Genomic DNA, 121,896 nt, shown 5'->3' with positions numbered 1-121,896 from the left:
GGAGTAGTGTCTGACATTTGTACTAGCTCAATAAAAATTTGTTGAATGAAGACATCAACATATGAATGCACCCGTTGTTCTCTGTTCCCCCGCCCCCAAAGAGTGCAAAACTCATAATGAGGATAAACTTCAAAATGTCTTTCTCATCTACCAGGTATTTCCACCTTTGAATAGATGTCCATGAGGAGACTGTGCAACTTGACTGGGCGAGGGCTTCCGATTCTAAATGTAAATAATCACATATTAGCTTTTCGTCTAGGGTTTGGTTTCTCAGTGACCAATAGTTTACTTCCTGATTCCGATACTGTGTAAATTGGTTAGGGTGAGCACTAGGGCCCGGAGATCCCTTGATGCTAATTGTTGAGGTTCGGATAGGGCCGTCGGCCCGGTGCGCTGTGAGTGGTCCTCCCTAGAGATGCTGGGGAGAAGGGGCGGAGCCACCCCAAAGGATGAGCCTTACTTGGGCCGTCAGATCTGCTGGGGCTGCCGCTTTGGGAAGAGCCCCGGCAATCGGAAGACAGCAAAGCTAGTGGCGAAGAAGAAGCCCAGCTGAGCCCAGGAGGTAAGACCAAGGGGTTGAAAGAAAGGAGGAAGGGCCTGAAACCAAACCTGCAGAACCAGCCAACGCTTCGGTATTTTGCCAGAGGAAAGGGTTAAACCGTTTCCAAGGAAACGGATCAGGAAGCGCGCAAGACGTTCGCCGCAGGTTCGTAGGTCAGCCAGGAATTTAAAGCTCCCACGGCTGAGCGGATTCTGGCCAATAGAGAGGCCGCCTGAACATCACGTGACGCGCGGGGCCGATCCGCTAGCTGCCCCAGAGCTCGTGGGAAGGTTTTTCCGGCTCCTTCTTTCATTTTTTAAAAGCCCACCCACTTTTGCGCGGGCTTGGTCACAGAGTTCTTCTCGCGAGAGGTCCCGCACCCTCTCGCGAGAGTGAGTGGGAGGCGTGGGGACTAGGTGGTGTTGCGGACTGGAACTGCGGCGGCGGAAGCCGGGGGTGGGCAGGGCGGGGGCGGGCCGCGGGGCGGGGAGGGGGGGAGGGTTGGGGGCCGGTGCGGGAGGGGTGCCCGCCTGCTCGGCGGCTCGCGCGACTAGTCGTTGCGGGTCGGTGACATGCCTGTGAGCTGCGGAGGCTGCGGCCCCCAGGTGAGGCGGGTGCGGATCCGCCCGCAACATAAGCCGCGCGTTGGCCGGGGTGGCGGCGTGGTGCGGGGCCGCGGTGGCTGGAGCGGCCGGGCTCGGGCGCCCCAGCCTCTCCGCCGGCCCACAGTCCCTGCTCTGATTTCGGGGCTGCCCAGAGCTGCGCCTTGGCACGGCGGTGGGAGGAGGGCGGGAGGAGCTGGGCGGTGGAAGGAAGCCCGCGGCACCGGGCGTGGGGGGAGGGGATGTCCGCGGGTTCGAGACGGGTCTTCTGGGGTCCAGCGTGTAGCGGCCGAGTTGTAGCCCCTTTGACAAGCTCAGTTTCCATCCCCAGGATGGTCTTCAGAGCCGGATCTCTTCGGTGCGTAGGGTGCGTGTGCTTAGTTTGTGTTCGTGGTGCGCGCACAAGAGCTTATGCAGGAGGAGGAGGACGTTGCACTTTGTCCCCGAGCAGCATCCTTCACTGTCAGAACCCCAGAGCCATGGAACCAGGCGCAACCCAAATCTTGTGGCAGAAACGGAAGGCGTCAAGCAGCTCCTGGGAGTGTTGGTGTTTGGATTTGCAGTCAAATTTTCTCTGAGGCTGTTTGTTGTTAATGGTTTAAATGCTGGCCATCCATATCCCGAATGGATTTTTATTATACCAGGCACCTACTCTGCTTTACACGAAAATATGTGGATGTGACCAAAGTATTAAAAACGTTGGTAAAATGGCAGTGGCAGTAGAATCTAAACCACGACAGTGGTATAGCTTGGTAGCGATTCTGCTTTCCGTCTCCTCTAAAATCTTATTAAACTGCAGGTGGTTTAGACTTAAGATGTTAAGGAAATTTCAGGCTGAGAAATACAGCTGACACACATAGCTAATGGTTTTAGTGCAAATCAGAGTTAAAAATTCTGGTTCTCTTTTCAGCTTCGTAATTATTCAGTCCGTTGCAAAACAAGTAAGCTTTAGCTTCTTCCCACCATGTTAGGGATATTATAGTTATATTGATTGATACTGATTTTGATATGTCTGGAAATAGAAAATTTAGAGTACTCAAGATATAAGGTACTCAGTAATGCAAAGATGGTTTTAATGTCTTGTTTATGATTTTAGAGTAATTGGCAGCACAGTTCCCAGCATGATTAGTGTCAAAATAGTGCATTTTAATGAATCTTTTTAAACTTTTTAAAGTAATACCGTGGTTTTTCTTACTTTCTTATGTTCTTTCTGGCAGAACTACCCAGGGTTGACAGTGAATTTCACTGTTAGTTGTGGCTGTGAGTAACAGAGCAGTTTATGAGAGATTAAAGAATTCAAGGCAGTCAGAACAAATGGGTTCCCAGGCTGAACTGGTAATTAGTGATTAGTGAATGTACCCAGATAACTGCACTATTGCTGAAGGCCTAGAGGTATACTCCTAGGCTAGTGACATTTCTTAGTTGTTGAGGATAGGGGACTTGCTGAAGACCCTGAACTCACAGAAGAGAGCTTCTTTAGCTTCTAAATTCCTGGGATAAATCTAGAATCTAAAGAAATCCTCCTTTACCTTTAGAGGCCGAGGCCGGAAGGAGGATAGTATATTTAATGTTTTTTTTTTTTTTTAATTCCAGGAACTTACTGTCTGGAAAAAGAAATCAAGTCAGGTGGCACATTACAGGTCATTTTTAGGGGAAATTTCCACTTATAAGTAGGCAGTGGAGTTCTGTTGCATACTTGAAGAAAATGTGAAAAACTTAGGAAATGTCTTTTTGAGAATGGGCAAAAGACTGGTCTAGATTTAAAAAGTTCCCTCCCATTTCATCTTGGCAAACTTGATTTTCAGGGACAGAAAAACAGAATTTTTTCCTAGTCTTTGTAACCTTTTGGTAAGGGTTTCAAGCCTTTAGCATGTAGATATTTGTTGTTTTGTCTCGCCTTTGAAAAGTAATTGAAGGGGGGGGTGCCTGGCTGGCTCAGTTGGTGGAGCATGTGACTCTTGATTTTGGGCTTGTAAGTTTGAACCCCACATTGGGTGTAGAGATTCCTTAAAAATAAAATCTTTAAGCAAAAAGAAAAGTAATGAAGTTTTCGGTAGGATAATTATTTAGGCAAGTCGAATGTGTTCTTTTTCTGTCAGGTGGCCTGGATTTTAGTAATAAAGTCAACCCCTTGGAGGGAATGAGGAATGGACAAGTCAGGAAAAGATCTGCACTTAGTTTGGTCTTGACTGAAGGGTGTATCAACTGGTAAGGTAGGGAAAGGAAAGAAAAATACTCTTACCAGTTTCGAAACAGACCAAAAATATCCAAATGTTTTCATTCTGCTACTCGTCTTTGCATATAAAAGTTCATTTTATTGTTACATACTTCCTAGAGTAAAGGTGTTTGAAGTGTATGGAGACTGAACAGTTTAAAAGGTGAAAAGTTAACATTTTTTGATTAATCTGAGAATGTTTCATGAGAAAAAAATAAATGGTGGGGTCATCTGGAATAGACTGGATGTAACTTGAATGAAAATGAGGCAAAATACAGAGTTTGGGCTTTGGAGTCAGTCAGATCTATTACTTAATACAGGTGAGCCTCCATTTCCTCATCCCTGATGGCGAAGGGTCAAAATACCTCAAAGTTATTTTGAAGCACATAGTAGCTGCTTATTCAGTGTTTATCCTTTGACCTCTTTTAATGGCTTGAGGATTATTTGGCTGCAAGAGTCAAAAACCCCCTTGAATGAACTCAGTTTAAAAAAGGCATTTGTCATAACACTTGGAGGACTGCATCTGAAGCCCATTGCGTGAAGTCCAGCTCAGGATCCTGGGAACTAGAAAATCTTTAGGCAGTTAGGTACTCTTCCGGTTTTTCCCTGGGAACACATGGTCTTGTCTCTGCTACTCTGGACTCTATCTGTTCCGATTTCTTTTAAATTGGCTCTCTTTAAAGCTCTTGGTTTCTGCTTCCCTCTGACTTCGGTTTGCATGAAACTTTGGTTTGCTGTGGTGCCAACTCACTTTGCTTTTGCAGCATGGTTCTCAGCAAGTGTCTCCATATCTTCATTCTGAATTTCTGGAAAGATAGTCCTGTGGGCCAGGTATCTACTTGTCCCTTTGGTTGAGGAAAGGGGAAGATGGGAATGGGAAAATGGATGGGAAGGAGATTAGGTATGTCTTTAAGTTTGTACTTTTTTTTAATATTTAAAAAAATGTATTTATTTGAGAGAGAAAGCAGAGTGAGCCAGAGAATGCCAGTGGGGGGAGGGAGGGCAGAGGGAGAAGCCGACTCCTCGCTGAGCAGGGAGCCCAGGATCATGACCTGAGCTGAAGGCAGACGCTTAACCGACTGAGCCACCCAGGCGCCCCCAGTTTGTACTTTTTTAGACTGGGTACTGCACGTTTCTAATGAAGAGGGGACGAACAGGGAGGAAATGATGGGTACCTCTGGTGTAGTTTAACATCCTGCCGTTTGAGTTTTCCCCACAGTACTACACTGAACTTGCTGTCAGTAATGGTTTCCTTCAGGACAGAGTCTTCTAGATTTGTAAGTTAAGGCAAATTACATAAGCGTTTTGTGCCTCAGTGTCTTTCTATGTAAGATGGGTATAGTAACACCAACTTGTTGTGAGGAATGTGAATTCTTTTTATTTTTTTATTTTAATTTTTTTAAAGATTTTATTTATTTGAGAGAGAGAGAATGAGAGACAGAGAACACGAGAGGGAAGAGGGTCAGAGGGAGAAGCAGACTCCCTGCCGAGCAGGGAGCCCGATGCGGGACTCGATCCCGGGACTCCAGGATCACGACCTGAGCCGAAGGCAGTCGCTTAACCAACTGAGCCACCCAGGCACCCCTGTGAATTCTTTTTAACAGCAATTAAGCAGTGCCTGACTGGCACAGTGTAAGGAGGTGGTATTATTACTCCCGACTGCATACTGGGATCGAGACTCCTGCGGCATTCAGAGATGAAAGAATATCATTTCTACCCTCAGGAGTTTATAAGTTTAATACCATTCCAGATATAAAACTATTTCTTGACTCCAGTGACACTAAATTTTTCTAAATCTCTACTCCTGCTTTTCCAACTGCCCCATATTTGTGGTATTTGTTTACCTGCCCAGCAACCCTTTATGGCGGTTGTCCCCTTAGATTCTCTCTTGATCTTCTGTTCCTAGTCTCTAGGATCAGCTTTCAAGTTCTGTATGTATAGATGGTTCCTAGAATAACAGCTTTAGCTGTGACCACCCCAACCAATGTATATATTTTAGGTGCCTTTTGGATATTATATTGACATAGAACACTATCTTCCAGTTGCCCTATAATTGGCAAAGGCTCCACTTTTCTTCCTGCTCCCCAAGGTTGAAACCTTAAAATTATCTTTCACGCTCTTCTTTCTTTTTTATGCCTTGTATATCCTGTCAGTTAATAGGTTTTGCACAGGCTTTTAGGATGCCTCATATGTACCAAGCACTGGGCCATTGGCAAAGCAGATCCATTCACTCATTCCTGCTACTGGCGGATTAGGGTAGAGCCTTATTACTATTTGCAAGAGCTACTTAAATGTCTTTTCAACAGTATATTCTTTGAGTCATGGTGTTGTAGATGTCACTGATAAATGTTTTGCTGGGTTAAAATTCTGAACATGTTTTTTGTTAAAATCTTGTAGATGGGGGTTATGTAGAAGATTAAGAATATTACTTAAACTTCTAAGCCATGTATTCACTTTGAAAGCACAGCCTGAAGATTTTAGGTTTTTTTTTTTTTTTTTAAAGCTGTGTTTATTGTTGGTATACAGGAAACTAGAGAAGCAAGGATCTTAATGGATAATCACTTAGGTCATACACAAATTGGGTCTTTTTTTATGATTGATTATTGTTTTGAAAGAGAAAACAAAGTAATAACTGATAGCTGTGGTATTTTTAGGTTTTATGTCAAACAGCAAGTCTGTTCTTAAGGAAGAAGCAAATATTTGAATTCCTGCTATATCAATTCCTGCTATATCAGATACTGTTTTTACATATATTATGTAATTGCATTCTTATAGCAATCCTGTGAAGATGAGCCTTAGCTTCCTTATTTTGCAAAAAAGGGAGATAGCATCACCTTTATGCCACTGTTTGCCTATTAGGTATTATTCTGTTTTGTTTTTAATGGTTGCTCTAGGGTTTATAAGATAACTTTAACTTATCAATATCATTTTTTTGTATACTGTAGGAACAGCATTCTTTTTTAACTCCACCCCACCACACTGTGTTGGCTTTATTTTATCATGCCTTTTATTTGTGTATGTTGTAAACCCCAGTATATGTTGTTATTACTTTTAGTTTAAATAGTTATTTATTAAAGGGATTAAACAAGGAGAAAATACCTCTATAAAATATCTTTTGTATTGCCCTCATATTTACCCTTTCAGGCATTCTAAATTCCTTGTTTAGATTCAAACTTCCATCTGGTATTGTTTTTCTCTTGCCTGTTATTCTAGTGATGGTTGGCTGGTGATGAATTCTCACAGCTTTTTTAGTTCAAATAAACTTATTTTGCCTTAATTTTTGAAAGATATTTTCATTGGGTATGGATATCTCAGTTGACACTTTTTAAGAAAAAATATTTACTTATTAGAGAGAGAGAACATGTGCACAAGTGTGGGGGAGGGATGGAGGGACAGGGAGAGAGAGAGAGCCTCAAGCAGACTCCCTCCTGAGCACAGGGACCCACAAGGAGCTCTATCCCGGGACCCTGAGATTAAATCTAACCCATGATCTGAGTCGAAATCAAGAGCTGGACCAACTGACTGAGCCACCCAGGCACCCCATCAGTTGACACTTTTTTGAGATGTTGCTCAATTATCTTATTTATGGGCCAGCATAGTTTCCGCCAAGAAGTCTGCTTTCTTTATTCCTCTGTATGTAATGTATACTTTTCTTTCTTGTTTAAGATTTTTCTATCACTAGTTTTCAGAAACTGCATTATGATGTACTTGGTGTGGTTTTCTTTTTGTTTATTTTTCTTAGGGTTTGTTGATCTCCCCCCTTGCACCTGTCAGTTCGCGGTTTTCATCAACTTTTGGAAATTCTGAGCCATTTTGTCTTCATATAGTGTTCTTCTCCCCCACATTCTTGGGGAGTCCAATTACCTTTCACAGTGAATCACTGATGCTGCTTTGTTGTGGGTTTCTTTGTGCTTCATTCTGGATAGCTTCTATTGCTATGTCTTTAAAGTTCATATTCTCTTATAGTTCTCTAATCTGCTGTTGATTGTACCCAGTATGTATTTTATTTTAGATTTATTTTTATCTCTAGAAGTTTGGTTTGGATCTCTTATATTTTCTGTTTCCTTAGGACCATGTTTTCCTCTCCTTCTTGAGTATATGGAACGTATTTGTAATACAATTTTAACATCTTTTCTGTTCATTCCATCATTTTTGTCATTTCTGGATCTGCACTTAATGACTTTTTTCTTCCTGGTTATGGTTCATATTTTTCTCCACTGGTAATTTTTGACTGTGTGCTAGCCATTGAGTTTTCTGCTGTTGCTTGCTTGATTTTGTTGTATTTTTTTTTTTAAGAGTGTTGGATTTAGTTGGGGTTCACAGGTTATTTGGAACCTGTTGGATTGTTTTGAAGCTTGCTTTTAAGCTTTGTTAGGGTGACTACAGAACAGCCTCTGGTGTAGTGCTGACTTAGTCCCCCAACCAAGATGATTTCCTTCTAAGGAGGCCATCCTTTGCCTAACATATTACAAGGTTTTTCCACTCTGGTTGGTGGGAGTGCAAATTATTCCAAGCCCACTGGAGGGTGTTATGCTTAGTGAAATAAGTCAATCAGAGAAAGACATGTATCATATGACCTCACTGATATGAGGAAATCTTAATCTCAGGAACAAACTGAGTGTTACTGGAGTGGTTGCAGGTGGGAGGGATGGGGTGGCTGGGTGATAGACATTGGGGAGGGTATGTGCTACGGTGAGCGCTGTGAATTGTGCAAGACTGTTGAATCACAGATCTGTACTTCTGAAACAAATAACGCAACATATTTTAAGAAAAAAGAAAAAGAAGAAGATAGCAGGAGAGGAAGAATGAAGGGGAGTAAGTCAGAGGGGGAGACGAACCATGAGAGATGATGGACTCTGAAAAACAAACTGAGGGTTCTAGAGGGGAGGAGGGTAGGGGGATGGGTTAGCCTGGTGATGGGTATTAAAGAGGGCACATTCTGCATGGAGCACTGGGTGTTATGCACAAACAATGAATCATGGAACACTACACCAAAACAAATGATGTAATATATGGTGATTAACATAACAATAAAAAAATTATTCCAAGCCCTGTCTGGCTCTAGGTATTGTTTGGCTTGCTGCTCTTTGGTAGGTAATTATTTCCCCAATCTCTGATACTCGGCACAGATCAGTATTTGACCAAAGACCCTGGAAGAACCCATTTGCAACTCTCTGATGCTGTCAGTCTTTGTGAGCTCTCTCTCCAGTGCACTGCCCTGCAAATTCTAGCCACCTTGACCTTCGCAGACTCTCATCTCTGTCTCTGCAACTTGGTGAGACCGCCATACTGCTTGGCTTTCTTCTCTCCATGCTGTGACCTGGAAATAGCCGGCAGCTAGTGTTTCCCTTCTTTTAGTGGTCATTGGCCTAGGTTACCTGTTGTCTAATATCGGAAAACTCATGTTTCATAGATTTTGCCCTGCTTTGTTGTATTTATATTGAACAGAATATTAATTTTTTTTAAGATTTCACTTATTTGAGAGAGAGAAAGAGAGAGAGAGAGCATGAGAGGAGGGAGGGTCAGAAGGAGAAGCAGACCTCCGCTGAGCAGGGAGCCCGATGCGGGACTTGATCCCGGGACTCCAGGATCATGACCTGAGCCAAAGGCACTCGCCCAACCAACTGAGCCACCCAGGTGCCCCCAGAATATTAATTTTTAATGTTTGGCCATTTGGAATTTGGCCAACATGTTTTTGGAGCATTTATTATAAATATTTTATCAAATATTATAGAATTAGATATTATTGGAAACTTTTATATCTTCACAAATAATTCATCAAATGTAGAAGTACCTGTGTAAACATTTAAAGGTATACTTTCCTTTTTAAAGACTTTTTATTTATTAATTCAGTAGGTGTTTGAATGCCTTCCGTGTTAGAATACAAATACAATAAAACATTTTTGTCCTCAGGGAATTCACAAAAGGAAGGAAGAATGCAAGCAACAGCACCAAAGGAATAAAGGACAAACCACTTTGGGAACATAAAGGATGTGGCTACTGTTTGGGCAAAGAGGGATAGACGAGATGAGCCAGGTCTTCCTCAAGGAAGGAGGTCCTTGAACTGATACATGAAGAGTTAGGTAGCAGTTCAGCTGATGGAAGAGAGGGTAGATTGGCGGGAAGTTTAGGAGGGAGCCAGGTCAGGATTGGGGATTGACTAGATGTGGTAATCTGTAGGGATTGAGGGAAAAGCCAGTTTCCAGGTTGGCCTGCTGGCTTAGTTGGTTTACTCGCTTTTACTGATGGAATACAGAAGAAGATTGTTTAGAGAGAACGTTTTATTCAATTTTTTGGACATTCCGATTTTGGAGTAACTGGGATATTTAGTCAGAAGTATCTAATAGAAAATTGGACCAAGGAACTGAAACTCAAGTGCAGGAACTGAACTGGAGATAGACATTAGGGAGTTATTTGCACAGTTAAAACCAAAGGTAGAGATTAACTATCCTTGGAAAACTAGGTAGAATGAGTACCACAAAGAACAAGGATGGAGGTTAGAAACGTTAGCATTTGAGTAACAAGTTGTGAAAAAATTTAATGGAAGAGACTAATGTAGTGGCTAGAGAGACGAAGTGTCTCTCAATCAGAAATTACAGAGGGTACTCGTTAAAGATGGAGATTTCAGGGTTCCATGTAGACCTGAATCTGGATCTTTGGAGGTGAGGGGGTTGTTAGAAATAAGCTGATCCACATGTGTACTGAAGTTTGAGAACCAGTGCCATAGGAGGAGAGTCAAGATAGGATAAGAGGGTTGGTAGAAGACAAGGAAGGTGTTTCAGAGACTCCTTGGCTTGGTTAACTCATGCGATAAAAAGGTCAGGAAATAGATGATGTCAACTTGAAAATTTCTCAGGCCGGAGGAGAGGAGGAAAGACTTGGAAGTATTTGTTTTCTGATTATGAAAGAACTTTAGGCACATCCAGAAAAATAAAACTCATATAATTGCCTCTACCCAGGTAAAAAACAATGTTTATACCCATTTAGTAGATGTTCCTTTTTACATTGTGTATATAAATACACACGTGCAGTCATATAGATTTTACACAAAAATGGGATACTGTGAGCATGTGGAAACTTGTCTTCTTTTACTTAACAACGTATTATCTTCCCATATTATAGCTATATGACATTTCATAACATTAAAAAAAGTCCCAGCTGTCATGAATGACCACTGTCATAAGTTTAGTCTGTATCCACTCTAGTAATCTAGACGTACAAATATACACACAGAGTTGCATGTATATGTAATTATTTTTTAACGACAAGTAGGGAGCACATACTGTTTACACTGTTCTGCAACTTGCTTTTTACCTTAATATTTTATGGACTTGCTCTCACATCAGTGTGTATTGATCTAACTCCAACAGCTGGTAATAATCAGTCATACAAATGTAGTATAATTTGATATACTTCTACATTATTTTTAGTTTCTTTTGTTTTAGTGAACATTCTTTCACATATATCTTCATGAATTTTGTGCAAGTATATATGCAGGATAAATTTTAAGAAAGGAAATCACAGGATCCAAGATAAGTGTAATTTATTCAAAGTGTCCCATATGTCTGTTTTCTGTACTCTCTATAATTGTTTTTCTAATGCTCTCATCTGTTTTTATTCTGTGATATTTCTTAAGACTTCGTTGGCGTTCCAGTACTTTTAGCAGTATCCATTCTGCTTTTTGGTTGCTTCTAAGGGGATTTCATTTATTTCATGGTATTTTTATTTTTTAATTTATTATTTATTTGTTTAGTTTTAAGGATTTTATTTCTTTATTAGAGAGAGTGTGTTGCACACACAAGCACGGGAAGGGGCAGTGGGAGAGGGACAAGCAGACTCCCCGCTGAGCAGGAGCTCAACATGGGGCTTGATCCCAGGACCCTGGGATCATGACCTGAGCCGAAGGCAGATGCTTAACTGACTGAGCCCCCCAGGCGCCCCTATGTCATGGTGTTGTTTTTACATGCTGTGTTTTTACTGAGCTCTAGCAGCTTTCTTTTCAGTTGTTTGCCTTGTCTATCTGTACTTCCTGTCTCTGATCTGCTTTCAAACAAATGATCTAGATTTACTTTAATTTCTTTGTAGAGAAACACACTTCGTTATTCCCTGCTTAGGACTCTTGTTTATTTACCCATAATAGAGCACAAATCAAAAAAGCATTTGGTGGAAAGTTTATTATCATAACACAAAGGAGTTCAGGGGAAAATACTGTAGTTTTGCCCCTCTTGTGAAATCTATTTAAAACTACATTCTCTCGGGGCACCTGGGTGGCTCAGTTGGTTAAGGGTCTGCTGTGGCAGGTCATGATCCCAGGGTCCTGGGATCGAGCCCTGCATCGGGCTCCCTGCTCCGCGGGAAGCCTGCTTCTCCCTCTCCCGCTCCCCCGGCTTGTGTTCGGAACCTGTCTCGCTGTCTCGCTGTCTCTCTCTCTCTCTCTCTGTCAAAAAATAAGTAAAAAAATCTTTAAAAAAAAAAAGAAAGAAAGAAAAACATCTAAAAAACCAAACCAAAACAAAACTACATTCTCTGTAATTATATAAGATGGTGAAGAAACCCTGCTCTGTTGCTCTTTCTCCCCCATGTGTCTTTGCTTCGTTTCCAAAGATCTGCCTTACCAGAAGTATGAGTCATACCATCTCGTGTTGGATTCACTTGAACGGACTGTCGCAAAGATTATTCTCTGATAGGTTTTTCCCTTTGTGAGACAGTATTTTACTGATGTGTTAAGTTAAACACAAAGGGATGGAGTAGGCTCAGAAAATGAGTGAAGATATGGAACTAAATATAGTTTCTTTTTTTTAATACAAATTCTGAGGGACCGTTCTGAAAATAGATAATATGAGTTTTGGGTGGCATGATTATATTTGGATTTTTCTTTCTTCAGTATATTTACTTATTTTTATTTTATGTTCTTAGTGTTCCTTCATAGGTCTGTTGAATGTTGGGTTCCATTTTGCTTTAGTACTCAACTGTGAAGAGAGTGTTCTCTCTAGGTCTGCTATTCAGGAGTTTTATAGTAGAGCACTGGGGTAATTAGAGGTGTCAAATACAGGCAGGATGTTGTCTCAGCACCCTGGCCGCCCGCAACCTCCTTGTCACTGTCTCTTGTGCCTCGGACACGGCCTGTCACAGCACCTTCCTGTGAGCGGCTCATCTAGATAATTGGTCAGCTTCTCTTCTGAGTTAGTGTGTCATCTTTCCTCCTGTTGACTTCAGTTAGCAGCTGCAAAGGTGATTGCTGTGTCCCATCTCTTTCCCCCATTTCACCCTTTTAGGAGTCCGAGAAAGTGATGATGCTTTGTGTGCTGCTTCTCTGTCCTTCAGTGTCGTTTTGAATGCTATTGCATCATGGGGGACCGCATCTGGGTTATTCAGTCACTCTCCTGTTTCTGGCATCTAGAGGGCTTATTGTTTCTAATATAAAGTGTGATGAACTGCTTTTCAAACCTTTACACACTCCAGAGGGATGGTTAAGAGCCTGGGTGCTAGAGTTTGGTTTAGATTTGAACCTCAGCTCTACTACTTACTGTGTGGGCTGGGGCGAATTGCCTAACTTCCCCTTTCCTCAGTTTGTCTCATTGTAAAACTGGAGTACTACTCTCCCAATCCTAAGGATTTCATGAGATGCTCACGTAAATCCCATAGCAAAGTACTTGGGGCTTTATGAGCTCTCATTTGGACCCTCATTGCTTCAGGATCATTGCTTTCTTTGATGAATTCCAAGAAGGAGAATTAATGTATTAAAGCATAGGAATATTTTCAAAGTTTTGATCTGTATTACACGGTTGCCCACACGAAAGGTGCCAATTGACTCAGGCACCGAGTTTGAGAATTTTGCTTTTCTGGAACCCTTATGTTGGCCTTTGTATTTTATAGGCTTTATGTAACGTTTAAGACAAGTCCCTCTGCCTCTGAGGGTTTCTGACAGTTGAAGAGAACTCTGTGGGGAAAAGGAGAATGAGTTGGCCTGGGAAATATAAAAAGATTATTGTCTTGCTTTGGCCACATAAACTTTTGTATTTACACCCTGTTTTGAGAATTTGGCCCCCTTGATCATTTTGGTCCATAAGTAAAAATTTTAGTTTTTCTTTTACCTATGATGTATAGTTTCCAAAGTATCTCCTTTTTCTTATTATGTTAATCAGCATACATTACATCATTAGTTTTGGATGTAGTGTTCCATGATTCATTGTTTGTGCATAACACCCAGTGCTCCACACAGAACGTGCCCTCTTTAATACCCATCACCAGGCTAACCCATCCCCCCACCCCCCTCCCCTCTAGAACCCTCAGTTTGTTTCTCAGAGTCCATAGTCTCTCATGGTTTGTCTCCCCCTCCAATTCCCCCCCTTCATTCTTCCCCTCCTGCTATCTTCTTCTTCTTCTTCTTTTTTTTTTTTTTTGACATATAATGTATTATTAGTTTCAGAGGTACAGGTCTGTGATTCAACAGTCTTACACAATTCACAGCGCTCACCATAGCACGTACCCTCCCCAGTGTCTATCACCCAGCCACCCCGTCCCTCCCACCCCCCACCACTCCAGCAACCCTCAGTTTGTTTCCTGAGATTAAGAATTCCTCATATCAGTGAGGTCATATGACACATGTCTTTCTCTGATTGACTTATTTCGCGTTGCCAAAGTATCTCGTATAAATTATTTTCCTTTTGGTTCTTACGATAAACTTCTTCAGAGAGTAAGTTGATATATACATTGAGGAAACAGATCCAGAGATACTGCAATGTACCAAGAGGAAACAAAGCTACTGAGAGGTAGAATAGGGACACAAATGGTACTCTTCTGAGTCCTGGTATATTCTTTATCTTGTGCTTTTGGGACCTCCCTTGCCTTTCTCAAAATCCTGCTTCAATTCTAGTCATTAATCAAATTTTATTGTTAAGGAGACCACTAGGATTAATTCTAGTTCAGAATAGAATATCATCATAATTCTTTGTTAAAAATTAGAATCTGGAAATCTCTATAGAGGGAGGTGCATATGTGTGCGTGCATGCATACACACTTTGGTTATCTCTCTACGGTGAAAGAATATAAAATTAGAACTCCACCAACATTTAATTTGTTTGCCGTTCTGATGGAAAGTAGGTTCATGTTTGGGTTTTGCATATGTATCTCTTCATAGTGTAAATTTATATTAATCAGATGTTTTAAAAACCTCAACTAGGTTATTCTTGGTAAGGCCAGTTTGATTGAAACTGTTTCTTAAATTTTATTCATTCAAATTTTTGGATTATTTGGTGATTTAGAATTTAGTTCCTCTTCTCATTCTTTATTATAATGAAATAGTTTCTTTCCAAGTCTCTGAAACCAAGAGGGCTGTATTGCTTTGTTCTCCTTGTATCCATAGCATGAGCACAAGTAGATTTTAAATGGACAAGGTACTGTGATTAGATGTGAATATTGAGTACTTAATGCCCAAGTTGATTTAAGCTTTCAAAGGTACTTTCTTAAAACATTGATAAAAAGTTAGGTTTTTAGTTTTAGAGTTTCTTCCAAGGTCTCTGTGTGTATGTGTGTGTGCATGTGTGCGCGTGTATGTTTTTTAAGTACTCTTAATCATTTAACTTGGATTTTTTTGAACTCTGCTCATTGGTGTGCTGTTAAGATTCCTAAATAAGGAGTTTGTTACTGTTTATGGGATTTTATTTGATATATACAGGTTCATAGTCTCATTTGTATATTATCAAATATTTCTGCCCAAGAAATGAGGAGTAGAACATTCACACATTCACAGTTGCTGTAGGGTTCGAGTGACTTTTGGGAGGCAAGAAGGCTGGGATTCTTTTGTGATACTCACTGTTTTAGATTTTAAAAGGTTTTCCAAACATTTCTTTCTTTCTTTCTTTTTTTTTTTTGTTAAAGCAAAGTTAAAGTTTATTGAGCTATAGTACAAAGCTCCTAAAGAGGAAGGGGACTTGAGAGGGTTACCCACCAAATATTTCTTATTAAGACTCAAATACTTTCTTATTTGTAAAAAGCAAAACAAAACACAAAGGCAGTGAGATTGAATAGATAAGGGCAAACTGCTTAAAATAATTTTTTATGTCTTAGAATTTTAATGTTTGTATTTTTTTTAAATGACTGAATTTAAAGAAGTTATTTTAGTACAGAATGCTTGCCTGAATCACTAAAATCAGTAAATTAGTTGTTTTCTTTTAATATGTTTCCCTTAGGTGTTTTATGGATTAATTCTTCATTGATTACATACAACAGCAATATAGTTATGGCGACCTTCCAGACTTTGAGAAACAGTCACATGAAGACTAGAGCATCTGTCAGAAAAGTAAGTTCATAGTATTAGATTCCTTTTAGTGATAGTTGTAATAAAAATGTGGATCATTTTTTTAAATCTTGTTAAGCACCTGATATGATATTCTTGTTTTTAAATGAATCTCAATATTGTAATTAGTAATACTGAAATCTTGCAAAGATTGGCATATATGAAAATAGAGATACGAAGTCATGAAGTCAGTCAACCTTATTTCCCAAAGATCACAATGCCTCCCCGTTTCTTCTCAGCAGATAGTTTTCTATCTTCTATCTTCTCAAGATCTTCCATCTTTTAACAATATAAGCATCAGGTATAAATTTTCTTATGTACCTTTACCTTTGCCCTCAAATATTACCATTTACTCATTTATTCATTCAGCAAATATAAATTTGAGTGTTTATTGTATGTCAGGTCCTGTGCTAGGTACTGGATAATCAGTAGTGAGCAAATTAAATATGATTCCTGATCCTCTTTCTAGTCTGAGGGAGAACCCCCTCTCTTCCTCTTAAGACAGTTTGGTTACCCTTCCATTTCTTGACCTCTTTTTTCCTAACATTTTATTATGAAAAATTTTAAGCATACAGAAGAGTTAAAACCATAGCACACCTACACATAAACTTGCATACCAACCATCCATATTCAACAGTTACTAATACAGCGACCCTTGAACAACGTGGGGGTTAGAGGTGCCAACCCCCTGTGCCGTCCAAGATCCATGTGTAAGTTTTGGGCTCCCCAAAAACTTTACCACTAATAGCCTACAGTTGACTGGAAGCCTTACCAATAATTTAAACAGCCAATTGACACATATTTTCTATGTTATATGTATTATATTCTGTATTCTTAACAATAAATTCTAGAGAAAAGGAAATGTTATTAAGAAAATCATAAGGAAGGGAAAATACATTCACAGCAGGGAACGTGTTCATTGAAAAAAATCCACCCATGCAATTCAAACCTGTGTCGTTCAGAGGGCAACTGTACTTTGTTTTATTTGCTCTGTGGGTGCGTGTGCGCACGCATAGGTGTTTACTTTCTGGCAGAACTACTTGGAAGTTACAGTCTTAATGTCTCTTCACTCCTCAATCGTGCTTCTCCCAGGGATTATTGTACCCTCCCACGTAACAGTAATGCAGGTATCACATAATAATATTGGATTCAGTCTAGACTCCTAGGCCTTGTGTTACGTTTGATGCTTATGACCTATTTACGTTACTTTTGGTCTGAGAGTTTCTCCTCTTTTATTCTATTTATTTATTTATTTATTTATTTATTTATTGACTGATATCTTGAACAGCCTAGGCCAGTTTCTTATACAATGTCCCATATACTAGATCTGTGGTATTTAACTTATTCCTCTCTCTTCTACATTTCATAGACTCTAGAAGTTTGGTGTTAAAGCTTGATTAATTCAGGTTAAACATTTTTGGCAAGACTACCTCATTAGGATGATGTTAGGACAGAATTTCAGGTTTTCCTGTGATCAGTGATGTAAGAATTGCTCAGTTGATGAAGGTAGTAATGCTGCCAGAACTGTCCATTTTAAAAAAGTGTGTTTTCCATTTTCTAGTTATCAAATAATCTATGAGATGATACTTGGCTGTGTGCAAATACCTTGGTTTTTTTCCAACAACTTTTTATCTAATATTTTTGGCATCCTTGACCCTTTCCTGAATCTGTTATTTCCTAGAAGCTGCAAACTGATGATTTTCCTAATGTTACCATTCCTTTTACATTTATTAGCTAGTATTTTTAAAGAAAAGCCTTCCCTCATTAATCGTAAATGAACTATGGTATCTCCTATCAAGCCTGAGTAAATGCCTTTGAATTACCAATTTTCAGATTAATAATTTGGTGGAATAGGCAAGAGAATTTATTTCCATTCATTTATTCATTTGTATAGCTCTGGATTCATGGATTTTTAAAAATACTATGTTTTACAATCTTTTATTTCTTTATAGTTATTTATTCATTTACTTTTTTAAGTTGCTCAAGGGATCTCAGACGTGGTTCCCTCTGAGCTGGTGCCTATGTCCTGTTGTATTAGGCTCTTAATTCTTTGATTCCTTCCCTGGTTTCTAGTGTAACAGATTAACCCAGTTTCACCCTCTACTTTTCCTTTTCTTGGACTTGGAATTGGCTATTTCTCCGAAGAACCCCTTCTAGTATTTAGAAACCAAGTACTCTGGGTAGTAGGAGTGCCCATTGCTCCTTCAGTGTCATGAATTTATATCAATAGTTTAGGTTCAGATTTCATATCTTTTCCTTTTTTTTGAGTTGTTTGTATCTCAGCCTAAAAACCTGCACTCATTAATGAAAATAGAAAATCATTTAAAGTTTAGAATATTTTTAAGCCCACAGAAAAGTTGAGAAAAGAAACCAGTACAATGAACACTATAAATACCCTTCACTTAGGTTCATCCTCTGTTAACATTCGCCATACCCTTTCTATCTGTGTGTGTATACAAACACATTTGTGCACATGCACACACGTGCACGCACCCACACACACACTTCCCTTTTGAAACCATGTGAGAGTTGGCTGCGGACATCTCTTAAGAACATCAGCATCATTACTGCCCCTCAGAAAAATTGTTAATTCAGTAACATCATCTAACATGCAGTCCATATACAAATTTCCCTAATTGTCTCAAGTATCTGTTACTTTTACCTTGCTCTTCATCTAGGATCCAATCAAGATTCACGTTTTATTTGGGTATTGTGTCTCTTTGATCTCCCCCCAGTATCACCAGATATCTCCAACATAAAGACATGTATCCTTTATAATTGGTACAATTAATGAGTAATCTGTAGGGTGATGCTGGGAGAGAGTGAGCATCCTATTCCCCATTAGGTTTTAACCCAGTGATGGGATACATCAATAATCTTTCCCTAAATCAGTAATTACATTGGGATTTACAAATGACATTTGTAAATTTTGTCATTCTGTCCATATTTGTAATCCAGCATTCTTTTTTTTTTTTAAAGATTTTATTTATTTGACAGAGACACAGCGAGAGAGGGAACACAAGCAGGGGGAGTGGGAGAGGGAGAAGCAGGCTTCCCTCGGAGCAGGGAGCCCGATGCGGGGCTCGAGCCCAGGACCCTGGGAACATAACCTGAGCCGAAGGCAGACACTTAACAACTGAGCCACCCAGGCGCCCCGTCATCCAGCATTCTTATGTAAAGAAGTGTTCTTCCCCCTTCCTCTTATCTGTCTCTTTTAATGGATTCATAGATTAAAAAAAAATCCAGTTGTTATAATCCATTACCACTTTTATTCTTTTGATGCCTAAATTTGGCCAGTGGGAATTCCTTCAGGTTGGCTTCTATTTTCTTTTCTTTTTTTTTTAATTTTAATTCCAGTATAGTTAACCTACAGTGTTATATTAGTTTTAGCCATACAACACAGTGATTCAACACTTCTATACAGTACTCAGTGTTCATCACAGTAAATGTGCTCTTAATCCCCTTCACCTGTTGCTGCTGTGTTCTTTTGAAATGACCCAATTAGTCCCTGAGCACTTCGTTGCTTTCTGTCACAATTAAGATGTTCAACCCACACGTCATACTTTCTCTGCCTCCAGCCTGGAACCAGCCATTTTCCCAAGAGCTCTAGTACTTTTTATTGGCAAAATGGTATTTAGAAACCAAAATCTGGGTGCATTACTACTGAGGGTCATTGCTTCTGTGATGTTTCAGTGGAAAAATGTAGTAGGACATACGTTTAAAGAATCATGAGTTCATATTGATAATTCATATTCAAATATAATATTATATTTTTTTCTTTACTGCTCTGGTTTCATATGTATCTCATCTTTTAAACCAAAGATTTCCACTAACTTCTTATTAAAATTAGCAAACATTTATTGAGTTCATATAGTATGTGAGATACTGAAATCTGAGGAAACAAATTGAGTCAAATACAGTCTCTGACCTTAATAATTTGGTTTGATGGTAGGAAAGCCAAATATATAGGAAAACAGTAATGGTAGTATGTTGTGATGTGGATTAAATGACCTCAGTGTCTGGATAATACAGTAGAAACTTTGATTTATTATGACTAAGGGGTGGGAAAATCTTCATAGGTCTTGGGCTGGGTAGGATTTCTACAGGGAAAGATTAGGGACTACGGACATTTCTAATAGAAGAGCAGATCAGTAAATCAATGGAAGGAGAATAAGGTAGAATGAAATTAATGTTCTTTTTATGTCTGACTGTAATACTCATTATTTTCTTTATGTAATGGTTTCCCCCCCGTTCCTTTGTGTTTGTGACCTCTCCGCCACCAAATCTGAAAACCTTCCCTCATTTAACATATAGCTGCCTTAGGACCCCTGAAAAGCCTTAGCTCTGTTATTATCTCTTTTTTCCATCTCTCCACCTTCGTTATGAGAGTAATCATTTCTGTTAGCATGCCTTGTTATAGCGTCCACATCATCTTACTCCTCATATATTTGTTGCCAGTGCCTTGGAAATCAGGTATGCAGTCTCTTGGGTTTCAGTGTGGGGTAAGAGTAAGTCAACCCAGAGTGAGGGCCTCATGAGCTTCCAGTAGGTCAAATGCCTGGGCTGTGGTGTGTGTGTTTTGAGCATGGGGCACTCTACTTGATTAAGCCCTTTGTTAGTTCTTCTTCTCAGCTCAGCTCAGTTGAGGTCTGTATATATCCACAGTTGCCAAATGAATATTAATTGAAGAGTTGGTGACTCTACATTTTAAAAATAGAATATCTCTAGGATCTTTTACCTTGTCTTAGAATTAAATAAATTAAGAATATCTTTTATTTTCAGAGCTTCAGTGAAGATGTGTTCCAGTCTGTCAAGTCTTTATTACAGAGTGAGAAGGAACTATGCAGTATATCAGCAGAGGATTGTTTAAAGCAGGACGAACATGCCAATTTGACTGAGGTTTGACATAATACTTTCTATATCTCTTCCTAATAAAACATAGTGTATTTTCATGCTTCTTTGTAAAGCTGCATCATCTGTTTTTAAATTGCCTAAAATCTCTACATATTAATACGTGTTTGAGGAGTATCTGTTTAAATGTTGGCTAACATAATTGTCTTAGTTTATTATAGTGAGCACATTTAATTCAGTGTATAGGCATTGTTGATCACAGTCACTGGACATACAGCACTGTATTAGATGATTCCTGCTATATTCAATAATTGATACTTTAATACTAAAATTTTCTTTTCTTAAACATGAAATATAGACTGTTTTCTTTATCCTTTTTTTTTGGTTTAATATTATTAGTTTTCTTGATTATTCAGTACTTTGATACAAAATGAAAAAGTAGTGATAAATTTACTTTGAAATTAATGTGCTTACTACTCAAGATATACTACTTGCTCTCCTGTTTCTTAGCTACATCAGTGTTTCCAGTCTTTGTTTGGACTTACTACTATGAAAAGAAGTAAACTTTTTCCTGCAATTAGTCCCATCAACACATTCATGTCACCAAGTAAGAGAAGTAAGGTATTAGGCTGTTCAGGCTCAAAAGTGATACATATGTTAGTTAAAAAAAATTTTTTTTGAAGCCAAGGATCTAATAAAAAAAAATCTTGATTATTCTTATTTTTGGGAAGGATTTTTTTTCATCTTCCTTGAGAAACTATATTTGAAGTAGTTCCAGAGGATGGTGAGCAGACCTTTTAGGCCTACAGTGTTCTCTGACCTGAGCCTTTTCCTTTTGTGTCAGCTAAGTTCTGTGGCTCTTGACTATTATTGTCTCTGTTATCCCTTCTGCTTTACTTTAGTAAAGCTGGGCCTCTCTTAATCTCCTCAGTTGTTGCCAAGTGTGACAAGTCTCCTGTGTCCTTCTGCCCTCCAACAGTTTTCCAGCCTGTATCGCTCCAGCTGCTTACGTAGTGCCTTTCCGAGCCCACATTCTTTGGTGAGGCCTTCCTCGATCAATGGGAAATATAAAACTACTGGCATCTTCAAAACCCCTTGTCAGCTTATTTTCTCTTTTGTATTCAGTGAAAGGAAACTTGAAAGAATAGAAGGAATTTCTGTCTCACTTGAGGGTGTGCATATCTCAAAGTATTTTTTCAAAGAAAGGAAGGAAGTTTGTTTTTGAGTGTCTTTGTTATTGAGTGTCTGTGATGTGCGAGGCACTTTGCTCCCTGTTTTCGATTAACCTTCACAACTGTGGAAGAGGAGTTGTTATCGCTCTAAGTTTTACAGATGAGGAGACTGACTGGCTCCTAGAGCCTAACAGTTTACCTAGAAACCTGGAAATTGTAGCACTTTTGGGAAGTGATAATCATAATTAGTCAGAATAACGATCCTGGAGTAATGTAATATTCTGACATGTTTGTGAGTCATCAGAAAGAGATCAAAAGTATACTGAGTGTTGCTTTATATTTTAACCATGCTGCTTTCCCTTAATTCTTGAGAATTGATTTTCCATATTGCTATCATTTAAGTATTTCATATTTTTAGTCACAGTACTTGCTTAGTCGACAGTTTACCATTCTGTCTTCAGATGGAAATTTTTTCTTCCTATGATGTCAAAGACATAAAGGGAATATAAGTTTTAAAAATATTACTTTTTTGGGGTTACAAAAGTAGTACATGATGCTTGTAGAAAATTAAGAAATATTGCAAGCATCAAAAAGAAAATGCTTATCAGGGACACCTGGGTAGCTCAGTCGGTTAAGCATCTGCCTTCAGCTCAGGTCATGATCCCAGGGTCCTGGGATTAAGTCCTGCATCGGGCTCCTTCCTCAACGGGGAGCCTGCTTCTCCCTTTGCCTGCCACTCCCCCTGCTTGTGTGTGCTCACTCTTTCTCTCTCCTCTCCCTCTCTCCCTTTCTGTCTCCCTCTCTTTGACAAATAAATAAGTAAAACCTTTAAAAAAAGGAAAATGCCTATCATTAATCTTAGGAATTAGGGGGAAGAAACATGAAAAAAGTAGAAAAAAATAAGATCACTTATAATTCCATCATCTAGAATTAATCTCTGCTTATATCTTAGGGTATTGCCTTCTAGTACTATTTTTCATGCATGTTTTTAAAAATAAGATTGAAATGGGGTGCATACCTTGTATCGTTTTTTCTGTAACTTGTCCTTTTTACTTAATAATGTGACATGTTTTCATGCCATTAGATATTCTTTAGAAATTTAATTTATATAAATTTCTGCAGAGAAATCACCATATAAGGGTGTTGAGGGAAATAAGTGATAATATCACAGGAAGTCAGTAAGGAGTCTTGGGGACCTGCCCCGGGAAGGCCTTTCTGGGGGGGGTGACATTTAAGTTGGATCTTGAAGAACGAGGAGGAGCGAGTCATGTAAGCATCCAAGGACTAGAGACCCAGGTTGAGGGGATGTTAACTGCATAGCTCTTAGGCAAGAACATACTGGGCATGTTCTGGACCCAGAAAGGGGGCCCATGTGTATGAATAAAAGTGAGGGAAGGTTGAAAGCACCAGCTAACCCAGATCCTGGGGGCCTCCGTTAGGACATTGCAGTGGGAAGCGTGGAAAGGTTTTGACAAGGGAGTGACATGATTATTACCGAGACTGTAGGTGGGCCAGGACCGTAGCGCAGATGAGAAGTGACGGCAGCGGGAGTGGAGAGAGGCAGGTATGTGGGAGATATGTTTGTGGAGTAGAATTGATTGAACTTGCTAATGAAGTGGATATGGGGAAGGTTGAAGAGCTGCATTAGGGAACCAAATCTTTGGTGAAAAACCTTTGTGATGATCTTTGGAAAAACGAATCATTTTGTCCAAGACACCCAGCATTTTAAAAATTTATTTATTTATTTATTTATTTTTCACATTAACATTCTTAGTTCATTAATCCTCTCGTGAAAAATCTGCACAATCACCACAGATAAAGCCACTGCAGCATCTTTATTCTTTCTGTTGTCCAGTCTGCAGCTCGCTTTTTGCCAGCACCAACACTGGCTTTTGCAGCCCCCCTGACTTTCTTCATTCTGTTCTTGCATTCCTTTCACTGTTTTCTTGATGTCTTTTCCTTCTTCTACAGGCCATGTCTTGCGAGTCTGTTTGGGTTCATTTTTCTTTGCATAATCCAAGGAATCATAAATCATGCCAAAGCCGGTTGTCTTGCCACCACCAAAATGGGTTCTGAATCCAAATACAAATATGGCATCTGGTGTGGTCTTGTACATTTTGGCTAGTTTTTCCCGAATTTCTGTCTTAGGTACTGTTGCCATTCCGGGATGAAGGACATCAATGACCATCTGTTTCCGCTAAAGTAGTCAGTTGGTCATGAACTTCCTGGTCCAGATAGTTACTGTGTCGTTCATGATGGCGGCTGAGCCAAAAATGTATTTATTTTTAATTGAGGTATAATCAACATGTAACCTATTGGTTTCAGGTGTACTACATAATGCTTCAACATTTGTATATAACAGTCAGTATTTTAATGTTTTATGTGCTTTTTTCTATATCTCAGCTCTGTCAATAATCTAATTGTGATAAGACTTAAAAACTCAAATTAATGGAGCTTTATTCCTTTCTTATTAAGGTCACATTTCTAGGTTTTAATGAAGAAACAGATGCTGCTCATATACAGGTATGCTCAACTTACTGAACTGGAAAAGACCATGGGAGATTATTTGGAACAAATTTTGAGACCATGAAATTTGCCTTATTAGCCCAAAATTTACACTAAACTCTTTTATCGTTCCTATTTAAAGCTAAAAGATGACATTTTGAGATCAACTCTTGAGTGTGCTTTGGACATTTTCACTTAAAGCATTTTCAGAGTATTCTTGTAACAGAAAGTAGTTTTAGGTTAGGAGACCACGGAGGTAATTTATCTGAGAAGGCTGCCAACCATAGGCTAACTTTTCCTCCATTCTGTGCATAATGTAGAAAATGAGACATTTTTTAATTTGGATGGTCTTTCTAATCTGACTTCATCAGATGATTATATTTTTAATTGAGATAGAGTTCAGTTTAAAAGGTGAAATTTGTGAAAAGTAATGATTAACCAGTGCAAAAATTTTAGCCTGATTTAAGCAGGTGTTTACAGAGAGACTGGTAGTTGAGATTATGATCAGCAAAGGAGAGCTTCACAGTTACATAAAGAGGGTTGAAGCTCGTGTAGATGTGGTAGGCATCTTTTTTTTTTTACCTTCTTAATATTTGTGATTGCTGTGTGTTTCCTTTTGTGGCAGTAAAGTATCTCCCAAAAGAAAAAGTAATACCGTTTACTTCTTTATGAATAATGTCTGTCAGGTGATAATGAAAACTGCTGTGTGTCTTGATTGTGCCCTCGCCTGAAGGAAACCATTTAGACAGAAGGCACAAGAGAAGACATACTCCTGAGAACATAAGGCGACAAAGAGAAGTGTTCAAAGTATTTCTCTCTTAGTCTACTTCCTTTTTAAGAGTAACTGATAAAGTCATGTTTATAAAGGAAAGTACTCTAGGAAGGGTCAAAGACATTAATTCTTTCACTGGGTAAAGTATTTACATAAAAGGGGCACCTAGGTGGCTCAGTTGGTTAAGCATCTGCCTTCCGCTCAGGTCATGATCCCAGGGTCCTGGGATCGAGCCCCGCATCAGTCTCCCTGCTTGGCAGGGAGCCTGCTTCTCCCTCTCCCTCTGCTGCTCCCCCTGCTTGTGCTGTCCTCCTCTCTGTCTCTGTCTCTGTCAAATGAATGAATAAAATCTTTAAAAAAAAAGTATTTACATAAAAAGGACAAATGAGAAAAAAAATCTGTTTTCCTTAATATCTTCATAAATTTTCAGTCAGAGTCTAATACAGTACCTTGGAGAGGAAAGGCAGAAAAATAGATTTGTATTTTACAAATATAAAACTTAAGCTCCAAGAAGCACATTCTACTTGGAAGAATCCCTATATGTGGGAAATATTCCATGATTAACCTGAAGATTGCAGGTTGACATTTACAGCTAAAAACTACTAAAAGGCTAATTGTCATGGATGTGTGAGGTACCATGTAAAAATGCTTTGGAGTTTGATCTCAGTACTTTTAAAGGCTACAGAAATAGGTATTAAAATATTTTAGTACATTTTATTTTTGAGTTAAAAAATTGTGTATTATGATAAGCTATATATGCTAATTATTTTGAATGGGGAAATATATTAACCGCAGACCTTAAGAGTTTTTGGATAAGGCCCACATTATAGGAATCTTAACAAAAGTGTTATTTATTGTCTTACTCTTTTAAATTAGGATTTAGCTGCAGTTTCTTTGGAACTTCCAGATCTTCTGAATTCACTGCACTTCTGCAGTCTAAATGAAAATGAAATTATTTGTATGAAGGATATAAGTAAATCATCAGATATAAACAGTGGTCCTCTAAATCAGGTAACTTTTATATATCATTTCTAATGTGTTTTTCAGGGAAAATTTTACAATGACATTGGATAGAGAGTATTAAACTTTTAAATGCTTGGATGAAGTTTCTTTTTTTTTAATGCTATCTCAAGGAAATAAGATTTGTAAGAAACATATAACAACTCAGGAAGCTTTGAAATCACTGAAGGTTAGAATAATTTTGACCATAGCTTTAAATTAGATTTTAAATTAATGTGAAGTTCCCTAAATGATATGCAAGTACATATTAATTTTTTTCCTGAAAACTCATTTCTGGATTTCTTGAATTACTTCAGCCTTTGTATAAACTGTAAGATTTTTTACCCCTTTATGGCCAATTCCAAATTTATATAAATACTGTGTTCAGTGTTTTAGAGAACATAGTTTAACTTGTTTTCTGTCAAAAAAAATTTCATTATAAAGGTGACATCTGAAAGATGTATTCTTTATTTATAAATAAAAATGTCACCATTTCAGACAGGTAGTTAGTTTTAGAACATTCGGCAACTTTAATTCTTTACTAAGTATTATTTTGTTGATAATGCATCAAAGAAAAATGCTTTGCATGTTTTACCTCCTAAAAATTCAATCAGTAGGTGTAAAGTTTGGATTACTTATTCCAAATATAAAAGACTACTGTGTTCATTATGAGGTCTACAGGTAAAAGTAGAACTGCTTGCCTCATTTCCTTCATTATGCTCTTCATTTATATTAACTTTGATTTATTTGCTAGGATTACGAGAGGTGATCAGCTATTGTATTTAATTTCTAGCTTTTTCACTGAGTCATTTGTCAGTATTTGCATTTTTTAAGATAATATGTATGGAAAAAACTGATGATTTATATTTTTAATCAGAGCTGTAAACGTTATTGTAAAATTGTATTGTAATACTAGGGAAATTTAGGTAAAAGGAAGGGAAGATTTTTTTTTAAATTTTATTTTATTATGTTAATCATCATACATTACATCATTAGTTTTTGATGTAGTGTTCCATGATTCATTGTTTGCGTATAACACCCAGTGCTCCATTCAATACGTGCTCTCTTTAATACCCATCACCAGGCTAACCCATTCCCTCCACCCCTCCTCCCCTCCAGAACCCTCAGTTTGTTTCTCAGAGTCCATAATCTCTCATGGTTCGTCTCCCCCTCCGATTTCCCCCCCTTCATTTTTCAGGAGGGGAAGATTTTTTTATGATAGGGAAGGTGGTATCCTGCTGGAAGCCACTAGAAAATGGGATACAAAAATAGAACCTGGTTCCTACTGTAGCTCTAGCAGTTTACAGTGTAGTTGGTGAGCTAGGTTAATGAACAAGGAAACTCATGGAGCTATATAATAATATAGGAAAACATAATTGCCAGAGATATGGATAGTAAGTTCTGTAACATTTCAGGAGATAAAATAGGTGGAATTTGAGTAGCGATGAGAAAAAAAGATTGGGAGAGAAAGAGATTGGGAAGTGAGAAATGTAGAGAAAGAATGAAAAGAATGAACAAAACCAGGGAGCCTCCCAGGATGCACGCATTTCTTTTTTTTCCCCTGAGATTGTGTTATTTCTAGGCTACACTTCCAGATAATATGCTTTGTATTTATAATATGTTTTAAAAGTAAAATTATTTTTATCTAATCTTTCATCTTTCCCAAGAGTCAGCATTCTGGAATGCTGTGTGTCATGAGAGTGTCACCTACATTACCAAGACTCAGAATTGATTTTATCTTTAGTCTCCTAAGTAAATATGCTACTGGTATAAGATATACCCTGGACACATACTTGCATCAGAAGCGTCAACTTGAGACCGCTAAGGAAGATGATGATGATACCAACCAGTCCGTGTCTTCCATAGAGGATGACTTTGTCACCGCTTTTGAGCACTTAGAGGAAGAAGAGACCTCAAAGCCATATAATGATGGTTTGTTCTTTACTAGACTTTTTCTTGAAAAAGGAAATTAAAGTTTAACATTCAGTTTTAAAAGTTTTCAGACTGATTTCAATTAAATTCATTTTGAAATTTGATGCGATGTAAACATTTTAACTTTTTTTTTTTTGATTGTGCAAGGAATTCATTTCCTTGTGATTTTTAAGTTGTTATCTGGTTCTTAGTTTTGCTATTTCTGTTCTTATTTTGGTGGTACTGTTCAAGCACTGTTTACCTCATTACATTAAGTGGTTGGACCATGCCTGGGTTCAAATTTGAGAAGAGTTAGCTGGTGGAGGGACCATATTAGTGTTTTCTAACACATGTGACAAGAAGCTAAGCATTTCATAGACCAGGTATTCCCAGATGCGAGGTAAAATGAAATTATTTTAGTAAAAGGTATATTTGCTCTCAAGTGTGATTTGGGATGAATCTGGTAAACCACATAGTGTAGAAGACACGTTACAAATAAATATTTCATGCTTAAAGTCTACTTATTCCCATTGATATAAATTAATTTTTAAAAGGTTCTATTCAAGAGTAATTTGATCATCTTATTCTTTTCCTATAGGAATAACTATTACTGCACTGAAGAGCCAGTGTGATGCTGCTTCTCAGACTTCTTCTGGTCACCATTTAGAAACCCATGATTTAAGGATTCTGGTTAGCTCTGGGAGGCAGAAGTCATTGGCTAAACCTTCAACGTCCTTAATAAATATGCTGGGACATAAAGAACTACCTTCTGTGAAAACTTCAGTCACAACATTAATTTCTGAGCCTTGGATCCAAAAGAGTTTCTACAGGTCATCTAGTGCTTCAGATAAAGGTAGTGATGCACAGAAAACGTTTTTTTCTTCTTCTCCTGCCTACTCCTCTGAATCTGAATGTTCCAGTCCAAGTCCTGTTATTTTCTTGGATGAAGAGGGTTATCAGAAAAGTTTAAAAGCAAAACTTGAGTTACCTAAAATTCCTGTGATGAAAGATGATATAGAGGATTCAGACTCAGAAGTAAGTGAATTTTTTGATAGTTTTGATCAGTTTGATGAACTGGAGCAAACTTTAGAGACTTCTTGTCCATTTTCAGAAGACCCTGTCCTAGGAAAGATATCACAAAAGAAAGGACACAAACATGAAAAATCTTGTTCTGTAACCACTATGAATCCTCAAAAATTCAAGTTTGATCGTCCAGCTCTCCCAGCTAATGTTAGAAAGCCGACTCCTCGTAAACCAGAGTCCCCTTACAGTAACCTGTGTGACGCTCCAGATTCACCTCGCCCGGTGAAGGCGTCCGGGGAAGACAGCGGTTTGTTTAGCCCTATTCGATCCTCTGCGTTTAGTCCTCTTGGAGGCTGTACTCCTGCTGAATGTTTTTGCCAAACAGATATTGGTGGAGTTAGGAGTCATGAAAATCATGATTCTATTTATTACACCTTTGAGGATTATGCCCATAGCATTTCATGTGAGGTACTAGGCTCTGTTCTTCATGCCCAGCCCACTAATGTAACCTCAAACGTGAATAGTATTAAAAAGGGAGAAAATGAAACCATAGCTCTTAAGAGTGAAAGCCTTGATCAAAAAAGTAAATCTAAAAATAAATCCTTGATGATTAAAGATAGCATTCAGAAATTTGCATCAGATCTTGTGGAAAAGAGTTTTGGCAGTGCATTTAAAGACTTGCAGAAAGGAGTGTCTTCATGTACCAACGCACTGTGTCACTTAGCCATCAAATTGACAACCTCTGTTTTTCAGATAGCATTTAATGAACTGAGAAGGCAGTGTGCATTTTCACTGAGAGAACGTGCCATTAGTGGTCTGGCTAACTTTTGGGTGAGTGAAGCTTTAGCAAATGCTTTACAGGATTTACAGTATGTAAAGAAGCAGATATTCACAAACACAGTTGCTAGGTTTGCTGCAGATCTTGCCGAAGAGCTTGTTTTTGAAGGCATCATGGAAGTGTGTCAGTTTTCCTATCCTCCAACACCCGCATCTCCACAGTGTTGGTCGTCGGACTGTGAAGACAGAGTGGTAAAGTCCTATGCAAAAGACTTATCTGAGTCTGTAATACAGGAAGCGTTTATTGAGCTTTCGCAGGTCGATGTGACCTTCACAACCAAGGCAGCAGTGAGTGTTTCTACAGATAACATAAAGTGTGCAAGCACAGAAAATTTAGTGCCATCGACACAGACCTCCATGTCTTCTCCTGCTTTTAACAATCAGACCGTTACGGCGACAAGACCCATGCAGGACTCTAAAAAGGAGTACACGGTACAGCAGGCCTTGTTTTGTACTTCTGGAGTTGTTACTTCTATACCAGTGCCCTTGGCAGGAAGTGCCCTTCTCCCGTATCATATTTCATCTAACATATATCCGGCAAAGTCTCATCGGTCGTCTGATGATACTAATTTGAATGGTGATTCTACCCAGACACGTGTTACCACAAAAAACAGAGAAGAGGAAGTGGCGTGTCTCAGAAATATTTGTTTACCCTCAGACCACAATCCAGGTAACCAGAAAGATTTTAAACCAACAAATGAGGTCATTGAAATGCAGAGCTCTTCAAAATTAACAAGCGATCCTGTGATTATTAGCAACTTTTCTGCAGCAATGGTGCATACGATTGTAAATGAAACGTTAGAGTCGATGACATCCTTCAAAGGTACAAAAACAGTTGATGAACACACAGATTGGGTAACTACAACAGTAAAGGGAAAGCCCCTTCCTTTCCACTCTGATCAAGCAACACTGCAACAGAGTGAAGCTAGCAATAAGGACATGTTTGCTGATCAGTTATCAAAATCTATTATTAAACATTCCATAGATAAAAGCAAATCAGCGATCCCAAATGTAGATAAAAATGCCGAACCCAAGGAAGGCTTGCCTGTTTCCAGAGAAGAGTCACACTTGACCTTGGAAAAGTTCCCCAAATTTCTTGATGCTCAAGATCACTTAACCCACTGTTCACTTTCAGCAGGAAAGGATTGTGTTCCAGAATGTAAAGGTTCATCGGTTCACGGCTCTTCTTTAGAGACACTACCACCTTGTCCAACAGCTGCAGATCAGAAACCTGATTTGAAGGAAGTTGCTAAAGACAAATTTGTGAAAAGGCATAATGTGAATAATACAGCACTTGAGCCCTTGTCTTTCGGGCAAGAACGTCCTTTTCCTCATTCACATACTTACCCATCCACAGTGCTTCCATGTGTAGATGGTTTGCATGTGGAAGATAAACAGAAAATTAGAGACGGAAATGTAATACCTGATACTCCTCCCTCCACTCCTCTAGTACCATCCCAGGCTAGTTCGGAATGGGATATCAAGAAGTTAACCAAAAAACTCAAGGGGGAATTAGCAAAAGAATTTGCACCTGCTACACCTCCCTCTACACCTCACAACTCATCTGTGGGTAGTTTGTCTGAAAATGAACAAAATACGATAGAAAAAGAAGAGTTCATGTTGAAACTCATGCGATCTCTTTCAGAAGAAGTTGAAAGTAGTGAAGATGAAGAGCTTCCGGAAGTGGATGTGAGGCCTGAGCACTCAGGGAAGAAAGTTAAGTTTGCAGAATCATTAGCTACCCACATCATCTCTCTCGCAACGGAAATGGCAGCTTCCCACCTAGATAATAAAGTCAGTCAAGAACCCAAGGTGAACAGCCCTCGCTTAAACGCACAAAATCAAAGAAGTGTGTCACCTACTGTTTTAAATTGCTCAGAGGAAAATTTACAAACATTACGCAATTTTGCAGGTGATCTGGCCGCCGAAGTCCTTACGGAAGCTGAGAAAATAGCAAAAGTTAGAAGTTGTGTGCTTTTCAGGCAAAGAAAGAATAGCTCTTACGCTGATGGGGGCCGAGATGATCGATCAGAAGAGAAGTCGGATGGAGAGGCCGTAGCCCACTCAAGAGAACTAGAGCCATTCATTCTTTCGTTACCACCAAGTTCTTGTGTGTCTGGTCTGACCTACAAGTACCCCAGCTGTGAAAGCGTGACAGACGAGTACGCGGGTCACGTTATCCAAGTGCTGAAGCAGGAGGGCGGCAATAGTGAGTTAATAATGGACCAGTATGCCAATAGACTTGCTTATCGATCTGTTAAATCAGGATTACAAGAAGCCGCTAAGACAGCCAGAATGAAGTGCAGCTCAAAGATGTTCCCCATGCAGAGCTCACAGGTAAAATCCAAGAACGAACTGTTCAAGTTCTTACATAAAGAACACCACCAAGAAGTAGATAAAGAACGACAAAGTAAAAGAAACGGAGGTTACCTTTGTAAAAATCAAACTTGTGAATGGACACGGGATACATATAAAAACGAGTGCTCTGAACTGTATGGTTTGTCAACCTCTCTTGCTCACAGCATAACAAGAGATGTTACAAAAGAGTTGACGGCATCTGCAGGTGGCTTGCCAAAATCCTTAACAGATTCTTGCCTTTATGAAAAGCCTGGATGTGATGAAGATACCAAGTCTCACATCGAGCCAGAATTTCTTCAGTCTCTTCAACCTTCCTCACAAAGTCACAGATTTTACCGCAGTACGGGCAGCTTAAATGGGTCTGCTTATGGAGAGAATGTTGTTCAAGCTATAGAGCAGTATGCTAAGAAGGTAGTGGATGACACTTTAGAGCTAAGTTTAGGATCCGCAGTTTCCCATGTGTCTGAGTCCACGAAAGCAGCCGATAGGGTCACTTATGCGGAAAAGTTGTCACCTCTTATAAGCCAAGCTTGCAGATACTGTGACCGTAAAGAACTGCATGATTGCACTGGAGGTTCATCTCTGCACGTTTCCAGACAGGATTCACTTGCTAGTAGTAAGCCAGTTTCTAATTCAAAACTTAGCAACGTCTATCAGGAGTCTAGAATTTTTCATCTTGATGTCCCACAAATTTATGTTGGTCTCGATAAGAAAACAGTGCTTGCTGAGAAGATAGTTGCTGAAGCTATTGAAAAAGCAGAGAGAGAGCTGAGCAATACCAGCTTGGTGGCTGATAGTGGAATTGGACAAGACGGCATTAGCTTTGCTGAGAGCCTTACCACAGAAATAATGACGTCAGCAATGACGAACGTTGGACGTGCTGTTAGCAGGTGAGTTTCAGATTCCTTTTGGGTCTTAATGATAAAAGGAAAAGTTGAGCTTGATCATATGTGTCCTAGGTCCTATTAAGAAAGGTACAATTATTTTTAACCCCAAGTTAAAAAAAAAATTTTGCCTACTCCATTTGTGTGGGGTTTCATATCCCATACATTACTCTCCAGCTCTGTTGCCTCATTATCCCCCCAACAGCCCTTTTGAGGGAAGGTGTTAACCATTTCCCAAACTAGAGGAGGAGGCTTTGGCAGGATGGTCATCTTGCCCTTGTTCAAAGAGTAAAGCTGGATTGGAGAAAAAGCCAGAGAGTTTTAGACGGCGAGTGTAGAGTATTACCGTGATCATTAACTATTCTGAGATTAAGTTTTTTTTTTACAGTGTTTTCTTCTTTCTCTTCACAAAGATAAGTTTTCTTATAAAGAGCATAATTTAACCAAACTGCTGTGAGGGAAGAAAGCTTTAAAAATTCTCCAAAGATTTCTGTTACTGCCGTCACTTATCTCTTTTTTTTTTTTTTAAAGATTTATTTATTTATTTGACAGAGACAGCAAGAGAGGGAACACAAGCAGGGGGAGTGGGAGAGGGAGAAGCAGGCTTCCCGCGGAGCAGGGAGCCCGATGCGGGGCTCGATCCCAGGACCCTGGGACCATGACCTGAGCCGAAGGCAGATGCGTAACGACTGAGCCACCCAGGCGCCCCTGTCGTCGCTTCTCTTGATGGGTCCCCGTCTAAGGGGACAGTTCTTTCTGATGGTCTCACAGCGTCCTCTTCTTCAGTAGCTGTGCCTTGTGCTCAGTGATTCCAACACCTTAGTTAAAATTTTTGCTTTTAACCGTTTTTTTCACTCCCTGGAAAGCATCAGGACCAACTTGTGTTATTAGTTTGTAGGATTTTGTTAGTCCCACTGGACAGAGAAAGTTCCTAGAGTTGAAATGAAGTCACAGGATTCCTCAGATTTTTTTAGTAGCCTTTGTCAAAGCCGTGGCAAGGCCCGCCTCTCTTCTCAGCCATCTTAAAGTAGGGAGATGCAGTTTGGCCAGGAGCCTGGAGTCCAGTTGTGCCGTGGCATCCTCTTGTGAACCAAGGGAGGTCTCTGCTGTCATCAGGTAGCCTCCTTTCTCCTAGAGCAGCGGTTGGCAAAGTATAACCCACAGGCCAAATCTGGCCTCTGCTTGTTTGTTTTTTGTTTATTTTTTATTGTCTGTGAGCTAAGAATGGTTTTTACGTTTCCTCAGGGGTTGATAAATCAAAAGAATACTGTTTTGTGCCACGTGAAAATTGTATGAAATTCAAATTGTAATGTTCCTAAAGTTACATTGGAGCACAGCTGTGCTCATTCGTATGTGTATTGTCTGTGGCTGCTTTTATGCTCTAACGGCAGAGTTGAGTAGTTGAAGTAGAGACGTGGCCAACAGTGCCTAAGTGTTTGCTATTTGGCCCTTTACAGTAAAAATCTGCAAACCTGCATTTCCTTTGTTCATGACTGCCTGTCAGTTCTTAATATGAAGATAGACATATAGTAAGTGGTTAATAGATACATGAATGGATAAGTGGTAGTAAACTAGGCCTTTCTACAACTGAAGCAACCTTCCTCAAACAAAATTGGCCTCAGGCTATTTTAACTGTTTCTCCCTGTGCCTCCCCCAAGGCCCTGGGAGGAAAAGAGACTCTCCCCTATGTTAGAGTCTCTAAGATGTCCCTCCCAGGGCCTGGCACATGCCTTTGCTATTGATAGCTCAGTATTTTCACTTCCCCTTCTTAACTCCCTTGGGTGAGTAGGTAGGCCGCTGGAGTTGCTCCTATAAATAAGTCTGTGCTGTCCTAGTCGGACTTTGCAGCAAGGCCAGTAGAATGTTACTTTGTAGTTCTTTTCCCTTTTCTCTTCTTAACAGTTGTGTAGAGTTCTGTAAGTGCTGATTACTAAAAGCTGGCTCTAGTTTGTACAGTGCACTGTTTTCCTATTTCTGAAGTTAAAGTGGTTTGCCTTTCAAGCTTTACAGGGATTCGTTCAGATGGATTATTTTTAAAGGTATCATTTGGCATCCCCTTTCTTGTAAATGTTTGATTCATGAAAATAACCATAAATGCTTCACAAAGCTGTAATGTACAGAAGGGTGGTATGTGGGTGGTATGTGAAGTGTCAAATGGGGAATTATATGGCAGTGTATTTTTAGCAGAGCAAACATCTAAACTATATTCTGAGCTATTATTTCTGAGCCAGAGTAACCCGGCAGTCGTTAAAACTCTTCCTCTAGACCTCATCTAGTGGGTCATTTCAGCCAAAAAACCATTAGATTGTAGCACATTCCAGAAAAGCATTAAAAATTTTAAAAAGAAAAAAGTGAGCTCTGTTATGGCTCAAAACAATAATGTGCCTGTCGAGTATAATTCCAGTTGCTGTATCTTAAATATAAGATGAGGATAGCCCCAGAGGGGGGTGGGGCAGTTCAGGACTTATTCTGGGCATTGGGGATACAGAAATAAGTAAAACAGTCAAAAATATGTGTTCTCTGGAGCTTATGTTACAGTAGAAAAAGACAAGTAAAATAGCCAAGTGCGTCACACAGTGAGAAGTGCTTTGGAGGAAAACTGAAGCGAGGAAGGGAGGTGTGGGTGTGGGGTGGGGAGGGGGGTGGCAGCAGGTGGGGATGGTTTGCAATTTTTTTTTTTTGTTTTTTTTGTTTCTTTTGAAGATTTTATTTATTTGAGAGAGACACAGCAAGAGAGGGAACTTAAGCAGGGGGAGTGGGAGAGGGAGAAGCGGGCTTCCCGCCGAGCAGGCAGTCCGATGCGGGGCTCGATCCCAAGACCCCGGGATCATGACCTGAGCAGAAGGCAGACGCTTAATGACTGAGCCACCCAGGCGCCCCTGGTTTGCAGGTTTGAATAGGTAGAGAGGGGGAAAGCAACACCGATAAAATAACGTCTGAGCAAAGAGCCAAAGGTGAAGAGAGAATAAGTCACATGGGAGTTGGGGCAGAAGGTTCCAGGCGGAGGGGTAGGGTCGTGCGTGTTGGGGAAGCTGCACAGTGGCAGGCGTGGCTGCAGTGAGGGGGCTGGGGCGAGTAATAGATGGGACACCACGGAGACTAGGAGAGGGTGTTGTACCAGCAAGTATGCTATAAGGATTTGGACTCTTACTCTGATTGGTGTGGAGCCGCCAGGATGTTTTGATCAGATGACTAACATTTTTCTTCTTCATCTTGAAAAATATCATTTTAAACTGCTATGTTGAGAATAAAATATAGAGGGGGCAATTACAGTAATCGAACAGTGGCCTTTCTTGTGAAAATGGAATAAAAATATAAATGTCTCTTCTTCATTGAGAAAAATAATAAGAAGGGTTATGATCCTATGCTCAAAATCTTAAATTTGACTCTAAGCTTGTTTGACAATACTAGAATTCTTCGAACTACTTTTTTTGTTCTTGAAGCCAGAAAGAGCCTCCTCTCAGTACAACTAAAAGTACTGTCTTACAAAGTAGGTGATAAACTTAGAAATTTGTGCTCCTCTAATAGTGGTCCCAGTTGAAACGATGAATTGCTTTAAAGAGAATTTAGGTAAAGAGAGCACTTGGGATGGATAATAGATATAGCTCAGTTAACTTTGAAAGTAGTATGCTCTCCTGCAAAGTGTCTTTTTTAGCAGACACAAAGGGTTGGATGGGCCACTGGTGTGGCTGTGTTTATCGATTGTTTTTGTCATCTTTATCATCAAATTGATAGTCAGAATTGGATTGAATTTTTTTTCTTTTCACCCTTCCTTCCTTACTTTCCTTCCTTTTCTTCTTCCCTCCCTCCCTCCCTTCCTTCCTTTTTTTTTTTTTTCCAGTCCAAAAGAAATAGAAGACTTTCAGTCAACTGAGTCTTTTGGCAGCCAGCAGATGAATCTCAGTATTGGTGATGACAGCACTGGTAGCTGGTCCAATTTAAGTTTTGAAGATGAACACCAGGATGAAAGTAGCAGTTTTCATCACCTAAGTGAAAGGTAACTAAAGTTGTGCATGTGTGATTGCTTAGTTTAGGTCCTCAGACCTCAGGAGTAAATTTATTTTGGGTGTTTAAAAATGATGAATTTGAAAATATTTTATTATTTTCAGAATGTATTTTATTATCCATAATGTGGTTCTAATGGTTTTTCACATTTATTAGGTATAGTTATTAGCCAAGCTAAGTTTCTTTGCGTGTGCCAATGGTTGATATGAAAAATATTGCATACACTTGATTTTATACCCTTAGGATTTTCCTGGACTTTTGTATCTCTCACTTTTTAAGAAGGTACCTTTTTTTCTTTAGAGGCTGAGAAAAAAGGCAGTGATCTGTAAAAGGTATCTTTTTTTTTTAATTTTATTTTATTATGTTAGTCACCATACAATATATCATTAGTTTTTGATGTGGTGATCCACAATTCATTGTTTTCGTATAACACCCAGTGCTCCATGTAGTACGTGCCCTCCTTAATACCCATTACCGGTCTAACCCCTCCCCCCAGCCCCTTCCCCTCTAAAACCCTCAGTTTGTTTCTCTGAGTCCATAGTCTCTCATAGTTTGTCTCTGTAAAAGGTATCTTAACCACCCTGTAATTTTCTTGTTATTAGTGAAAGTAATATCTTTTTTGGGAAGGATTCCTCACTTGCCCTGCTATTCAGGAACAAAATGACCTGGACCATTTATACTTGAATGACTGAAAATACATAAACTCCTTATAAAAATATGGTTTTATACACAGGAAGCACTTACCTCATATATAACTTGTCTTAGTTTATTTTGTTTATAATAACAGTCTTTGGCATATTTTATTCTGATACACTTGTTTCTTACATTCTTAACTCTCTAAAGGCATTCCTGACTAAACTATAAAATGCCATAAATTTTTATCCACATTAATTGATAATTGGAAATAATCAGTGCCATCCAGGGCTGAGTCTAGGGAGAGGAAAGGCTTCTTAGTTTCGGACTGTGGAAAGGGCCCTGTGAGGCTTCAGTGGAACAGAACCCTTGGAATTGACTTACCAAGAGGAGGAAGTGAGAAGACCGTGGGAGGAGGGGATGAAGGGAAGGAAATGGCTTTTCACCTGTTAGAAGACATCATTTCAGAGCATTTTGTCTGATGTTTGGATTAACCAATAAGTATTAATTTTTATAAAACATCTATTTTGTCATAGTTTCTTAAAATGCTATGTAAACCACCAATACTTCTTAAAATCTGGGTCCGAAAAGACAGTCTTTAAAACTGGTAGTGGGAAGTAGGGGTAATATCACAAACATCATGTGGCCCTTTCCATAACTCTCCCAGGAATAGAATGTTAACACTTAAATTCTTCTCTCATCTTGGAGAAACACAGGTTTCTAGAATTTTAGTAAGGGTTGACGTTGCTGCTTAGGAAATCCTGCTGTTAAAATGGGCGAACTAGGGTTCATGGCATGTGCGTTAAGGGGCCTGTAGCCAGTTGAACAGCTCTGTGCAGAATGTTGTCTGGTTGGATGGCTCTGTCCTTGGTTCTGTCCTCTTTAGCATTTTATTAGTGATAGAGGATAAGTAATCTCCCCCGCCCCGCCCGCCCCCATCTGCGGTTTTGCTTCCTGTAGTTTCAGTTGCCCATGGTCAGTTAAGGTCCAGAAGCAGATGACCCTCCTTCTGACATGTTGTCAGAAGGTCACTTGTTGCCTAACACTATGTCACTGTGCCTGTGTCATTCCCCTCACTCCATCTCATCACGTAGGCATTTTATCATCTCACATTATCACAAGGATGGTAAGTACATACAAGAAGATACTTAGAGAGAGACCACATTCACATAACTTTTATTATAGTATATTGTTATAATTACTCTTTTATTATTAGTTTTTGTTGTTAACCTCTTACTAGTGCCTAATTTATAAATTAAACTTCATCATAGGTATGTATGTGAAGAAAAAAACGTAGTATATGTAGAGTACGGTACTACCCATGGTTTCAGGCATCCACTGCGGGCCGTGGAATGCATCCTCTGCAGATAAGGGACTGCTCTGCTCATTATTTGTGAATGACATAAAACAAAGATGAAAAGATCATCTCATTAACAGAACCAAGTTTCAAAAAGACCCAATCGGGTGGAGACTAAAAGAATTATGTTTAACATGGGTAAATGCATTTGGTTCAGAAAATTAACTGAATTCAGGATGGGGAATAACTTGGCTTCACAGCATTTTTTCAGAAAAATACCTGTAGTTTTAATTGAACACAGAACAGTTATGCTCTGTGGTTATTAAGGTTCAAGCACAAAGAGTAGGGCTCATCCAGGGTTGGTAGTATGCTTGTTGAACATAACATTTCTAGAGAGATTAAGATTAAGAGAGAGAGAGAGATTAAGATTCATTAGGTCGCTGGAGGTCCCAAAAATCTCAGATGATTTTAATGCAGGTGTTTCAGAGATCACACTTAAGATACATAGCTGCACATGTTTTGTCTTTGATGCCATCTGCTGTAGGAACTGTAATTTTCTGGTACAGAGATCAGATAGGAGATAAAAGACCTCAATGGTTTGGACACTTCATGTGCTTTTACTCTCAAGTAGGAAGTTTAGTAGAGGGCAGCAGTTAAAAAAGAAATAACAATTTCAGAGTTTCACCAGTGTTTATGAGGAGTGTGTAATTATTTGATCTGAAAGAGACTTGGTCTGTGTATGTGCATCTCTTAAGTATTTCAAGCAGTCTGTGAACTTCTTACAAATTATGTAGTAGATTAGGTAAGAGATAGGACCGGGCTTGCAGAATTTTTGAGATAATACTTAAGAGATACGTCAAAATCGATAGTAGTCTTTATGTGGCTGAAAACCACCATAAAGAGTCTTAGCCCCTGACCCCCACTGGCTTGAGGTACACCTGCTCGAGACCTAGGAATTATGAAAAGATGGAAAATACACAGACAGGAATAGATAGATAGGAAATAGGAAAAGATGTAAAAGAAAATGATGGAAGCCTGGCAGTGTTTAAGAATGAAATAGGAACACCGTTAAGTGAAGAAATTAAGTTGTTTTATGTCGGGTTAATGGAGGACCATTGTACCTCCCGGTTTGCTTGGGACAGTGAATTTACTTCCGCTGCTCTGGTGTACTTATTAATGGTGACTTCTTTCATTTCCAAAAGTATTCGGCTTAGATGAGAAATTACGTGGGCCCCCTAGTTAGAGGTGACATTTTATAAATAACTGACTTGGCATCTGACTCATTTTGAGGGGCAAGAGGAAGGGGGAATGAGGTTAAATAGAGGGAGTTTGAATCTTTAGTCTTTACATTTTTTAGGCATTATATCTTTGCATGTTCACCTAAACTTTAGGTGGTGGATTTTGATGATTAATTAAAAGGAGGCCTCATTATTGTTGTCAGCATATGGGTAAGAATTTTAATTTTGTATTATTTTTCTTTGTTTATAGAAAACCATTCTATTAGTAGAGGTGAATGCAATGTTTGAGATCCTCAGTTTTTCCTTTTGGTTTGGCTCACAGCTGTCTGTCCACTCTGTATTTCTGTGTTTTCCCATCTTTGGTTTGTCTGACAGCAGGCTACATAGGCAAAACTCTGGCTGTTTTCATGGTTTTGTAATAGAGCTATATTTGTTTGAACATAGGCTGAAAAGACACTGCTCAGTTTTAACTTTTCTAACACAGTCTAGTTTGTGACCGTTTGCTAGCGCCAGAGTAAATATGGATATGCAAGTTATTGAAATTGCTTGGAAACTCTTTAGAACTTTTAAATAATCCTTTTTTTTGTAACCTTGTCAACATTTACTGATGCACAGAAGATGATTTTGTGTTAATTCACTGTTTAGACCCAAAATTTTGGTTTGTGTACGTATTAATTTTTATAATTGCCTAGCCTAATGTGGGGAAATATAAGCTGCTTATCACTGCGAACTAATGTGCTTACTAATTATTTTAATGATTAGTATTTTAAATTGCATGTTTAGGTTTTAATCTGAAAAATTAAATTTAGTTTTGTTTCCGAACACAGTCGCTTTTTGTTTCTTATTGCTTTGCCGCAGTTTTAGAATATAGTTGCTTTCTTCTTTTGATTCAGTAGTTTAAGAAGGTATGGCATTAGGGACTGGCCCACCAGACAGGTGTATTAAGCCTCGGTTACTCAATATTCTGAAGAAAATGTATGTTATTTGCCACCTACTGAATTATACATAATATATGAAATGAAAGTAATTGACATAATAAGAGTATTTTGAAATCAGAAAACATCTTTTCTCCAAGTAGTTAGAAAAGGTCTATTTGGGACTATGTTTTGGTGCCTGTCCTTTCATTCCTGCCCCCCAAGCCCATCAGTGTTTGCATTGTCTAAAGAGCTGAGAGATAGTTAACCTGTGGTCTTTTAAAATTTTATCCAAACGGAAGAGTATTGGCTTTTTACGAATTATATCTCAAGATTTGCCATAGATACTGATTTAAATCATTGAAACTTCTTACTTCACGCATTCATTTGCTGTCCTACAAGCCATTCTGTTGTGTTCATATGTAAAATACATATAAAATGAGAATAATTTTCCTGATCTATGGAGGACAAGTAAGAGAACTCCCAAATGTCCAAGGCTGCCCAGTTGCAGTGATGGTCTCTCAGCCTCCGCGGATGCACCACTCTGCCGGGCAGCTTCCGAACCTCCCACTTAGCACCGACAGAAGCTGTTCCAAGGAAAACCAAGGTCTTCTTTACTATTCATTTTCTGGTTCAGCTCTGTTCTTTTCTTCTTCTGGCAGTAATGGTAACAGCAGTAGCTGGAGCAGTCTTGGTTTAGAAGGAGATTTGTATGAGGACAATTTATCCTTTCCAACATCAGACAGGTTGGTCCAGTCCAGAAACTTACAAACTGATGAGTCTTTCACACTAATGCATGATGTCATATTCTTAAAAGAACGTGGGTTACAGTGCCAATATGTATCAGTCTGCTTCTCTCCTATGTTTGGACTTGATTCTGCTTGATAATTTACATCTAATGAGAAACTTCAATTATGCTAAGAGGCGACTGACATCTAATTGCAAAACGTGTTACATCTATGCATGTGTTTCTTTGCTTGCTATTTCTCATCCTACCAATTATTATTTCATTAAAAAGAGCTTGCTTCCTACAGGATTTCTGGTTTTTGTTGTTGTGTTGTTTTTGTATGTAATTTTATTTCACGTGTAAGGAAAGTGTAGGAAAAATGTATTTTTAGTGCATTAAAAATATGTCCTTGGCATCAGTAGATGCCACGGCAGTCTATGATAATTCAAATGCTGTGTTATCCAAAACCAAATTAGTAGACTATTTCAGCTTTAAGTTATTTGAAATTAAATTTTATCATGAAATTACTTGGCGTTCTCTATCACGGTAAGGTAGAACCTCTTGGTTATTGATGACCTGTCTAGGCATCATTTACAATTCAGATTTTAACACGAAATGGTGTGAGAAGCAAAGCTTCCTTTTCTTATTGTCATCTCTTCCCTTTTTAAATATCATATATCATATTGTAACATTCATTCTTTTCCACGTTTTAAGAATTAGTTTTAATACCATTATTAATTAAAGCTTTTTTTTTTTTTAACTGCTTCTGCTCTTTTATTCGAAAAGTGATGGGCCAGATGATAAAGATGAAGATCGTGAGGATGATGGAGAAGGTAATTGACAGATTGTTTTTCAAAGTGTTTGCATGTTTTTTTGTTTAAGGTTTCCTAGAAGAGTCTTCACCTTGTGCATTTTCATCACTGAGGCTCCAGGTTATTACAAATCAGGGTATTTACATTACAAATCAGGATATTCTTGAACTAATGTATCCAGTGGCAGGTCCTTTGCTGAACCATTTATACCATTTGATTGCTAAACTAATGAAGTGCCCATTGGTATAAAGATTGAACTACTTTAAAAGAATTACTCAGTGATTTGAGAGGGAAATGTATGATAATCTCTCTGTAATTATCTTTTTCTAAACATAAAACCCTTACATTATAAGATATAACTTATTATAATTATGGCATGTGCCCTAGTTTTTTCCTTCCAAACTAGTAACCTCTCAAATTAGTGTTTAATGTTGATGTTACATAAATTAGTAAGTAAAAATTAAAAGATATTTTAAAATCAGTCCTTCCCTCTTTCATTTCTATTCCTAAACTCACAAATATACATATTTGAAGAAAATATTTAATTCTTCCTTTGATGAACCTGATTCCAAATATCTAAATACTAGATACCATTGGTCACGGTGTTCTCGACCATGATTTGTAATCCTTAATCCAAATATTAGAATGTCTGAGTGAATGTAGAAACTTTCCATGTTGAAGCTGAATTTTCATTGTATTTAGATGGCTTATTCTTTTATTATATAAATACCAATAATGTCTTCTATAGAGTGGCACCTAAAAATATTCATACTGTTTGAGATATTTGTTTTTGAGCTAGTCTTTTTATTTTTTTATTTTTATTTTTTATTGTTACGTTAATCACCATATATTACATCATTAGTTTTTGATGTCGTGTTCCATGATTCATTGTTTGTGCATAACACCCAGCGCTCCACGCAGAATGTGCCCTCTTTAATACCCATCACCAGGCTAACCCATCCCCCTACCCCCCTCCCCTCTAGAACCCTCAGTTTGTTTTTCAGAGTCCATCGTCTCTCATGGTTTGTCTCCCCCTCTGACTTACTCCCCTTCATTCTTCCCCACCTGCTATCTTCTTTTTCTTTTTTCTTAACATATGTTGCATTATTTGTTTCAGAAGTACAGATCTGTGATTCAACAGTCTTGAACAATTCACAGCGCTCACCATAGCACATACCCTCCCCAATGTCTATCACCCAGCCACCCCATCCCTCCCACCCCCCACACTCCAGCAACCCTCAGTTTGTTTCCTGAGATTAAGAATTCCTCATATCAGTGAGGTCATATGATATATGTCTTTCTCTGATTGACTTATTTCACTCAGCATAACACCCTCCAGTTCCATCCATGTCGTTGCAAATGGCAAGATCTCATTCCTTTTGATGGCTGCATAATATTCCATTGTGTACGTATACCACCTCTTCTTTATCCATTCATCTGTCGATGGACATCTTGGCTCTTTCCACAGTTTGGCTATTGTGGACATTGCTGCTATAAACATTGGGGTGCACATACCCCTTCGGATCCCTACATTTGTATCTTTGGGCTAAATACCCAGTAGTGCAATTGCTGGATTATATGGTAGCTCTATTTTCAACTGTTTGAGGAACCTCCATACGGTTTTCCAGAGTGGTTGCACCACCTTGCATTCCCACCAACAGTGTAGAAGGGTTCCCCTTTTTCCACATCCCCGCCAACATCTGTTGTTTCCTGACTTGTTAATTTTAGCCATTCTGATGGGTGTGAGGTGGTATCTCATTGAGGTTTTGATTTGGATTTCCCTGATGCCGAGCGATGTTGAGCACTTTTTCATGTGTCTGTTGGCCATTTGGATATCTTCTTTGGAAAAATGTCTGTTCATGTCTTCTGCCCATTTCTTGATTGGATTATTTGTTCTTTGGGTGTTGAGTTTGATAAGTACTTTATAGATTTTGGATACTAGCCCTTTATCTGATAACTCATTTGCAAATATTTTCTCCCATTCTGTCGGTTGTCTTTTGGTTGTCTTTTGGTTTTGCTGTGCAAAAGCTTTTTATCTTGATGAAATCCCAATAGTTCATTTTTGCCTTTGCTTCCCTTGCCTTTGGCGATGTTTCTAGGAAGAAGTTGCTGCGGCTGAGGTCGAAGAGGTTGCTACCTGTGATCTCCTTTAGGATTTTGATGGACTCCTGTCTCACGTTTAGGTCTTTCAACCATTTGGAGTCTATTTTTGTGTGTGGTGTAAGGAAATGGTCCAGTTTCATTCTTCTGCATGTGGCTGTCCAATTTTCCCAACACCATTTGTTGAAGAGACTGTCTTTTTTCCATTGGACATTCTTTCCTGCTTTGTCAAAAATAAGTTGACCATAGAGCTGAGGGTCCATTTCTGGGCTCTCGATTCTGTTCCATTGATCTATGTGTCTGTTTTTGTGCCAGTACCATACTGTCTTGATGATGACAGCTTTGTAGTATAGCTGGAAGTCCGGAATTGTGATGCTGCCAGCTTTGCTTTTCTTTTTCAACATTCCTCTGGCTATTCGGGGTCTCTTCTGGTTCCATACAAATTTTAAGATTATTTGTTCCATTTCTTTGAAAAAAGTGGATGGTATTTTGATGGGGATTGCATTGAATGTGTAGGTTGCTCTAAGTAGCATTGACATCTTCACAATGTTTGTTCTCCCAATCCATGAGCATGGAACATTTTTCCATTTCTTTATGTCTTCTTCAATTTCTTTCATGCGTATTTTATAGTTTTCTGAGTACAGATCCTTTGCCTCTTTGGTTAACTTTATTCCTAGGTATCTTAAGGTTTTGGGTGCAATTGTAAATGGGATCGACTCCTTGATTTGTCTCTCTTCTGTCTTGTTGTTGGTGTATAGGAATGCCACTGATTTCTGTGCATTGATTTTATATCCTGCCACTTTACTGAATTCCTGTATGAGTTCTAGCAGTTTTGGGGTGGAGTCTTTTGGGTTTTCCACATACAGTATCATATCATCTGCAAAGAGTGAGAGTTTGACTTCCTCTTTGCCGATTTGGATGCCCTTGATTTCTTTTTGTTGTCTGATTGCTGTGGCTAGGACTTCTAATACTATGTTGAATAGCAGTGGTGAGAGTGGACATCCCTGCCGCCTTCCTGACCTTAGGGGAAAAGCTCTCAGCTTTTCCCCATGGAGAATGATATTTGCTGTAGGTTTTTCATAGATGGCTTTTATGATCTTGAGGTATGTTCCCTCTATCCCTATACTCTGAAGAGTTTTGGTCAAGAAAGGATGCTGTACTTTGTCAAATGCTTTTTCTGCATCTATTGAGAGGATCATATGATTCTTGTTCTTTCTTTTGTTAATGTATTGTATCACGTTGATTGATTTGCGGATGTTGAACCATCCTTGCAGCCCAGAGATAAATCCCACTTGGTCGTGGTGAATAATCCTTTTAATGTACTGTTGGATCCTATTGGCTAGTATTTTGGTGAGAATTTTTGCATCCATGTTCATCAAGGATATTGGTCTGTAATTCTCCTTTTTGATGGGGTCTTTGTCTGGTTTTGGGATCAAGGTAATGGTGGCCTCATAAGATGAGTTTGGAAGTTTTCCTTCCATTTCTATTTTTTGGAACAGTTTCAGGAGAATAGGTATTAATTCTTCTTTAAATGTCTGATAGAATTCCCCTGGGAAGCCATCTGGCCCTGGGCTTTTGTTTGTTGGGAGATTTTTGATGACTGCTTCAATTTCCTTAGTGGTTATAGGTCTGTTCAGGTTTTCTATTTCTTCCTGGTTCAGTTTTGGTAGTTGATACATCTCTAGGAATGCACCCATTGCTTCCAGGTTATCTAATTTGCTGGCATAGAGTTGCTCATAATATGTTCTTATAATTGTTTATATTTCTTTGGTGTTGGTTGTGATCTCTCCTCTTTCATTCATGATTTTGTTGATTTGGGTCATTTCTCTTTTCTTTTTGATAAGTCTGGCCAGGGGTTTATCAATCTTGTTAATTCTTTCAAAGAACCGGTTCCTAGTTTCGTTGATCTGTTCTGCTGTTCTTTTGGTTTCTCTTTCATTGATTTCTGCTCTGATCTTTATTATTTCTCTTCTCCTGCTGGGTTTAGGCTTTCTTTGCTGTTCTTTCTCCAGCTCCTTTAGGTGTAGGGTTAGGTTGTGTATTTGAGACCTTTCTTGTTTCTTGAGAAAGGCTTGTATTGCTATGTACTTTCCTCTCAGGACTGCCTTTGCTGTATCCCAAAGATTTTGAACAGTTGTGTTTTCATTTTCATTGGTTTCCATGAAGTTTTTTAATTCTTCTTTAATTTCCTGGTTGACCCATTCATTCTTTAGTAGGATGCTCTTTAGCCTCCATGTATTTGAGTTCTTTCCGACTTTCCTCTTGTGATTGAGTTCTAGTTTCAAAGCACTGTGGTCTGAAAATATGCAGGGAATGATCCCAATCTTTTGGTACCAGTTGAGACCTGATTTGTGACCTAGGATGTGATCAGTTCTGGAGAATGTTCCATGGGCACTAGAGAAGAATATGTATTCTGTTGCTTTGGGATGGAATGGTCTGAATATGTCTGTGAAGTCCATTTGGTCCAGTGTGTCATTTAAAGTCTTTATTTCCTTGTTGATCTTTTGCTTAGATGATCTGTCCATTTCAGTTGGGGGGTGTTAAAGTCCCCCACTATTATTGTATTGTTGTCAATGTGTTTCTTTGCTTTTGTTATTAATTGCCTTATATAATTGGCTGCTCCCATGTTAGGGGCATAGATATTTACAATTGTTAGATCTTCTTGTTGGATAGAACCTTTAAGTAGGATATAGTGTCCTTCCTCATCACTTACTACAGTCTTTGGTTTAAAATCTAATTTGTCTGATATAAGGATTGCCACCCCAGCTTTCTTTTGGTGTCCATGAGCATAGTAAATGGTTTTCCACCCCCTCACTTTCAATCTGGGGGTGTCTTTGGGTCTAAAATGAGTCTCTTGCAGACAGCATATCGATGGGTCTTGTTTTTTAATCCAATCTGATAGCCTGTGCCTTTTGATTGGGGCATTTAGCCCATTTACATTCAGGGTAACTATTGAAAGGTATGAATTTAGTGCCATTGTATTGCCTGTAAGGTGACTGTGACTGTATATTGTCTGTGATCCTTTCTGATCTATGCTGCTTTTAGGCTTTCTCTTTGCTTAGAGGACCCCTTTCAGTATTTCTTGGAGGGCTGGTTTCATGTTTGCACATTCCTTTAGTTTTTGTTTGTCCTGGAAGCTTTTGATCTCGCCTTCTATTTTCAATGACAGCCTAGCTGGATATAGTATTCTTGGCTGCATATTTTTCTCGTTTAGTGCTCTGAAGATATCTTGCCAGTCCTTTCTGGCCTGCCAGGTCTCTGTGGATAGGTCTGTTGCCAATCTAATATTTCTACCATTGTAGGTTACATATCTCTTCTCCCGAGCTGATTTCCGGATTTTCTCTTTGTCTCTGAGACTCGTAAGTTTTACTATTAGATGTCGGGGTGTTGACCTATTTTTATTGATTTTGAGAGAGGTTCTCTGTGCCTCCTGGATTTTGATGCCTGTTTCCTTCCTCACATTAGGGAAGTTCTCTGCTGTTATTTGCTCCAATATGCCTTCTGCCCCTCTCTCTTTCTTCTTCTTCTGGGATCCCAATTATTCTGATGTTGTTTCGTCTTATTGTATCCCTTCTCTCTCGAATTCTGCCCTCGTGATCCTGTAGTTGTTTATCTCTCTTTTTCTCGGCCTCTTTATTTTCCATCATTTGGTCTTCCATATCGCTGATTCTCTCTTCTGCCTCATTTATCCTAGCAGTTAGTGCCCCCATTTTTGATTGCACCTCATCAATAGCCTTTTTGATTTGACTTGCTTAGATTTTCGTTCTTTTATTTCTCCAGAAAGGGTTTCTCTAATAACTTCCACGCTTTTTTCAAGCCCAGCTAGTATCTTTAAAATCATGATTCTGAACTCTAGGTCTGACATCATACTAATGTCCGTATTGAGTAGGTCCCTGGCAGACGGTACTACCTCTTGTTCTTTTTGCTGAGGTGATTTTTTTCGTCTTGTCATTTTGTTCAGAGGAGAATAGATGAATGAGAGAACAAAATGCTAACAGGTTAACAACGTCCCCAGCAAATATACTGTATACAAATCAGAAAAGACCTGAAACCAGGGGAAAGGAAAGGGAAAGAAAGAAAAAAGAAAGAGGAAAAAAAAAGACAAAAAGAAAAACAGAACAATACAAAAAAAGCAGAATATGATCAAATATGGTCAGGCTAGTGCATAGATCAGTGGCACACAGTAGATTTTGGGCGTATTTTGGTCTGTTAGGAAAAAGTGCCTCCTAAAATTTTAAAGGAAGAAAGACATATATGTACAAAAAAGGGTTGATACAATGAAGGGATGGAAGATGACTGTAAAGATGAAAATTATAAAAGATTTTATAAAAGGAATTAAATTGTTTGAAGAAAGAAAGAAGAAGATTTAAAGAAAAAAGGGAGAGAATGTGATCAGGCAGGAGACTAGAACAAAGCCATACACTAGTGATTTAGGGTATATTTTGATCTGTTAGAAGAAAGTGTATCTCAAAATTTTAAAGAGAGAACAACTTATATATATATGCCAAAAATAAGGGTAACTAGTATGAAGGGATAAAATATGACTCTAAAAATGAAAACTCAAAAATGTTTTTTTTTAAAAAAGGGATTGATAAGATGTTGGTTGAAAAAGGGAAAAAGAAAAATTTAAAAAAAAGTTAAAAAAATTAACTTTGATGAACTAATGAATCATGGTAAAAAAAGCCATGAATTCTATGTGCAGTATTCCCCTAGCGCTGGAGTTCTCCCGTTCTCCTTGATCGGTAAACTTGGTCTTGGCTTGCTGGCTGTTCGTGCTGATCTTCTGGGGGAGGGGTCTGTTGCCGTGGTTTCCAAAAGTCTTTGCTAGAGGCTGAATTGCCCCGCCCTTGTCGGTCTGGGCTAAGCAAGCTGCTCGGGTTTGCTCTCAGGAGCTTTTTTCCCCTGCAAGCTCTCGGTACAGCTTTGGAGGACCAGAGTGAAAATGGTGGCCTCCCAATCTCCACCCGGAGGAGCTGAGAACTCGGGGCCCCGCTCCTCAGTGCGCCCCCAGAGAAAAGCAGTCACTCCCGTCTCCCTGGTCTCCGGCCGCACTCTGTGCTCACCCGGCCTGTGAACGAGCGTTGCTATCTCTGGCACCCGACCCCGTGTGGAGTCTCCAAACCCAGCAGATCCCTGCGGTGCGTTCCTGCACCAATCCTCCCAGGGGAGGAAGGGGAGTCTCCCCAGCTCTGCCACTTGTTGGGTCCCTGCTGGAGGAGCAGTGGCCCGACTGGGCCGCGGATCACAGTTTATGGCAACCCCGAGCTGAGAGCCCGCGCCTCGGCTCCATCTCTGCAGCCGGCTTCCCCGCTCCGATACCTGGGAGCTCTGGCGCACTCAGGCACCCCTGGTCTTTCTGTGACCCCAAGGGTCCTGAGACCACACTGTCCCGGGAGGATTCCACCCCCCGCTTAGCCACTGGAGCGACGTCCCTCAGCGGAGCCGACTTCTAAAAGTTCCGATTTTGTGCTCCGCGGCTCTATCACTTGCCGGTAGCGGCCGACGGAGGCCCCCTCCTCCGCCGTCTATCCTCCCGAATATCACCTCGGATTCACTTCTCCGCACATCCTACCTTCCAGTAAGTGGTCGCTTCTCTGTTCAGAGAGTTGTTGCTACTCTCCTCTTCGATCTCCTGTTGAGTTCGTAGGTGTTCAGAATGGTTTGATCCCTATTCAGCTGAATTCCTGAGACCAGACGAAATCTAGGTCTCCTAGTCCTCCACCATCTTGCTCCGCCTCCCCTAGTCTTTTTATTTTTCATCATTTCTTTAGAGGTGGGCAAACTGAGAAAATTGCCCAAATGAATTTCTCGAAATGTACTTTATAACACCTGAGTGTCTGATTAGTTTTATCGCCCATTATGCCTTTCTTCTTTAGGGAAGTCATGTACTGGTTTCTGAGTTAAAATCCTCAGACTTAAGGTGATTATTTTTTAGTCCCAGTGCTTCTGCTAACTAGACATTCTTTTTTTTTTTTAGTAAACATTCTTCATATAGGACTTCTAGAAGTTTTTGTCATCAGTTATGAAGTAGGGGTAGGGCAGTATTCTTAGAGGGACAGATAGGCTAGGTAATATTTGCTTTCTTTTTGTTGACTAAAAGAGTGTTGACTTTGTCTAGGAAAGTTGTGTCCCTTTTCTCAAATAATGCCTGTGAGGAAAGTTGTTCCAAAGGCTGTACATAGTGTAAATGCGTGTGGTGAGTATTTTCCTCAATGAACTAGTCATTACTTAACTGACTTTATTACTGAGGGACAATTAAGAGAAAAGAAGATATAAGTTAATAAAAATATGAAATTGATTTTAAAAAATTTACTTTTGAGGCACTAGCAGGCTCTTTAGGATTTCTTTTGTGAGTAGATAGAAATTTACCGTATGTAAATACATGTCACTACTCAGCTTTTGAGATCATAGTCATCTCTCATTATATAGAAAATTGTGGCCAGCTTTGAAATTTGTTATATTAGGAATTGGTAAAGTAGGACAGATTGATACAGGTTTATAGAAAGATTCAAAATTATGGAAATCCTAAGGCAACAAACCTCATTTTGTTGTATTTTTAGTTGCAGGAGGTCAGCCACTTGCCTTTTCCCTGGTGTTGAGTGACCTCTCCTAGGCCAGGCAGCCAGGAGCCCCATAACTGAGAAAGCCAATAATACAGAGAAGTCATCGGTGACTTGGCTTCCAACCCCATGACCTCTGCAGGATTTGCAAAATGGCCCAGAGACCATGTCTGGTTTCACAGTGCACCAGACCCATTTTTGACTGAGAGTCAGTGTGGGGAGAGGAGGGAAAAGGCAGTACGTTTATCTGAAGAGAATGACGTGGATCTGTTTTTTTTAAGTGAAAAAATTAGGGACCACCCCAAATCCTAAAAATGATTAGTAGTGGTCTAGAATGCCCTGCAACCTGTAAGAAAGAATCAGGGACATTGACCAACAAATTTCCATGATGGGTACGAATTGGCGTGATGTTTGCCAGCAGGCCGGCTGCTCAAATCTTATGTGGGAGGCCTCTTGTCTCAGCTCTGCCTTTTGCTTGGCCATCACTAAGCAGGAGTGGTTAGACACATGGTATTGGTCTACAGGTCATTAGTTTTATAGTCAATAGCAATTCGTCCTTCTTTATGTTGAGAACATAATGTTCATTAAAAAAAAAAGAAACGAAACTTGAGAGCAATATCTTATTTATAAAGGGTTATACCCAGAAAATTCCCTGGTCTGGCTTTTGGGATATAAGTGGCTGCATGTGACATTTTTTTCCCCCTTTTTTGCCTAAAGAATGAAGTGATTAAGAGCATGGAGCCAGACTGTGTGTTCATATCCTGGCTCAGCCACTTCCCTACTGTAAGACCCTGGATCTCTCTCTGCCTCATGTCCCTCACCTGTAAGATGGAGATGATGATAGTTCTGGCTTCACAGGAGGGGTGTGAGGGTCCCAGGGGTTTGTATATAGGAAGAGCTTAGAACAACACTTATGACGTGATATGCCCCATACAAGTGTTTGTGGCTTCTGTTACTTCTCTTAGTTCGAGAAGCTTTCTTGAGTCCATTTAGTATATTTATTTATTTGAGATTTATATTTAGACTGTAATCATAGCTTTATAGTTTTGTTTTCTCTTTCTTTACCTGTGGATCTTACTTTGATACAAATTATGTCATCTACAGTACTTGATATTCAGTGCCTCAAAATAGAGTTTTGTATTTGTGCTCTCAGCAGATGATCAGAGTTATTCCTTTGTTGTGGAATTATTGTGCCCTTTCAAATAAATGTTTTGGTTGATGTTAAGGTGGGGATAAGAAAAGACAGATTTTTTCCCCAGCATTCATTGGAATCTTAAGAAATGAAGAATATTTCTCTATCCTTAGAAACCAGAGTATTGAGAGTTGAATTGATGAATTTTTCTTTATACTGTTTAAATGTAAATATTAGGTTTGGGGCAAGACAGACAGATTCTGCTCATTACAAATATCGACATGGAGCCGTGCACAGTAGACCCCCAGCTAAGGATTATTCTTCAGTGGCTTGTTGCTTCTGAGGCCGAAGTGGCAGAACTTTATCTTCATGACTCTGCAAAGAAGGAATTCATACAAGTAAGTACCTGCCTTACAGGGTGGTTGTAAGGACATATTTAACCACATACGATGTTCTGTGTCACATAGTTGATCTAGTAAGATGCCCCTTGATAGCAAAATGGGTAAGTGCTTATGTGGTAGAGTCTCATAGTGGGTCCACATGTCAGCTCTGCCACTCTAGTCTAACCGTGGGTAGGCTCACTAGTCAGTTTCCTTATCGGCACCATGAAAATGAGTAGAGAGGTTACCTTACAGAGGTTTGTGAGGATTAAACATAATACCATAAGAAATATGCTTGATCTAGTGCCTGGCACATCCTAAGTACTCAAAGTTAGATGCCGTTAATAAACATGGTCATATGAGTTATTCTTTGTTTTAAATTGATTCTTAATTATGCCTGGTAATTAGTATGTCTCCTACTACTCTGTTAATCCAGTCTTATTAGTGGGAGAAACTAGCATACTCAAAAGCCAGTGAAGGCTTAAACATCTTATAAGGGACCATGGACTACTTTGAGTATTTTGTAGGGTTCTAATAATAGAACATTCAGATTCAATGCACTAATAGGATGTTTTTATTGAGAACTTAACTGTGTGCCAAGCACCTTGTTAGTCAAGATTTTTATTTTATAGTCTTAAGGTTTTTGTCCCAGAATCTTCGTTATCAGAATTTTGATTTAATATTATTATAGGGTGTAAAATAGTTCAATGAATAACCAGTGTAAATTGATCTGTAACAAAAAAGGAACAGTCCAGTTACTCTTGATTCCTGGTTCAGAATTTACAAAGATATTGTTGAAAGAAGTATGTGAAAAAGATATTCAGTAAAAATAACTTTTTTTTGTATTTTGTTTTTCTTGGACTTTTTGGATTTTTCTAGTTTAGGTTTCGGTTTTGGGGCAGAAGGAGAAAATAAGACAAGGTGATCCTCAAGAAATGACTTGTCAAGGAGAAGGAGTAGGTAGGAAAGGTGTTAGAACTCACTGGAGGGAGGCAGACATTTTCAAGTCATTTAGTCTTGAATAAACTGTGAGGGCTAAGGAAGAGCTTAGGCAGAGCTGAGCATGAGCATAATGGTGCTTGGTGCTCATCCCCAAGTAACGTAGGAAAACATTCTGGAAATTCCTCAAAAAGTTAAACCTAGCATTATCATATAACCTAGCAATTCCACTCCTAGGTATATACCTAAGAGGAATGAAAATATATGTCCACGGCAGCATTATTCATAATAGGCCAGAAGTGGAAACATCCTAGAATGGATAAATAAAATGTGGTTTATCTTTGCAGTGGAGTACTCTCTGTCAATAAAAAGGAAGGAAGTATGTACATGCTACACCATGGAGGAAACTTGAAGTCACGTTGGGTGAAAGAAACGTCACCAGAGACCATATGTTTTATGATTACATTTATATGAAATGACCAAAATGGGCAAATCTGGAGACTGAAGTAGATTAGTGATTGCCTAGAGTTGCGGGGTTTGGGAGAAATGGGGAGTGTTTACTAATGGGTAGAGCTTTTCTTTGGGTGTGGTAAACATGTTCTAACACTGATTGTGGTGATGGTTGCATTCAACCTGGTGACTGTACTAAAAACCATTGACTTAAGTACACTTTAAATGGATGAATTGTATGGTCTGTGAATTCTCTCTCTATAAGGCTATATTTAACAAGGCTAAGTATATTTATATTATAAAATTAAAGTAGTTTTTATAGAACTAAATAGAAAAAAAATGAGTGAAGACATGTTCTGATTCTGGTGACAGTGGAGTTTATTTAAACCTGTATTTATTTACTTTTTTAATTGAGTTTTTGAAATATCACATTATATTAGTTTCAGGTATACAACATGATTCGATATTTGTATATATTGTGAAATAATCACAATATTTACTTTTTTGGTGTTTTTTTTGTTGTTGAAACATTAACATTTCTTTTTTTTTTTTTTTTTTTGGTTTTTTGTTTATTTGACAGAGAGAGACACAGTGAGAGAGGGAACACAAGCAGGGGGAGTGGGAGAGGGAGAAGCAGGCTTCCCGCGGAGCAGGGAGCCCGATGTGGGGCTCGATCCCAGGACCCTGGGATCATGACCTGAGCCGAAGGCAGACGCTTAATGACTGAGCCACCCAGGCGCCCCAAAACGTTAACATTTCTTAACTTAGAAAGCCGTGTTTCCAGTTGAGGCCAGAGTGTGTATTCCAGAAAAAAGCCACACTGCATATTGTAGAAGGAAAAATCCACATCCTTCTGTCAAGATTGACATTGTCTTTATTATTTTATGTTCCTAATTGAAGGTGTGACAGATGTATTTAGGTCAAGAATTTCATATAGAAATGGAGACTATACTCCCATACAGACTCTCAGATGGGTGAGGTTTGTGCAGTTCTGTCTCCAAGAATCCCAAAGTGTCATTCTCTGGAGGAGATGTATTTGTCAGGGGCAGGAAGGAAAAATGTTTAATTTGCGTAGAGGGGTAAGTAATTTAGGGGAGAGGACCTCGTTATACAACTGGGAAATAATACTTTACTGCAGACAGCAAGAATCTTAAGAGTTCTCTGATACTAAAAATAAGACTGGAAACTTTGTTGTTAGGAAATTGTTTCTGGTTAACCTGGGATATGCCTTGCCTTCTCACTAGCTCTCCCGACGGTTACAAGGAAAGGGACGGAAGGTGGGGGACGTCCTGCGGGCTGTGCTGCGGTACTACGAAGTGCGGGAGAAGCCGGCCGCCCCGGAGAGCTGCAAGTCCCTGTTCGACTGGCTCTTGGAAAACGCGTAGTACAAACATGCAGCCAGTACGTTTTACCGTCTGGGGAGAGGAAGAAACAGATAAAGAGGCAGAGGGTAAACTTTGAATATTAACACTGATAAATGAACTGGGAGGGAAGTAAATCGAGCTTTTCCAGCGCAGTCATCCCACGTTGTATATATTTGATACTTTTGTAATCTCTGTCAAATATTATCTTCATCATTCTTCTATACACGTGTGTAGTGTGTTAAGACCCTAAGAACGTTGATTTGAAGGAAGGTCTGACCATGAGGTTTTCAGGGACATTGACTGACAGATTCTTTTTGCATCCAAATAGTGCTGCTACGGACCACACTGAGGTGGCTGAGGATAGGTTCCAGGGATACAGCCTTACAGTTCTGCTCCTTTGCAAACAAACGCTATTCTGTTGAGAACTAACCTGACAAAAGAGCTTTGAGGTTAATGGGCTCCCCACCCCACCCCCCATAGAATTTCTGTCTTATTTTTCAAAGTCAATTTTATTTTCATAGCTCAAGCTATCGGTAGCTTCTTGAATCTCCCAAACTATTTAATTTCTTAGAAACATATTCGTATTTTAGGTTTCTGTAAATACCATAAATGATAATTTCCTCAGCCTTTCATGAAATGACATTATTTGCTAATGTTGCCAATCCATCTGGCATGAAAATGAGTGTGTGTGTGTGTGTGTGTGTGTGTAAGTAAGGGAGTACTTTAACCTTGCCTAGTGGGTTTGTGCCCTTTTTTATTTTACTGTTTTCTTGGTGAGAAACCCACTGTTGACACTTAAAAGGTGCTTTAAAATAAAATGTCTATAAAGATTGTGCAGTAAGAATTTTTATTTCTCTTTTTGACTATTTTGGGTCCCCAACTTATCCTATAAATGAAAATAAAGGTACAAAACATGTTAAAATTTTAGAAATTAATGCTAATATGGAAATGCATTTAGAGAAGCCCAGTAATGATTTTCATCGTCGGATTTTTGAAAAAAAAAAAAAAAACCAAACACACACATACACAAAACTCTCTGCTTAGCAAGGATAAGCTTTTTCTAGAAAAAGAGGGGATTCCCAGCCCCTCCTCCCTTCCCCCCAATAAAATGGTATCTGCTCTATTTTGTAAAGTTGTCTGACATGAGTTTTCTGGCTCTATGTTTTCTACTACTTTACTTTGTCTTTAGAAACTGCAAGTTGACTTGAACTAGAGGACCAAGATTGTGTCTTGGTTTTGTCCGTGAGGGAATGCACATGTGAATTTTTCGTTCTTCCATTAGCGTAAATCTAGAGTAAATCACTTTTTGTTGGGGGCTTTGGTTTTGCTCCATTACATTTTCTTTTTTCCTGAGCACTGACTGTTCTGGAAGCTGCACAAAGTGTAGAAGACATAGCACCCACCAAGGGGCAAGGAATATAAGGCACTTAATATTAATTTGAATTAATCATTATGGTAGAGAAATGTATTTTATGAGAGAGTAAAAATTGCTTTATAAGAAAAATGCCAAAAGCTACTTAAATATTTTGAGGTTACAGTGTAAACTTTGGTTTTTCTCAATTTAAAATAAAGAAATAGAGCAAGCCTTAAAAATAAATTTTTCCTAAAGTTTCTTCAAGTATTTTTTAAGGTGGAGAAATGCAGGAAATCTATATAGCCAGAATGGTTTCCATCTTTAGCTTCTCAGAACTTGAGATGCAGCAGCACTGGACTGGGTTTATACACGCTAGGAACAGGGTTGTTGATTAGAACATGGATTAACTGATTATTAAGTTTAGATTGGATTTTCACAAGTATATAACTATCAAGTTGTGTTTAGTCACTTCGATATATGTACGGGTTTGATTAACAGCAAATTGAGTTCTGAATTTCTTTTAAACTAAAATGAAAATATATTCATTTTGTAACACTTTCTGTGCTTGAAAATGTTTATGTTTCTATCTCTTATGGTAATCATTTTGAAGGAAGATTTTCCTCCTATCCATGTTTTCTCTGCATTTACCTGGAGCTGTGCTGGACTCAGAGTTCCTTTATGTAGCCACTACGTAATGACAGACCAGTCTTTGGGCTTTGGCATGTGTGGTAAGAATCCTAATGGAACTCCACTCCTGTATCCATTCAGGGGCATAGAGAAAAATATTAAGTATTGGCAGATGTGAAAAGAAGCGTGAGTAAAGCTCCTTATATGGAGAGAAGTATCTTTTAATCAAGTACAACCTAAACTTACTTTCTTTAAAGGCACTTTGTGATTATTCCAAAGACATCTTATGTCTGTTTGGTTGCTCGGTCTCCGGAACAGCCGTGTTTGTTGAGAGGACCGCCCCCCACCCCCGTCTCCTTTTATTATAAGTCTCCTTGACATGTTTATATTATAACATTGTAATCTTGCCATTCTGTGCATTTCAGCCCTTACGAAATTACCATGTCTTATTCAGAACTGTTAAAGTTGTGATGTGCATTGAGTTGAATTCTCTGTTTATCAATTTCAGAACCCTTGAAGGATCTTGGGAAAGAAAGTGAATGAGGTGTCTGAGATGGGTTTTATTTTAGAACATTATTTTCGACTGAAATGTAGCGATTCTTTCATATTCTTCTTTTCCCAAGCCAAGTTTAACTTACATTTATATTTTGGAGATTATTAATGTTGATTTTGAAAGTATTTCCTGATTTATACAAAATGAATGATTCATTTATAAATCACAGAAGAAAATTAAAATATCTATTGGGCTGGTTGATAGAATTTAATAGAGTAATATAAAACCTTTTCACTCAGTGAATACGTGTGATAACATCTTTATACTTTGAAAAATGTTCCACTTACCCTTTCAGATATTTGATGTGAATTAATTCAATTCATAATACTTCCATTTTGCTTAAATAAGGGTTTTATGTTGCTGGTAGGAGAATTTAATTACTTATTAAATGTACCAAGTATAAAGTGAAAGATCACTGATCCACATGGCTTTGACATCAGTGCACATTTCCTAAATGCAAAACTTAACCCTGACTCATCATCGGAGTCCAGACTCAAGATGTCTTCTTAGTTAATTATTTAGCTAATAGTATTCTTTCACAGTTAACTATCAATTTCCCATCAGTATGTTGCTTTAAATTTTATATTTCTCAAAGGAAACTTTCCACAGTTTAAAAAATATATATTAATGCAACCACACTCAGGGTATAGGGAAAATAGTTTTCCATTTAAAACCCTGCCCACCTGTCACCAGCAACAAGACAATTAGAGCTTCAGTGGGAATTCTATGATTATACTAAAGTGAAATGCATTTATTTTTTCATTTTTAGCAGAAGACCCCACATGCATTTACTCACTGTATTCCTGCTCTGAAGATGCAGTGTTGGTCACTCTTGTCACTTTATTTATTTATTATTATTATTATTATTATTTTTTAACCATCCATGTACATTCCTTTCACATGGGTAGAATTGTGGTTCTGGAAGTCCATTGTTTTGTTTTTGTTGTAATGTTTGAATACTATTTAATATCAGGTTTTAATATTGCTGGATTTGCTAACTTTGGTTAATTGTGCAGTGTTTAAAGTAATTCACATTCTTGTTTAATATATATATAGCAGAAGCAGCTTTGAGTAATTGTAGCTGTTTATTTGTGCAGAATTACAACATTAAGATCTTGTATAACAGTAACTTTTTTGGCTTTTCTGTCCTTTGATATGTTCATTTACCAAAATATGAACATCACGTTGCACTATACTTTTGTTTTTGCAGTGGCTCAAAATAAACATTTCAGAAATTACCTTTGTAATCATTTGCAATTAATTGTTCTTTTATCCTTTATGAATTGTTTGTTATCTTTCCTCTCCCAACTAAGAATTCTCCAATAAACGTAAGAGATGCCTGGCCTCGGTTTCCTTCTATAATATCTTGTTAACTACTCTGTCCTGAACTAAACAAAGGCATATAAGCGGAACTGCCATGATAGAAGACACATCAGATGATCTTCATGCTTCTAAAATGGTTTCCGAGAACTAGGGAAGCTAGGCATTTTTTTTTTTTAAGATTTTTTTTATTTATTTGACAGAGAAAGACACAGCAAGAGAGGGAACATAGGCAGGGGTTGTGGCAGAGGGAGAAGCAGGCTTCCCGCTGAGCAGGGAGCCCGATGTGGGGCTTGATCCCAGGACCCTGGGATCATGACCTGAGCCGAAGGCAGATGCTTAATGACTGAGCCACCCAGGTGCCCCGGGAAGCTAGGTATTTTTAACCAGACACTGGATTCTAGCCATATATTCAGGTGTCTCTGAATGCTAACATAAGTGACTTGAAAGGCTGTTTGCCCAATCTGGTTTGCACTTGAGTGCCAAGTAGAATATTATGGTTGCGTGTTGGGAAATTCTTCCGGCCTGGGTGTAGCACTCCTTCCATAGGATATTGAGAGCATCCACACCTTTGTCATGCCATGAGCATCAGGCACTTAAAAGTTTGATTGTTTGTTGCTAATGGAATATGACTTGTCTCTAAGTATGTAAAGCCCAGAAATTAGGGAATGATTTTCTAGCTTTGTGTGAATGTTGTAAAATACTAAGAAATAATGATAGTAAACAGTGGCTTGGGTGTGAGTGGATCCCAGTCACCAACAAAACAATTCAAAAATGCTGAGAAAAAGTAATCAAGATTCCTTAGCCTGGAATTCCACAAAGGAAAAAGTGCTCAAAAGGAACAGGAAGTTGTGACAAATGGCATTTGAACAATTTTGCACATTGGGATCACTTGCCATCTGTGTCTCAGCTGCGATAGGAGGATGAGGGACAGGGCTTGAAGAGTTAGCTCAGGGGCGCCTGGGTGGCTCAGTCGTTAAGCGTCTGCCTTCGACTCAGGTCACAATTCGAGGGTCCTGGGATTGAGCCCCGCATCGGGCTCCCTCTTCGGCAGGAAGCCTGTTCTCTCTCTCTGTCAAATAAATAAAATCTTTATTTTTAAATATTTTATTTATTTATGTGACAGACACAGCGAGAGAGGGAACACAAGCAGGGGGAGTGGGAGAGGGAGAAGCAGGCTTCCTGCGGAGCAGGGAACCCGATGCGGGGCTCAATCCCAGGACCCTGGGATTATGACTTGAGCTGAAGGCAGACGCTTAATGACTGAGCCATCCAGGCGCCCCTAAATAAGTAAAATCTTAAAAAAAAGATTTTTCAAAGTGTGAAAGATGGAGAGAAGTTACATATCCAAGGAGGAATATACATTTGGTGCTATTGTGCAAAGGGGGTAGGTAAGAATAAAAACATCTAAGCTTGTTGCAGCATTGCGTTTTTTTTTTAAATTAATTTTATTTTTGATGTAGTGTTCCATGATTCCTTGTTTGTGTATAACACCCAGTGTTCCATTCAATATGTGCCCTCCTTAATACCCATCACCAGGCTAACCCATTCCCCTACCCCCCTCCCCTCTAGAGCCCTCAGTTTGTTTCTCAGAGTCCACAGTCTCTCATGGTTCATCTCCCCCTCCGATTTCCCACCTTCACTTTTCCCTTCCTACTATCTTTTTTTTTTTTTTAACATATAATGTATTATTAGTTTCAGAGGTACAGGTCTGTGATTCAACAGTCTTAACACAATTCACAGCGCTCACCATAGCACATACCCTCCCCAATGTCTATCACCTAGACACCCCATCCCTCCCACCACCCCCACTCCAGCAACCCTCAGTTTGTTTCCTGAGATTAAGAATTCCTCATATCAGTGAGGTCATATGATACATGTCTTTCTCTGATTGACTTATTTCACTCAGCATAATAGCCTCTAGTTCCATCCACGTCGTTGCAAATGGCAAGATTTCGTTTTTTTTTTGATGGCTACATAATATTCCTTTGTGTCTGTGTGTGTATGCCACATCTTCTTTATCCATTCATCTGTTGATGACATCCTGGCTCTTTCCTTAGTTTGGCTATTGTGGACATTGCTGCTATAAACATTGGGGTGCACGTACCGCTTTGGATCACTACATTTGTATCTTTGGGGTAAATACCCAGTAGTGCAATTGCTGGGTCATAGGGAAGCTCTATTTTCAACTGTTTGAGGAACCTCCATACTGTTTTCCAGAGTGGCTGCACCAGCTTGCATTCTCACCAACAGTATAGGAGGGTTCCTCTTTCTCTGCATTCTCGCCAAGATCTGTCGTTTACTGACTTGTTAATTCTAGCCATTCTGACTGGTGTGAGGTGGTATCTCATAGAGGTTTTGATTTGGATTTGCCTGATGCTGAGCGATGTTGAGCACTTTTTCATGTGTTGCAGCATTGCGTTTACAGCAGGAACAGTGAATGTATGAAACTCACTCCTTGGGAATGGTGGCATTCTCTTCTTCCTTTGTAGGTTTTGTAATCACCTGCTTTTACTTTTGTGCTCTAGGACAAGGACGATACTATTGTAGATTGGAAAGAGATAAAAATAAACATTTTCAGAGAATTGAAGCCCCACTTTTGACTTTTTAGGCCCCCCGTCTTTTAAACAGACACCTACATGGACTTCTGAGCTTGGAGTGAGCGATTAAAATGATCCGTGTGTACTAAATCCTGCCCACTGAAATGCTTTGGCCCAACGTGAGATCATTATCAACACTTGAAGGAGATTTCACACTTGAATATGTTTTGAATTACAGCTTCTCTTGAAAAATTGGAAGCTCTGCAACATTGGCTTCCTCCTGTGTGGCGACAGTTTGGCAGGAGCTAAATAATGATGGCCCCTTCAGTCCGGGCTTAGTAGGGTTTTTTTTTTGCCTCTGGCGTGACCTGTTCCATCCATTTCGCCCATTCCTGTTGCCTGCTGGGGCCCTCGTGGTGTTTGTCATGCAACCTCTGACAAAGCAGGTGAGATCATTAACGTGCTTAGGAAAAATCTGAGCAAATTCTAGCAACTCTTCCATTCTCCAGGATTGCTCAAAGAGGGGAGGAAGGTTCTAGAAATTATAGACTTGAGTTGATTGCTCTTGCACAAAAGACAAATCATAGTTGTTAAAAACACAGCCTTTCACGTATGTAGACAAGAAGGGAGAGGCAGCACAGGTTTACCGAGAGCAGATTCTCTCAGATCTCCATTTCCTTTTTCAATAGAATTGTTCAATTGGCGTATTAGAATACCAGAGACCTAGTATCTGTATTTTAATGAGGCATTTTCTATGGAGAAAAGAATGAACAATTGTGGCTTCTTGGCTTTATGAGAATGTGTTCCCAATGACTTGTAGTTAATAGGTCAATGTCTGCCTACAGGGTCAGCCTCGGCCATCTGATGTATAGCCGTTTTTACTGCCTTGAGTGAAGATTGTGTTGGAGTATACTGACCAGGGCTGTCGAAGAGCATTGTGGAGAATACACAGTGACCATTTTGAAGGATAATATTCAAACAATTGCAAACAAACTAGGACAAGGAGCTTTCGAATCTGTTTTTTCCCCTTTTGTCCTTGTAACTGAACCACGATTTGACATTTTCCTCCAGAGGTGGGAAGGTTCTATGTTTACACACTTTTACAAATTGAATATTTTGAGCTCAAATATTTTCCTCCAAATACTGTATTTTTATGACTTACTAGTGATAAACTTAGTTCTCTCCCAGTTACATAAGTTCCGTGAAACAGGAATTGATGCTTAGAGATCCCATAGGGGCTTACAATGATGTGGACTTGTGCAGAGTCAGAACAAGGCTGTCAGAAAAAAAAACAAAAAAAACTGCCAGAAGTACATCTGAAATCAACTTCATCTCCTTTTCTGTTTATAACAGAATATGGGTAGTTGTGGGGCAAGGGGGCATGGATTCTGGGGACATTGAAATGTTCTGATAATTGCTTTTCCAGCTTATAAATCTATGTCTTTGAGTCACCTCAGGCACCTTATGGCAAATGTTGGGCCAACTGAAATTGCTTAAATTTGGGCAAGCCAGCTGACCTCTTTACTGCCTCGAATCCTAAGAAGTCATGGCTTCCAGGAGGGGTCCCTGGTTAAATGGTAGAGTCTGCAGTTGACACAGAGCTAGGGAGATACAGACAGTATGTTGAATGAGTCCGATCACCTAGGGCCTCAGTAGACCCAAATGGCTAAGTGCTTTGGTAAGGCAGGAGGTGAGTATTAGGTCTATGTAAGTACGGGGTTGTGGGAGATGAGAGACCCTCAAGGCTTCTCTCAGACTGCTAAGAGGCTGCAGGGAAAGTAAGCCAATGCCAGCACCCTTGTGGGAGTGGAATGTGTTTGGGGGGAAAAAAGCTATAATATTAGTCCCTGCCTTTATGGAGTTTATTATTTAGAAGAGTCATTAAATGAGTAATTATAAATATAATTATTTACGCTACTGTTAAGGGTGGTGGGAGCCTAAAACAGAGGAGCCTAATTGGGCTTCCCTAAAGATGTGCAGCCGAGGAAAGGGAGTCAAGGTGGTTGGGGGAGGCAGAGAGCTTTTTTGGTAGAACAAACGAACAGCTTGAGAAGAGAAGGCTTGTGGCTTATTTGAAGAACCAAAGACCAATTTGGCTAGAGCCTGAGGAGTTGTGACACATCTTGAAAACTATGTAGACATCTTAGCTCTCACTTAGATGCTTAAAGAAAGTAATTGTGGTTTTGTGTACTGCAGAAATGCAGGTTTTTTTCTACCATCGCAGTTGTTTTTAAATCTGTGGCATGGTGGGCAATAGTCTTGCTTGACCCTGTGCTTTTTACACCATGCCTGGAGTAGTAGGTTGAGTCCCAGATACCATCTTACAAAGGACAAAGATCAAGTGAAACATTCACATCCATGACTGTCAGAATGCTGAAGGAGCCAAAAAGGATTCATTTGCATTTTCACTGAAAGACAAAAGGCTGCTTGGCCTGGAGAAGGAAAAGTGGGGTTGGGGGTGATCTCAAAACCATTTTTAAACGTCCAAAGGGCTGTCAGTGGAGACAGATTGAAACGTGTGACCCTAGAAGACCAGGTAAGGATCAGTGGGTAGAAATTAGCAGCAGATTTCCTCTTGCTCTCCAAAAATTAAAGCTGTGTAAAAATGGACTAGACCCTTTCCATGAAAAAGAGTGCACTTGTCCTTGGAGATGAGTCTGCAGTGCTGGCTGATCACTCTTGCAAGTTTTGCTAGGAAATCCAAACCGTTCCTAATTTTGGAGTAGGTGACCTGTTTTCCCATATACTACTTAATTTTTCCCATGGCGGTTTAGTGAAGTTTAGCAACGTAGGCTCTAGGGTTAAAAGAACTTGATTTAAAATTACAGCTTTGCCACTTGCCACCTCTCTGTACGATCTAGAGCAAAGGCCTGGAAGGGTGGGATTTTCCTCCAGGGGGATTTTCATTTGCTTCTGACAGGTGCCTGGGGGCACAGCTAGTCTTGGAGCTCCTGAATTTAAGTTCAAGCCATGAAGTTTTCTGACCAAATCAGATGGCTGGGAATTGTGCTGCACACCCGGGCCAGGGCCTGTGCCTGAGGGGAGCAGCCCGCCAGGGTTCCAACTTAGAGAAGGGGGTGAGTTTTTGAGAATTGCTTTGTTGGGGTGGAGAGAATTGACTTTCGCCTTTCTAAAGCCCCATGAGGCTGCTGAAATACTACTCTGTATCACAGTTTTTTCTTCAAGTTTGGCAAATATTCCGAGGACAGAAAAGTGGTGTTGAATGCCGAGCTTACTTACTGGGGTTCTTTGCTTTTGCTAGATTTTGACCCACTGATTCCTCAATATCCTATGAGCTGTTTGATGCCTCCAAGAGCCTGTTTTGATATTTTATCCAGTTTCTTTTCCTAGGTAAACTACTTATGATATTTTAATTTACATGTAGTACTTAAATTTTTTTTTTTTTTGCTGTTCTCCATGTGCTTGACCCTTGATGCCCCTTTTATTTTTGCCAGTATTTTTATCTTTTTTCAAAGGGTCATAAATGCAAATGACATTAAATTCCAAAAGGTATAAGGACATACAGTGACAAATCCTTCTTATAGCTCTCCAGCCGTACTCTATTTCTTGCTTTGAATGGTGGTTGAACTGTTCCTATAGATTTGTGCAATTCGGTGTATATGTTTCATTTAACATGTTTCAAAGCTTGGATTGGCTGTTGTTACCTATTGTTGGATGTTAATTTGAAAGTGTCAAAAACCAGGAAATGGTTACCATGAAAGTCAAGTTAGTGGTTACTCCTGGGGCAGAGGAATATATATAGGAGGCTAATGTATCAGTAATACTCTATTTCTTGCTTTGAATGGTGGTTGAACTGTTCCTATAGATTTGTGCAATTCGGTGTATATGTTTCATTTAACATGTATGCGCAGATGTACACACACACACACACTGTTTTGTTTTTGTTTTTTTCACACACACACTGTTTAAAAAAAAAAAACTGCAGGGGCGCTTGGGTGGCTCAGTCCATTAAGTATCTAAATCTTGATTTTGGCTCAGGTCATGATCTCAGGGTCGTTAGATCGAACCCTACCTTGGGTTCCATGCTGGAAGTGGAGCCTGCTTAAGATTCTCTCTCTCTCCCTCTCCCTCTCGCCCTCCCTTCCCCACTCACATGCGCTCTCTTGCTCTCTCTGTCTCTCTCTCAAAAAAAAATAATTAAAATAAAAAAAAAGTAAAAAAAAAAACCAAAACTGCAAAATTAATCATCTCAAAAACAACCAGAGAGAACAGATGGATTACCTGCAAAACAGCAGTTTGATTCGCAGCAAGTCAACAGTTCTAATAGAAGCCCAAAGATAATAGAATGATATCTTCAAGTTCTGGTTAAAGTCAGATCCAGAATTTCACATGCTTCTAAACGATTTTTCAAGAGTGAACATAAAATTAAGGTAATTTCTAATAGCCCCAGAGAATTTACAGGTAATTTACATGTGCCAAGAAAAACTGCTGAATATACCCCTTTCATAAGAAGGATAATGAATGCTATAGAAACAATGAAGAAGCAATGTTTCAAATAATAATTAAAATAAAAAAATGAAAGCAAGGGGGAGCAACCACCCAAATGCAATACTGTTCTTAAAATAATTTCTACTTATTCTCTATAGCCAACACTTCATGTCATTGAATCCAGGTATCAACCTTGTCATTATTATTCCCATTTTTCATGTGAGAAAAGTCAGGCTCAGAGAAGTTAAGTCTCTTCCCCAGCGGGCATAGTGGTAGGCCCAGGTCTGCCAGGCTCCAGTTCTGCTCATTACATTACACTGTGTCACCATTTCTAAAAACCAAAATACATAAGGTGACAAAATCACCTGTAAATAACACCTAGAGACAACAGTCATTTACATTGCCATATTTCCTTCTAGTTTTTCTCCCATACATATGTTTTATACAATTGGAATTTATTTTATTTCATAAATTTTGCCAAACTTTTTTTTTTTAATTCCACATTTACCTTTGGGCTTTTCAAGTTTGGTGGTCGATGAATCTTGCAACTCTCTTGGCTAGAAATAACCAGAACTCTGGTCTGACTGATACGTATAATGTTGTATTTTCTTTGCATTCCTGTTATGTGGTACTGCTTTGAGCCAAAGTTAGGACAATTGACAGTCTTTACAATGTAAGTATTTTTTTTCCACCTTCCTGAACTTTATTAAAGAAAAAGCAATGATGGTAAATCTTGAGAATATAGTCAATTTTCTAGGATTCTTCCCTTGAAAATGTGACATTTGATTTCCAAACACATGCCAGAGCGTACATGGTTCCCAATTGTACTAAGTAGGTGAGAAGCTGAAATCCTAAAATGTTCATCTTCCAACTCTCCCCAGTCTGTGCTGTGTCTTTGGATCAGCAATAATTGCCTGAACAGCTACTATGGCTTCATTAATTTTTGTCTGTAGCTCTCTGAGCTCTTCTATATGCAGCAATCGCAGAATTTGAGCAGCTTCATTAAGAACTGCATCTCCTGTGTCAAAACCAAGAATATGTTTGTCTAAAGCATCAGGCAAGCCCTCTTTCGTTTGATTTGCTTTAGCAACTGCATCCTGGGTCAGGCGCTCCTGGACCAAAATGCGAATTGCCTTAAGCATTACCAGGTAATCATCATGATGCTGAATCTGAAGAAGGTTAGCCAGAGCCATTACACCAGCCTTAACATCAGGATTATTTACATCCAAGTTGATCAATAGCTCTGCATTTTTAGCAGCATTGTCAGCATTTTTTGTATTATCAGGTACCAAGTCCTTGTATTTTTCAACATTATCTCCATATTCAAGTCTAACAGCTAAACCAAGAAGCCAGTCAATTGCTTCTTGTCAATCTTGAATCTTTTTTTTTTTTTTTCGATCTTGAATCTTGAAAGGACAGTTAACATCTTTGAGATACTTTCAAAGAACTTGGGCCAGTCACTGCTGTGGATGTTTCTTAAATTACCTCTGTCTTCAATCTTGTAGTGTCTGATTTTCTGGTCTTCAAGCCAAACTAAATTCTGTTTCATCTTTGCAGTTGAAGCCAGCTGGGTTGTGGTAGTCGAGGGCTGTCAGCTTGTGTCGGAACATGGTCCCCCGTCTTGCTCTGGTCCCCGGGCTCTGGCTGGGAAGGGACAGGCGAGGAGGAGCGGGCGGCTCAGGCACCGGCGATGCTACAATGTAAGTATTTTAAGTAGATCTTTTGAGAAGGGCAGTATGTAGAAAAGGTCTCTGGTTGGCTTCCAGAAACCAGGCGACAGCATTTGTTATCTCAGCTTGACTGTTTGATTTTCCCCTTTCCTGCCTTCACTCTTTTTTTTTTTAAGATTACTTTTTTATTTATTTGAGAGAGAGAGAGAGAGAGAGCATGAGCAGGGGGAGGGGCAGGCAGAGGGAGAGGCAGACTCCCCGCTGAGGGACTCAATCCCAGGACCCCAGGATCATGACCTGAGCCAAAGGCAGACACTTAACCAACTGAGCCATCCAGGCGCCGCTCCTGCCTTCACTCACTCCATCCATCAGCACTGACAGCAAGAGAGGCAATTCCAGGCACAGTTTCATGTCCCTCAGAACACGAGAAGAAAGAGTTACAGAAAGGACAGATGTTCTTTCCAAGCTCTAGGCCCCCTTTTTTTCAATTAGCTTTTTTTCAGTTAGCTTTTCCCTTTGCCCCCTTATCATTTTATACAAAGTGCTTCTTAGGTCCTGTTCTATAATAAGCACCTAATAGATGTTATCAATTTTAAAAAACCATTCTTATCCTATAACTTCTGAGTTCCACTGGAAATGTCAGCGGGTCTGAGTGGTGATTACTTGTAAGCATGAGAAGAAGAGTCCTAGGAAAGCTGTTTCTCAGTGTGAGTTCATTGTGAAAAAAACATATATATTAAATATAACCAAGTGATAAGCAAGGGCGATGGACAGATTTCTTAGAACAAAGGCACAGATGATGGTGCGGCAGTGGAAGAGACAGAGAGCAGACGACCAGGGAACCTAGAAAGAAGGAGGCAAAGGCTTTGTCCAGTGCAGACAGTGTAAGGCATTTAAGGAAACCAAGTGTAAGAATTAGAGGTAGATGTTGAATTTTTCCTTTCTAAAATTCAATTCTTATTCAAGGGCATGTCTACCATCTTGAAGGAGGTCTACACAGGCTCCTAGTTGGAAGTATACAGGTCTACTTCAGGAGGTTACACTTCAAGTTATCACCCCTAGTTTATGATTTTTTGTAATGATATTGTTTCTGCCAGCCCTGTGTAAGGCAATGGGGGGCACACATGTGGCAAAAACATGCATCTTTTTCTTGATAAGGAGACATCAGTTGTTTTATGTCATGCAAACTGTGGGATGTTAAGAGAAGTAAGAACATGAGATATATATATGGTATATGGTATGTGAAGTGGGAAGGGGAGGTGGAGAGAAGAAAATGTGCCCCCTTGTACTTTCATTTTCACCAAATTTTAGTATTGTTTTTAGTTTTGCCCAAATTTAGTATTATGTTTTAAATATCTGCCCTCTTCGGATGGTGGTATAGTGGTTTTGGGTTTTGGCAGAATGGGACAGAGAAAATCCAAGTTTCCTGCTGCCACAGAGAGTTGTGAGCAGGAATATAGAACTTTGTTCCTAAGAAGGGCAAATGGAACCGTACCGCAGCATGGGCCAGGCTGGCTAGAGACGAGGTAGGAAGGTGTCCACCTCAGAACGTGCTGCTGGGACCACTGAGAAGAGCTGAGCAGCAAACAGATCAACTACATCAAAGTAACAGTTGTCTCCAGTTTCCACGCGTACATGAGCAATTACATACCTTTCCTCCTTACCTTGAAATTATTGCAGATGCCACCTGCAACTAGAGACTATGCTGGACATCTAGGAAATAAGGGGAAGAAAAACATCTGCATTCAAATCTAAATGTCTTCAGGATACTTAGAATCAATCAAGATTCACTTTTCTGCCATCGTAGAGAATGGGCCTGGAAATAGAGAATAAGTTATCAATAAGAAATAAATTCTATTTCTTAGACACCTGAGTTAGTGTCTTTAAAACCTCAATGATGAATACCTCCTCTAGAAATGATGTTTAAGGGGCGCCTGGGGGGCTCAGTTGGTTAAGCGTCTGACTCTCGGTTTTGGCTCAGGTCATGATCCCAGGGTCCTGAGATCGAGCCCCAGTGTCTGACTCTGTGCTCAGCAAGGAGCCTGCTTCTCCCTCTCCCTCTGCCCCTCCCCCTGCTTGTGCTCTCTCTCTAAAATAAATAAATCAATCTTTTTTCTTTTTTAAGAATTGGCTCACATGTTATGAAGGCTGGCAAATTCAAAATATGCAGGGTAGGCAGCAGGCTGGAGACCCGGGGAAGAGCCCATGATGTAGCTTGTATCTGAAGGCAGTCTGCTGGAAAAACTCCCTCTTTCTTAGGGGACCTTGGTCTGTTTTCTCTTAAAATCTTTCACTGATTGGGTGAGGCCCATCCACGTAATGGAGAATAATCTTCTTTATTCACAATCTACTGGTTTAAAATGTTAATCTCATCTGAAAAATACCTTTAGAGTAACACCCAGATGTGTTTGACCAAATATCTGACACTGTGGCCTAATCAAGTTGGCACATAAAATTAATCATCACACTGAGCTCTGGGGCCTGGTCAAAGCAAAGGCCCCAAAGGACTATTCCCACAGTATAAAAGTGAAGTTGGGAGGGTGGAAAAGAATCACAACTCTCTGGAGCACCCTGGGGATTGGAAGAAAACTAACCTGTTCAAGATGTTAGTATTATCAAGCACAGAATATAAAGTAGTTGTGTTAGATACATAGAGGAAAGCTTAAATATGAACAGGGAACGTCTCCATATCCACTAGGATGGTATAATAAAAAAAAGGACAACAAGTGTTGGCAAAGATGTGAAGAAATTAGGGCTTTTATACACTGCTGGTGGAAATTTAAAAATGATGCAGTCACTTTGAGAGCAGTTTGACAATTCCTCAAAAAAGTAAGACAGTTACCATATGAGCCAACAATTCCACTCCTAAGGACATACCCAAGAGAAATGAAAACGCGTCTGCACAAAATGTTGTACCTGAATGTTCCTAGCATTATTCATAATGGCCCCGAAGTGGAAGGGACCCAGATGTCAATCAACTGATAGGTAAACAAAATGTGGTTTATCCATATCGTGGAAGATTATTTAGCCATTAAAAGGAATGAAGTAGGGATATAAGCTACAACATGGAGGAACCTTAAAAACAGGATGCTGTTTAAGATAGCAGACACAAGAGGCCACAGGTGACATGATTCCATTTACACATAATATCCAGAATAAGCAAATCCATAGTGACAGAAAGTAGATTAGTGGTTGCCAGGGACTGGGGGCTGGAGAAAAAGGAGAGTGACTGCTTATGCGTACAAGGTTCTTTGGGGTGATGAACATGTTCATGTTTGAACAACTCTCTGAAGATCCTAAAGTCCCCTGAGTTGCACATTTAAAAAGGATGAATTTTGTGCTAGGAAATTATATTTCAATAAATCTTATAAAATATGAGCAGAGAACAAATGAATATACATATATAGATATATATTTTTCAAGTGGGCTCCACACCTAATTCGAGGCTTGAACTCATGATCCTGAGATCGAGACCTGAGCTGAGATCAAGAGCCAGATGCTTAACCAACTGAGCCACCCAGGCGCCCTGAAAAATATATTTTAAAAACAAACTTCTTTTTTTTTAAAGATTTTGTTTATATATTTGACAGAGAGAGACACAGCGAGAGAGGGAACACAAGCAGGGGGAGTGGGAGAGGGAGAAGCAGGCCTCCCGCGGAGCAGGGAGCCTGATGCGGGGCTCGATCCCAGGACCCTGGATCATGACCTGAGGTGAAAGCAGATGCTTAACGACTGAGCCACCCAGGCGCCCCTAAAAACAAACTTCCAAAAATGAAAACTTGAAATGAGAAAACAGTGGTTGAGTCTAATGGCTGTTTAGACATAGCTGAGAGAGAATTAGTGAATTGGAAAAAATTCTCCAAAGTATAGTGTAGAAAAACAAAGACGGGATGCATGAGAGAAAGGTTAATTGCCACTGAAGGAAAGGAGAACTAACATTTGTAATAATTACAGAAGGAGAAGAGGGAGAAAATAGGGTAGAATTAATATTTGAAATTTGCTGGAAATTTTCTGGAAATGACAGAAGAACCATCCACAGATTCAAGAAACCGAACAACTCTCAAGCAGAAACAATACACAGTAAATTTTCTAGGAAGAGCTGTATACATATTTGTCTACTTTTTGAGATTATTGAATAAGCAAGCTGAAATGTCCAGGGCGATCAGTAAGAGAATATAGAAATTGCATATATTCAAACTAGTTGAGAAAAAAATAGAAGTCAAGAAAAGATAGAAAAGAAACAGAAGTAGACCAAAAATTAGAGCACAAAATAAGATGGTAGATCTAGAAACTGCTCTCCTCTCCTCTTATAGGTGTTCCCAAGACCACCCCCAATAAAATTCCTACACAGGAATATTCAAATCTGTTTCCAGGGCAACCTGATCTGTGAAACTGGTACAATTGCTCTGGAAAAGGACTGAGTATTACCTAGTTAAGTTGGACTTGTGTGTGTCCTATGTCACAACAGTTTTACCGTTAGAAAGAAACTCTAGAGATAATCTTGCATATATAGACCAGGAGATATGTGTAATGCTCATAAGCAGTAGACTGGATGAATAAATCGTGTTATAGGCATCCAATGGAATTTTTTTTAAAGATTTTATTTATTTACTTGACAGAGACAGAGAGAGAGAGAGAGCACAAGTAAGCAAAGCGGCAGGCAGAGGGAGAGGGAGAAGCAGGCTCCCCGCTGGGCAGGGAGCCCGACATGGGGCTCGATCCTGAGCTGAAGGCAGACGCTTAACTGACTGAGCCACCCAGGAGCCTCACATCCAATGGAATTTTATACAACACCGGAAAAAGACCATAGCTACATGCATCAACACGATGCACTGCAAAAACATAACAGCAAAAGAAGCAAGTCACAGAAGAATACAAGAAAGTGAGTCCATTTCGATAAAGTTCAGAAACAGACAAAATCATATACTATGTCATTGCACACACACACACACAAACAGACAAAATCATATACTATGTCATTATACACACACACATATACACACATCCCTTTGGAGTCATACATAACTATAAAAATAGAAAGGAATAATTAATACAAAGTTCAGGACAAGGATTTGCCTGTGGAGATTGGGAAAGGGAAGAGCACACAACAGAGGCTTCCAAAGCACCCGTAATATTCTATTTACGAGTGGTGAGTCTCCAGATGTTCAACTTATTTCTTTCAAATTATACACATCCTTTATATAATATTTTTAATGTGTGGTATATGGCACAATGATAAAAATTCATTTAAAATAAATTACTCAACAAAATTTATTCAAAGGAGGCTCTGTGGTACGTTAATAGGGAGTTTCTGAAAATGTTGAAAAAAAAACTTTGAAGAAAAATGATGTGAGCACAACTGAGGATTAAGGAAAAAAACACTTTTCTGTGCTTCCTGAAATGCTCCCCTGGAGAAGGTGTACATTACTTGGGTTTTCTATTTGTCTGCCTCTGAAAGTTGGGGTGGGTGGGGGTGAGGGAGGAGACTGCTGTCCACGGAGGCAATCAAAGGGAAGCTATTACCATTGGCTGTCTTATCTCTAGGTCTGTCTTGAATCTCCTGGACAGACTCCTACATGTGGATTCCCACTCCCAGCTCCTAACAGAGGCTTCATTGTCCAGTCTTGCAGTGGATGTTGCAATGAGAAGGCTCTGTTGCCCCACAAAGGGACTGAACCGGAGGAAGACACTGGAGGGAGGTGGGCAGAGGAGGCAAGGAGGACACTTTAAACCAGAGCCTTTAGCAGGAGTCTATCCTGGGAAAGGGCAGGGCACCGGTTAGCCAGGGGGATGTTACAAAGGGCAGAGCTGCGGGACGCTGCCCTGTGATTCAGGTGGAAGAAACAGCAGCTGAGATGCTTGAGCCCCCTGTGGACTAAGGTGGTCATCTTGGTACCCATGCACTCTGCCAGCCGACTGGACTGGTGAGAGAGCGGCAGGGCTGGACGCCGTGCCCTTCCGCAGGGGCTAATGCAGCCTCTCCTGCCGGGTTCACAGCAAGGTAGTGCTCAAAACCGCCCAGGGGCATATAGCGTTTTAGGACAACCAGAGGGAGTCTTTGCGAAGGGACCCCAGAAGCCCAGACTCCTGCTGCAGAAACATGGATGATCCGCTCTGCTCTCTTAAAGCTGCAGTGTTACTTTGAGCCTCAAGGTGGTACAGCAGCACAGTCTACGGCGGGTGAGAAGCTTAAGTTAAGCTTCGTGAAAAGCTTCCTTCGGCACCATTAGCCTGACTCCTTGAACCATCTCTGTCTCCTGCAGGCATTCCTTGTTTCAACTGGGCTGGCGCCTAGTCTAGCCTCACTTGCAAGGTCCTTTCTTGCACGTCCAGCCTCTTCCATCCCCAGCCAGAACCTGGATCATTTTCTCAACTCTTTGGTCACTTCTGCTCAGGTTTGCTGCTTGGTTTCATGTCAGAAGGGCTGCCCTGTGGTCATGGGACCTGTCCTCCCAACGCAGACAGTGCCAGGCACACAAGAGACATGCATCCACGGGGCTCCTCAGACAGTCATATCCTGCTCAGGTGGGTAGACTGCAGACACTCACCACCGGCAGTCCTCACATGCTCAAGCCACCGCCTTCCTTCTTATTTTACCCATTCCAACCCACCTCTGTCACTCCTCAGGAGCTTTTTGGGAACTTTCTATTTGCATTTCATCATGACTATGCCATTTAAAATTAGCTTTCATTCTAAGCGTACTCTAAAAATTACTCCCAATTCAGTCTCTGTTCAAAATGGCCTTACCATTTTGAACATCAGTCTTCTCTGAAAAAGCAGCTACCTTCCATCACTTCTTATCCTCTTACATTCTTTTATTGCATTATCGCTTGGTTTTCCTTCTCAGCCCCTTTTCCATCTGAGAGAAGCATGTATTTATCACCTCTTTATCCCCCAGAGTGTAAGCTCCCTGAGAGCTGGGACTTCACCGGTTTGTCCTCTCCAGTGTCCTCAACCCTGAAACGGCATCTGGCATGCAGTGGGTACTCGACAAATCTTTGTTGAAGGAACAGATGGATGGGTGGGTGGATGGACAGGGTTTTACCCCTCCCCAATAAGTCAGTGGAAAAAGCAGTGTACTGGGAGTCTGCAGTCTAGAGTTGAGCCATGAGTCACTTGTAGGACTTTGAGCAAGTTGCTTGATCTCCCAGTGTGGCCTGTTTCCTAATCTATAAAACGAGTGGGTGGGACTTCATGATCAGAAGTGCTCTCCTGCCCTGATGGTTTTGGTTTTATGAATATGCTTCCAAAGGGGACAAGGCCATAAACCAGGTGACAACCAACATGCGTTCTTGGCCAGAAACTATTACAAATACTAACCTAGCATCAAACGATGCATTTATATATGTGGATAAACACATGATTGCTTCATAATCTTTAAGTCTTTAAAAGATCATTTTCCTAAGAAAATCTTGTATGTGTTGGTCTTTACCTATATTCCCTTTTTGGTCTCTGGCTCCACGTATTAAGGATTCTGATTTTTCTGACAAAGTTTCTTTTTCTAAATTATTGTTCCTCATTTGGGATTTTCCTGTGTTATTTCTTCTCGTTAGTAATTTCCAGTTATCTAGAGTTGAGAATATCCTACAGTAGACACACCTACAGGTTCCCAGTTTTAGAAAATTAGTAACATTATTTTGGGAAGGATGGCATGCTCTTAGTGTGTGTCCAACATGGCAGATAGGTTTTTAATAATATAATAATAATAATAATAACCCTTACTTTTGGAAAAAGAACTATCACCTTAAGCCATTATTTTCCTCTTGGTACTTGGTTATGATGGTTGTTTTGTAGAATTCGCACACATCTGCTATCTAGAAAACCTTAAAATACTTTTTGAATGAGTGGTCAGTGGCATGTGAGAGGAAAAATTCATATCCTGAGGGTAGAACTTCATGAAAGTGGTTCTTTCTTATCCAAGGGAGGAAATCTAAATGAGCTCGAGGGCAAAAGGCAGTGCCTTTCCAGTACCTTGATGGATTCTCCAAGTCCCCAACTTTAAATGTCAACTCTTCTCTTTTTATAATAAAAAAAACAAAAAAAAAGTGGTACCCGTGATAGGCAGAACAATGATCCCCCAAATATGTCTAAGTCCCTATCCTCAGAACCTGTAAATATTTTACCTTACATGGCAAAAGGGACTTTGCAGATGTGATAAAGTTAAGGATCTTGAGATGGAGAGATTACTGTGAATTATCCAGGTGGGCCCAATCTAATCTTCTTAAAGCGGGAGACTCTTTTCCTGCTGTAGTCAGAGGAAGATGTGAGTGGAGAGGAAGAGAAAGAGAGAGGCCACATAGCTGGCTTTGAGGATGGAAGAAGGGGCCAAGAGCTGGAGAGAGCAGGCAGCCTCTAGCAGTTGGACAAGGCAAGGAAATGAATTCTCCCTAGGAGTCTTCCAAAGGGATGTGGCCCTGAGGACACTGAGTTTAGCCTGGTGAGACCCATGTCAGATTTCTGATCTGTAGAACTCTAAGATAACAAAATTGGTGTTGTGTGACACCACTAAATGTGTAGTAATTTGTTACACAGCCATAGGAAACTGATACGTTACCTTCTTGTTTGAATGAAAACTTTGAGCTCCCCAGAGGAAAAGAAGAGCCGCCAGGCTAGGTGTCTAGACCTGAGCCGCCAGCTACATGTGGGCCACTGAGCACTTGAAATGTTACTAGTTCAAGTTGAGATGTGCTCTGAGTATAGAGTCACATAGATTTCAAAGGTGTAATATGAAAAAATCTCAATAATTTATTCATTTGATTACATGTTGAAATGGTACGATTTGGGATATATTGATTAAATGAAATTTATTATTAAAACTTATTCACCTGTTCTTTTTTAACTTTCAAAAATATGACTATTCAAAAATTTAAACTACACTACATGTATCTGTGGCCCACATTATGCTTCTTTGGCCAGCGCTGCTATAGAACATCACTGAAGGACAGAAGGGGGTGATTTCAGGGGCAGGTAGTTCTCCAACCAGATGGTGAGCTATGATGAGAATAATCGGAGAGAGGCTTCCAAGAGGAAAGGTCAAGTTTTCTTGTGTCTTCCTTCCTGTCCTGGACTGAAAGAGAAGATGTCCTATGGGTCTTTATATCCTTGGCACCGAGCAGAGTAACTAGCACATGCTCAGTATTTGTTTGCCGAGCATGCAAACTGACCCTAGAAGGTGCTTTGACGAGGCACAGCAAGATGATACATTTGTCTTTAACAATCGTCTTGAGGGAACTAGAAACTATGGTTTAACAGACAACAGGATGCAATGACTGACCTTTTCCCTTTTGACCAGTATTTGTTGCCCAACCTTACCTCTGGACAGAGCTAGTTAGAATTTCCAGGGAAGAGAGACATCAAAAGGACTTAGAAACCAAAAGGTAGCCTCAGCATCTGAGCCCAAATACCAAGAAGCATTCCATGTAGTGATTTCTGTCTGGCCTATTTCTTATCTCGGTGGCAATTTCTCAGTAATGTAGAGATAAATGGCCCAAGCTTAGAATCAGGAGACAAATTCTTCATCTGAACCTTTGGGTCTTCTCTGATTTGCTGCATGATCAACTTAGCTTCCCTGTAGTTTCCTCCATCGTGCCTCCGTAAAGAGACACGTGTTTATATTTATCAGTACAGAGCACTGGGAGGATTAATTAGTGGCTCTAATTAGAAGTATTGTTTTTTTTTTTAATATCAGGAATAATTTGACTCAGAAACAAATGATCCTGGCACAGGATTTGGGATGCTGATCAGTTGCTTTGCTGCAACCCAGTCTTTGACATTTGTGGGATCAATTGTAGTTCAACAGTTATTGTAGGCCCAACATACCATATTTGAAAGTGTCCACCATGGTTATATGCAGCTCAATGTTGTTGATTATTTTTCCCCTGTATGATGTCATTTGCTTAACTGAAATGAACTTTGTGCCATTAAAAATGGGGAAATACAATTGATTTCGATGCCATTTGAGTCTGTTTTGAGGTATTGTGGACAGAAGTATCCTGGTTACTGGGTTGGGATGATTCATGTAGCAGAACAGTCTGGGGAATAAACTTTATCTTGTCCTTGTCTTTATTTTGTTTTCTATATGGAAACTAATAATTTGAGGTCGGCAACGTGGATTTGGGATAAATTTCCTCAATGGATTTTTTTCCATGGTTCTCTACTTCAGACCAAAAATCTCCATCCCTACACTGTTTTCCAAAGGCAGACCTACACACTGGCCCTCTGCAAGACTGCTAGCCTGTCAGATACCACAGTCAGCCCTTCTCTGATGGTGGCGAGGCTCAGAATTCATTGCATTTTAGTCAAAAACAGAGTGTCACAATTTATTCCCAGGAGCCAGAAAGTGAATTAGTCATGACAGTGTTGTCAGTGGAGACTGTTGCCGGGTACACAGGCCGAGCTCATTAGTCTGACCCCCATGCTGGGGCATGGGATGCGTGACCAGCGAGAAAGTGCTGATGGTCTGGTAATTGAAGAACAGCGTGTGTTCATATGCACAGCCTTGCTCACAGAGCTGCCTTTAGCTGACAGCAGGGCTTGTTGGTTATACACACACACACACACACACACACACACACACACACACACACAGGCAGAATTATGTTTTTCCTGATGCTTCGGGAAAGTCTGTAAGTTAAGAAATATCACCTGGCAGTGACTGACCAACCCAACACTATGAAAATGCAGAGTCCTAGGAAATGAATAATATGGCTGCCAAAAGACAGCCCATATTAATGAAGAGGTCAAGGCTTGGCGAAAATAATAGAGACACAATCCAACTACTTCATAGTAACCTATAACCACCTATTCTAATGATATGGGTAAGATTTATAATACCCATCTATGTTTATCCTCTTCAACTCAACCATTTTAATAGCCCCAAGGCTCCCGTTTGAAACTGAAGGCCACTCATTAGTTAAAATTATGTTTCTTTTAGTTCACTAAATACAGACTAAATGTCTTAGAGTTTTGGAGAATACCAGTAGCCCATGTACGACTAAGCACACTGGGATCCAGCTTTGAAGATGTACATGGTACCTCCCCTCCCTGCTCTGCTCCTGGAGAATGAATAGCTTTTGTCCATGTAATGTCATGTTCGGTTGAAGAGCTGCTGGAAGCAAATGTCTTTTATTCCCCTTTCATTTCCTTTATTTTGCTAGCTTGCAGAGGCCATGGCACGGTCCGTTATCATCATCACTGTTTAAAGCTTATCTTTGTAGATGTGATTGTACTTCAGGGTTGTCAAAAACTGGAGGAAATGTGGCCTTTGGTGAATGGCCACGGAATAAGAGGATATTTTCAGAGCGTCCCAGCATCGGGAATGCTACTCACGGGCCAGGCAGATATGAGGCAGTTCTTTTGGTCCTGGAAGCCACTGGCACTCAAGTGTAGAGGGAGGTAGATGTTTCAGGACTCATTAGTTTTTCTGCTTAAACAGATGTCTCTGGATTGTAGCCTTTTAACAGACTGTGTAGGCACCTGCAATGGAGTCATCTGCTTAGCTGCTTTAGCAGGTTGATGAGTCTCAAACTAGACCTACTGAATCACAACCTCTGGGGATGGGGTAGCCAGCAATCCCAACTGCTTTGTTTTTTTGTTTTTTCTTTTTGTTGTTATTGTTATTTTTAGAGAGAGTGCGCAAGAGTGAGAGCAGGGGAGGAGGGGCAGAGGGAGAGGGAGAAAGAGAATCTCAAGCAGACTCCACGCCCAGCATGGAGCCCGACCCTGGGGCTCGATCTCACAACCCTGAGATCATGACCTGAGCTGAAATCAAGAGTCGGATGTTTAACCAACTGTGCCACCAGGCGCCCCCCCCACCCCTGCCAATTCTTTAAATAAACTTTTCATTTTAGAATAGTTTCAGATTTACAAAAAAGTTGCAAAAATAGTACAGAGAGGTCCCATTCATATCACACCCAGTTTTCTTCATTAGTATCTTGTAGTAGTATGGTACATTTATTACAATTGATGAACCAGTACCAACACGTTATCAACTCAAGTCCATACTTTATTCCCATTTTGCCCTTTTTCTATTACAGGGTCCTATCCAGGATACCACATTATGTTTAATTGTCATGTAGATATCTCCTTAGACTTCTCTTTGCTGTGACAGTTTCTCAGACTTTCCTTGTTTTTGATGACCTTTGAGAGTTTTGAGGCTTTCAGGAGAGTATTTTTTTAGAGTGTTTCTCAGTTGGGATTTGTTTGATTTTTTCTCCTGATGAGACTGGGGTTCTGGGTTTCTGGAAGGAAGACCATAGAGGTAAAGTGCCCTTCTCGTCACATCACATCATGGGTAGGTACTATCAACATGACTCTCTGTTGGTGGAAACCTTGTGCCCCTGACTGAGATGGTTTTGACAGGTTTGTCCACTGTAAAGTTACTCTCTTTTCCCACCTTTGCACACTGTACTCTTTGCAAGGAAGTCATTGTGGGTAGCCCACAGTAAAGGAGTGGGGAGCTATTGTCCACCTTGAGGGGGAGAGTTGCTGCAGAACTATTTGGAATTCTTCTACATGGGAGATTTGTTTATTCAATCATTTGTCTATTCAATCATTTGTTTACCTCAGTATGGACTCATAGATATTGGGTTATAAGGCAATACTACTTTTAATCAAATTACTCCAGCTTTGTCCATGGGCAACTCTTTCAGTTGGCTCCTGTATCCCTTTGATAGATCCCCATTGTTGTGGGGTTTTTTGGCACACTGGGACTTTCTGCCACTGCAAGATACTCCAAAAATCCACATTTTCAACAGGCTCCAACACATTCTAAAATTCAAGCTCCATTGTTTTCAGCCATCAAAACCAGGAATTTCCAAATGGCTTGCTTATTGGTGGATGTGGGACAAAATTATTTTTTAAAAAACTCATAGGATTACTTGTATCTTCAAAATCTCTCTCAGTTTATTCTGTAACATCTATAGCCAAGGCTTGTACAAAGAAGCAGCTATTCAAACCCAGTCAAGAGACAAGGACTCATCTGAAGAGAGTCATCCATGAAGCATTTTCTTGGGAGCTGCTGGGCTCCCCAGCCACAGGCCCAACACTGGGTGAGGGCAGCGGTGGCTCTGAGCTAGCCTGGTGCCTGTCAGAGAAGATCTGGAACCATCTCAGCTGCTTCCTTGGGACTTTCTGGAGACTTCCATGAGAGGGAAGGTCAGAAAAGACCTGTGGACAGCAAACCCAGGGGCTGGCTGTGGAGTGGGGCAGAGGCGTCCTTCAGAGAGGGGTTGTGTGAGGGAAAAGCAGGGCTGTGGGGGAGCTCACGCTGTGGGAATGGGAAGGAAGTGACTCTGTGTTTGCCTAGGGTATCGAGTGCGTGTCTGTGTGTGTGTGTGTGTGTCCGTGCACACACATAGGGAAACATTTCTTCCACCTACCTCGGTCACTGCCATCTGACCCTTTACTACTGGATTGAACTGAGAGCCTGTTGCTGCAGAATGGGTATGCTGTGCGGAAACATCGAATCCATGGAGGTTCATCTAGTACTCGCTTTATTTTTTTATTTTTTAAAAAAGATTTTCTTTATTTGAGAGAGAGAGAGCACGAGCAGGGAGAGGGGCAGAGGGAGAGAGGGAGTCCTCGAGCAGACTGCCCCCTGAGCAAGGAGCCCAATGCAGAGCTCGGTCCCAGGACCCTGGGATCATGACCTGAGCCAAAGGCAGACGCTTAACCTACTGAGCCACCCAGGCACCCTTAGCACTCACTTGAGAGTCTTGTTAACCTTCTACAGCGATGACGAAAATGCAGCGGCGGCGCACAGAACCACCACAGCATGAAGATAACCAGTTCCTGCTTTTCTTGGCTCTTCCCTGGATTCCATATTTGTCTTGGCTCCTCTGCTGTGGCCGGGCATCTGTGTACCTTCTCAGAGTGCATCTGGTAGTGCTTCTAACAACCCATGACATGTACTCCTCCACATTAGGGAATATTAGATGGCTGCATGCCCCACGTCATGGCCAGGAATTGCTTACCTATTGTTCTTATGTATACCCCCGTCTTGTCCCATTTTGATTATTCTTCCTCCTCTTTACCCAAATGATGCTCCTCCTGCCCCCCTCCTCCCACACATCCTCCCCCAGTGCTGCGGAGAACAAGTCAGGACTCCCTCCAGCTGATCCTCCTCTGGCAGGCTACCTCACCAGCAGCCGCTGCACTCCAGGTATGATTCTTGGCACATTCTACCGCATTCTGGAAGCACTTGTGGGTTTTAGTGCTTCAGCCGCTATTGATTATTTTTACTGGGGACTGTGGATGTTGTATATTGTCTCTCAGGGCTTTTTCCCATCTGTTGCTGGGCTCGAGTTTATGGCAGAGATTCATTTGAGATGGGATAGCGGTGTTTTGTTTTTTTCCATTTGAGGCAGGAATGCAGATGGGCTGTACTTTTAATCCTCTTGCTGCCACCTGGGAGGAATTTGTCATTTCATTCCTGAAGTAAAGAGGAAAAAGAACCACATCTGAAATAATCTAATACAAGTGTGTGCCAACACACTTCAGCTACTCCAACAACCCAGCAACTCTAGCGACACTCACAATGTGTGTGACTGTCTTATGTTTTAGTCTCTGCTGGTGGGGAGCTTTCCTTTGAGCTTCCACTCAAGGTCTGAATAATGATAAAAGTAATGTTCACCACGGCAGTAAGGTAACTTACATCAGTCGAATGGTGTCTCGCTGATAAAAATCCTTCCACATAACTTAGTTTTCACAGTGACATGATGAGGTAGATGCACCACCCTCATTGTACAGCCGAGGAAGCTGATGATAAAGGTTTTCTTGTTTTTCTCCTTCAAACTCACAAAACTCCTAAAGGTGTCCCACCATCCTTTGACTGGAGAAGCCACGTAAATAAACCGACAGTAGAATTACAAGAGGGCTCGTATCACACGGGTGGAAACACAAAGAAAAAAAAATCTTGGTATATCTTTGTGGATTTACAAAGCGCTAGGTGGAGCCCGGGGTCTTGTCTCTAGGATGGCGACCCAGGGCCCCTGACTGGGATCTGCCTCCCCACCTCTTTCTCCTGGGCCCTCTCTTCTGGCCCCAGGCTGTGCTGTGCTTCCTGTAGCCAGTTCCTCTCCAGGCCTGTCCCCCACTGAGAAGGTACTTTCCTATCTGTTCCCTGTGGATGCTCATCTGGGCTCCCAGCCACCCAGCACTGACCTCGAAGTCACCTCCTTCATTCCCTTCCTCTGGGAGGTCTCAGTGGGATTCCGTGCTAACCCCTTACCCATTTCTTCTTCCCAAACTCTTAGAGAGCATCTATTATCAAATACTAAGGCAGGTTCTAGTCTTCAGTGAAGCCTGGCTTCTTAAGCAATGAAATGCTGAGAACTGGCTATTGGGTCCTGCCCTGCGATGGCTGTCACAACTCATGGGCTGGCTTGGTCCATCATCAAAAAGGTTCCACCTTCCTCGTGGCCAGCTGGGAGCACACACAGAAGCAGAGGGTGGTTCAGGCCTATCTCTGGGGGCTCCACTTGGGTTTCCCATGGTCAAGGGAGCTGACTGAGCATGGGCTCCTGGAAGTTCCCCTTCCCCTAGGCCTTTTGTCCACTTTCCCTTTCCATCTCTCCCTTCAGGGTTCTCCCTCCTCCGGCAACCCTCTTCTTGCTTGGGTGTGGACAACCTCCATTAACTCTTGATCCTTAAGATTCTTCCAAGCCAAGTATACATGAGATTTAAAATGACAACAAACCTTCTTGTTAATATAAAAGTTGATGTGTATTATGCCACTACCTTCCCACCCTAAACACACACAGCACACAAACCCCAGGTTGGGAGATTGAGTGTGAACAGAGGCTCATCTTTCTCCACTGGCAATTCTTCAGTAGCCTTGAGGATTCCCGGCTCTATCTAGTTTTGGAGCCAACATTATATAGGTTTCCCTAAAACAGGATGCATATGCCCTCTGTTTCTTTCAAAACAAGCACTTCCTCTGGCAGCAAGTTCCTGCTTCTCATGAGAGGGACAACTTCATCTCCTTGGAGAGAGCAAGGATAACTAACATCCCAGAGCCCAGTGGTCACTGCTCATATTTCCTGCGTTTCCATCCGCCTGGATTTTCTTGATGACTCATGCCATTCCCTGTGTTCCATTTCTTGCAAACCTTCATTGAATAGTCAAATGTTGTGCCAGACAGTGTGAGGCTGGTAGTGCAAATAATGGGAAGATTTAGTTCTTGCTCTCCTGAGACCCACCTTGCAAGGGGCAGGTAGCTGGTGGATAGACTTTTTCATAATTTACATTTCCTTTGCATTATTTATCTGTGCTTGTATTTCTATTGAGGGAGACAATAGAATAATAAGACAGCTCCAGAGGAAGGAGAGGTGGGCTTTCAAGTAGATGATCAGGAGAGTTTTCTTGTGGAAGGTGGATTTGATCGTGACCTTGAAGGATGTCTAGGTTTCTGGCTGGTAGGAGTATACAGTTGAAAGAGTGGCTCAGGCGGAGCAGAGCACAGGAGTAAGGCATGTCCTCAGGGTCCCTTATATGACTAGGAGCAGAGCACAGGAGTAAGGCATGTCCTCAGGGTCCCTTGTGTGACTAGGAGCAGAGCACAGGAGTAAGGCATGTCCTCAGGGTCCCTTGTGTGACTAGGAGCAGAGCACAGGAGTAAGGCATGTCCTCAGGGTCCCTTGCGTGACTAGGAGCAGAGCACAGGAGTAAGGCATGTCCTCAGGGTCCCTTGTGTGACTAGGAGCAGAGCACAGGAGTAAGGCATGTCCTCAGGGTCCCTTGTGTGACTAAGTGGGAGGAGGAATGGGAGGGGATATAGGAGTGACACTGTTGGGGGCTTCCACAGTACAGAGGTGCTTTTCCATTATTCTGTGATAACAATACAAAATGTACTTGCTATATACATTAAGGATATCCGGCATAATTCTCTGCAGGGGGAAGGCAGCTGTTACTCACCAGCACACTCTCGCCTCCAATTTTGAGCTTTTTAGAAGACATGGAAAACAATATGCACCAGTATTCTTGTACCTGTGTAGAATTTTGTTTACCCCAAAATGAATAATTTATTTGTTTAAATCGGTTTTGACTTCATAAATGGCTTTATGCTTTTTATTTTTGTTTTGTGCTGATAGCCTGTATGTTTTGGGGCCAAAGAAGGCAGGCCTGGGGGCCAGTCTGGGTTTCAATCGCAACCCTGCTGCTTTCCAGAGGTTTGATGGAAGGCCAGGTACTTGACTCCCCTGTTCCTTAGTTTCTTTTTCCATAGAATGGAGATAATAGTATGTACCTTTCAGGGTTATTGTGAGGAATAAATGAAATTATACATGGAAAAGGCCCTTACTGCCTGGCACAGAGTACATAAGTTTTTGCTGTTGTTATTATGCTTTTAAAAATTAAACGAATTATTCACATTGGTATGGAAAGAACTGAAAGAGTAATGCATACACACAGTGAAGCAACAACCACAAACCTCTATTCTCTATGAGTACAGGGAGTGAGCAGTAAATGAAACTCCTCCATTCCCAGGCTTCCAATGACTCCCCAGCCTGAGGCTGTCATTGTTACATTTCACAGGTATCCTTCTAGAAACAGTTGGAGTTTTTAGAGTATATATAGATATGTGTGTTCCCTCCTCTTTTTCTGAATCTGAAATATGTGCGTGTGTGCATGCATATTTACATGTATACACTTATATATATGTATCACTTTACACTTTATATTTTTACTTTATAACACACTTACTGATGATCCCATATCTATAACATGGACTATGTAACTGTTTTAAATGATAACATAGTATTTCATTTCATATATATAAACCCAGTCTTTTATAAATGGAATATTACATTGTCTGTGTTACAAGCAATGTACCAATGACCATTTTAATACATTTTCATTTTGGTGGATAGTATCAACTTGTAACTTAGGAAGTACATTCTTCCTTTCTTTCCGGAAACTCTTCAGTGCAGTGTGTTTTCCACTTATGCTTTGTGAGGTGGATTCACTTTGGAGGATGTGATATGAAGTGCTGTAGTCACCTTCAAGGTGGTATAGAAAAACCAGAGGTTGCCCAGATGTGAGGTATAAGGAGAATTTTTTTTCATTAAAAAAAAATCTCTGATGGAGTAATTTTACCTCTAAAATCTTTCTTTTGAAAAAATTGTGTTATATTAAGCGCAAAAAACAGAATACACCTTTTATCAGTTCTTATGGCATCTGTTGCTTTCTCAATATGCCTTAAAACAAATCCACGAGTTTATTTTTTTTAAACATTTTTTCTTTTTTTTTTAAAGATTTTATTTATTCATTTGAGACACAGGGATACACAGAGAGAGAGAGAGAGCACGAGCAGGGGAAGAGGCAGAGGGAGAGGGAGAAGCGGGCTCCACACTGAGCCAGGATCCCAGGACCCCAGGACCCTGGGATCATGACCTGAGCCAAAGGCAGACGTCCAACCATCTGAGCCACCCAGGCGCCCCCAAATACATGAGTTAAAAAAAAAAGACAAAGAAGGAACATCTGCGTACGAGTAGGTGACTATTTTAAATTTTCCATTAATTTAAAAAAATTTTCATACTTCTTTAAGTTTTATAGAATGAGCCTATATTATTTTCATAATTAAAAATAGGAAATAAGACATCCTTTTTATTTTTATTTTTTTAAAGATTCATTAGAGAGAGAGAGAGAGAGCACGAGTGGGAGGAGCAGAAGGAGAGGGAGAGAGAATCTCAAGCAGACTCCACACTGGGCGTGGAGCCCGATGCGGGACTTGATCTCACGACCCTGAAATTACAACCTGAGCTGAAAACAAGAGTTGGAGGCTTAACAGACTGAGCCACCCAGGCGCCCCAAGACATACTTTTAAAAGTATCAAATTAAAAGGGGAAAAAGACTGCTGGAGGAAGGCATACCAACAATTGTGAGAAAAGGGGACAAGCAGTGAAGAGGGTCACATAAGAATTAAGAAAGTGTAGCAATTGGCTCTACAGCAGAAACCAAAGGGACTCCAGTCACTCCTGTGGACACATTGTATTACTGATACCTCCAGAAATGTTAATATTTAAGGTTCTTGAGTCATTGAGTACAAAGGCTTAGGAAAGACATAATAGACTGGCACAAGTAATCTAGCGAGGAAGTGTGTAGTACGTATTAAAATAATCTTCATCAAGGGGAAATCAGCTGATATTTGGAAAATGCATGTATACCGTCAAACTCATTGCTTAGCAATGATGGATGAATGAGGCCTTGCTGTATTTAGTCTGCTTAAAATTATACTATTACTTTAAAAAATACTATCTTCAGAAGATCTGTTTGCTTATTCCTCTGTTAACTGTCTTGGATTAGACTATTCCCTCCTCGTTCAAGTTGTTTAAGAAAGCATCACTATAAAATATTGACAGTGGCCATAGCAAGACTCAGATAAACGACCCACAGGTCTGATTCTTTTCCAAAGAATTCAAGGGACTTTCCAAATTAATTTATTTGAAATCCACATGGAATTTGCAGTTCAGAAACAGGCTAATAGAAGCTTATGTTTTTACCATCTATAAAGATAGAGTTTATAAAGTGAATGATTTAGGTTAAATTTTCTGGAAACAAACTTCTAAAGTATCATCAAGTTTTGGTACAGGTGTCTGCTCACAAACAAATGGTGTGTGGTATCCAACATTACTGATCTAGCTAATCTTTTTATTTTACTTCCAAGGGCTTTACTTGATAGCAATCTATTAGTCTACTTGAAATGGTCGATTTTGTTTTGTTTTTCAAAGTCAGATTTTCTAACTTTCTTAAGTTAGAACTTAAATGAGTCAGGATTATTGAGGTTAATACCTTATTTTAATACTTCATTTTCTGAATTTATTGCATTAAATATTCTTGAAATGATGAGCCTTGACTTTTAGTCTTTCTTTTATTTTTTTTTATGTAGAAACTTTGTCTCAATAGTTCCAGCTTTGATCTAGATGGAATAAGTAACCATTTTGTCCTTACTGCCAGCATGTTCTTATCCCCAGTGTTAACGATGGTTCTGCGAGGCCTCATCATGCTGCTGTTTTTCCCACTTTTTCTAATATGAGGTACATAAACTACTTGAGGAAAGACACCACTGTTTGTGTCTCATAGACATATGATGATATAGTTCTTACCACCTTCCAGCAAATGCCTAACAATGCCACCAGGTTCTGGCCCTCATGATTGGAGTGGCTCTTTCAGATTAGGGCAGTCCATTCCTGCCAGAACTGGCTGGCCAGCCCATCTCAGTGCTTCCAGAGCCCTCTGTGCTAGATGACTCCATTCCCGACTTTAAGCTGTGCTTAAGGAACTTTAGCCTGGATATTGGGACTCCTGGATATATTTCCAATTTTAGTGTATGTGCTGCCGAAGCGAGCACTCCTGGATATATTTCCAATATTTTCTGGTCTTCCAATCTGCCATCTTTGGTATAAGAAGGTGATAATTTAGAAGATCTTTTCTGCCTCTGAAATTCTATGATTCTAATGAAAAAAAGAGAGAGAAAGAAAATCATAGCATAAGTTCGCATATATTTTTGAGCCTTGTTTTTACTTACCAAGACTTTCCAGATCTCTCTTTTCCTTGCCCCATCTTCTGTTCACCTCGCCTTCCACTGCGTTCTTTCAGTGCTTTGTCTTAAGGCTCCCCATTGGAGAGTTTGTAGTGGGATATTATAATTATCTATTTATAGTACCTGTCTCCTTCATGGGACCATGACTCCCTAGACGGCAGGAACTATCTCTCTCATCTTTATAAATCTCTAGTCCCACACACAGAATTTGTCACATCAGGTACCCAGGAATGACTACTGAATAACCATCCATCTGTCAGAGTCAAAAGCAACAACTTTGAGATCCTGAGAGCATTTTCCTTACAAAAGCACTAGACTGTCAGTCAAGAAACCCTGGTTTGGTACTTTATCAGCACTGGGCTCTTGGATACCTCGCTTAACCTATTATTTGTCAAAATCATTGGGTTGTTCTAAGGATCAAACAATATTATGCACAAGAAAATACCTTGAAGAATAAAGTACTATTAATAGTCATCATTTCTTGAATCCATACTAACCCATCATTACCAGATCCATTTTATTGGTGTGGAAATAAGACTCAGAGAGGACTTATTTCAAATACTACAGTTGGCAAGTGGATGGTTTGGGATTTGAAGCTCATCCTCTTTCCCCTACACCACACAGCCTCCTTCTAGGCAGTGCATTTTGGTAAGGTGATGGATGTATCAATATTTGGTGAATACATGCTATGTGCAAGGTGCTGAGTGTATGTGTATTATTGGTGGTGATGAGGAGGTTATGATTCTATAGTACTTAGAGGCCACATTTATATTCCAATGGGTGGTTTTTAGCCCTCATTCTATTTAATCTCTCACTGCCATTTGACCCTACTGAGCACTTCCTTCTTGAAACATACTCTTCCCTTGCCTTTGGTAATGCAGCCCTCTCTTTGTGGTTACTCCCTCTAAGTTTTTTTTTTTTTTTTAAGATTTTATTTATTTATCTATCTATCTATCTATTTATTTATTTATTTATTTATTTATTTATTTATTTATTTAAGAGAGAGAGAAACAGCATGAGAGGGGAGAGGGTCAGAGGGAGAAGCAGGCTCCCTGCTGAGCCGGGAGCCTGATGTGGGACTTGGTCCCGGGACTCCGGGATCACGACCTGAGCTGAAGGCAGTCGCTTAACCAACTGAGCCACCCAAGTGCCCAGTTTGTTTTGTTTTTTTTAATTCTCTTTTTGTCCAGCCATTAAGTGTTGGTGTTTCTTTAGGCTTGGTCCTTGACTCTTCTGTCTTTTCATTCCTTCTTCTTTCCAATGCATCATTGGCTAAGACGAGGGCTTCAGTGTCTACTTCTATATTGATGATTTCTAAATTCAAATCTTCAGCTCCAGGGTATCATGCCCACTAGACATCCCCAGGGCACCATGAATTTAGGTTCCAAACTAAGCTCATGCTGCCCACTCCTCTCCCAATATCCCCTCCGGGATTTCTTCTGGTTGTTCCAAATGCTATCATTTATGTAAGTCAGAAGCCCAGGAATCATCTTTTATACTGCCTTCTCCTGCACTCTTCCTCTGGATCCATTATCAGGTCTTATCAATGTTCTTACGAATTTGTTCTCATATCTGTCTCCTTCTCTCCATTTTGGCTGCCCTACCATTGTGTGAGTTACCACCATCTCTCACTGAGATGGCTGTGCTGGTCTCCTAACTTGGTCTTCCTCCCTGGCCCTCCTCCTCCAGTCCCTTTCTATACTACAGATAGAGTATCTCTTAAGATTTATTTATTTATCTGAGAGAAAGAGAGAGGGGGGAGAGGGAGAGCAGGGGGAGGGGTAGGGGGAGAGGGAGAGAGACATTCCAAGCAGACTCCCCGCTGAGCTCAGAACCTAATGCATGGCTTATCTGCCCGACACTGAGATCATGACCTGAGCTGAAATCAAGGGTCAGATGCCTAACCGACTGAGCCACCCAGGCTCCCCTAGAGTGATCTTTTAAAAAATGCAAATGCATTCCTCTTCCCAACCCACAATGCTTTTATAATGATCTAGGAACAAGAACCAAATCTTTCTCATGGCACAGGCTCTGAAAGATCTGCTTCTTGCTTGCTTTTCTGGCCTCATCTCATCCACCCTTTCCCTCTCTTGACAATTCAGTCTCACTAGCCTTGTAGTTGTAGGGACCTGCCTTCCCCATTCTACAGCCAGCTCTTTGCATAGGCTGTTCCTTCTGTTTGAAATGCTTATTCTACCTCCAGCTCCCTGGTGGGAGGCTGAATAATGGCCCCAAAGATATCCAGGTACAGATCCCTAAAAACCTGTGAATGTTACCTTATATGGCATCAGGGATTTTGCTGATGAGGTTAAGATCTTGAAATTGGGAGATTATCCTGGATTATCTGGATGAGCCCTCACTGTAATCACCAGAAGGAGGCAGAGAGGGATTTGACACAAACAGCAGAAGGCAACATGATGATGGAAGCAGAGACAAGTTTGAACATGTTATGATCTGGCTATGAAGATGGAGGAAGGTGACAGGGAATGCAGCACTAGAGGCTGGGAAAGGCAAATGAATAGATCTTCCTCTAGACCCTCTGGAGGGAGGTGGCCCTGCCTGTCCCTTTGTTTCAGCCCAAGGGAGCCCATTGAGGACTTCTGGCTTCCACAACTGTAAGATAAGAAGATTCTATTTATTTTCAGTCTACTAACTTTATGGTAATTTGCACAGAAGCAGTAGTAAACTAATACAATACTTTCTCATCTAAGCAAATGCTTTGAGCTCCCCAGAGTAAAAGAGAGGCTAGGCCAAGGGTCTACAGCTGCATTGTCCATGGAAGCCAGGGTTACAGGTGGCTACTGAGCCCTTGAAGGTTGCACTTGGGCAAGGGCAACTGAGGTGGGGCAGTGAGAGATTTGGGTCCTTTTCCTAAGAGCAGTGCCATTCCAGTGGGGGATGGGGAGAGGAATGCATCTGAATTTGATGGGGCTGCCAACCTTTGCTCCAGCTATAGTACTGGGTACGTGACCCAGGTCTGGCCATCATTGTAGTCTATCCTCAAGGCCAGGGTAATGGGCTGATGGTCTAGTACTTGAGTCAAAGCAATCAGGGGTCTCTCCAGGGATTTTATATGTACATGGAAATAATAAACACTCTCTGTCCTCCAGAGTGCCTGAGCTGGGGTTGTGCAAGATTGGAACTATCTGTGAGCCGACATGCCCCTTCTCCCTCCGCCTGGGGGAAGTGCACTGATAGCGCACTGACACAAAGAGAGGCAGTGCTGGGATTAGAGGGGGTAGGTACAGAGTGATGGAATGACCTGATTACATTTTTGGAGTCCCCAGTGTCTCTAAGGCCGGTGTTATTCCTGGGATCAGAGGAGTAGAAAACCTGCAAAGAGCTGTGGTTGTAGGAGACAGTCTTTGACGACATGTGAAGTCAGCTTGCCGAGAATGAAGCCAGCAGGGAGGAAGGCAGAGCTGAAAGATTGGGAAAAAGAGCTGGCGGCCCGAAGGCAGCTTGTGAACTTCGAGGATCCAATGTGCCTGATGCTAGCGTGACCTCCTAGATGCCCCAATCATGCAAGCAAATGCATTCTCCGCTCCTCCCCAAATATTTTGAGTTCTGGTTCTTTCACTTGACCATTAGAGTATGATTCATACAGCAAGCTAAATTACTGTGCATTATTTGAAATACATTTTTAAAAATTTATATTTGCACAGTGCAGAGAAAAAGAAATTATCCAGAGGATCTTGAAAGAAGGTTAGGCAATGGAAGCAGTAACCTATTTTACAATGGCCTTGTAAGGGCTGTGGTAAATCAACTGCCTCCCTTCTAAGTTCCCTTCCACCCCCAGCCCCAGCCCCCAGCCATTTGGTGGGAAGAGTTGTGATGCCAAAGGAGGCACGGGGTCCATGGTCCCAGTGCTTTCATCTCTGTTATTGGTGATGATTTGGAAAGTATTAAAATATAAGACCTACAAGGCAAGGATTTGGGGGTCTTTTGTTCTCTGTTGTGTCTTCAGTGCTAGAGCAGTATCTTGCTCATAAGTACTCAAAAAATATTTTTGAGTGAATAAGTGAATGACAGCACATTTACCTTGCACCTATTAGGTTAGGTACATTAAGAGATGCAAGCGAATTGCAGTTTGAAATGGTTTTCTGCCCTCAGAGAGGGCACGAATTAGTTTTTATTCTAATTCTTTCCTAATTTACTGTAAGCCTATGGACTACAAAATCATTGAATTTGCTTTCTTCCAATTTGTAAAATATGCTTTAAAAAAAAAAATCAACGTTTCTAGAGATTCTCACATTATCTGGTCCAGGCATTTCCTTGGGTGTTGCAAATGTATCCAGATCAAACGCTTAAGAATTAGACTCCTTGGAAGCTCCAGGCTTATCCGATGAGATACAACCAACTTTTTGTTTTTAAACTTAGGAAATAGATAATTCAAAGAGTAGGATGATTTAATTCCACATCTGGGGTAAAAACATGGCAATGCATTCTGTGTTACTCATGGAGCAAATATAACTCATTCAAGCAAGCCACGGAAATTGTGAATAAATGACCATAACAACTTTGCGATGGTGGTTTTCTGAATGCCACCAGTCAGTCCACAATGGGAGATCTGCCAGAGTCCCCTCCTCCGTAGCTGTGCTTCTGAACTGGGCTTGAATCCCAACCAATGTGCTGTCATTCCCTGACCCGACTGCCAGTGCTGTTTAGGATAATCTACGTGGCCCCCAGTCCCCCCGTTGGCCAATGCCCCGAGCACATGCATGGAGCAAGCGTAGCTTCGGCATTATGTCCCCCTCAGTAAATACTGCCCATAGGTCTGGGCAGGGGTACAGCCGCTGTTTGCTTACCCTCACCCAGTGCACAAAGTAAACAGTCTATAAAGCAGCCCACGGGGTCAGTCTGCCCGGGTCCTTGCAGGGAGGGGGTGTGCACACTTGCTCAGCATTAAGCGTTGGGTGCTGTTTATTTCTGTCAAGTTAAGGAATGATTATTAGCCAAAAAGGAACTATGACGTCAGTTTGGTCTTTGTGGATTTCCTGATTCAGTGTTTATGAAGGAGACACACTCTTAATGGTCTAAGATATCTGGTGATGTATCTGGTCCAATTTGTATCATACAAGAGTCATTTTTTTTTTATTTTCCCATGCTTGGGCGATTTTAATGTGCTCTCCCCTGTCATGCTGTGGAAATAATACTGTGGAGGAAGATGGAAGGGGTTGGTGCTTTTTCAGTCTTTCTTTTCCCTTGGAGCAACAGGGTGGGGTAAAAAAAAAAAAAAAAAAAAAGGCCTCAGCCAGAGTCAGCTTGGAAAATCCTTATTACCTTGCGATTTTGTCTTGTAACAAAAGCTGTAGTTTAGGTGTCCTCTGTGATGTGGCGGCACCCAGCCCGGAGGCAGGTGAGTCTGAGCACTGGGCAGCTCCGGAAAGGGCCTGCACAGGAGGTCTGGGGTCCCGTTGGCCCCCTTTCTCAGCACTGAGAGAAGATCAGAGGGCTGAGCCCGCCAATGTTCAAGGGGCCAAATAGCATCTGGGAGGTACTTCAGCCTTTGAAAGCAGGTGCTGTAAGAACGTGAGATAAAAGTTTCTGGAGATGAAATGATGGTCAGGAGGCCCTTTGAAGGCTGACAGCATCAGTACAACTGATTTTTCTGTGTCTTGCCAAGCCCTTGGGCATTCAATGTGTTGTAACATAAGGACTTACTTAGTTCAGGGGTGATGAGAAATGTACTGTAATCACCTGTCATGTCTCTGGGAGAGAAGAAGGGAGGGAAAGAGGAAAGGTCAGAGGGGGCGGCCAAGGGAAGGTTTTGACGCTGATCTCTTCTTCAGAGCCCAGAAGGCGGAGAGAGGCTCTGAAATGGCCCCGAGCACCTGGCTGCTCGCTGTATGCAGGAAGCATCTGCCCCTTCGAGTCTGGGTGTAGTTGCGGTTCTCCCAGCGGGGCCTCCCTTAGCTCCTTCCTCATCCGGGAACTTGTGGAACTTTCATTGGTATTGGGGCCTGGTGGTTAGCCAGCTCTCCCTGGCCCTTGGTGACAACCCTGCTCCAGCCCACCGTGTGATTCCTCACCATTTGTTCTCTCAGTAGCCTGAACGCCTTTTAAGGAGAGGATCTGAGCTTTATCCATTTTACACCACCTCCCCGATCCTGGCACCCAAGTGCTCAGAACCTGCCCCATAACAAAGGCTGATGGTTTAAGACCAGTGCCCCCTGCCTCATGTCAAGTCCAGGGGAGTACCCATCCTCTAGAATCCAAAAGTCCTTCTCGCATGGCCATGCCACCAAGAGAGTTGAAATGTGACAATTTTGAAACTTGAAGCAGGTCAATTTCCTATGCAGCCCACATCCCATTTTTCCACATGTGTGTCTTCTGTATTACATCTGTACTCTGAATTCCTTTATAGGGAGACATGTAATCTCATGTATATGTATAAATTTTGTGCTTCCCAACACCTCTCCCCCACATAGGATAACACTCTGTACTTAGTAGGAGTTTCAAAAATGTTTGTGTAATCTAAGTTTCCTCAGCTTAAGTAAGCCTGGGTAGTTGTGGTAGGTGGATTAATGGCTCCCCCATATGTCCACATCCTAATTCTTGGAACTTGAAAATATCACCTCTGTATGGCAAGAGGAATTTGCAGATGTGACTGAGTTAAGAATCTTGAGATGAGGAGGGTGCCTGGGTGGCTCATGATTTTGGCTCAGGTCATGATCTCAGGATTGTGAGATGGAGCCCCATTGGGGTCTGTGCTGGGTGTGGAGACTGCTTAAGATTCTCTCTCTCTCCCAGGGAGACAAACCATTAAGAGACTCTTAACCACAGGAAACAAACTGAGGGTTGCTGGAGGGGAGGGGGGTGTGGGGAGATGGGGTAACTGGGTGATGGACATTAAGGAGGGCATGGGATGTAACAAGCACTGGGTGTTGTATGCAACTGATGAATCACTGAATTCTACCTCTGGAACTAATAATACACTGTATGTTAATTAATTGAATTTAAATTTTAAAAAAAGATTCTCTTTCTCTCCCCTTGCCCCTCTCTCCCCAAAAGAATCTCCAGATGAGGAGATTATCCTGGATTATCTAGGGTCACGATGGAATCACAACAGTCCCTATAAGAGGGACACAGGGGGATTCAGTCAGAGGAGGGTGATGTAGCCACAGAAGCAGAGATCAGATGTACTGTGAAGATAGAATGCCGCGAGAATCTGAAGAAGTCAAGGAAATGGACTCTGCCTTGGAGTTCCCAGAAGGAACCAGCCCTACTGACACATTGACCTGTTAGCTTAGTGAAACTGATTTAGGATTTCTGACCTCCCTCCAGAACTATAAGAGAATTTCTGTTCTTGTAAGGCATGAAGTTTGCCTTGCCCCCCTGTGACCTCAGGGCAATGCGGAAGCTGCTGCACTGAAGAGTCAGGAAACAGGTACAGACCGACTTGCTGACTTCCAGCCTTCCCCCTCAGCCTTGTGTGTCCCTAAAGATTTAAATGTCAAATTCTGGCTGGAGGAGTTGCTTGGTGAAGAAGCGGCAAATGGGAGCCACCAACCATGCTTCTACCATGCTTCTACCATGCTTCTTCAACCATGGCGTCTGGGGCTCCCCGACAGGGGCCCATCCCACTTACCCTTAAAATCACCCACAGTGACACAAACAAGGGCTTTTGGCTCTTCCCCAAAACACATTCCCTGGAAAAGAACCTCTTGTCCCCAGGGGAAATGAGTGTTGAGTCACAGTAACTGCCTTGAAGACAGTAAGTCAGACAGCATTAGCCATCTCAATCTCTCACTGACACACTGGCACAGAATTAAGTGCACCCAGAGAGATAAGGGGCACTGCAAAATAAGGCCATGCAGTAAAAAAGAACAAAATGGAAGCACGTATGAAAAACTGAATAGTTGAGATCAACAACATGGTGAAGGGATAAATACTTGGAGGAATTACAGCTGAGACTAAGCTTGTGAGTTAGAATGTCAGAGGAGGAACTTTCCTTGAAGGAAAGGGTCAAGAGATAGAAAATTTAAAAGAAAAGCCAAACCCAAGGACCCAGGAGATAGAAGTATAAGTGCTATTATTCATCTGATAGGAATCCCAGAAAGAGAAAAATGTAAAAAAAAAAAAAAAAAAGGAAAGAAAGAAAGGAAAAGAAAAGAAGAAATGTTTGGAGAAACCAGGGAGATTAACTTCCTACAATTACAGATGAAAAAATAGGTTAAAAAGACAGATATCAAAATATAGAGAGACCCACACATAGACACATTATCAGAGGAACACAGTAGAAGTTCCACAAAGAAAACAGACCATTTATTAAGCCATCAAGAAGCTGCCAGAAATACCAAAGAATGAGTAACATATGGACTGTGTTCTACATTTATGAAACAATATGGGCTGATTTCTTCTTTTTCATATTAAACAATCATCTTCATAATTTGTTTGTTTGTTTACTTTTATTTCAAGTTTTTATTTAAATTACAGTTAACATACAGTGTAATATTAGTTTCAGGAGTAGAATTGAGTGATTCATCACTTACATACAAGACCTGGTGCTCATCATGGGCCCATTTCACCGCTGGATGTAAACGCATAGTCCTTAACTAAAACGTGAGCTAACTGAATCCAACAATGGTTTAAAAGCATAGCATGATTGAATAGGGTAGATCCATAAACATAAGAATGACATTAGATGGATCATAGGATCATGGATGGACCTTAAAGGCATAAAGCTGAGTAAAAAAGAAACAGAATGACATATACAAAATGAAATTTTACATAACATGAAAGCACGTGCACACAAAACACCGATATACATTTTGTAGGAAGGTATACAAACAAAAAGATGCACAATGAACAAAACAGGATGGTTTGGGCAGGGGGAGAGGAATGAGAGTGGAGATTGGAGATGAAAAGATACATAAAAATTAAAGGGACAGTCTTAGTGCAGCATGAAATAGTGAAAGTCAGTGACTCCTCTCATCCCCTTCTAAGGCCGATTTTCAAAATGGCTGCAGTAATTTGTAACTCTTTTTATTAAGAACTGAAGTCTATTTTCTCATCCTTCGTACTTCATTTTGTAACTTTCTTGAATCAAGTTTCTTTGGGGGAAATTCTGACCCTAGGTCTCAAGAGGCCATACAGCTTTTGCTGTTACTGCTGGGAACCCTGAATCTATCATGTGAGCATGATAGCATGGTAGCCTGTCAGCGTAGAACAGCCATGTAGAGAGAGGCCCCAGTTGTCCCAACTGGCCTAGTAAGGCTATCATAAACCACCCAGCCTCAGTCAACTCACCAGCTGTCAGCAGAAGCATATACAAGTCCAGTCAAGATCAGAGGATCCCGTATCAGATAAGAAAAATGATGCAGCTCAGTCCAGCCCTAACAGTGACCTGAAGAGCCAGGATTGGTTTAAGTCGTTAAGTTTTGGAGCTGTTTGTTATGTAGCAAATGCTAACTTCCTGTTCTTAGTCATTATCTTTGGTGTAAGAGTTATATCTTCTCACTTTCTCTAGATCCATCCATCCATCTGTTTGTCATTTATTGAGTGGTCATTAATTGCGTCAAAGGCTGGAGATACAGAGAGAAAAAATAAGATCCCAGACCCTCGAGGATTTAGATAAGGTGACAGAGAAATTATAATATGATAATAGGGCACCCAGCAGGAAAACTTGATCCAGACAAAAGCAACACCTTAGCTGAATTTTGAAGTAGGCGTGGGAGTTAGCCATGGTAAAAAGTGATGTATGCATGTATATAAGAACTGAGGTGATGTGGTTTGGACTTCTGGTTTCCTGAAGTGTGAGAGTGTGAGTTTGTTTGAAGCCACCAAGTTTCTGGTCATCTGTTACAGTGGTGATAGGAAATGAAGACACCCACCCATGCCCGTGGAGTAAGATTTAAATTTTTTCTTTTTTTTTTTTTAAGATTTTCTTTTTTTATTTGAGAGACAGAGCAGAGACCACAAGCGGGGAGGAGGGAGAGAAGAGAGAGAGGGGCAAAAGGAGAGGGAGGGAATCTTTGGGATCCCAGGACCCCAAGATCATGACCTGAGCCAAAGGCAGATGCTTAACTGACTGAGCCACCCAGGCGCCCCAAAACTTTTCTATTTTTTATCTACATCTAATTTAGTTGGGAGGCTTTGAGTAAGTTGTATAATCATCTGGCCTGTTTCCTCAGCTATAAAATGAGGTGTTTGGTTACGTGCTCCCCAAGTTCCCCCAAATCTATGTCTCCAGCCCACTTATTGATCTCCGTTTTAATTGGCAAATATATATCCTCATAGCAATAGGAAAAGAGCTTGGATCATTTGACCCATTGGTTATTTCATGTCCAGTCTACCAGTCCTGGATAGCTGTGGGAAGAATAGATAGGTAATTTAAACTTTGTAGACGTTTTAGGTGTTTTTGAGGAATTTATCTCTTTTAAATATATAACGATCCTTTTGTGTTTGTTTCAATTAGTCTTGTCTCTTGTGGCAACACTGAATTTTGGCTAATCTAACACCATTCCTAACCCTTCTCCCTTGAGTGCCTCCATTAGCAGGTGGTAAAAGGTAAATACTTGCTTTCCTAGCCAGCCCTCCCTTGTTTGCTGTTGTTGCTGGGGGGACAATATACTCAAAGGGACATAAGTGGAAATCAGGGGGCCAGGCAAAATTTTTCCTTTTTCTGATACAAGCACAAACATGTGCCCTTGCGCACTGAAGAACCCTTTTCTAAAATTTTAAAGAGAAAGGAAAAGAGTTTTATTCAAGCCCAAGTTAGGACAGCTGCCCAGGATACACAATCTTCACAAAGAAGAGAGTGCTCAGGTGAAGGAACGTTTGGTGCAGGGTTATATACGCTTTTTACACGAAGAGTTACAGATCATCATGACAAAGGACATTCCAGAAAGTTACAGACTTTATCTTAATGTTTTTAGTATGTACAAGGCTGTATGACTTTTACCTTATGGGAACGAGAAAGGTTTGTTTTTCATATCTTTATGTTTGGAATGCTCCCTTTTTGGCTATTTATTTATTTTTTTAATGAAGCAGACATGCAACGTGTGCTGGCTGCAGAAATAGAGCCCGTGCTTTGAGGTTTTGCCGAGTCATTCTGACCTTGGTAAATGTTAAAGTATAGCTTCCCTGGGAGCCCAGGAGCAGGGCCCACAGACATTAACAGTTGAACATTTCCTTTCTTGATTTCTAGAATAATTCTTCCCCTCCTTTCTGCTTTGAATATGGACATGGTGCTGCTGCAGAGATTTATTAATTTGTTGTTCACGTATTCAACAAATATTTATTTAGCGCCTACTAGTAGCCATGACCAAAGTAGTCCCTGCTTTCATGGAATTTTCATTATGAAGTAGGGGAAAGGAAGCGAAAATTAAAAAAAAAATACATATATATGTGTGTATATGTATATGTATATATATGTATATGTATATGATGTATATGTATATGTATATGTATATAAAACATATCTGATGTGGTTGCTAAGTTCTGGGAACAAAATAAACCAAGATAAGGGGGGAGGGTGTGACAGTAGGAGATTTGTGTGTGTGCGCACATGCTATTTTAGATATAGTGGTCTTGGTGGGCCTTTTGATAAGAAGACATTTCTGCCCAGACTGGAGGAAGGAAAGAAGTTGGCTATGTGCATATGTTGGGAAGAGGGTTCCAGACAGGGGGACAGTAAGTACAAAGAACCCAGGCAGGGGTGTGGCTGGCACGGTCTAGGAATAGCAAGGGAATAATCATGATGGGAGCAGAGGAACTGAGCCGTGGGTGGGAGGAGGCAAGGTCTGTGCTTTTCAACTGGACCTACACAGCTGGCTCATCTGTCTAATTTCTAACATAGAATGATGCCTAGACCCGATGGCTAGAGATTTTGATTCAGGGGTTGGGGTGGGATTTTAGAAATCCCACGGGCATGGAGAAGCCCACTGAGGTAGAATTTATTTGCTTACCTGTTGGTTTCTCTCCACAGTGGTGTAGAGCAAGGGTTCTGGAAAAAGATCGCCACCTACGTTTGAATCCCGGCTCAGCCACTCGGCTGCAGAGTCCTCTGAAGTAACTTTCTTCACCTTACCCGTGAAACAGGGATAATAATAGCACTTAGCTGACAAGTCATGATGATTACATAAGTAATATATGTAAAGCCCTTACAACAATGCCTAGGAAGTACTCATTCTGTGTGAACTACTATTTGCTGTTAACAAAAGTGTCCAGAACAGGGACTAAGTTGTTTATTCTTAGAATTCCAAGGCATAGTGACTTCTCCTGGCTTATGGGTTGGCATTTAGCAAATGTTTGAGGAATTGAACTGAAAATTAGAATCTACGTGGGAAAAATATTGGCAGACAGGGTGGGAGTAACTTTAGGCCCCTAACTTCCTGCTTTATCAGAAAGACTTAGTGGAATAACAAGTTGGTAGCCCACCCAGCTGTTGTCCAAACATGAGCACCAGCAGATGAACATGCAGTGAAAACAGCTCAGGCTACAGAAAATGTGGAAACATGGAGGAAAAGCAGGTAGCCTCCAGAAGATTTGTTGGAAAAGTTTTTTTTCCCCCCAAGTATTTTGGCTGGTAAACCAAATACACCCTGAATAAATATAATGCATATCCATTTGAGTCGTGGCTTCAAACAATTACATGAATTTACTATCTTGGCACCTTAGAGCTAGAAGGGATATTAGACATCTTAACTCTTCAGATCACTGTTTCTTTATCTATAAATGAAGGAAAGTTGCAGTGGGTTCTCTAAACTTACCTGACCACTTGTGCCAAAATCAGTGACCCAAGTCAGTGCTGGGGCTACTATAATCTAAAATCAAACACATTATCTTCTCATTTCTGTCAAGACTGCTCCTCTTTTTGTTGTAATGGATAGCATTGCTTCCCTCCCAGCTACCTCGGATTGGTTAGGATGGATCAGAATAAAAATCTATCATATTAGAAGGTGACATGTTAGAATATGCTATGTCAATGGCTCAGGAAGAAGACATATGTAGACCAGCAGATGAGTCTAGAAAAGCAAATGAGATAGCAAATATAGGACCATAAAAGGTTGATATTCTTTTAGTCATAAGAAGAGAAGCCAAGTAAACTTCTTTTCTTTATTTTTTAAAGCCTGATAAGTAAGCTGAAAGTCTCGATAAAAATTGGACTTCAAAAATGCTGCTTCCAGGTGCCTTCAATGGTGGTAATTTAGTTCATCATAATATCCTGATACGTATTTTAACTGTGTTCAGTTTTATTCCTTCCAAGATTATAAAGCACCCTGTCCTCTACATAGATACCCACAAGAAATAATACGTTGAATTGAATTTGGCTGTACTGCAATGTTATAATCCAGCTTTACCAAAAATCAAAGAATTAGATAATTTCTCTTGATGTCCTTTTCACCCAGATTCATCTGTTCAAATCAGGCTCAAATCTGTTCATTTCATACAAATGAGATTACATAATTAGACTAGAGAGAGGCGTACATTTGGATTTGTCCCAGCCTTGGACAGCTTCTAGGCTATCCGGTTGTGTGACCTCTGGGCGTGTTTCTTCACTTCTCTGAACCTATTTGTCTTCAGCAAAACAAGGCTAGTAGTATCACTCTCCCAAAAGGTTGTATATGTGTCCCTGAGCATCGGAAAGCCCCAGTAAAACAGCTGGTAGGTGGTAAACAAATATTTTGTTCCTACTGCCATTTTACTTTTTCCATTCCTTTCTTTTCAGCTCTTCAAGGATTAGCAAATCATCCTTGCCTTAGACATTTCGATCATCTGGGGAGTTCTTGTCTGATTTCCCAGGAAGTAGCTAGGACTGGTTATTACTCCTCCCTTAAGTCCGATCTCATCTCTTCTCATATAAATGTTTACAGACACAAGAAGGAACCCTCGGTGGTTGATTCTTCTAAGCTCCCAGTGAGATACGACTGTCGTACAATCCAAGAGTGTCTCCGTAAATGAAGCACTTTGATTGTAGGCACCAGCTCCTCCGAGTAATACAGGATCCAGACCCAGGATCAAGCTCCAAAAGAGGCAGTTACGTGTATAGATCAGCAAATTTATTTCTGCAGGATTTTCTACCCAGAGGCCTGTCTGGCAAGGCAGCTGTCCTGTGGCTAAGGAGGAAGGCATCCTGGAGAGGGATTATCCTAGAGGTGAAAGAAATGCCTTGTTTAGAAAAAATCTTAAATTTAACAAATTTTTAGATTATACATGCTTAATAGAAAAATTTAATTATTTCAAAAAAGTGGGGTCAGGAATCTGATATCCAGATTTTTAGAGATAACAACTCTGAACAAGGCGACAAACATCTTTCCAGACATCTCTCTATGCATTTATATAATTTAGGGTATATGTGTATAACTTTACATTAATGGGGGTATGTGGCTTGCATTTTTTACTCAACAGTATGTTTTAGGTTTCTATTGTCAAAAGATCAAGATCTTTGTCATTATTGTTAATGGATACATAATATTTTATCATGCAGCAATTTAGTTCAGAGAGTCTCTTTTGTTTTATTTTATTATTATTATTTTTTAGTACTCTCCACACCCAAGATGGGGCTGGAACCCATGTCCCTGAGATTGAGAGTCATAAGCTCTTCTGACTGAGCCTGCGAGGTACCCTGAAAGAGTTTCCTTTTGATTGGTGATATAAACAATGTTATAATAAAATTCTCCTGGTAAACATGTAAGGTAAATTCCTAAAAAGTTAGTTTATTAGGTCATTTTATATTTTGATACACACTATCTAAATTTATACTTTGCTGCATACTATACAAATTTATAATTCCACAGTGATACCTGAGTACCCGTTTCCCACACCCTCACCCGAAATATAAATTGGGTGTCTTTTGTATGTAATGCAAATATTTTTCTCTAGGCCAATTATTTCCAACTCTTTTTTATGGTGTGTTTTTAAATAGAAGCTTCAAACTTTATATACTTAAATTATTAACCTCATATATTTAAAATTTATCAGTCTTTTTATTTCTGTTCATGTGTATGTGTGATATGCTTGCTTTTCTATCGCAATATTACACCAAATCATTTTATGGTAGTTTATATAATTTTATTTTTCAAATCTTTAAATCTTAGAGATATTTGGAATTTATTTTGATATAAAGGAAAAGGCAGGGATCTTGCTATATTTCTCTTCCCCCTTCAAATAGTGATTTAGTTTTCCAATATCTTTCTTAAATAGATCATATTTCCCTATTGATTTTAAAAGTGATCTTTACTTTCTGTACATATCTGGACTTATTATTAGATTTATTGTTTCTATTCTTTTTATCAGTTTATCCATTCTTGCACTAGTGATGCACATAAATTTACTATTATATGTGTTTTTAAATATCTGTGGGACAAACTCTGTCTTGTCAATCCCTCCTCCAATTTCTCTTATTTTTCAGATTAGGTATTTTTTTTTTGTCTGTCTTTTAGACAATCTTTTAGAAGCATTCTTTTTTTCTTTTTTAGAAGCATTCTTGATTGACTATAATTTTGATTTGGATTGCACAAAATTTATAGATTAATTTAGAACTGATGTTGCCATAATATTGATTCTTTTTAACCATCAATACCTCTTATTTATTCATATTTTCTTTTATATCTTTCAGTAATGTTTTATGTTTCAGATTTTTTTGTGTATAAATCCAATGTATTGCTGTTGAGGTTTATTTCTGGTCATTTGGCAAACCATGAAGTTTTGTTCTTTCTCATGGTAGCTAATTAGGACCTATGTTTCTGAGAATTCTTTCCCCTGTTGACCCAGGTTAGGACTGGCCACGGGAGAAATTTGCACGAGGTTTGGGAGTCAGAGACGAATCAGTGGCTATTGTGTTTCCAAGATCATCTTTAGTCTGAGGCAGTGAGAGACCAAGGTGCTGGTGGGTTCCACTTTGTCCTTGCTCTCCCAACACCACATGGTGTTTCTCATCGCTGACCGCTGACTAGCAGTAACTCCACATACACCACCAGATTCTTCGTTGCAACTCACATGGGTGGCAGCCATGAGGAGCCACCGACTTTCCATGAACATCTCCACCGGTCCCACCCGTCCAGCAGCTGGGTGTGCCTAACTTCTGGCCAGTGCTGACTCAGTTACCACCCCATGCCTAGTTAGTGAGTTTTCTCTGATCCTTTCCAGAACTTTACTTTCACCTCACAACTATCCAAGGTCTAATTGGAATAATAAGTTCCTTATCCTTAATATTCACAGAAGTTCTGCTACCCTGACCAAATCCTAACCAATATACCAAGGGCTTGGAGAAGGACGTCGGGACAGGCTCGATGGATCTGTGAGGAAAGCTTCAGATGCAGGACTGGTGGGAAGTCTATAGATTGGCAGACAAGAACAGGAGGCACTGGAGTTTGAGCAGGAGAGGGACCCCCATCTTCCACCGCATTCCTCGTTCATAGAGGAGTTGGGAAGGGCAGAATCCTTTGGTCAAGTATTAGGACCTGATTTTTGCCAGTGAAATTATAGCCTTGCTGGTGTGAGAAATATTAACTAGATTTTTCAATATTAAATATAAATGTTGATCAAGGGCACCTTTCTAGTTCCTGATTTGGAATATGTCTAGATTACACACACACACACACACACACACACACACACACACACAAATGGGGTGGGGTGGTGTCGGGAGAGAGATAAGCATCGTGATAATGAGTATCCATTTATTTCTACTTTACTGAGTATTTTGATCAGTAAGAATAGTTATCAAAATTTATTAAAACATTTCTACAAATGGACTGAAAATTTACGTTCTTCCAAAAGTCATATGTTGAAATCCTAACCCCCAGTGTGATGGTGTTTGGAGGTGGGGTCTTTGGGAGGTGATGAGGTGATGAGGGTGGAGCCCTCACAAATGGGATTAGCGTCTTTATAAAAGAGACCCAGAGAACCCCCTCACCTCTTTCCGCCCCCTTCTGTCAAGTGAGGACACAGCAAAAAAAAAAAAAAGCCATAAACCTGGAAGTGAACTCTTACTGAACCTGCTGGCACCTAATCTTGGAATTCCCAGTCTCCAGAATTGTGAGAATTGAATTTCTATTGTTTATAAACCACCTACTCTATGGTATTTTGTTATATCAGCCCAAAGGACTAAGACACTTTTGTGAATAGATTTCCTCAGTTAGTTCTGTTTGCAGTCCTGGTCAGATTTTGGGATCAGGGCCATGCAGGTATAGAGAAACGGAAATCTTCCCAACTTTTTGTTTGTTTGGAACTAATAAATACCAAAGGTATTACCTATTCCTTGAAGGTTTGCTGTAAATTATCTATAAAATCAATCAGGTCTTATCTACTTTCTAGGGATAAATCTTTAACTGTGTTTTCAATTAAAAAATAGTTTTTTTGGAGGGGGTAAATTCTGTTAATTTCAATTTCTCTAGAAAACAGTTATGACAATTATAAATTTTTACACAGTTTTTCTTTACAAAAATTTTGACCTGTACCTATGATCTGTAAACTCGTAAAATTTTTTTTTCTAGTAATATAGAGTTGTGCTTTCTCTCTCATAGGTTAGTTTTCTTTGCATCTGTTCACTGATAAATCTTATTCATTCTGATGCTTTTATTTTCTTTCCAAATCATTTATTTCTGATTTATATTTATTCGTTCTTTACTCTTACTATTTTTGATTTGCTATGCTTTTTTAAGCTTCTTAAGTTGAATGTTTTTTTCACTTAATTGAAATTTTTCTTATGTATTAGTAAAAACATTATGTATAATGTTTTTTTCACTTAATTGAAATTTTTCTTATGTATTATGTATTAGTATGTATTATGCATTCAATAGAAAATGTCTAAGGTTATGGATTTTCTATTGAAAATGGCATTGGCTGTATTTCTTGAGTTTTCTGTAGAGTATTTATATTGTCATTAATTCTTTTTTTAAGTGAATCAATCTTAGATTTAATACAGTTAAAATTGTAATGAAAACTCCCTGCCAATTTTCAGAATAAAAATTTCTGACAGAACTATTCCAGAAATAAATTTACTTCACGTTTCACTTTTTTGGCAGGATCATGGTCTTTTTTTTAATTCCCGAAATATTTTTTTAAACTAATATTTGAAGGTTTCACCAGTTTTCCAAGGGCCTTTCTTAATCTTGAATTAATTAATTAATTAACTTATAGTTTTTATTTTAATTCCAGTTAGTTAACATACAGTGTTATGTTAGTTTCAGGTGTACAGCGTAGTGATTCAACACTTTCATACATAACCCAGTGCTCATCACAACAAATGCATTCTTTAACCCCCGCCTATTTTATCCATCTTCCCTCCCACCCCCATCCACCTCTCCTCTGGTAATCATCAGTTTGTTCTCTATAGTGAAGAGTCTGTTTCTTGTTTTGTCTCTCTCTCTCTTTTTTCCTTTTGCTTGTTTTGTTTCTTTATTGTCATTAATCCTTAAATAATGTGCAATACAAGTTTTAGTTTCCCTTTGACTGAAGAATTATTTATAGATCAAGTTTTCATTTTCAAGAGGATATTTTTTAGACCTTATTTTATTGTCAGTTTATACTATTGTGTTGCAGTCAGAAAATTACCAGGTGTCTCGCTGGTCGGTGAAAAGAAAGTCTGCTATTTGCTTTGATGTATGTTGCCAGGGGTTGAAGGGGGAGGGATGAACAGGTAGAGAAGAGGGGATTTTAGGGTGGTGAAAGTATTCTGTATGATACTATAGTGGTGGATACATGACATTATGCATTGGTCAAAACCCATAGCACTATATGACACCTAGAGTAAACCTTGATGTAAACTCTGAACTTAGGTAATTACAGCACATCAATATTGGATCATTAATTGTAACAAACGTACCACACCAGTGCAAGATGTTTGTAATGGGAGAAGCTGTGTGTGTGCGTGTGGGTAGGGGGCGGTATAGGAGAATTCTTTATGTTAACCTGCTCAAGTTTTCTGGAAATCTGAAACTGTTCTAAAAAATGTAAAGTCTACTAATTTGGCCCACTCATTTTTGACCCAGTGTTGCTTTTCTAGAGAGGGAACAGGATGCAGGAAGATACAGACTGGGCTGAACTGGCAGCAGACAGGATCCTGCTCTGGCCCCTTTTATAACCTTTCCTCTAAGCTAACTTTTAGCATATATTTTTCCAGATTTTTGTCTTTATAAGGAGAATGCTCAAGCCGTTTTGTTCCTATGCAATAAAATATTTGGCAATAGAGTATACTATCTTTTCTACATAAAATGTCCAAAAATACTTATTATACCGGGTATATTTTGCCATATAAAGAAAAAGGTAACAGGGCTAAAAACCAAGTCAGAGTCTCCTTCTGGCATTGCTATAAATCTCTGACCCATTTTCGAACACTCTTGCTTTTAAATTAGGCTGTGGCAAGCACATGGACCTACTTGATAAAAGGTTTTGAAAAGAAGCTTTGAATTGCTGGAGCTCTGGACCTTTTGATCTTAGTAAATGGGGTTGGTGACATGTAACCCTCTCCTTCCCTTCTGATTGCCTTTGTGGAGCCTGCTGAAATCAGACAGGCGAACTCAACTTGCTAGCCATTCATCAGAGGTAATCTGGAGAAAGAAGGTCAGAAAATGCTTTTACTTTTAAGGACCGACGAAAATTGGTCATGGGATTTGTTTTTTGTTTGCTTGTTGGCACCTAACAGTAGACAAAAGAAACCTCTGTGATTTTATTTATTTATTTATTTATTTATTTATTTATTTATTTATTTATATTTTTGGTTTTTATTTTAATTCCAGTTAGTTTACATACAGTGTTACCTTAGTTTCAGGTATACAAGGTAGTGATTCAATAATTCCATACACCACCTCGTGCTGAAACTTCTGTGATTTTAATGGTACAGAAGCATGGCTCTATAATCAGGACATACTGAATATATCACTTTATATACTTGACCTCATAGTCACTGGTGCAGCTAACTGAAGTCAAGGGACATTAAAACCCTAAATCTGGGGCACCTGGGTGGCTCAGTTGGTTAAGCGTCTGCCTTCGGCTCAGGTCATGATCCCAGGGTCCTGGGATCGAGTCCCGCATCAGGCTCCTGGCTCCTCGGGGAGCCTGCTTCTCCCTCTCCTCCCTTCTCGTTCTCTCTCTCTCTCTCTCTCTCTCGCTATCTCTGTCTCTCTCTCTCAAATAAATAAATAAAATCTTTAAAACAAACAAACAAACAAAAAACCGCTAAATCTTTAAACTAGGTTGGGTGTGGTAGGTTTTCCTTCCCTCAGCAGTTTTCAGGGTGGGGTCCTGATACGTTTTCAGTTGGACTGCAGGGTAAAAACCATTTTCATAATATTTTAAGAACATCATTTGCCCATTTCACTAGGTTAACATTTGCACTGATGGTGGATTAAATGGCTCAAACCTTAGGACAAGTCCAGGCAGTGGCTCCAAGCTGTACCAATAGTCATGGCATTTTTCCCTTCCAGGCGCCAATGGCATAATTTGTGATTACCATTAATTAGGTCCTGCCCTGACTCATCTCTCACAACTTTTTCCGAATTATTAAAAAATGTTTTACAAACAGAAATTTACATTTTATTTATTTATTTTTAAAGATTTTTATTTGTCAGAGAGATTGAGAGAGAGTGAGAGCACGGAAGCAGAGGGAAGAGGCGCAGAAGGAGAGGCAGGCTCCCTGCTAAAGGCAGACGCCCCAGGATCATGACCTGAGCTAAAGGCAGACGCCCCGGGATCATGACCCAAGCTAAAGGCAGACGCCCAACCAACTGAGCCACCCATACATCCCCAGAAATTTACATTTTAGATGAACAAATGCAGGCTCTTGAGGAACTTGAGCACTTTTGTGATCAATTTGCAAGCAACTAGCTGCTTTTTCCATGGAACACCACATTTATCGGAGAGAATGATCGATAGTCCTGTGTCCTGGGCAGACATTTTTCTCAAAAATGAGGAACTTGAGTCTGACATTTCAAGGGAAACAAGTGACAGTGCTTATGTCCTAATGATAAAATTTGAGCTTTTAAATGAAAATGAGTTCAACAATTAATGAGTTCAACAGCTTCTAAGTACTTAAGGACTTTTCCAGTGAGATCAGTAGTGATATGAACAAGTGTTCATGTTTTTGTATTGTATAACTGAAGTGTCAACATTTCAAAGATCTGCTGATATTTTTCAAAAGACCAACTCTGATGTTACAAAATTTGAATTGCAGGAAAGACTGATGGGTTTTCATGGCATGGTTTTAGATTTCACATTGAAGCGGAACTTTTAAGAAACTGTCACTTGTTAATGTTTGGTGTAGTATCAAAGAAGAATAGCCACAGTGATCCAAAATGGCCATTAAAATACTTCTCCTTTTGCAGTTACATATCTCTGTGAGGCTGAATTTTCTTTATACACTTCAACCAAAAGCATTATAATAGATTGAATATACAGGTGGGTTTGACAATGCAACTCTTCTCTATGAAGCCAGACATAAAAGAGGTGTGCAAAAATGTGAAACAATGTCACTTTTTTCACTGATGTTTTTTGTTTGAAAATATAGTTATTTTTCTTAGGAACATGTTATTTGTATTAATATGTTGTATTAATATTTTATTATTTTAAAAGAATTACTACACATTAAATAATTTTTTAGTTTTTATTTTCTAATTTGGTAATTACTGATAGATAAAGCTCCTTGGGGTCCTCAGTAATTTTTAAGAGTGTAAAGGGGTCCTGAAACGAAAAGTTAGAAAGCCACATACACCATTAATTTGGGGACTAATTACCTGGAATTCTTAGTAACTTCTTCTTCATAGAATTTTATTTATTTATTTATTTATTTATATTTCTCACAGTGCTCACGGTAGTGCTGGGCTTAGTAGGTCCTCAGTAAGTATGAATAATGTCAATGTGAACTTCTTCACCAACTTCATAAGCTGCACTTCTGTGGCTGTGGCCAGAGTGGACTCTGAATCTATGGGCGCAGCTCACTGATTCAATAGATGTATTCTTGAAAAACCGTGTGCACCTGGAAATGTAAACGTCTCAATGTTTGCTTTTGTTGGTATTTTATCAGTTCAAATCATCTTCAGTTTGCTTATCAATTCGGGTGATGACTAACACGTTCACTTTGGTTTCTGTTTCTTTTTATCGAAGTTAGTGATCAAACATCCAACCTGAAGAAGAAGCTTCACAGTCAGTTCCAGAAAAAAAAATACAAAGTCTTTCCCTTCAAGGAATTAACACATTAAGGAGATTATTCTTTTTACAAAGATTTGTGGGAATTTACAGGGGCTGTGGTAGGGTGTCTTATAAGACACAGTGTCTTGGGGCGCCTGGGTGGCTCAGTCGTTAGGTGTCCCTTCGGCTCAGGGTCATGATCCCAGGGTCCTGAGATCGAGCCCCGCATCAGGCTCCCTGCTTGGCGGGAAGCCTGCTTCTCCCTCTCCCTCTGTCTGCTACTCCCCCTGCTTGTGCTCTCTCTCTGTCAAATAAATAAAGAAAAATTCTTAAAAAAAAAAAAAAAGACACAGTGTCTTATAAGACGGAGACCTACCCTCCAAAATCTCCTTGTGTGGGTAGGGAGATGCAGTATGAGGAATGCGCTTTGAAGCATGAACTTTTAGAGGCAGATCCTGTTGGGCGCACTATTATTTGGTTAACGTATTGGGGTGAGCTCCTATAGGAGGGGGACAAAACTGTAACAGCCTTTTCAACAATTAAAAACTGTGGGTTAAAATTTTTCTTTTAGAATGAAGACATGGAGTGGTGGGGTTCAGATAAATACAACTACTGTTACTAAGAGTAATAATGACCTAATAAAACTGGACAAGTTTATTTTAAATTTAGTTATAGCCCAAAAAATTAACAATAAGTATAACTTCTGCCCATTTTATGTCTTCACCCGGCCATGTGTCATGATTTTCTACAAACTATTAACATATGGTTTACAGGCAGAAGTTACATTTTAGATGACAGAATGCAGGCTCTTGCGATAAAAACAATTTGCCAGCAAGAAGGTCTTTATTTCTATTTAATGGAAGACAATAATAACAGAAAAATCTGCCATTCCACCTTTGTGGGCACCATTATCTCCGTTTTGCAATCAGCAACCAAATCTCTTTGTTAAATTTACTAGTCATAAATCCAGTTGTTTAAAATCCAGGAAGCTGGGGCGCCTGGGTGGCTCAGTAGTTAAGCGTCTGCCTTCCCTCAGATCGTGGTCCCCAGGGTCCTGGGATCGAGCCCCTCATCGGGCTCCCTGCTTGTGTTCTCTCTCTCACTGTCTCTCTCTCTCTCTGTCAAATAAATAAATAAAATCTTAAAAAAAAAAAAAAATCCAGGAAGCAGAGAAAGAGTCTCAAGGGACCTGCCTAGTCAAGGCAGTTCTCCCCCTTACAAGCCAATCACAACTATTTATCGGACATTACTGAGCACCAGCAATAGGAGAGGCACTGTGCTATGTATAGAAGGAATTCAGAAATGACACAGAATCTCTCTTCGTGGCACTTGATTCAAATTTGCTTCCTTTAAATGTTTTTTTCACTTTTGGGTATTTGAGGACATAATGACCATTCTGAGCAAAATCCTATTTCTCTACTTCAGATGAACTTGGGGGATTTGCATTAAAGGCCAGCTGCTGATAGCCACACACGTCATCCCAGCATTTCCGCTCTAGTCTGGCCATCGCCCACTTCAACCACGCGCAATGCGTTGCCGAAGTAAGTGCTCCATGGGTCAGATTTATTTTAGAGAGCCACAGCACTGCTAGACTTGTTCGTATGCTCAGAACCCATGCTTTTGGAGACAACTTGAGCAGCTGCATACAGCAGGCTGAAGCCCGTGGCTGCAACACACCTGGCTTCTGTCTGATAACAGAGGTCTCATTCTGGGAGGTACCACGCAAGGATGCCATGGGTATGAATTCTCCTCCCCTGTGCTTAGAACATGGTCTGGCACAGAAGAAGCACTCAACATATGTTAGTTATTACCTTCAGCATCACAAGCATAGGCTGAGCTAACTGAGAATATTGCCCATCGTATTTACTTTGCAATATTATTGCAACAATTATAAGAGAGAATACATTAAAAGTAATTAGCATAGGGGTATCTGGGTGGCTCAGTCGGTTGAGCGACTGACTCTTGATTTCAGCTCAGGTCATGATCTCAAGGTGGTGAGATCAAGCCCTGCATCGGACTCTGTGCTCAGTGGGGAGCCTGCTTGAGATTCTCTCTCCCTCTCCCTCTGCCCCTCTCCCCAGTCATGTTCTCTCTCACATAAATAAATAGATAGAAAAATAAAATCTTAAAAAAGTAATTAACATAGTGGTCAATAAATAGCAGAACTAAAGAAATCATAGCTGCTATCATTGTTGATGTTATTGTTTGTGCTATTACTACTTTTGAGGCTGGAAGGATATCACCTTCTGGTAAGCCATCCACTCAGTAGGACACATCATTTCCAAAGGACCAGAGCAGTTACTGCCCCTAGGCATTAACATTTTCTGAACAGATAAAACATCCTATCAACCAGCAGCTGCTGCCTTGATAATTTGGAACCGATATCATCATATATTTATTCCATAGGCACCCCCCCAAAATCTCTTCATTAAGGCACAGAGAGCATCTTTTCTTTTCCCTTACTCAATCAAAGGTTTCTCTGCCAACAGTGAGTCATACATTCATCAAAAACAATGAGTACTAAAGGAATATTGACATTCTACGGAAAATCATCCTCCTTGCATTTTCATAATTGTCATGGAAAATTAAGATCCAATCAGAAACATAGACCATGGCACAGGAAACATATGATTCAGAAGACTATACAGGACATGTTTTTTGTTGTCACCAGATACTCTGAACTCTAGACACTCGCCAAACATTGCAGAACTGCTTTGGACTTGAAAGGGCTCTTATGCCACAGATTTATTCATTTTATGATCGCCAGAGTCATTGAAAGTGAATTTTAGATTGTGCTACAGGGAAATAACAAAGATACTATGTGGTAACAGTCTCTTGTGTTTGACAGAAAATGTCATGCTTTTAATTGATTCAGGTCTTTGGATCTGAGGGGCAAAAAAATAGCAACAAAGAAGGATACCAGAGGTGATATTGCTGCACAAAAATCTTTGTTTTGTTGATGATTTGCAAATTGTGTTCCATTCCTACATCCTCATTTGTTAAAAGATGTTGGAAAATAACCCAATTCTTAAGTTTCGTTAAGATTTGATGCATGGCACAGTCCCCTAATTATATTCATTTCCCCCTCATCCTGTCAATATTAGACCCTCCCAAGTTCCGATGGGCACGCAGACCCCATCACCTTGACTCCCTTGAAGCTAGGTATGTGATTAAATTCTAGTCAGTGGGATGTGAGCTGCCCTCTAGAAAGAAGCTGTGGTCTGTGCTCTCTTTTACTTTCCCGTTGCAGATGAGAGCAACATCTTGGGGAACAGTGGAGCCACAAGGTAGGAGAGTACACTTAAAAAGTGAATTGGGCTCTCAGTAAATTAGACCTTCATAGAAAAAAACAGATAGAAAAACCCAGAAGAGCTTGGGTTCCTGAAAGATCCCATGGAGCAGAGCTGTCCTGCCCACAACCTCCACACTCCTCCATGAGAGAGAAACACGCTTCTATTCTGCAAGAGGAGGCACTGTGTTCTAGAAGCGGCCATGTTCCAGCAGCAGCTTGGGCTATGCCTTAATTAGAAGGGGTGTTCTAAATTTTCCACACTTGCTGTTTTCCGATTGGATGAAAGACAGGCCCTAAAAGGGAAAAAGAGGAGTCCGCTAATGCTCTTTTCCAAGGTGGCGGGCAAAGCTCCATTTCCGGGCACAGGTGCTTGGCGCATATTAGGTGTCCTCAGCATTTGCACCAACCTTCATTTCTTTTCATTTTGTTCTGTTGTTTGTGGAAAGAAATGAAAATGACTGTGCTATGGCTTTTATAACCTAGCACAGAAGTGATAAAGCTACTGAAAGCACTAAGTGGCCATGGTTGACCTCTTTCTAGCGAAGTTGGACTACAGGGAAATAACTCCATGGGAAGAATGACTTTTGGACTGGGAATTCAGTGCGCCCTGGAAAATGGCATTGGGGATGATGCAAACTGTGATGAGGTAAATACACGGGGTTTGTACTGAGTGTATGGGAGATGGCAGCCAACCTTGCCCTCCCCTAAACTGATACACCCCCTTGCATTTATCCAGCCCCCAAGCTGCATCCCACAGACGGAACCCTGTGTGTCATGCTGCTAACTGAAAGGGAATGGAGAAGCTGTGGGGACCCCTCTGAAATTCCCTCTGACATATTTAGTCTGTGGCCTGTGGGTATTCACTCAAACTCCAGATGTATGGGTGCTCTTTATTCAAATTGGAAGGAGATTTGCATCTGTCACCCAGGGTGGAACGGAGGGAAAGGGAGCAGGTGTGACAGGCCACAGTAAAAATTCAAGACAGACTTCCTTTTAAGTCAAGTGCAGGTTCATTTTTGTCTCACCCATACCCTTGGTACACCTGGCATGGTAAACAGCCCAGTGAGTCACTCAGAAAGTGGAGACAGAAAATGTTTCTGGGTCTGCTATTGGGATTTGCATCAAGAAAATGCTCCTTGCTTTCTTCTCCTCTCCAGGTAGCTTTTTATTGTCTCATGTTATAGTTACTTAAGTGGGTGTATTGCTGGGAATTCTAGTAGCATGGGGATTGCAGGGACTTCCTCTGTTCTAAGTTAACCGTGTCTTAAATACGGTCCATGGTTCACCTAGTAATATCAGACAAAATGGCAATGATTCCGGAAATAATGTAAATGCCTTAGTTTTGGCACAAGAGGCCCTTCATAGTCTCCAGGCTGCCATATTTCCAGGCTCTGCCTTCTGCGGCCCCGTGAACCGATCTCAGATGGTAGATGCTGGAACCATCAGGGTAGGTTTTTGGTCGCAGAGCATGACCCATCATTCCTTCAGATTCTTAATAAATAAGATGGACCCCGTGACCTTCCCCATCATAATTTTATTTTTATACCCATGAGAGTCTCTGAGGGGGTCCAGAGAACAATTCTGAGACCCTGAGACGGTGCTCCAGGAAAGAGGTGGTTTAGGAAGTAAGAGACTGAGCTCTCTGCTCACGTCCAGCTGCAGCCCCAGTGTGCCGGGCCAGCTTCAGAGGGGAGACCACATTCTGGGGCCCCAGCCCTTTTAGCTGCCGCCTTGTTTCCTAAGCTCGTTAACAAGCATGCTGATTAGTGGCAATTTCTCTGGTGGTTTTTGTGATGTGGGGATTTGTCCACTAAGAAATGGCCTGGAACCGCAAGTTCATTTAAAATAGTCAATCCTACTGCAGATAGAAATAACTCCCTGTCTATGTTGATCCTAGCTTAGTGACCAGTGACCAGGAGGTAAAATCTTGGGAATGGAAGGCTGGGCTTCTGACTCAGCAGAAACCACCATCTGACATTTTTAGCCTCTTCTTTGGTCCTGTCCCACTGCAAGGACTGTTCTTCCTACAGGCTGAATTTGACAAAATATTCTCTACCAGCTCATATTCTGAGATGCACCAGCTGATCCCCCGCCAATAAGCTTGGCCCCATTTCTTGTTATCCTGCTGATTCATAGCATGTTTCTCTAGGGAATTCCAAGATTTGGATAGTACTTGAACAAAATACCCATGAAGAGGAGAAAGATAGTTTCACAATAGATCAGTAGTTCTCAACAAGGAGTGTCTTGAATCCTAGCGGATATTTGACAACATCTGGAGACATTTTGGTTATCACAACATGGGGGGGCACGTGTGTGCCACCGGCATCTAGTGGGTATAGACCAGGGATATTGCTGAAGATCCACAGGGCACAGGACAGCTCTCCACAACTAAGAATCATCTAGTCCCAAATGTCAATAAGGCTGAGTTTGAAAAGAGGGGGAATAGATGAAAACAAAGAAATATCCTCATATATCCTATGGTTTAGGAAATGGCTTCTAAATTTTTGCTGAGCATCTATTATGTATAGAAATGGTGCTAGGTTTTATAAGGGAGTCTAAGAATAAAAAGTCCTATTCATTGACATCAAGTTTCCAATTTACTTGGAAACAGTACATACACAATGGAAAGTTGTGTTATTTACTAAGGCAGTAGTTCACTTGCAAGGGAGATTGTACTTACATTAGTTTGCTAGGCCTGCTGTAACAAAATGCTGTAGACTGGGTGACTTAAACGACAGATATTTATTTTCTCATGGTTCTGGAGGCTAGAAGTTCAAGATCAAGTTGTCAGCAAGGTTGATTTCTTCTGAGGCCTCTCCCTTTGGCTTGTAGATGGATGTCTTCTCCTTGTGCTTTCAAATGATCTTCCCTCTGTGTCTCTGCCCTAACCTCCTGTTTTTATAAGGGCAGCAGTCATGTTGAATTAGGGCTAACCCTACTGACCTCACTTAAATGTAATGACCTCTTTAAAGATACTGTCTCCAAATATAGTCACATTCTGATGTACTGGGAGTTAGGACTTCAACATAGAAATTTGGGAGGGGACATAATTCAGCCCTAACAGTACTCTTTTGTTATAACTTGATAACCAGAGGTAGAAATATAAGAAACATAGAAACTCATTCTGAGGTATTATATAAGGGCTATTAGACTAAAAAAAATATTAAATGCTAACTAAAATAGAGGAAAATGAGCCCAATACACATTAAATTGTTTTTCAAGTCTCAAATTAAGGAATGTTGTTGATCTGAACAGGGGTGATATTTTAGGAAATTCTCCAGGATAAAGGCCAGATTATTTCCTACCCTAACATATTTATTAAATACAGATTTATTGAGCTCCTGTTATATATTGGGCTTTGCTAGTCTGCTGGATAAATAACGAATGATTCCTTCCTTTTGAAAGCTCACAGGTACATTTGTGTGTGTTTGTGGGTGTGAGTGCAGTGGGGAAGGCTGGTGGAGTGTAAGTCAGAAGACCCCTCTCTGGAAAAGCTAAAGGACATCGATATTTGTGTGGACCAGGTGCTGAAAACCCCCATGGGAAGGGTGACTAACTCTGACCAGGGTTGTGGCAGGGCAGAAATTTAGCTTGGACATATGGTAGACTGGTAGTTCACAGCTGGTGTCCATTATGATTGCTAAACTAGTTGCCAAGTATTTTGAATGTCACCCCTGGGGAGTTGTGGAAGGTGGAAGAAGAGATAAGATTGTGAACCGGATCTTGTGGGTCAGTAGGAGTTTGCCTGGCTGGGAATAGGGTGGGGAGGAAGAGCAGGGAATTATGAATACAGGCATTCCTTGGAGATGATGCGGGTTTGGTTCCAGAATACTTGTTTACATGATACCATAGTCTTTTAAGTGTGCAATAGCATTATATCTAAAAAACAAAGTACATACCTTGATTAAAAAATACTTTTTTGTTAAAAAATGCTAACCATCATCTGAGCTTTCAGTCAGTTGCAATCTTTTTGCTGACAGAGCGTCTTGCCTCGTTGTTGATGGCTGCTGACTGATCAGGTTGGTTCTCGCTGAAGGCTGGGGTGGTTGTGGCAGTTTCTTGAAATAAGACAACAGTGAAGTTTGCCGCATTGATTGACTCTTCCTTTCACATAAACACTTAGAGGCCATTGTAGGGTTACTAACTGGCTTAATTTCAATATTTTTGTGTCTCAGAGAATAGGGATGCCCAAGGAGAGGGAGAGGCACAGGGGAAAGGCTGGTCAGTGGAGCAGTTAGAACACACGCAATGCTTACTGATTAAGTTTGCCATCTTACATGGGTGCGGTTGATGGAGCCCCAAATAATCACAATAGTAACATCAAAGATCGTTGATCAAGAGCACCATAACAAATACAGTAATAATAAAAATGTTGGAAATATGTCTGGAATTACCAAAGCATGACACAGAAACAAGAAGTGAGCAAATGTTTTGGAAAAATGGCATCAGTGACTTACTGGGTGCAGAGTGGCCACAAGCCTTCAATTCATAAAAAATGCAATATTTGCAAAGTGCGATAAAGCAAAACACAATAAAATGTTCCCTGTGGAAGGAACTGCATAGAGTCATGAAAAGGACCAGACCATGGGTTAACATGAGGCAAAGACTGCATCTGTCTTGCTATTTCAGTGCTACCAGCTGACATATAGTAGGTTTTCAATAAATGGTAATTGAATATATAAATGAATGAAAGGGCACAGCATGGAGAGTGGGGAAAGTTGTGTGAGGAGGGTTTGGAGAAGAAATCTGGGCCATGTGCCCAGGACTTCCCAGAAGTCAGAAGACACAGTGTTCCCCAATTCTAGCATCCCAGGAAGCTCTCCAGGGAGATGTGAGAGAAGAAATATTTGGGGATAGGATAGGAAGGAGAGACCTTATGTTGCCCTCCACACAGTCACTCAGAAAGGGCACTTTTAGGGGTTAAATAGCTCCGGATCTCATCCCATGAGACACACAATCTATGACTGTATGGTTTGGTCATTGTACCTAATTCCCCAAGTGTCACTTTTCTCATCTGTAAAATTGAAATAGCAATCATCTCATTGATTGAGAATTAAGTTAGTTAATGCATATCAAGCATCACAGGAATGGCACATAATAAGTGCTCAACAAAATGCAAATTATTTTTAGTTCAGGATGGCCACCAGTGGAATAGATCACTTTCAGGGTATTCTTCCAAATAATTCATTAGCTTTACTGATATTTGAAATTTCTTAAAGGGGAAGAGAGCTGTGTATAAACAGAGTGAAATGAGTTTGTGTACAAATAATAATGGCTTCAAACATGTACATCTGGCTGAGGTCCCCAGCAAGTGTGACTAAACTTCAGTCAAGGTATAAGTAGACAACCAGCAAGTGTGAATGAGTGGCTACACAATCTTGCTGGTCTGGTAGGAGGGAGATGATGGAGGAAGTTTCTGGGTATGTACCAGGAAGGGGGGAGTGGGAGGCTGAGGAGGAGGGAAAGGATTCAGGAAAGAAGCTGGGACCAGAGGCAAACTGCTGACTTCAGGTCGCTGACTTAGTCTTTGGGTCCTACAGGACACAGAATGCAGCTGCAGGTGGAGTCCTTCTGCCCCAGGGATTCAGGAAGTCTTTTCCAACAGAGCTGGTGAGCCATAGAGGTTCCCAAAGGTCCAGTGAGCATTCAGAGGAACGAGAAAGCCTAGGGGCTGGAGTGGTTAGGGAAACCTTCCTGAAGAAGTGGATGGCAGCAGGATCTGGAGGACTAAGGATGTTTGGGTGGGAAAAGGGTGTTGGGAGAGTTCTTAAGGTTCAGGTCCTATTTGATGGTCTTGGCTCAAGGGGTCCAGAGTCATGACTCGTATCTGGCTGCTGCACTCTTCCTCCCGATGAGGTTCTTGATGGAGATTTATACTCAGGGAAAAGTGACAAATGGGAAATTAAAACAAAACAAAAATCTTACAATCATTGAGTGCTAACTAGGTGTCAGGCACTCTTCTAAGCCACTTACACACATGCCATTTAATCCTCTTTTAACAGCTCTGTGAAGTAGTATGTAGTAGGTATGTTATAACCCTCACTCTGCACACAAGAAACTGGTGTGGTGTGAGAGGTTAAGCAATTTTGCCAGAATGCATAGAGCAAGTCAGTGATAGAACTTCTTTCTAGTTGACTTTCATCCTATCCTAAATTAATTGACTAGAATTCAACTATTGGGTAAAAGAAAACAGAGAAAGGGAGGCAGGGGAAGAGGGGTGGAGAGAGAAACAGAGAGAGAGAAAGAGCTTCACCTGTTCTGCTGAATATGATAGGTCCTGAGCTTCAAGCCTAAAATAGTCAAGACTTGCTGGAAAATCCAAGGAAAGAATGTGTATTTAAAAAATAAATGAACGGGACGCCTGGGTGGCTCAGTCCGTTGGGTGTCTGCCTTCGGCTCAGGTCATGGTCCCAGGGTCCTGGGATCAAGTCCCTCCTCGGGCTCTCTGCTTGGTGGGAAGCCTGCTTCTCCCTCTTCCTCTGCCTGCAGCTCCCCCTGCTTGTGCTTGCTCTCTCTCTCTTCTCTCTGACAAATAAAGTCTTAAAAAATTAAAAAAAATAAATGAACACACACACAACTGAAGTATAATATGCACATAGAAAAGTGCACCAATCACAAGCATTCAGGTTGATTAATTTTGATAAGAGTGAACACACCTGAGATCCTTAGAGGCTCCTGTTGTGCCCTGATCTCCCCCCTCCCACTCCAGTTTTCCCTTCCCCTTATAAATGATTTTTAATGATTTTCCAGCCACTGACCAAGAAGGGAAGCGCTCTGCTCAGGAGGATTGGCTGAGGGTGATGACAGAGGTCTTGGCACCCTCACTGAATAAACTGAAGAACTAATTGAAGGTCAGAGAGAAGCAGGGACCAACAAAGAACTGGGAGGATGGACATAGGATTGTATACACAGCCTTTTATTCCAGGCATTATTCTAGACATAACTTAAGAAAGCTTCAAGGGTAATTTTGACTATTCGTAATTTTCGCTGTAGTGCTGACCTAGGCTTTACCATCACTCCCTATCATATGAAATCAGGCTGTTTGATTACGTGTGGGGATTCTCTGGTCCCCAGAGCAGCGACCTACTTTGGCTCACAGCCTAAATGAAATTGTCCCTTCTCCTACACAGGAGAGAGGACAGAGAGAGAGATGGTTGGGTTGGCCCAGAGCAAGACAGTCCTAGCTCAGTTTACTCTTGCTGTCTCACAGGTGAGAGATGAGCAAAGTTTGGGACTCAGCTGCCCCGGAGTAGCAGCTCCAGATGCTGCCGATGGCTTCAGCCAATGGGTGGCCACAGCATCTGGATACTAGGTGCAGGACCATAGACCATGCCCCTAGAGCAGGCATTGCACATGAAAGCCAATCAGATCAGCAGCCCCACTTCTTGGGGCGGAGCTAAGTGGGGTTTGCGTCCCAGCTGAAGATAGGGTTATAGAAGTCAAGGGGGAAGCACACTTTGCTCTTGCTTCAGGGCTGGTGGGTGGGTTGGTTTGGTTTGGCTGAGCTGGGAAATGGGGGTGCCGGGAAGGGAGGGGGCATTTGAGTTCATATTGAGAAGTGGTGGAAGTTAATGGCGGAAAAGCGGTTGCAGCCCATAGTTGGAGGCCTTGCATATTGGGGAGAGAATTTTAACAGTATTTTGTAGGTTACCAGAAAACCGTTGTTGGATTTTGATCAGAGCAGTGATGTGGTTGTATTAGATGATGATCGTAGAGTCGATGGGGGTTGGGGGCCGAGGAGGATCATAGGGAGAGAATGTTGCAGAACAAGGACAAGAGACCACTGAAGGACCATGGTGATGCACAGCTGGACGAGGCTGTGGGAGCGGACAGTGGAAAGGTGGCTGGGGATGGATTCCAGAGACGCTGGAGGAAACTGGATGGGACTGAGAGAAATACAGTCCTAGAGTCAGTCTCCAAAGAAGGGCGGGATAGGATAGGAAAAGCCCTGGGAAAGCT

At 40.4% G+C, this 121,896-nt stretch overlaps 1 protein-coding gene and 1 pseudogene across 6 annotated transcripts; one reads left to right on the top strand and one right to left on the bottom strand.

Moving 5' to 3' along the window:
- Positions 1-470: 470 nt before the first annotated feature.
- AKAP11 (A-kinase anchoring protein 11) lies at positions 471-59,300 on the top strand. Of its 6 annotated transcripts, XM_088021851.1 has the most exons (12): positions 1,063-1,146; positions 15,550-15,659; positions 20,439-20,555; positions 24,155-24,202; positions 25,833-25,967; positions 27,623-27,887; positions 28,465-32,974; positions 36,810-36,965; positions 41,718-41,801; positions 42,569-42,615; positions 52,624-52,784; positions 55,400-59,300. In XM_088021851.1, the coding sequence occupies exons 2-12, from the start codon at positions 15,600-15,602 to the stop codon at positions 55,538-55,540; spliced, it is 5,724 nt and encodes a 1,907-aa protein (XP_087877977.1). In that variant the 5' UTR covers positions 1,063-1,146; positions 15,550-15,599; the 3' UTR covers positions 55,541-59,300. The 6 variants fall into 6 exon arrangements, 5 of the variants coding, with proteins under 5 accessions (XP_027959610.1, XP_087877977.1, XP_027959603.1 ...); XM_028103809.2 differs by lacking the exons at positions 1,063-1,146; positions 41,718-41,801 and adding an exon at positions 471-562; XM_028103802.2 differs by lacking the exon at positions 41,718-41,801.
- A 7,922-nt stretch (positions 59,301-67,222) lies between these two features.
- Positions 67,223-67,972, bottom strand: LOC114212270 (tRNA-splicing ligase complex subunit RTRAF pseudogene; annotated as a pseudogene).
- Positions 67,973-121,896: the final 53,924 nt, after the last annotated feature.

This window comes from Eumetopias jubatus, unplaced genomic scaffold, assembly GCF_037043125.1.
Source record: "Eumetopias jubatus isolate StellerSeaLion01/CBP00866 unplaced genomic scaffold, mEumJub1_p1.0 scaffold_3, whole genome shotgun sequence".
In the NCBI taxonomy this organism is placed as follows: domain Eukaryota; kingdom Metazoa; phylum Chordata; class Mammalia; order Carnivora; family Otariidae; genus Eumetopias; species Eumetopias jubatus.
The sequence above is the reverse complement of the archived record's forward strand: the minus strand, read 5'-3'. Positions and strand labels throughout refer to the sequence as shown.

Excerpts from the sequence above, each read along its gene's own strand:
- AKAP11 (XM_088021851.1), top strand. The coding sequence starts at position 15,600 with ATGGCGACCTTCCAGACTTTGAGAAACAGTCACATGAAGACTAGAGCA. Across the intron at positions 15,660-20,438 it reads CTAGAGCATCTGTCAGAAAA|AGCTTCAGTGAAGATGTGTT; the intron begins GTAAGTTCATAG and ends TTTTATTTTCAG. Across the intron at positions 20,556-24,154 it reads AACATGCCAATTTGACTGAG|GTCACATTTCTAGGTTTTAA; the intron begins GTTTGACATAAT and ends TTTCTTATTAAG.